This window comes from Polistes dominula, unplaced genomic scaffold (assembly GCF_049000335.1).
Source record: "Polistes dominula isolate Pdom_NZ unplaced genomic scaffold, Pdom_raw_medaka contig_19, whole genome shotgun sequence".
Lineage (NCBI taxonomy): Eukaryota > Metazoa > Arthropoda > Insecta > Hymenoptera > Vespidae > Polistes > Polistes dominula.
Window position 1 is genome coordinate 1 of NW_028301058.1, and position 143,077 is coordinate 143,077.

The 143,077-nt window shown below is 33.3% G+C and overlaps 14 protein-coding genes, 4 long non-coding RNA genes and 1 other non-coding gene across 37 annotated transcripts; 7 read left to right on the top strand and 12 right to left on the bottom strand.

Moving 5' to 3' along the window:
- Positions 1-5,321: 5,321 nt before the first annotated feature.
- LOC149031458 (uncharacterized) lies at positions 5,322-6,618 on the top strand. The gene is made up of 3 exons (XR_016177686.1): positions 5,322-5,900; positions 6,049-6,259; positions 6,332-6,618. It is a non-coding gene; the product is annotated as an uncharacterized LOC149031458 (long non-coding RNA).
- LOC107073229 (uncharacterized) lies at positions 6,100-10,822 on the bottom strand. Of its 4 annotated transcripts, none has more exons than XR_016177683.1 (9): positions 10,701-10,822; positions 10,451-10,604; positions 10,061-10,296; positions 8,542-9,986; positions 8,379-8,462; positions 8,186-8,272; positions 8,033-8,106; positions 6,845-7,922; positions 6,100-6,737 (listed from the first exon to the last, which is right to left on the bottom strand). It is a non-coding gene; the product is annotated as an uncharacterized LOC107073229 (long non-coding RNA). The 4 variants fall into 4 exon arrangements; XR_016177684.1 differs by having other exon boundaries at positions 6,845-6,892; positions 7,395-7,922; positions 8,033-8,272; positions 10,701-10,820; XR_016177682.1 differs by having other exon boundaries at positions 8,033-8,272.
- A 43-nt stretch (positions 10,823-10,865) lies between these two features.
- On the top strand, positions 10,866-12,269 carry LOC107073230 (uncharacterized). The gene is made up of 2 exons (XR_016177687.1): positions 10,866-11,013; positions 11,099-12,269. It is a non-coding gene; the product is annotated as an uncharacterized LOC107073230 (long non-coding RNA).
- Positions 11,354-19,623, bottom strand: LOC107073231 (uncharacterized). Of its 4 annotated transcripts, XM_015333780.2 has the most exons (7): positions 19,183-19,623; positions 18,969-19,079; positions 17,338-18,363; positions 17,086-17,263; positions 16,694-16,987; positions 16,372-16,614; positions 11,354-15,984 (listed from the first exon to the last, which is right to left on the bottom strand). In XM_015333780.2, exons 3-7 carry the CDS (start codon positions 18,360-18,362, stop codon positions 14,332-14,334), a joined length of 3,393 nt encoding a protein of 1,130 aa, XP_015189266.1. In that variant the 5' UTR covers position 18,363; positions 18,969-19,079; positions 19,183-19,623; the 3' UTR covers positions 11,354-14,331. The 4 variants fall into 4 exon arrangements, with proteins under 4 accessions (XP_015189266.1, XP_015189264.1, XP_015189268.1 ...); XM_015333778.2 differs by lacking the exon at positions 18,969-19,079 and having other exon boundaries at positions 19,183-19,622; XM_015333782.2 differs by lacking the exon at positions 18,969-19,079 and having other exon boundaries at positions 11,354-15,981; positions 19,183-19,621.
- A 596-nt stretch (positions 19,624-20,219) lies between these two features.
- TRNAH-GUG (transfer RNA histidin (anticodon GUG)) lies at positions 20,220-20,291 on the top strand. Its single transcript has one exon. It is a non-coding gene; the product is annotated as a tRNA-His (tRNA).
- Positions 20,292-20,630: 339 nt separating this feature from the next.
- Positions 20,631-40,219, top strand: crb (cell polarity complex component crumbs). Of its 3 annotated transcripts, XM_015333785.2 has the most exons (19): positions 20,631-21,464; positions 27,631-28,001; positions 28,186-28,366; positions 29,170-29,340; positions 29,954-30,281; positions 30,562-31,022; positions 31,409-31,590; positions 31,763-31,916; positions 32,035-32,499; positions 32,623-33,358; positions 33,473-33,875; positions 34,222-34,677; positions 34,776-35,528; positions 35,633-36,461; positions 36,567-36,936; positions 37,176-37,494; positions 37,593-37,910; positions 37,983-38,078; positions 38,167-40,219. In XM_015333785.2, the coding sequence occupies exons 1-19, from the start codon at positions 21,440-21,442 to the stop codon at positions 38,392-38,394; spliced, it is 6,846 nt and encodes a 2,281-aa protein (XP_015189271.2). In that variant the 5' UTR covers positions 20,631-21,439; the 3' UTR covers positions 38,395-40,219. The 3 variants fall into 3 exon arrangements, with proteins under 3 accessions (XP_015189271.2, XP_089032021.1, XP_015189274.2); XM_089175895.1 differs by lacking the exon at positions 29,170-29,340 and having other exon boundaries at positions 20,632-21,464; XM_015333788.2 differs by lacking the exons at positions 31,409-31,590; positions 31,763-31,916 and having other exon boundaries at positions 20,632-21,464.
- EndoG (endonuclease G, mitochondrial) lies at positions 40,207-41,842 on the bottom strand. 2 transcript variants are annotated; one of them, XM_015333789.2, is made up of 5 exons: positions 41,444-41,842; positions 41,161-41,354; positions 40,854-41,090; positions 40,598-40,781; positions 40,207-40,490 (listed from the first exon to the last, which is right to left on the bottom strand). In XM_015333789.2, the coding sequence occupies exons 1-5, from the start codon at positions 41,702-41,704 to the stop codon at positions 40,392-40,394; spliced, it is 975 nt and encodes a 324-aa protein (XP_015189275.1). In that variant the 5' UTR covers positions 41,705-41,842; the 3' UTR covers positions 40,207-40,391. The 2 variants fall into 2 exon arrangements, with proteins under 2 accessions (XP_015189275.1, XP_089032025.1); XM_089175899.1 differs by having other exon boundaries at positions 40,414-40,534.
- Positions 41,843-41,928: 86 nt separating this feature from the next.
- Rad9 (cell cycle checkpoint control protein Rad9) lies at positions 41,929-44,362 on the bottom strand. Its single transcript, XM_015333790.2, has 6 exons — positions 44,180-44,362; positions 43,875-44,077; positions 43,629-43,793; positions 43,365-43,521; positions 43,131-43,302; positions 41,929-42,929 (listed from the first exon to the last, which is right to left on the bottom strand). The coding sequence occupies exons 1-6, from the start codon at positions 44,211-44,213 to the stop codon at positions 42,302-42,304; spliced, it is 1,359 nt and encodes a 452-aa protein (XP_015189276.2). The 5' UTR covers positions 44,214-44,362; the 3' UTR covers positions 41,929-42,301.
- Positions 44,363-44,551: 189 nt separating this feature from the next.
- Vps29 (vacuolar protein sorting 29) lies at positions 44,552-45,991 on the top strand. The gene is made up of 4 exons (XM_015333791.2): positions 44,552-44,712; positions 44,941-45,132; positions 45,208-45,443; positions 45,588-45,991. The coding sequence occupies exons 1-4, from the start codon at positions 44,710-44,712 to the stop codon at positions 45,703-45,705; spliced, it is 549 nt and encodes a 182-aa protein (XP_015189277.1). The 5' UTR covers positions 44,552-44,709; the 3' UTR covers positions 45,706-45,991.
- Positions 45,992-46,079: 88 nt separating this feature from the next.
- Positions 46,080-47,616, bottom strand: Ufd1-like (ubiquitin fusion-degradation 1-like). Of its 2 annotated transcripts, XM_015333793.2 has the most exons (4): positions 47,475-47,616; positions 47,247-47,361; positions 46,435-47,138; positions 46,080-46,332 (listed from the first exon to the last, which is right to left on the bottom strand). In XM_015333793.2, exons 1-4 carry the CDS (start codon positions 47,475-47,477, stop codon positions 46,264-46,266), a joined length of 891 nt encoding a protein of 296 aa, XP_015189279.1. In that variant the 5' UTR covers positions 47,478-47,616; the 3' UTR covers positions 46,080-46,263. The 2 variants fall into 2 exon arrangements, with proteins under 2 accessions (XP_015189279.1, XP_015189278.1); XM_015333792.2 differs by having other exon boundaries at positions 47,247-47,481.
- A 1,304-nt stretch (positions 47,617-48,920) lies between these two features.
- On the bottom strand, positions 48,921-59,018 carry ACXD (Adenylyl cyclase X D). 5 transcript variants are annotated; one of them, XM_089175896.1, is made up of 22 exons: positions 57,688-58,988; positions 57,412-57,563; positions 56,288-57,151; positions 54,339-54,473; positions 54,023-54,243; positions 53,781-53,937; positions 53,553-53,702; positions 53,161-53,285; positions 52,816-53,063; positions 52,376-52,725; positions 51,849-52,126; positions 51,580-51,771; positions 51,319-51,493; positions 51,151-51,234; positions 50,972-51,070; positions 50,718-50,861; positions 50,532-50,627; positions 50,140-50,263; positions 49,817-50,026; positions 49,541-49,715; positions 49,325-49,460; positions 48,921-49,242 (listed from the first exon to the last, which is right to left on the bottom strand). In XM_089175896.1, the coding sequence occupies exons 3-22, from the start codon at positions 56,567-56,569 to the stop codon at positions 49,078-49,080; spliced, it is 3,546 nt and encodes a 1,181-aa protein (XP_089032022.1). In that variant the 5' UTR covers positions 56,570-57,151; positions 57,412-57,563; positions 57,688-58,988; the 3' UTR covers positions 48,921-49,077. The 5 variants fall into 5 exon arrangements, 4 of the variants coding, with proteins under 4 accessions (XP_089032022.1, XP_015189281.1, XP_089032023.1 ...); XM_015333795.2 differs by having other exon boundaries at positions 57,682-58,988; XM_089175897.1 differs by having other exon boundaries at positions 51,580-51,756; positions 57,682-58,984.
- Positions 59,019-59,599: 581 nt separating this feature from the next.
- On the bottom strand, positions 59,600-65,309 carry LOC149031460 (importin-4). The gene is given in 16 exon segments (XM_089175900.1): positions 59,600-60,438; positions 60,550-60,860; positions 60,931-61,139; positions 61,230-61,405; positions 61,479-61,819; positions 61,899-62,104; positions 62,198-62,433; positions 62,531-63,128; positions 63,208-63,365; positions 63,440-63,685; positions 63,688-63,733; positions 63,817-64,002; positions 64,087-64,239; positions 64,303-64,410; positions 64,503-64,589; positions 64,912-65,309. Coding segments are annotated over 16 exon segments (3,240 nt in total). The 5' UTR covers positions 64,966-65,309; the 3' UTR covers positions 59,600-60,313.
- Positions 65,310-67,506: 2,197 nt separating this feature from the next.
- Positions 67,507-72,210, bottom strand: LOC107073226 (uncharacterized). Its single transcript, XM_015333775.2, has 2 exons — positions 70,479-72,210; positions 67,507-68,206 (listed from the first exon to the last, which is right to left on the bottom strand). The coding sequence occupies exons 1-2, from the start codon at positions 71,857-71,859 to the stop codon at positions 67,887-67,889; spliced, it is 1,701 nt and encodes a 566-aa protein (XP_015189261.2). The 5' UTR covers positions 71,860-72,210; the 3' UTR covers positions 67,507-67,886.
- Positions 72,211-91,518: 19,308 nt separating this feature from the next.
- On the bottom strand, positions 91,519-96,666 carry croc (forkhead box protein crocodile). Its single transcript, XM_089175777.1, has 2 exons — positions 94,211-96,666; positions 91,519-94,098 (listed from the first exon to the last, which is right to left on the bottom strand). Exons 1-2 carry the CDS (start codon positions 96,013-96,015, stop codon positions 93,972-93,974), a joined length of 1,932 nt encoding a protein of 643 aa, XP_089031903.1. The 5' UTR covers positions 96,016-96,666; the 3' UTR covers positions 91,519-93,971.
- An 11,366-nt stretch (positions 96,667-108,032) lies between these two features.
- Spg7 (SPG7 matrix AAA peptidase subunit, paraplegin) lies at positions 108,033-111,373 on the top strand. Its single transcript, XM_015333776.2, has 9 exons — positions 108,033-108,458; positions 108,530-108,793; positions 108,893-109,124; positions 109,225-109,533; positions 109,625-109,793; positions 109,854-110,206; positions 110,302-110,798; positions 110,898-111,023; positions 111,104-111,373. Exons 1-9 carry the CDS (start codon positions 108,276-108,278, stop codon positions 111,263-111,265), a joined length of 2,295 nt encoding a protein of 764 aa, XP_015189262.2. The 5' UTR covers positions 108,033-108,275; the 3' UTR covers positions 111,266-111,373.
- A 197-nt stretch (positions 111,374-111,570) lies between these two features.
- Positions 111,571-116,799, bottom strand: Nbr (exonuclease mut-7 homolog). The gene is made up of 13 exons (XM_015333800.2): positions 116,457-116,799; positions 116,249-116,389; positions 115,908-116,092; positions 115,581-115,819; positions 115,250-115,431; positions 114,963-115,151; positions 114,649-114,840; positions 114,419-114,568; positions 114,003-114,278; positions 113,759-113,919; positions 113,264-113,680; positions 112,997-113,187; positions 111,571-112,898 (listed from the first exon to the last, which is right to left on the bottom strand). Exons 1-13 carry the CDS (start codon positions 116,602-116,604, stop codon positions 112,538-112,540), a joined length of 2,832 nt encoding a protein of 943 aa, XP_015189286.2. The 5' UTR covers positions 116,605-116,799; the 3' UTR covers positions 111,571-112,537.
- Positions 116,800-117,003: 204 nt separating this feature from the next.
- On the top strand, positions 117,004-121,980 carry LOC107073241 (astacin-like metalloprotease toxin 1). 5 transcript variants are annotated; one of them, XR_001476705.2, is made up of 7 exons: positions 117,004-117,439; positions 117,565-118,002; positions 118,096-118,367; positions 118,444-118,714; positions 118,808-118,976; positions 119,095-119,167; positions 119,263-119,932. XR_001476705.2 is itself a non-coding variant. In XM_015333801.2 (6 exons), the coding sequence occupies exons 1-5, from the start codon at positions 117,302-117,304 to the stop codon at positions 118,934-118,936; spliced, it is 1,248 nt and encodes a 415-aa protein (XP_015189287.1). In that variant the 5' UTR covers positions 117,004-117,301; the 3' UTR covers positions 118,937-118,976; positions 119,095-119,932. The 5 variants fall into 5 exon arrangements, 4 of the variants coding, with proteins under 4 accessions (XP_015189287.1, XP_089032042.1, XP_089032044.1 ...); XM_015333801.2 differs by having other exon boundaries at positions 119,095-119,932; XM_089175916.1 differs by lacking the exon at positions 119,095-119,167.
- A 36-nt stretch (positions 121,981-122,016) lies between these two features.
- Positions 122,017-124,192, bottom strand: LOC107073242 (U11/U12 small nuclear ribonucleoprotein 48 kDa protein). The gene is made up of 5 exons (XM_015333802.2): positions 123,936-124,192; positions 123,662-123,830; positions 123,506-123,568; positions 122,816-122,960; positions 122,017-122,734 (listed from the first exon to the last, which is right to left on the bottom strand). Exons 1-5 carry the CDS (start codon positions 124,065-124,067, stop codon positions 122,089-122,091), a joined length of 1,155 nt encoding a protein of 384 aa, XP_015189288.2. The 5' UTR covers positions 124,068-124,192; the 3' UTR covers positions 122,017-122,088.
- Positions 124,193-128,894: 4,702 nt separating this feature from the next.
- Positions 128,895-130,421, bottom strand: LOC149031461 (uncharacterized). Its single transcript, XR_016177709.1, has 4 exons — positions 129,751-130,421; positions 129,441-129,601; positions 129,220-129,307; positions 128,895-129,057 (listed from the first exon to the last, which is right to left on the bottom strand). It is a non-coding gene; the product is annotated as an uncharacterized LOC149031461 (long non-coding RNA).
- Between the last annotated feature and the right edge of the window lie 12,656 nt (positions 130,422-143,077).

Below are 143,077 nucleotides of genomic sequence, written 5' to 3' on the forward strand. Positions count from 1 at the left end.
TGACGCAACCCTGACGCAACCCTGACGCAACCCTGACGCAACCCTGACGCAACCCTGACGCAACCCTGACGCAACCCTGACGCAACCCTGACGCAACCCTGACGCAACCCTGACGCAACCCTGACGCAACCCTGACGCAACCCTGACGCAACCCTGACGCAACCCTGACGCAACCCTGACGCAACCCTGACGCAACCCTGACGCAACCCTGACGCAACCCTGACGCAACCCTGACGCAACCCCTGACGCAACCCTGACGCAACCCTGACGCAACCCTGACGCAACCCTGACGCAACCCTGACGCAACCCTGACGCAACCCTGACGCAACCCTGACGCAACCCTGACGCAACCCTGACGCAACCCTGACGCAACCCTGACGCAACCCTGACGCAACCCTGACGCAACCCTGACGCAACCCTGACGCAACCCTGACGCAACCCTGACGCAACCCTGACGCAACCCTGACGCAACCCTGACGCAACCCTGACGCAACCCTGACGCAACCTGACGCAACCCTGACGCAACCCTGACGCAACCCTGACGCAACCCTGACGCAACCCTGACGCAACCCTGACGCAACCCTGACGCAACCCTGACGCAACCCTGACGCAACCCTGACGCAACCCTGACGCAACCTGACGCAACCCTGACGCAACCCTGACGCAACCCTGACGCAACCCTGACGCAACCCTGACGCAACCCTGACGCAACCCTGACGCAACCCTGACGCAACCCTGACGCAACCCTGACGCAACCCTGACGCAACCCTGACGCAACCCTGACGCAACCCTGACGCAACCCTGACGCAACCCTGACGCAACCCTGACGCAACCCTGACGCAACCCTGACGCAACCCTGACGCAACCCTGACGCAACCCTGACGCAACCCTGACGCAACCCTGACGCAACCCTGACGCAACCCTGACGCAACCCTGACGCAACCCTGACGCAACCCTGACGCAACCTGACGCAACCCTGACGCAACCCTGACGCAACCCTGACGCAACCCTGACGCAACCCTGACGCAACCCTGACGCAACCCTGACGCAACCCTGACGCAACCCTGACGCAACCCTGACGCAACCCTGACGCAACCCTGACGCAACCCTGACGCAACCCTGACGCAACCCTGACGCAACCCTGACGCAACCCTGACGCAACCCTGACGCAACCCTGACGCAACCCTGACGCAACCCTGACGCAACCCTGACGCAACCCTGACGCAACCCTGACGCAACCCTGACGCAACCCTGACGCAACCTGACGCAACCCTGACGCAACCCTGACGCAACCCTGACGCAACCCTGACGCAACCCTGACGCAACCCTGACGCAACCCTGACGCAACCCTGACGCAACCCTGACGCAACCCTGACGCAACCCTGACGCAACCCTGACGCAACCCTGACGCAACCCTGACGCAACCCTGACGCAACCTGACGCAACCCTGACGCAACCCTGACGCAACCCTGACGCAACCCTGACGCAACCCTGACGCAACCCTGACGCAACCCTGACGCAACCCTGACGCAACCCTGACGCAACCCTGACGCAACCCTGACGCAACCCTGACGCAACCCTGACGCAACCCTGACGCAACCCTGACGCAACCCTGACGCAACCCTGACGCAACCCTGACGCAACCCTGACGCAACCCTGACGCAACCCTGACGCAACCCTGACGCAACCCTGACGCAACCCTGACGCAACCCTGACGCAACCCTGACGCAACCCTGACGCAACCCTGACGCAACCCTGACGCAACCCTGACGCAACCCTGACGCAACCCTGACGCAACCCTGACGCAACCCTGACGCAACCCTGACGCAACCCTGACGCAACCCTGACGCAACCCTGACGCAACCCTGACGCAACCTGACGCAACCCTGACGCAACCCTGACGCAACCCTGACGCAACCCTGACGCAACCCTGACGCAACCCTGACGCAACCCTGACGCAACCCTGACGCAACCCTGACGCAACCCTGACGCAACCTGACGCAACCCTGACGCAACCCTGACGCAACCCTGACGCAACCCTGACGCAACCCTGACGCAACCCTGACGCAACCCTGACGCAACCCTGACGCAACCTGACGCAACCCTGACGCAACCCTGACGCAACCCTGACGCAACCCTGACGCAACCCTGACGCAACCTGACGCAACCCTGACGCAACCCTGACGCAACCCTGACGCAACCCTGACGCAACCCTGACGCAACCCTGACGCAACCCTGACGCAACCCTGACGCAACCCTGACGCAACCCTGACGCAACCCTGACGCAACCCTGACGCAACCCTGACGCAACCCTGACGCAACCCTGACGCAACCCTGACGCAACCCTGACGCAACCCTGACGCAACCCTGACGCAACCCTGACGCAACCCTGACGCAACCCTGACGCAACCCTGACGCAACCCTGACGCAACCCTGACGCAACCCTGACGCAACCCTGACGCAACCCTGACGCAACCCTGACGCAACCCTGACGCAACCCTGACGCAACCCTGACGCAACCCTGACGCAACCCTGACGCAACCCTGACGCAACCCTGACGCAACCCTGACGCAACCCTGACGCAACCCTGACGCAACCCTGACGCAACCCTGACGCAACCCTGACGCAACCCTGACGCAACCCTGACGCAACCCTGACGCAACCCTGACGCAACCCTGACGCAACCCTGACGCAACCCTGACGCAACCCTGACGCAACCCTGACGCAACCCTGACGCAACCCTGACGCAACCCTGACGCAACCCTGACGCAACCCTGACGCAACCCTGACGCAACCCTGACGCAACCCTGACGCAACCCTGACGCAACCCTGACGCAACCCTGACGCAACCCTGACGCAACCCTGACGCAACCCTGACGCAACCCTGACGCAACCCTGACGCAACCCTGACGCAACCCTGACGCAACCCTGACGCAACCCTGACGCAACCCTGACGCAACCCTGACGCAACCCTGACGCAACCCTGACGCAACCCTGACGCAACCCTGACGCAACCCTGACGCAACCCTGACGCAACCCTGACGCAACCCTGACGCAACCCTGACGCAACCCTGACGCAACCCTGACGCAACCCTGACGCAACCCTGACGCAACCCTGACGCAACCCTGACGCAACCCTGACGCAACCCTGACGCAACCCTGACGCAACCCTGACGCAACCCTGACGCAACCCTGACGCAACCCTGACGCAACCCTGACGCAACCCTGACGCAACCCTGACGCAACCCTGACGCAACCCTGACGCAACCCTGACGCAACCCTGACGCAACCCTGACGCAACCTGACGCAACCCTGACGCAACCCTGACGCAACCCTGACGCAACCCTGACGCAACCCTGACGCAACCCTGACGCAACCCTGACGCAACCCTGACGCAACCCTGACGCAACCCTGACGCAACCCTGACGCAACCCTGACGCAACCCTGACGCAACCCTGACGCAACCCTGACGCAACCCTGACGCAACCCTGACGCAACCCTGACGCAACCCTGACGCAACCCTGACGCAACCCTTACACAAACTCTGACTAAACCCTTACACAAACTCTGACTAAACAAAAAAAAAAAAAACCTAAAAAAACATATACTCAAACTCTGAAAAAACCTTAAAAAAACATATACACAAACTCAGATTAAACAACAAAAAAATATATACACAAACTTTTAAAATACCCAAAAAAACATATACACAAACTTTGAAAAAACCCAAAAAAACATATACACAAACTCTTAAAAAACAACAAAAAAACATATACACAAACTCAGATTAAACAACAAAAAAATATATACACAAACTTTTAAAATACCCAAAAAAACATATACACAAACTCTTAAAAAACCCAAAAAAAATATACACAAACTCTGAAAAAACCCAAAAAAACATATACACAAACTCTTAAAATACCAAAAAAAACATATACACAAACTCTTAAAATACCCAAAAAAACATATACACAAACTCTGAAAAAACCCAAAAAAACATATACACAAACTCTTAAAATACCAAAAAAAACATATACACAAACTCTTAAAAAACCCAAAAAAACATATACACAAACTTTTAAAATACCCAAAAAAACATATACACAAACTCTTAAAATACCCAAAAAAACATATACACAAACTTTTAAAATACCCAAAAAAACATATACACAAACTCTTAAAATACCCAAAAAAACATATACACAAACTCTTAAAAAACCCAAAAAAACATATACAGAAACTCTGAAAAAACCAAAAAAAACATATACACAAACTTTTAAAATACCCAAAAAAACATATACACAAACTTTTAAAATACCCAAAAAAACATATACACAAACTTTTAAAATACCCAAAAAAACATATACACAAACTCTTAAAAAACTCAAAAAAACATATACACAAACTTTTAAAATACCCAAAAAAACATATACAGAAACTCTGAAAAAACCAAAAAAAACATATACACAAACTTTTAAAATACCCAAAAAAACACATACACAAACTTTTAAAATACCCAAAAAAACATATACACAAACTCTGAAAAAACCCAAAAAAACATATACACAAACTTTTAAAATACCAAAAAAAACATATACACAAACTCTTAAAAACCCACAAAAAAACATATACACAAATTCTAACTACACCCAAAAAAAAACATAAACACACAAACTCGTAATAAACCTAATAAAAAAAAAAAAAAATTAATAAATAAATTGATACACACATACTGACTTAATCCTCGCGCGCGTGAATATTGACACGCACACACACATAATGAGTGAACCTTTGCGCGTGACCTTGACCCACATAATGAATGAAACTCGCGCGCGACCTTGCCCTGGATGTCCTTGACCTTCGATGACCTTGACCTGTAAAATCGGCTACAGGCACGGCCTCACGATTGATTGCCACCCCATTAACTAGAGACCAGGCCCCCTCTAATACTAGAAGACCCCCAATTTTCTTATTCTAATTCTTTACTACTACTACTACTATTATTTCATGCTTCTACTATTTCATACTTCTACTACTACTACTATTTCATGCTTCTACTACTACTACTACTACTATTTCAAGCTACTACTACATGCAACTACTACTACTACTCCTCATCATCCCATTTTCCAAAGGCTGTCATTCTCAGGAGCAAGCTGAATACAACGCTCAGGCCTAAGCGTGTATTACAACCTGCTCCCGAGCGCAGCCACAGGAGTACTCTGCTTCTGCAGAGTCGGGATCGCACCCCGATGCGTTGAAATTCATGCGCTTTGCACCTCCCTTTATACTAAATCGGCTATCCCAACGCTACCGAGTTCAAGACGCCATCTCGTAATTATATATGCAAATGAACTGTACAGCTGACATACATCAAGTTGTAATGGCTTCTCCCTCTTGTCAATCTCGCATGACATCCATTACTTTACTTTAAAATAACATTGCCTTTTATTTTTTTTTATTCTATCTTATTATATACACAAGTGCAAATATTCTTGTTGTTGTTGTTGTTTAAAATATTTTATAAACTAATGTGCAGTGGTCGTCTACTTATTATAATATAATAAAAATCTATTATCATGTGTAATGATTTATTTCTTCTTAAAGTAACATAACCACCAGACGTGACATTGCCTATTAAAAAAAAAAATTAATAATTTTCATTATACGTTATTACACATATATCTACAAGTAAAGTGGTATTTTTCTTATGCTAACATATCCATACTTAGTGAAATGGTTTGCTATTTTAATTACATATAACCTCTCTCAAGTGCAATGGTTTTCTATTTAACTTTTTACATAACCTTTAGTGCAATGGTTATTAAATTAACACGTTCCGTTCATTATATGTACAACTCACGTGGTTATTACATAATTATTTAATATACTAAAAGGTTTGTGTTTATAATAAATTCAATTCTCTATTAAAATGTTCATGCATTAAAAAAAAAATTCCTTATACGACAAAAAACACATAAATTTGTTTCATAATTAAATTTTACAATAATTAATAATGACATATAATGTTTGATTTCATTAAAGGAAAATTTCAATGGCTTGGATGATAGGATAGGTTATAAAAAAGAAATAAAATTTGACACAAAACGTGGTAATCCAAAGTAACCTAAAGTGTGCAATGGTATACTTTGTAAGTCGACAAGTAACCTTCTTTAAAGTGCAATGGTATACTTTTCCTGTCGACCTGTCCACCTGTACAGTGCAATAATATTCTTTTTACATTTACATAATAATAGTAAGTACAATGATATTCCTTTTAACTTAACATAATAATAATAATAATAAGTACAATGGTTTTCTTTTGTAGATCACAAACACAAATCCAATGGCTTTCTTCTTAAACAGATATCTAACATCAAGTTAAATGGATTTCTTCTTAAGGAAATATCAAACGTCAAGTCCAATGGTTTTTTTTTCTTCACAAGATATCAAACATCAAGTCCAATGGGTTTCTTCCAAAAGGTGAATTGGTGATCACTGCAAAAAAAGAGAAGAGAATAAGAAAAGAATTATTATAAATAAAAACAATATTATTCACTTAATTATGATTGCATCACTGTAAGAAATTTTGTTAATTAAATACTTTACACTTTACTACACAATACTTTACACAAAAGTACAATGTGACAGCAGGTAGCCATCTTGAATTTGTCCTAGAGATGTTTTCTTTCGTCGTCTAGATGGCGATACATATTCTCTCTACCAGTCGGTAACTAAAGTAAAAATTTATGTAAACTTATACAAAAATTAATTATATTATATTAATTCACGTTTTATATGACAAAAATAAATGTATTTTAAACAATATTATAATACTTACTTCTTTAAACAATATCCTATTTCCATTATAAAATACATGATGGTATTTCTACAAAAAAAAACACAAATGAATTCATACAAATATATACATTTTTATGCTCTTAGTCTATTCCCAATAAAATAAGTGTACATTAATAAATTTAGTACATATAGTAAGAACTGCAAACATTACAATGTAATTAACCATTTCTTTTCTTAATTTGTGATAACTAGGAAACATTTTTTCTATCTAATATTCTTTTCATAAAATATTACTACTCTATATATGGTTTGCTTCTAGTGCAAGTATAAACAGTGACATAACCACAACTGCAATGATTTTCTATTTCAGTAAACATAACTTCAAATTCAATGCTATTCTAAACTTTCTATTTCAAAAATATTTCATTAATATGCTAAAATGTATATATGTTAATAATAAATTCAATTGTCTACTAAAATATTTCTATTAAAATGTTCATGCATTATAAATAAAAAAAAAAATACCTTATACGACCAAAAAAAAAATATAAGTTTCTTAACTTGTAACATTTACAATAATTAATACTTACATGTAATGGTTGATTTTATTAAAGGAAAATTAAATGGCTTGGATGATAGGATAGGTGACAAAAAAGAAATAAAATTTGACACGAAACGTGGTAATCCAAAGTAACCTAAAGTGTGCAATGGTATACTTTGTAAGTCGACAAGTAACCTTTAAAGTGCAATGGTATACTTTTCCTGTCGACCTATCCACCTGTACAGTGCAATAATATTCTTTTTACATTTACATAATAATAGATAGTACAATGATATTCCTTTTAACTGAACATAATAATAATAATAATAATAAGTATAATGGTTTTCTTTTTTAAATCACAAACATAAATCCAATGGTTTTCTTCTTAAGCATTGATATCTAACATCAAGTCCAATGGTCTTTTTTTTCTTCACAAGATATCACACATCAAGTCCAATGGTTTTTTCTTCTTCACAAGATATCACACTTCAAGTCCAATGGGTTTTTTTTCTTCACAAGATATCACACATCAAGTCCAATGGTTTTCTTCTTAAGCTGAATTGCCGAGCACTAATCACTAAAAAAAAAGAATAGAATATGAACACTTAATTATTATTGTAAATAAAAACAATATTATTCACTTAATTAAAGCATCACTATTGAATTTTTTGTAATTAAATACTTAACTTTATTGCACGTGGCAGTATACAATGGCAGGTGGCCATCTTGATTGTGTCCAAGCGCTATGTATTTTCTTTTGTCTAGATGAAGAAACATATTGTACTTGTCGGTAAGTGAATTAAATATTTCCATCATTTGATGATAACAGCATAATTTTACCAGTCGGTACAATGAAGTAATAGCTAGTACCGCTGCTAGATGGCGATACATATTCTCTTTACCAGTCGGTGATAAAAGACTAATTTCCTAATAAACATTTTTATTAATTGATTAAAAAGTTAATAAAATCCCAATCATTTATACTATATGATAACCAAAAATAAATGTATTTGAATAATTTTATAATATTTACCTCTTTACATATTTTAGTCTACATTAGTTTTTAACAATATCAGCTGCATATTCTTTTTCCATAATAATAATGAAATGAAATTCCCTGCAAAAGAAGATATTTATTAACAAATACATCAATTTTTCTTATCAGCCAATGGAAAAAAAGAAATATCTTCTATTACCGTGTGTACATAAAACTTGATAAAAAATTTTGACATGAATTGAATGATTATTTTCTCGCAGTGCAAGTATGATAAGAACACAGAGTGCATTAAACTGGAATTGCGTGCAGAATTGAAGTGATGGTTAAAAAATCCCTCATGACTGTATGGGATATTTGGTTATGGATGGAGTCATAGGATTGCGTGGAAAGTTGAAGTGTTGGTTTAAAAAACCCTCATGATCGTGTGGAGTCTCTCCTTTTGAATGGTGTCATTGGTGTGCGTGGAAAGTTGGTGTGATGGAATTGCATGTAAAGTTGTTTTGCTAAGAAAAGGGATAGAAATGTTTAGATAATGCATAAAGTTAAGAGACAAACTAATCCACACATATATTTTAATAATTAGTAAAATTTCGTATAACAAAATACATATAGATGTACCTTAGTAGTAACTAATATTTGTTAAAATAAATTGATATAATGAGAACATCCTGAATTCATCTATATATACTCGGATTTAATAAAGAAAATTATTTTCCTTTGGTTATGACGTAATACTATTGTACCACACACACCAATACATCCCATTTGTAACTATTTTCATCCAGAATTGGCAATCACTAATCACTAAAAAGAGAAGAGAATATGAAAAGAATTATTCTAAATACAAAATATTATTCTTTTGATTATGATTGCATCACTATTGCATTTCTTTAATTAAATATTTAATAGTGCACGTGGTAGTACACGACACGGCAGCCATCTTGATTTTTTCCTCAGCAATGTGTTGCCCGCGAAAATTCAAATAATAAGAAATGTTTTTTTATCATTAATCCATAACCACAAAATTAATTATAATAATAATAATAATAATAATAATACTTTTATTATCTGAAACAATATTTATTTTGCAAGTGTGTTTATGTAATCTTTTAAAAATAATTCATAAATATGTCACTTTCTTTTGTTGTTCAGTTAATAAAAGTCGATTACTGTAACATGAATTACTACTACTACATATAATTGTACATGCATCGAAATATTTTGTTATATAATAATTAATTTTCCATGAAATTATACTCTTATGGTCACGCAAGAGAATTGAAATATGTATGTGTATATATAGAGTATATATTAATGATGATGCTGCTGCTGATGATGATGATGATCTAACATAAAAGACACAGTCGAGGCAAATTCCTTTCTGATTTTACATTTTCTTTGATCCAATTAATCACCCCGTTCATTTATATAAAATTATATGTCGATACAGTCGACGATGATAAGTCGCAGCACAACAGTTTATACAAGAAATCCTTTTTTGTGTATGTGCATGTGTATTATTGTGGGGTGCAAAATAGACATATAAGTGTTTAATATAATAATGTTAGTTGCACTATTGTTGAATTCTTCTTATTAATCTTGATAATAATGATTAGGCATTTCTAGTCAAATTATTTACCTATCCTGTTAAATGAATCAGTTTATCAATTAGTTTGATATAGGTTTGTTTTTTACAAATACAAGATTGCAATGCTTACCTTTTGACACATTCTTGTCTTGATTATTCTTTGCTACTGCAGCTGCATTCTATTTACATAATATTATAGAATAAAACTCTTTTTCGGATTACATAATCAATGCAAATCTTCTAATCGTTAGCCGTAAGAAAATGAAATATATATCCATTGATCCAATGGTGTAATGGACTCCTCTTCTTTTGAGTATAACGTTCTTGGATTGGAATTTAAAATATAGATCTGCATGCTGATCTGATCTAAAAATATTTTTAAAAGTAGTTTTTATATGTATATCAAAATAAGTTTGAAGAGAGAAAAATTTTACATAATGCATAAAGTTAAAAAACAAAACAATCCATATACTTTAATAATCAGTAGAATATCGTATAACAAAATGTATACTTTACTTACTAGTATTTGTTATAATAATTTGATAAAGAGATCGTCTGGAATTCATCTGCATTCTCGGATTTAATTAAGAAAATCATTTTTCTTAGGTTATAACATAACACTGTCCCACAGCACTTTATCCAGTTTAATTATTTTCATCCAGAATTGGCGATCACTAAATAAAGAATATGAAACGAATTATTATAAATAATAGATATTATTCACTTGATTATTGCACCACTCTAAGGATTTTTTTAATTAAATACTTTACATTGCACATAGCCAGTATTTACGGTATTCAAAGTACATTGACAGGTAGCCATCTTGATTTTATTCTAGTGATGTTTTATCTTTTGTCTAGATGGCGAAACATATTCTACTAATCGGTAAGACATAGTAACATTTACTTCCGCTAGATGGCAGCCTAAATTTACTAGTCGGTACAGTGAAGTAATATCTTGTGCCGATAGATGGCGAAGTATATTTTACCAGTCGGTAATAAAATACAGATTACCCACACACACAAGATTTTTATTAATTGATTAAAAATAAATGCAACCTAAATCAATTTGTATATGAATAAAGTAAGTTTATTTTAATAGTATTAAATTATTTACTTCTTCTTTTAACTAAATTATAATATTTACCTCTTAACATATTATTGTCTAGATTATTTTTAGTCAGAACAGCTGCATCCTATTTGGAAAAATACATTATGTGATTTCAAGTGATAACCTATCACTACTCAAGGGATATACTTCATAATTGCATTGATAAAAGTATTTTCCATTTTACAAATTCGTAAAAAGTATTGTAGAATTAATATTTAAGCAAGGATGTACTTTCTTTACAAGATAAAACTCAATACTGATATAATATTGACGTACATAAGTTTACTTTGATATCACTAAATAAGCAACTGTATGTGTTTTAAATTTCTTTATTTTTAAATTAAAATGTTACATTTTGCTACAAACGATTTTTAGTGAAAATTATATTAGATTTTAATTATAAAACTCTTAAATAATTTCTGCCTGTAACTATGTCAAATTCGAATCCTTTACTTCGATCTCGTGATGTATCTCATGTGTTTACTTGTAAATTGACAGTAATCATACAAATACATAGAGCATTTTAATATTGTACTTGCAAGGAAGGTGAACAATTTTATTAATTTATCATAGTTTTATAGTTAAAAAGTTTTAAAACTCCATCTTCTATACAAAAGAAATGATTATATTATAATTAATATGTTTATATATTAATATAATACTGTGATATAATCTTATAAATACAAAAGTATATTTCAATATACCATAATATCAACTCAAACTTTAATGTAGTTTTTTTATCTTAGAAAAATACTAAGGAATGACTAAAACATCGAATCAATTTGATTTATCAAGATTCTACATTATAGAATATTACAAATTCATTATAAATCGGCTTAAATTTGATCTTCCTTATTTGTTGTTGTTGTTGATATTATAACATTATAATTTTAGTAAAATAAATACAAATGATATTTGATAAGAATTATTACGTAATAAAATACACCACGATGCTGTTAAACACTTGAATGTAAATTGCAATCAATATATGATATACTATTTATGAATAAACGTACATTTATATTTACTGTATATATAATATGTTAATTATAGCATACACAAATGATGTATAATATACAATGCAAATTATACATCGTATGTATATGCGATATTTATTATTAATGGAAATATAATATAGATTTATAAAATATATTATGTAAATACACGTATATACCTATATGTAGAATAATAATATTATATAATATAAATATATAAACAATGTATTTCAATATTTGGTATGAATGATTTTATATAAAAATGAATAATTGATGAATTTTCATTGCACATGATTTATGAACATTCGAAAAAATGATAATATTTACGTATTTCTTACTGTGTATATACAAGATAATGAAGAAATATCATTATTCACATTATAAAATACAAAAATTTTCTAGCAAAATTGTATAATCACAAGCCAGAGCGCAAGCGACAACAGAAATGGTACCTATTTTATTTGTGCCATTTACTCTGCAAAAATAATTTCAGACTAAAAGTTCTTTAACTTAAATAACATTTTAAAACTTACACAAATATATCTACTTGCTACAAATATATCGCGCAAGACTTTTTATTTTATACATAGTCTTTCCACATTGTTCACATAATTGTTTGATATATTACCATAATACTTTAGAAAAATATGAATTTTATCACATAAATCTATACGTTTAAATAACATGAATTTTATGCCATCAAAAAGAGAAGAAAAATTCCCACATATTAAATGCATAACATCTACCTTTACTAATGTAATCAACAATTTCTAACTAAATCAAAAATAGTTTGAATAGATATTGATTATTTCTTTTTTATATATAAATATCTTAATAATACAATAATCTTGCTTAAAGCAAGAATTAAAATAAGACAATTAGGTATCAATATGTATCAAAGCTAATCAAAGCTAATCAAAGCTAATCAATTAAATGAACATATATTCAGCAACTTGCAATTAATTAATTCTTCGATTTGTCTATATCAATGAAATATTAAAAAAAATTATAAAATATATTATATAAATAATATTTACATTTTTGTAATACTTGTATGTTATTCAAGCTCATATGATAAAGATCGAGTTTCCATATGGATTTCCTCCAATACATTTTTGGCATGGTAAAAATGATATATACACAAAAACATACACACACACACACACAGACAGGTTCTTCAAATAACTATTATTTTAATGATTTTTTGAAACAAGTGTTAAATAATTTGTAAGAAAAACAAAACAAATAACGTAAAAAATTTCAAATAATTGTCCCTAAGTAATGATTAATTGATATTACAAAAACGCGATAGCATTTGTCCAATATTTTTTTGCTCTTTTTTAATTTATTTTTTTGTTTTAATAATTTATCTTCTTACCGTACTGGATAGTAGTATTGATACGTATCGATATGCAATTTTTACAATTAAAAAAAAGTAAAAATAGCAAGGACAAAGAAATACAAGAATATTTTCTTGCAGTTTATTTTAAATGTTTCCTAGCCATTTCGATTGTCAAACTCGTTCTAGCGTTGAGTCGCAGGAACATAAACCTATTAAAGAAAAAAAGACTTTTTGTCTTTAAGAACTGTGAATGTATTACTAATTGGAAACAGACAGTTTATTAATGTGTATACTCATATATTTAGTATTGTTGGATATTTTAAATCTTGTCTATAATACATTTTCTATTTTGGCTTGAAAAGTTAACGTTGTATGTTATATTGGTTGGCGATTCCATATAGAGACAAATTCTGTTACTCTAATAATCATTTATATAAATATATTCTAGAAGGGAAACATGCTTCATAATTTTTGACTCTTTTCTTACTAACGTCGTAGGATAAAAACAGTTGATTTCAGTCAAAATTACGTTATCTAATTATGCACTAATATAACTTCAATTACCTACGCACTTATATTTCTTGGAAAGCTTAAATCTCTACCATGTTGCTTATATATTACTCAAACTACATACACCTATCACAAATAGAAAATATTCTATTTAAATGCATTTGGCATGTCTCGTTTGTATTATTTGTGTCTCATCTGTTCTAATCACAGTTATTTATTTCAAAGCTGAAAACAAATAATGTCACTTTTTAATACCGTTTCACCGTTTCACCGTTAATAGTACTATGTTTACTTAGTCATTACGCCTTTGGACTTTTTTTGGGCACCGAACCCATCTTAATAATACATTTTTCAATCTATACATTTCCCACAGATTTTGTCTGACTTGTTGTCCCATAACATTTAATGTTATTATTAATGATATAATATAATATCAACTATATTTTATTTATTTATTTTACCTCTGCTAGCAACTGTCGATGCATCTATAACAGATCTTCGATTTCTTATATTTTTCTGTTCGTCGTATTTCGGTGTATCATCTTTTTTCTTGTTACCATCAACTAATTTAACATTACTGTGACGTTCGTTATTATCTATGCTAGAAGTTTTATAAATATTCTTAATTTCTTTCGATTCTGTCTCGTATGTTTTCCTCGAAGGTTGCGGCGTATAATAAAGACTAAATCGTTTTGGTTTAACTTGTTTTTGTTTTTCATTTCTTAATTCATCGGTAGAACGAAATTTTCGTCCATCCTTTCTACCTGTATAATTAGATGAATTGCTAATATCAACGCACTCAATGGATTTCTTTGTAGAGTATTGAGGAATATAACTAAATCTTTTCATTTTCACCGAACTTTTGGTACAGGTTTTTATCCTCGATGGATTATCATCGCCGTAATATGATAAACCATTTTTTAAATGTCTTACTGCATCTTGTCCTTTCGTCATATTATTGACAGAATTATTCTTGTCATCAGCATGAAAATTTCGCGCTTTAGTAGGTAGTTTAGACGTATTATTTCTTAGATTAATCTTTTTTTTCAATATTTCATCGTTAATGTTTTCAACTTTTTTACAATTGTTTTGATTTGGATCGTTCTTATTATTGCTGCATTTGACATCATCTTGATTAAGAGAAATTCTTATATTTTCGAAGCTATCAGTAGACTCCATACTTTGAATTGAACTTGATTTTCGATTATATGCTGATTGAGCGAATTGAATATTAACAAAACTGTCAGATGTTTCTATATCATTACTGGAACTACCAGTAAAACTGTCAGTCGAAGACGACACTGCATTACAATTCTTGAGATCATCACTTTTATACATTAACTTGGTATTAGATGATAGATTAGAGTTTTTACAAAATCGTGTATATTTTTTATTTTGTCGTTTACTATCTGTTTTCTTATTTATCTGAAAAATTTGAACGCCTTGTGTATCTTCTTTAAAATTGATATCGCTTAAAGAATTTCCATTTCTCTTATTTAAAGTAGTTATCCTCGCTAAGGAAACACTTTTATTAGGAGGTGTATTAATGCGAAAGGAAGAACTATTATGATAATCGCATATCAATGATGTGGAATTATCTTTGTGTAAAGATAAATTAATATTCTTAGGAATACTGCTCATTGAAGAAGTTGTACTATGTGATAATCTTAAAGGATCTTCAAGATGTTCATTTTTGTTAAGAGTATTTATAAGATTGTGCAAAGATTGATCAAGAGTATGAATATCTTGCAAACAATCAGCACTAAGAGACATAGGTCCATTTTCGCCATCAACGCCATCAACGCCATCGACGCCGATCAAATCTATTTCATCATCTTTACTATCCAAAGCTCTTAGTTGATAACGATTCATATAAATAATGAAATTATCATCTAAGGATGATGGTATATTATTTTGATTAGGTCTTTCACTATTATCAATATTATTCGCTTTTTCTTGAGAATCATTGTGCTTTCGTTGCTTCTTATAATCAAACTCAAATGTGGCTAGCCTTATCGGCTTACACTGCTGATCCCCGTATTGCTCCGTCGAGTCGGTAGATGTTGTTGAGGTCTGCTTGCCTCCTAGAAAGCTCTGCTGATATACAGAGGCAGGACAAAAGAGAAAAAAAGCACTGGCTACAGATACAGCAAACTACTACTGAAGCATGTCTAATACCATATTATTCATCAATTGAATATAGCTGTGCGTGGTATGCGAATGATATTTAATACTCAAAGCAATCTAAATAAAAACAATATTTTTACACTGTTGTACAATACAATATTTCTTCGACAATAGCGCGATTCCGACAAGGAAAAATAAATAAACGTAATGAATAAAAGCAATGTAAAAAATAATAATCAGTTAACAAGGGAGGCTGCTATTAGGATTAAAAATCACATTATCATATAAACAAAGGTAAGCCATGCAGGTGTGTACTTAAAGATCTTCTACTAGGAAATTATCAGAAATGATATTTACCGCTAACCATGGATGATCAAGTACATCTTCTGCACTGAACCTTAGTTCTGGTTGCGCTTGAAGCATATTTGTGATCAATTGTTTAGCAGAATTCGAGATTGTATCCCAGTAAGGTGAGGTGAACTCATATTGACCACTTAAAATACGTTCAAATAATTCTTCCTGTTCATTTTCTGGCGAAACAAATGGTGGAAAACCACATAATAAAATGTATAAAATCACTCCAGCTGCCCAGACATCAATCTGCAATAAATCATCGACCATAAATCATCGCGGCGCGCGATTTTATTTCTTAAAAATCAATATAACAAATATTATATACTTTTAATCCATATCCAGTTTCGGCAAGTATCTCAGGTGCTACATATGTCGGCGTTCCGCAAACAGTATAAAGATTTTCTCTCACTATTTGTGCGAGTCCAAAATCTCCTAATTTTAAACACCGTACATGACTACCCTCCATTTCAACTAAAAGATTTTCAGGCTTAACATCACGATGTACAATATGATGAGAGTGTAAATATGCTAAAGCAGATGTTAAATGTCCTATCATTACACTGGCTTCGGCTTCTGAAAATTTGGTTGCAGCGGCTATTGCATCAAATAAATCACCACCCTATAATAAATACGATTTATTTCAATAGAAACATTTTATTATATAGAAACATATAGTACAGTAATATTATATTATGCTCTTGAAATAATTCATTTTACCTTGACAAGTTCCATGACCAAAAACAACTGATCCATTGTTTCTTGTTCTGCAACCAAACTAATTATGTTTGGATGACATACCTGACGCAAAATTGCAACTTCACTCGCTAACATTGTTTCTTTTCCTTGACACTTATACTTATCGACTATTTTCATAGCATACTCTGCCCCTGTAGCTCTAAAAATATACGAATTTATTTATAGAAAATAATAGTCAACATTAAATAAAATCATTAGAAAAATATCACTTACTTATGAATGCAATGTCTTACTATAGCAAAATTTCCATCTCCGATTACATGTCCCACGGCATAATGTAAACGTAGTGGTTGAGGTAAAATTAATGAAGATGGACTTGGTGTTCTGACTTGAGGAGTAGTAAGAACCTTTTTCCCAGATTTTCGTGGCATTCTTGGCATTGGACCATTTTGCCTATTTGAAATCCATGGACATCTACGAAAACTTTGGACGCATTTGGATTCTTCAAAATCTAATTCAAAATCTTCTTGATTTGATTTTTCCGTTCCATATGCCAAAAAGATATCGTCATTTTCAAAAAATTGTTCCAAAGAAGTAACTTGCTGACCAGATGAAGTATATACTTTTCTTACAGCTCCAGAATCAAGCTTTACCACTTCCGTAATAGCTTCCATTACGTGTTCCAAACTTGGTGCATTTCTCTTATTTAATAAAAGACGTACTACCTTTCTTGGTTTAGTACCATGTCTTATCAATGTTACTATTCTTGCTTTTACGCACAAAGGAATAGCGCTTATTTGTCTACCAGTAGCAGCTGCAGTTTGAGGTAAGCCGGAAAGAGAGCTTCCTCTTTTTACTTTTGACGATGAATATTCGACCTTTTTAAAAATTTCTCCTTGTCCAGAAACTACATAGCATTTACCATCTTCTAATTCGGAAATATTTTGTATCTTTCTTCCATCCATGGTATAAATAGCTCGAACTCCATTAGGTAATGTCACACTTGATACTAAGGCTCTTGTTAAGTCAGAAGCTAAACTATCAAAGCTACGATATCTTTCATGCGTTACTGCCATAACAACACCGGTATAAAACTTGTCACCATTTCTAAAAAATCTCACTCTTTTAGCCTTTTTAGTAGATGGAGTTCTGGCATTCAGTGACTGTCGTACATTGCCATCTGATATTCTTTCATCCGAATTAGATGTAGGCGTAGAATTGATATCTGTTGAATTATTATCTGGAAAACAAGTTTCTTTGGATGGCGTACTGCCACGATTCAATACTTCCTCCATCATCCTAAATGAAAGAAAAATATCATATGAATAAATAACACGCGATAAGAAATGAAAAGATTAAATTCAATGATAGGGTCAAAAATAGGGTCAAAAATAGGGTCAAAAATAGGTGCAATTTGTTATTTAAACAAGTAGTAAAACAATTCTAGCCAAAGAAATTGTTGTGTTGTGTTAAATTACTTTTTAATCAACTCAATCCAAATTTCAAATAATAACTTTGATACGTTAAGCTCTAATAGCTAATCAAAAATAACTCTCTATATACTATTTGAGAATAACTGGAGAAGGTTATTCTCTAACATAATATTCGTACCTTATGAAAAATTCTATAAGACCTTATAGAAATAAATTAGATTAACAATCCCACACAAGCACTCGCCATTTTTAGTTATCACTTTCCAAAAATATGTTTCCATTTTTCAACAAATGTAATACATAACTAACATGCGTTAGATACAAAGAAGACATATCTCGTTATTGGAGAAATATCACACTACACACTATATTCATTAAACGTTTCATTAACGATTCTATATTATTATTATTATTATTATTATTATCATCATCAGCGAAGGATAAATGAAGAAAATAAATGAAAATAATTACTGGGGTATTTAAAATTAAAGGGCTTCCATCGGTGACGAATCAACGTACAATTTCGAATGTTACTTAACCTTCAAAACACGATATATCCTTAATATACAAAAATAAATATTCCTATTAAAAATGAATACTAATTAGCGATATATTCAGGTAAATAACTATTTCGATAAGTAGAAACCATAATGTAGGATTAAAAAAAAAGCGCGAAAACACTCACCTACTCGTCAAACAGAACGTCTCGGAGAAACGAATGAAAGACGAGTTAATGAAGGAATGAATCACCAGTAGTCTGACATTTTCACACTACCGTCACACGAATGGCAGACAAAAATGCGATAGATTTTCTTTTCAAAGCGTTTACTTCTATTCTTATTTCCTCACTTTTTCTTTTCTTTCTCTTTATTTTTTCACACCACTAGTTTTATTTTTTTTACACTTTCTATGCAAGAGAAACAATTACTAACGACTTCTTTTTTAATAAACATCCACGTATAGAATAGGAAGATAAACTTGCCAAAGTCTATAAATAAAGGCTTTTGTTAAAGAGGAAGGAAAAGGGCGAGTACGAGAGAATAATAAGAGAGAGAGTGAGTAGAGAGAGAGAGAGAGAGAGAGAGAGAGAATGATAGACACGAGAGAGGGTTTGCAACGATCATTGGTAGTGGGCTTTTTAAAAGGAAGGTAATCTGAAGAGGGAAGGAAACGGAAATGCAAGATAAACCGCGCCGAGAAATGAAAATAGAAGCACGTTATATTAATCTTAACCTTTCATTAGTGAATTATTTCGGTATTTAATCACCATAATTTAATAAGGCATATTAACACATATTTTCCATTGCATTGCATTATGCATATTTCCTTTTTCAAATATCATCAAGTATGATCGAGTATGGTTATCTTTTATATTTAATATATATATATATATATTTAAAATATATTATACACATGTATTATAATATTTATTATTCTGATATAAATTTTATATGTATACATTTATCATATGAGAGCCAAATGAACATATAAGTGTTTATTTTTCTTCCGCCAGATGACAGTACGAGTCACTCAATAACTAAATGTTTCTGTCAAAGTGATCGATATTCTTTATTTCCCTTTATTTATTTATTATTATTTTTAAAAGCAATCTTTTTGTAATAACTTACGATAAACGCGTCATTAACGTTTTTTTTTTTTTTTTTTAATTAATATAAATGTATAAAATTAAAAATTTGTTCGAGGTTCTCAATTCCTTCAATAGCCGTGATCGTCTAGTGGTTAGGACCCTACGTTGTGGCCGTAGTAACCCAGGTTCGAATCCTGGTCACGGCAAAGGAATACTTTTGTAATACATTTTTTTTACAAAATTACATAAAGTACTTATATTTACTATAATAATAAATGTTGTATATTTTAAACTTTAAACTTTTTCCTCAAGTAATTTAAAATTTTCAATATTTATTTGTGGAATATGTGTGGTATATTTATGGTATACGATAGGATTTTAGGATAGAAGTAAATTCTTTTATTTTTTTATTTTTAAGCTTTATTAACACCGTTATACTTGTATATATAATATATTAAGAAATATTCTATTCAATAGGACATCGAACTACATATACTTTTAGATCCATTCGAAATAATCGCACGTCATGTATAATATGAGGCATTGGTGCCGATGTACTCTCTCTTGCTTTCTTAAAATATCCTTTCTCCTGTTTTAAAATTTCTTTTCTTTACATAAGAAAATTTTCAAAATAATCGAAATATGAAAAAGATAAAGAACAAAAAAGAAAGAAAAAGTAAGTATGAGAAAATTGAAAAAATCATCGATAATCGACAAATTTCGATTGAAAATGGTTTTTCTTTCGAAAGAATTTGAGAACCACTGAAGTGTACGGTAAAGTCGTGAGCGGGGCCGTAAGTCAGTTAGAGTAGAAGGGATAGGTAAGCGAAGAGGGGTCGAAGGCAGGAGTGGGGGTGGATCGTATTCGTCGCGGGAAGGTAAACCGGCGGCGTTCTCCGGAAGAGTGCTGCAGTCTCCTTTGATGCGTATACCTTGCGGGTTTATGGGTATTGCAACGCGTGACTGTTGTTACTCTTGGTTCGTAGTTTTGCTTGGAAAAGAATAAAGCAGCTGTGAGGAATATATACCTATATGACGAGGACGACGACGACAACAACAACGACAACGACAACGACAACGACAACAACAACTGGAGGGGAACTTGCATTATCTATGCGTGAATCAGTGTTTGCGATCTTCTTTAGAAAAAGCGTATAATTAAAAAAACACGATTATAGGGAAATAATATTTGCCGTGATACTAATATAAAAAACGATATGTTACGCTGTTGAAAATCAAATCGAATAATTTTTCGATCGCGTGTTACCTGTGTAAGAACGACGACGACGACGAAGACGACGACAACAGAGACAACAGGGACGAAAGGTGGCGGCGGCGTCGGCGGAAGAAGAAAATGCAGGCACGATACATCGTGGCAGGTAAGATAGAAATAAGTTTCTATGTTGTACATTAAACAGTAACAGGTATTTCTACATTGTCAGATCCCTTCTACCTGCTGTGTGAATCGTCCTTTTCCTTTTCTACCTATTCTATTTTGTTCTTTTCTTTTCTTTCCTTTTTTCCTTATTCAATAGGAACGTCTTTCCTGTGAATGCTTTAGTCCAGGTAGATATTACACATCGTACCGTGCACCTTTCCCCTCTCTTTCCATGCCTTCACTCTCACCATTTTGTTGAACCTTCCTTTTCTTTCGTTCGAATACGACGCGCGTAAAATTTTGACGTATTCTTGCGTGCGTGCGTGCGTGCGTGCGTGCGTGCGTGCGTACGTGCGTGCTTGCGTGCAAAGGATTTTTTTCTCATTCCGATTGATTTGATCACAATGCATCTAAGGTATTTCTTTTTTAACCGATATATCTACGGTCAACGAACTCAATCTATATAGAGATTTATTGTTTTTTGTTTTTTGTTTTTTGTTTTTTTTTTATTGTCCTTTCATATACAATAAGAAAAATTGTACATGATTTGATTCGATTTGTTATTAAAATGAAATTTCCTTCATTATTCACATCGATCGGTTTAATACGTGCTGTACCGTATATGCTAATAATCAATGTATTATACATATATGCATAACTTATCACATATGCTCGATTGTTCCGCCCTATCTTAAAACGTTTTCAATACGAAAAACTGTTTTATGTCAAATTTATTGACATAAATGAAATTCCCATCCTTGAATGCAATTCTTCTTTGGAATTATTTCATTATATAGTTTTGCAATTATTATAAGCTAAAATAATTATTATGATGCAAATAAATAGCATCTTCGAGTGTAACTGATTGTGAGAGAAGTGGCTTAGACGACGTTTGGACGATCTTTCATTGAAATCTCCTCGGTGACTTAATTCTAAACTTTATTCTAGCGAGTTATATCGATCGTTGAAATGTGACGGAAAGTTTTTGAAAGAAAATATATTTGATGAATAACGTACGATTTCTATATTGATAGTGGGCTAAGTAATAAAGACTATTGGACATTATGAAATACAATGAATAACAATTAAAATAACATATAGATACACATAATACAATAATATATTATCGAAATATAAAGGATAATTAGAGAGATAGAGAGATAATAAGTTTTCATTATGAAACGTCATTCGTTTCGTTTATAATAACGATTTGAACAATTTGGAAAGTAGAGATAGACTATTTGTATTATTTTAAGTTATTGTGCTGTACGTGGTGTAGGTATTACACACGCGTGTATGTACGTTCGACATATTTACAGGCAGGAAACTGGAAAGTTTCTTTCGATCACGCGATAGGCTGCGTTCACAGTCCGTCGAACTCGGCAGATATTGATTGTTGTAAATCTTGTAATAGCATTTTTCTTTGGATGAACCTCAACGACGGTCGTCGTCATACTTTGTGAGCTCATTAGTTGGCTTTTTACAAAATTTTCATGATTCCAAATTATTCTCCAATTTCAACAGGGCGAACCAACAACTCGAGACGTTTTTTCCGCATATTTCTTGATTTTACAATCAGTGTAAAATCCGTATATTATCGTATAGCGAAACATTCATATAGCGTAGGTAGTAAGGCGTAGTACTGTACGTAATAATACTACATACATAATTCAAAAATGCACAATATGCAGCAACCAAGAGAATATTATTTATTTCGCCCACCTATGTAATTGCGAGAAAATTAATTATCTTCACCGAACCGAGGAGCAACTAAAGTTTAACACAACAACGAACGACGACAAACGAACGACGACAACAAGGATTATTACATTATTCTTTTTATGGTTAAACATAGAGATAATACATATTTCAAATGTTTGATTGGTCAATATTGATAATATTCATCGAAATCGAGATTACTTCGCGATTAAGTAGGACTAATATCTATAGTAATTAGTAATGAACATTAAATTCATTTTGATCTTACACTCAATAAATATAAATTCTCTTCTATTTTTCTTTTTAATTAATTTCTATTTGGTTAAATTTTGTGAGGACACGGGTGCAACAGGTGCACAGGACAAAGCCCCCCCGAAAGGCAGCGTACTCACACAGACGAACATACAAACACACTAATACAAAAACATCAAATATACGTAGATAAAAATGCATATGGATACGTATTCCTGATGATGAAGTTGGTGAAAGAGAGGGAGAAAGTAAGAATTAGTTAATCAGCGAGTCTTTTTATTCTTTTCCCGTTTTTCTCTTAACGACTCCTAACCGCCTTTTGTTTCTCTCAATCAGCGAAAAAGGAAACTACTGAATTTTTGTTTCGACCATCCAAGAAGAAGTTTGTTCCAAGTAACGTTTATAAATTATTTCATAAAATTACTTCGCTTTTTTTTTCTTTTTTGCCCATTTAATAAGCAAAGAACAAAAAAACCTAATCGTCAATAATGATTGTCGAAGCGTTGATAAACTTTATCAATTTCCGTTATTCCAGATAAAAGATAGTTAGATGGTTAGAACAACGTGTGCATATTTTGCGACAGGACAAATTTTTAATGTTGTGCCTAATCACATCGATTATGGGACGCTCATCATTATTTTATATCTTCATATTCAATAATGTGTTGTTCCAATTAATACAACGAAACGTTTTTCTGTTTAATTTTTCTTTAGAAAAGAAATTCATGGAAAAACTGACACAACAGGGTCATTCATTGTGGACATGTGTTCTATGTCGGAGTCAATGATTACCGAGAAATGTTCCTTTCCTTGAAAGCATTAATTTTTCGCTTCGATGAGACGAGCGGCGTCTTGTCTAATAAAGAGAGAGAAAGAGAGAAAGAGAGTTAGAGAGTTTCATTTAAAAAGTTAACAATTTAAAAGAAGAAAAAAAACATAGTTAAAACGTGGTTCATTAAACACACGAAGCTATCTTGAAGCTATTCGAGGAGGAAGTGAAAAAGAATGTAGTGCTATCCAATGATAGATTATTATTTGAAAAAATATTTCATTTTCTTTTTTTTTTTTTTTTTTTTAATTCCATTTAGATGTTTTTTCTTATAGGAAAGTGGAAAGTCATTGAATGGAGAGTACTAGTGGTAGAACTTGCTGTTGTTGACACTTGCCAGATCTGCATCAGGCACTCGAGTGCTTTCGTCTCGTATAGTATACGTACCGCTCTTACAATGAAAAATAATCGGTCTTTCTCTCTTCCTTTCATTTTTTTTTCTTTACGTTTATTTGCCTTCCTCTTTCTCGAATCGCTTTTGACCTGATCGTGAGAAAGATCCCTAGTCTCTCTTCTTATCTTCCTCGAGTGGACACTATCAAATTTCCACAGATTAAATTAAATGGAATATAATTCGAACCAATTATTATATTAGGTGGGATCAATAATAAATACCCACAATTATTCCTGTATGAAATAAAATATTTTATCTGAAAAAAATGATCAATTTATTTGTAAATAATGTGTAAAGCACAAAGCAATGTTGTGAAAAGTATATTTTGAGTATTTCAATGTTTATCATAATTAAATACTTACAATTTCATTATGTCATTATATTCACAATGTCCTTCAATAATAATCATATTTTGTTCGTACCAAAAATCTATTAAAGTAGTAGTTTTTCTTTAGGAAGAAAAACGAATAAAGAACATTCTTTCGCTACTTGTTATTAAATTCTACTGCTTGAAAGATATTTTAGTTAGAGATAACAAAGTATATAGGGAGGAGAAGAAGCCATAAAAAAGGCGTGCAAAGCTTTTCGCAACTTCGCAACTTCGTTTAGATCCATGTCTTTTCGATCTAATGAATAATCAATATTCATATACGAGATCGATAAAAATAATTCTTTTGTGAAGTTAGAACTTAGTTAAACAGCAAATCACCACCCTCGGTCATTAGTCATTTCACCTGCATTATTATCGATTATGTCAGCGTATAACGGCTTATCCTTGAATTTAGCTAATTAACAAAGATTTTTGTTCGCATGACGGGCATGACGCTTAACAACTATTTGACATATTACTTTGATCGTTTTGAAAAAAAGAAGAAGATGCGCTTTCACTGTTCATCTCATTACGCAAGTCGACTATACGATTACCTTGTGAAATTAATCTTGTTAGCAGCGTAGAGGCGAGACATAGAGAAATTGAATGATGCTGCACTCAGGCAGGCGGCACGCTCTTACTATCAATATATTATTATTCTATTACTCGGTAGCTGATAAAAAGCCTAATGAGAAGCCTAATGAGAAGCCTAGTGAGAAAAAAGAAAGAATAAAAGTAACGTTTACAATGCAGAATAAGAGATTTCAATTGGAACGCAAACAGCCTTCTTATCAAATCCCTATTCAATTCTATCACCTTTATTGATAGTGTCAATATTTTCTATAGAAGAAAATATCTTTCGTAGATCGTTAAAAAAAGTTGAAACATTGAAAACCCGTGAGAACCACTGTCGAAATGAATGGAAGATCCATTCACTGATTCATAAGCCGATCAAAGAACCGGTATTTTACATTCTCATAGAAATTTTCTTCCATTTAAATGGGGGCGTATCCCGGAAGGTAAGATTTCAGGAATTCGTCTAGCTCGAAATTATAAATCGAAAAATAACAATTAAATATTTACAATTAGTCAATTTATCATTCCTTTTATTTCATGCTAATGCGAAAGAGGAATGGATTATGCGTGACAAGTCTAGTCGCGATTGACAGCAGCATTGTTTACCAAATTATCACGAATGCACAAATTTTCGTAATCTCCTCATGTATAATATACGACGAGTATATAGTACGTATATATTGTAGAAGTACGATTCCATAACAACGAATATTGGCACAAGGGCGTTGGCATGTGGTGGAACCTGTTTTACTTACGTTTCAAAATAAACAAAAATCAAAGTATGGAGAAAGATTTATATGCATTTTTTTTTTTTATTGTATCAACACTTTGTATTTTTTCTTTTTTCTTTTTTTTTTTTTTTTCTTTCGATTTGCTATAATATGCGACACAATCATTTCTCTACGGTTTGTTTGTGTGCTTCGTTCGAACGGAGAGTTCAATGCTTCTAGGTACTCGAGTCATGTCTTCGAATCATGTCAAGCATTTTTCATCCTTACTTTTTTGTACACCTATATACAACATATATAGTATATATAATTTTTGACTATACTTTGATCTTTGGTGATTTGACGGGAAGTAGCAGTGATAATTGTCATAATCCAACGTTGGTCAGACCAGATATGTGCATACTGCTTACCTATTACACATACATACATAGTTTCTATCATCAAATGTTTTGTATGCTAGACAGGTGATGTCGTCGTTTCTCCCATGACCATCCTTGAACGTATCGCGTGCGCTCATGCAAAAAGGATACGGAAACTCAAACGCTCACACGTTATGAATCATGATTACGGAACGTCGTTTTCGATGTGTCTTAGGACCCGATGACTCATACCTTCTATAGATCTTCTATACTTTTTATTGAAATGAAAGATTTAACAATAAGAAAATGTTTATATTATACGTTTTTTGTGTTGTCCAAATTAATTAAAATTAGGGTTAGTCGTGGTGGTGACAATTCATTTATATATTTACATACATTTGGATGTTTGACTTTTGTACTGTTTATATTATTTATCTATATATAAAAGCAACAAGCAACACAATATTGTTGCGAGAACTCGCAGTAGGAATTTATTGCAACAACGTAGTCGGACAAAGAATGCATTATAACCGGTTTAGACTGTAGTTGGAAGTTTCTTTCGGTTTCCATTTTGTTATCATTTATCTCTATGGCGTGACTCAAACGTTCTCTATGCGGAATATCGAAAGTCTCTCTCTCTCTCTCTCTCTCTCTCTCTCTCTCCTTTCGTACTTGGAAGACAACGATCTTTGATGATCATATATGTATGTATGTTAGTGTGTGCGTCTATTGGTCATGGCAGAAGAAGAAGACCCGTTACGTCAAACCCAAATGGGGTACTTGGCTTTTCCCTCTCCATACTTCTTACTATATTGTACTCCTTCTTTATTGAAGAGGGTCTTGCCCCTTGCTCTTTGCCAGCTTGAAACAAGACACAATGGCACAACAAGATGGCCATCATTTTAATTTGATCCAATTAATTTTATACGTTTTGTTGTAGTATTAACCAGCCTATTGGTGATCACACACGAAGCACCACAGGACATTCGTCGAAAGGATGCCGAAGATCATCCGAGAGAGGCATACTTTAATGGTTCATCTTTTCTCAAGTTAAATTCCTTCGTCTCCGTACATAGGCATAGCGGCTTGAGTTTTCGAACTTGCGAAGGTGGGAGACTCTTTATTCAAAGGTACAAAGATGACTCCATAAGTCTCGAGGTCACCCACGATGGACTTCTCTTCGTTGCTATCGTAAATCAGCAGGTTTACGAAGCAAGGCTCAACGCCAGATTATTGAACAACGCCTGGCATAATGTCAATCTTTTCTTCAGACTTGGAAATCTTACTTTGAGTGCAGCTGGGCATACGCAGGTTAATATAATATGCATTATATATATATATACATAACGGTGTATTATTTGTTGAAGTTAACGATAAACCTCATTTTTTTGCTGATATATTATTACTAACGCACATATAACATATGTATTGTATATACAACATATTCACAATTGTTTAGAGAAAACAATCCAAAAAGAAAGCATTTTATTTCTAGGTTATTGCTAATGCTACATACAATTCTGCAATTTTAACTCTACCCGATTACAATGTTAACAACTCACTGGTCGTTGGTGAAAATTTTCGAGGATGTATACTACAGGGTCCTGGTATACTTTTTAATGAATCTATCAACAATGGAGCTGTATTCGGACCATGTCCATCAGACAGTAAAGGATGTGAGTACAACATTATATAATATTACGTATTAAAAATGACCTTGTCCAAATTACAGATTATTTATAATACTTACGTAAGTAATATGCTTTGAAATTGATTTCTACGCAAGAAAGAGAAAATGTTAATACTCTTTGCACTCGAGGTCTTTTATTGCCTTTTATTATTGCATCGATATATTATTTTGTTAACAGAAATATAATATATTATCTACCGAGAGTAACATCTCGAGTGCAAAGGGTTAATATCTAACTAATGTAAAATAAGTAAAAGGATGATGAAACGGAATCTATAGATCAATGGTACGTAATCGGTAGGTAATAGGTACGTCATCGGTACGTCATCTGTATACAATTTCCATCTACTTTGTTTGTATGAATGTTTAGCCGTTTCCAATTTGTATTATGTAAGATCTGGTTATAGTATGTCAGTGTTTTTAACATTGCGTTGGATACTGTAAAACTAGATAATCACAGTATTATAGTATTCCTACGATTAATACTTTTGCAGGAGCGGAATATTTCGCTAGATTTACGTCGTTCACTTATCAACACATATTTAGAGGTACGATGAAAATTGGTTAAAAATATATTTTCTGCTAGAAAATATAAACAAGAAAGTGTTCGACTTATAAGTATACAATTATAATTAGTAAAAAAAAAAAAAAAAAAAAAAAAAAAAAAAGTAGGAATTTATTTGTATGATGTATTGTACTTTTATTTTGATCCTTTCTTATTTCTCAACGGTTTTCTACGTAGTGCACCGTGTAGTCCCTATCGTAGATTTTCTTTTGTACAACTTTCAGGTGGTCCAAATGGTCTTGGAAGCAGCATAGCATCAGCTACAGCTTCTTCCACTGCAGACATTTGCCGCAACGAACCATGCATGATGCATGGTAAATGCGTAGCACGAAAGGACCGTTACGAGTGTCACTGTTACGCACGATATTCCGGCAACAACTGTCAAATCGATAATGGTAGATCACAATAATAAATATGCTATAAGAATTTATCCACACTAACAGAAACAGAATGGATAAAATAAAAAAAAAAAAAAATACAAAAAAATACAAAAAAATACAAAAAAAACCAATAGAAACCGTGAGGAATTGCGCTATTGACCTATAAATATGTTACAGTTCATTACATTTGATATTTTTTATCAAGTAGCATGACACCTTTGTGTTATAGCACGCATGTCCTGTTCACCTCTCCTACTAATGTATGATAGAAATTGTTTAGAAAATAATTTTCTAAACAATTTCATTGCATAGCTCGTAAATATGCATGTGTAGTATATACCGACTTTGCTAGTATAACATTTTGAAGTATTATATGTTAACATGTAGGCTTTATATGAACGTAGATAAAACGTAAGATGAGATTTTGTTATTTATTAAATTAATCCAAATTGTTAAATATAATTGTTGATAATTTAGATCTTCTTGAAGAACTAAAATATTTCGGCACAAACTTTTCAGGCAAACAAACCGAGAATATCATACCAATGATATTTCTAATAACATTTCCATATTATTATATGAAATTGATTGAATAAATATATATTTTGATATGTCTGCCATTTTGTAGGTTCGCCATGCTTGGTTAATCCGTGCCGGAACGGTGGAATTTGTATCGAAGATAAAAAGGGTGACTTCGCATGCAACTGTCCGCCTGAATACACAGGTGCATCCTGCGATTCGGAATTAGGTGTCCGATTTTGCGAAGAAAGTCCTTGCCAAAATAAAGGCGTTTGTTTAGCGCTCGCTGACAACGAATACAAATGCGAATGTTTACCAGGATGGGCAGGAAAAAATTGTGAGACTAACATCAACGAGTGTTCGTCTCATCCTTGCAAACACGGTGGACGTTGTGTAGATGGGATCAATAACTACACCTGCGTATGCGATAGAACAGGGTACCTTTTTACAAGTCAGTTTATAAGAAAACGATCACATTGTGGATTTCCTCAGGATCCCTTTTTAATAAATAATAATTGTATAAAAGAAAAAAAAAGAAAACAAGAAATAGAATAATAATAATAATAGATAAAACATGTGAACGTTTTCGCGTAGTAGTACGGATTCAACTGTAGCCAGATAATATAATCAGTTGAAAAAAGAGACATACTTATATAATATAATATTGTATATAAAATATGTATATAAAAAGCATATTCTCTCAAATTGTTTGTTCAGATATGAAGGATCACATTGCCAGATAGACATCGACGAATGCCTCGCAAAACCGTGTCTTAACAACGGCGTATGTTATGATAATTACGGTGGCTATGTGTGTCACTGTCCAAGCGGTTTCGAGGGCCAGAATTGTGAGCTAAACTTGAACGAGTGTCTAACGAATCCATGTGCAAACGGAGGTGAATGCATCGATGACGTTGGTTCCTATCATTGCGTCTGTCCAGCCGGTTACACTGGTCGTCATTGTGATTCAAGGAGTACTTGTGAAATTGATCCGTGTCCATTAAATAGTATCTGCGTTAGGGATTCCCACGGAGAACAGTGCGTTTGCAATCCTGGTTATATGGGTATTCCACCAAATTGTACTATCAACTATTGTGCTAGTAATCCTTGCGTTAATGGTGGTACCTGCATCAGTACTAAAGATGGATACAACTGCACCTGTACGTCCGAATGGAAAGGTAATTAATTAGTCAACAAACAATAATTTTTATTTATCTCGCTTATGCATTGATTCAACATTTATATGTAATTATTAATATTATATACATATAATTTTGGTCAATTAATCGCTAATCATATTCTTAACTTTGTTGCTTCTTAAGCTTTTTTGTTTGTATGTTTGCTTTAATTTGCTGTTAAGAAATATTAACAAACATTGACTTATCTAACATATGTATATATTGTATTATTATTATTATTATTATTATTATTATTGAAACTTATTCGGATATTTGCTTATGCAGTTATTTGCTTTTGTCCCAAATTTATTCTCGCTTCTTGCATAAAGTCAAATGCAATCTGTCTTGTGTTTTTCCTTACATCGTGGTACGTGTCGATTTATCAGGTGTTAGGTGTTCAACATCAGTTTCCGATTGGTGTACAATATGTCATAATGGTGGTACATGTATTGAAACAGTTTATGGCATTATGTGCCAGTGTCCACGATTTTGGACAGGAACGCAATGCAAGGAACAGATTACCTGTCGTAATCTACCTTGTAAACAAGCTTCTGCTTGTCACGATTACGTGAGTGTGATTTATTGACATTTTGCTTATGTTAATATACAATATTGACAATACTGCAAAACACACACACACACTCCTCTCTCTCTCTCTCTCTCTCTCTCCCTCTTCTATGTATCATATTACGTGTAAGCTTTCTTTGCTTTATGTGTTACTCGTTTTATCGTTATAACAGCTTGGAGGATATTTTTGCACCTGTGAACCAGGATGGACAGGACCAGAGTGTTCCATTGACATGGACGAATGCTCTAACGAGCCTTGCCGAAATGGTGGTATATGCATCGATCAATTCAACAGTTATTACTGCCAATGTTTGCCTGGTTACACTGGTACAATCTCTGTTCTTGTTCACCTTTCACTTATAATTAGAAATACTTATTGTAATTCGTTAGCAAAAATGTATTGTATTAGAATTTTAATACTATTTCAATTTAATATTACAAATAGGAAAAAATTGTACAATCAACGTGGACGATTGTCTTTCACAACCATGTCAAAATGGTGGCACATGCATCGACCGAGTAAACGGATACACGTGTAATTGTACGAAAGATTTCATGGGAGAAAATTGTGAAGAAGAATTCGATGCTTGTTCCTTGAATCCTTGTCAAAATAATGGAAGTTGTACATTAATACCAAGAACAAGAAGAGAATTCGTTTGCGAATGTCCGAGAGGATTCGAAGGCAAAGTCTGTGACGTAAACGTAGATGATTGTGTAGACGTGATATGTCCAAATGACAAGGTATGCGTCGACGGTATCGATAGTCATGAATGCAAATGCCGTGAAGGATACAGAGATCCAAATTGTACTCTTATCGTTTATCACTGTGCTAGAAATCCGTGTAACAATGGAACTTGCATCGATCTAGGAGACGACGGTTTCGAATGCAAATGTCACCCTGGTTTTCAAGGTATGTATGTATTGTATATATCATTTGTCTAGACTAATGACATTGTTAAACTAAATTGGAAATTTTCTAAATTGATTATTGACAATTGCTGTTGTGAAACATTTGATTTGCTGTTAATTTCAGGTTCATTTTGCGATCAAGATATCAATGAATGTGAGATTAAAGGTAACTCCTTGTGTAATCATGGTATATGCTGGAATACCGAAGGGAGTTACAAATGTTTCTGCGTACCCGGCTACTCCGGTGATTACTGTGACATTGATATTGACGAATGTCTTGGAGGGCCTTGCTTAAATAATGCAACATGCATCGATGGAATCAATACGTTCGAATGTAAATGTCCACCTGGTTACTCCGGGAAGATATGCGACATAGATGTGAACGAGTGCGAGAGTGATCCTTGCTTGAACGGTGCAACATGTATAGATGAAGTAGCAGCTTACACTTGTAATTGTGCACCTGGTTTTCGTGGAACTAATTGTGAAATCAATATCGACGATTGCGTACCACCGCCGTGTTTCAATTACGGCAAATGCATGGACGGTGTCAATGATTATACGTGCGATTGTACTGACACTGGTTTTGAAGGATCCAGATGTGAAATAAACATAGACGATTGTCTATCCGCTCCTTGTGTCAACGATGCCATTTGCATCGACGATATTAAGAATTACAAATGCCAATGTTATCCTGGTTACACTGGGAAAAATTGTGAAATAGATATAAATGAATGCGAAAGTTCACCTTGTCAATTTAACGGTACTTGCCTCGAAAGATCCAATAAAGAATTGTACAAAAGCGAGGCGTTCAATTTACCATCTATATTCACGCAAGACTTTAGTTATGCTAATGCTAGTGGGTTAGTACTACATATATTCCTTTATTATATATAATATATATATATATATGTGTGTATGTATATATCATATATAACAAAATCTATATCTATTATCTTATTAATTCTATTATTTAGATACGAATGTTTATGTGTGCAAGGAGTAATTGGTAAAAATTGTGAAGTAAACATAAACGAATGCGAGAGTAATCCTTGCTTAGCTGGTAGCTGCATCGATCGCATCGGTGGATTTACTTGCGAATGTGACGAAGGTTTCGAAGGTGATCACTGTCAGCATGATATCGACGAATGCAAAAGATATACTCCTTGCGTTCACGGTGTTTGTACTGATGGTAGAGCTGATTATTTTTGTACTTGCGAACCCGAATATGGCGGAAAAAATTGTTCCGTTGAATTAAAGGGCTGTATGGGTAATGCCTGCCAAAATAACGGTACTTGTTGGCCATATCTCGTCGATGAAAAGATACACAGATTCAACTGTACCTGTCCAAATGGTTTCCACGGTGAAATATGTAATTATGTAAGTAAGACTTATATGTTTATTAAATTACATGTGCTAAGAGAATAATTGACAAAATTCGGCCTTATTCGGCCTTATTTGGTTGGTTGGTTGGTTGGTTGGTTATTTTTATTTCGTCAATCATATTTTGATTGTACTTTTGTTGACATATTCACGCGTATCATACATTTTTTATTTTGTTCGTACATGTAGATAAGTAAACACACTATTAATATAAGTTATTCATACTTGTTTCACAATGTTTTCGAAAAAGAGAAAGGTACGTAAGGTGGTGATCTTTATTTAAATGAATAAGTCTTGTGTATTATAAAAAGAGACATGACTTAGTTATGTCATTATTTTTCAGGTGACTACCATGTCGTTGAACGGTAGTTCATATGTTCTGGTCAACACTACTCGTGAGGAAGGATACGACATTCAATTTCGTTTCCGAACAACGTTACCAAATGGTCTATTGGCTATTGGCAAAGGTTTAACGTTTTACATTCTCGAGCTCGTTAATGGCAAACTCAATTTACATTCGAGCTTGCTAAATAAATGGGAAGGTGTTTTCATCGGTAGTGGATTAAACAATTCATCTTGGCAAAAAGTTTTCGTAGCTATCAATACAACGCATTTAGTTTTATCGGCCAACGAAGAACAAACGATATATCCAATTAGTCTAAACGAAGGATCTAATTCTAATCACACATCTTTCCCAATGACATACGTCGGTGGTACTATTTACTCTCTTCGAGGACTTACACATGGCCCGGCTTTTTTTATAGGCTGTACCGAGGACGTCGTTATTAATGGAGAATGGGTGATTAATTTAATAAATCTTAATAAATTGTGATCATTAAAATCAATGTTTTACTTATTGTTAGACAAAATAATAAATAGATTTTGTGTACATTTTAGGTTTATTCAGGAACAACGTCTAAGACAATATATATGGAAGGTATCGAGCCAGGGTGTCCGCGTGAAGAACAATGTGAACCTAATCCGTGTAAAAACGGAGGTCATTGTACAGACGGTTGGCGGGATTTCTCTTGCAAGTGTGAGCGACCGTATTTAGGTCACACGTGCCAGTACAATATGACAGCTGCCACATTTGGTTTTGAGAACATCACTAATGGTTACGTCACTGTTAAAGTTTCCGATATGGCAAGAAAAGCTGTTAGATCGATCGTAGATATTTCAATGTTCATACGGACGAGACAAGATATGGGTGACATATTCTATTTAGGATCTGAACCGGCTCCTCAAATGGATTCAAAGTCTCAAGACAAGACTTATATTGCGGCACAATTGGAAGGAGGAGAATTACTCGTTAGAATCCAATTTAATGGTACCGAAGCGTATACGGTAGGTGGTGTTAAATTAAACGACGGAAACAACCATCTGATACAAGTTATCAGGAACGTGACGTTGGTCCAAGTTAAGATCAACGGCACCGAATACTTTCGCAAGACCATTAGCGCTTCGGGACAATTAAACGTTACTGTGCTTTATTTGGGAGGTCTACCACAAGCATCCAGATATATACGACAAGTCGACAGTCGTCAAATGGAAATTCAACAAGTGCCGCAAATTAATTTCAAAGGAATCATACAGGATGTACAGATATCTAATGGCAACGAGATCATGGTTGTGGAATTTTTCCCTTTAAAGGTATCTCTTATTTTTGTCTAATCATTTATGGAATCATTTATGGAAAGGAATATTATTCTAAAATAATAAATCATTCATTTCTATTCATTCATTTGTATACAAAGGCAAAAGATATACCGACACCGACGCAATTCGGCAACGTTACCTTCGACCATGACAAAGTGCTAGAAGGAGTTTTATCCGACAACGTGTGTATTAGCAATCCCTGTAACCACAGTGGTACTTGTCACGTTACCTGGAACGATTTCTGGTGTCAATGTCCCCGCGGTTATACCGGCAAAACTTGCCAAGAAATGGAATTTTGTCAACTACAAGATTGCCCAGCTGGTTCCAAGTGTCAGAATCTCGACGACGGTTATGAGTGTATCGCTAATGCTACATTCGATGGCAACGCTACTTCATTCACTTATGTTTACGGTCGAATGGAAATGGAAGAAAGAAACGAATCAGACACTACTATCGATACTATTCGAATAACATATCGATCGAATACCGGTGGCACTTTGATGCACATGGCACCTCACCTAGGTGATCAACACTTTACAGTGTCCGTTTATAAAGACAAAATTACTGTTTCTTGGCTATTAGATGATCAGAATTATGGTATCTTGAGTTTTGGTAAAAATGAACCCGATGGAAATTGGACGTCCATAATATTACGACTAAATAACAATTCCATGGAGTGCACTTATGAAAACAACAACGACGAAAACGCACCGCAAGTTAGTCCAAATTTTAGCTTTGCACTATGGTATAAATTGTTGTTCAACGGTACAGTAACTTTAGGTGGATTAGGTAACACTTTTTCTACTCGAAATGCCTATTTTACCCTGAAGAATAATAATCAAGCTACAAACAGGAAAGCTATTAAACAAAATATTGTTGATTACGTTCTTACTACTGAAACGCCACTTCATGAAATGGCGATATCAGGTATTTTCCTACAATTATAGTATATTCCTACAATTACTACTATAATAATTAATTATTATATAAACAAATATTATAGAGCTCATAATTACTTATATCCTCTTATAGGAGAAGAAGCATTTAAAGGTTGCCTGGGCGAAGTGAGAATCGGTAGCATGTTATTGCATTATTTTACTAACGAAGAGGTATATCAAAACGCTAACTTTACACCTTTTGAATATTTATCTCTACAAAATCATAATTTGAGTAACAATATCGGTTGCCAATTATGTTTCGATCGTATCGATTGTATGAATGATGGTCACTGTCGTGACAAAGAAAATAGTTATGCATGCGAATGCCTAGCAGGCTATGCAGAAGATGATTGTTCTACCAATATCGACGAATGTATCGACAATAAATGCCAAAACAATGCAACTTGCGTCGATGAGATTGCTAATTATAGTTGTATTTGTAACAATGGCTGGCAAGGTCGGTTGTAAGTATACTCCACCCCTACATGCATACAGCATATTAATACTTATACCTAGTAAAAAAAAATATTTGAAAAATTTGATTTTATCATTTGATCATCATTTAATCATGATTGATAATACTGCAACAATATCATAATAAATATAGCTTTTGATTGATAAGGATTACTGATAATGAGATACTGATTCAGTATGATGTCTCTTTTAACTTATCTAAATCTTATCATCATTTTGTATGTTTTAGGTGCGACAACGATATTAACGAATGTATGTCGAATCACAGTCCGTGCCAGCATAACGGCGTTTGCGTTAACGAACCTGGATCTTTCCGTTGCGAATGTCCCGATCAATTTGTTGGCAAACATTGCGAACATTTTCGATTGATCACTTGTCAAAGCGAACCTTGCAAGAATGGTTCAACTTGTACGGATATCGTTAATTCAAAAACAGGCGATAATTTCACATGTACTTGCATGTCTGGTTTTGAGGGCACCCAATGTGATCTGCCTTATTGCCACGTTCAGGAATGTCAAAATGGTGGCACATGTGATTTGTTAAATCAGGTATTATTTTATTGATTTATCTATCTATCTTAATGTTAACCTTGTGATCCTTGACTTTCAATGATTTTGTTGAAAAAACATATTTCTATCTTTTCTAGACTCCTCAATGTAGATGTCCCCTTGGTTATACAGGACTTTACTGTGAAATAAATATAGACGATTGTGCAGCAGACGCGGATGGTAACGTGCCGTGTAAAAATGATGGTAAATGTTACGATGAGGTGAATGAATTTACATGCGATTGCTCAGGCACCGGTTATACGGGACCAGATTGTTCTATAGACGTAAATGAATGTCAAGATCCATTGACCGACTGTGGATACGGAAAGTGTGAAAACTTGCCCGGTACTTATCAATGTATTTGTAATCCTGGATACTGCGGATATAATTGTAGAATGGATGACCCTTGTATAGAAGTAAGCATTCAAACGTGTTCCTTTTTTTCCAAATATTTCAACATAATATTATAACACTTATTTTGTTAATAGAATCACTGCAAAAATGGAGGCATGTGTCGGTGCACAAGTGATGGTGGTTATCGATGTTTGTGTACTCTAGATTATACTGGACAAAATTGTACAGAGGTAAGAAAAATAATGACATTTGATTATTTGAATTTTCAAGAAGAAATTTGAACAAAACATTGTTAAGAAAACTTGTTCAATTTTTCAGTCTGGACATCAGCTTGGAAGTCAAGCATTCAATATTGCTATTATCGTAGGACCCATCGTTGGTTGTTTATTTCTTATTGCGGCGGGTTCACTTATAGCCTTATTTATGATGGCCAGAAAGAAACGTGCCACTCGCGGTACGTACAGTCCGAGTGCTCAGGAATTTAGCAATCCACGAGTAGAAATGGACAACGTGATGAAACCTCCACCGGAGGAAAGACTGATTTGAAGAGCTTATATATGATTTGATGATGATGATGATGATAATAATAATAATAAGTGATCACACCATGATATACGCAACCTAGTCTATCGAGTGCGTAAGTCGTTATTGTTACATTTACAAAAGAAATTGGATGATAACGAATCTTCAAGTGGCATATCATCAAACGTTTCATTGCGTTTTCTAGTCTATGCTGCTTAATTATTTCATTGGTAATTAATATCATGCTATAATGGTATAAACATGTTGAAATTCTTCATAAGCTGTTAAACATAGAAAAAGAAAAAAGAGAAACGAGACAAACAGAATAACAAAAAAAAAAAAGCAAAAAAATACAAAGTCACTTCTCATAGAAGGTATATAGGAATAGTACAAAAAAATACGAAAGAGCAAGAAAAACATAGAAAAATGAGGCAAAGAAAAAATAGGAAGAGAAGGGTGCGCCGATAATTAAAGGTGTGCAGTATTTTACAGATTACATATTAATTTAGTTTATGCAATGTTGTTATAAATATATTACTGAAATTAGATTTTTTAACAAGAAGATAGAACTCAACTCACGACAATATAAGTACAACGCGAGTGGCGAGGAGATTGTAATAATCAAATTGTAATATATATATATATATATATATAATCATTGTTAAAATTGGAAACTTTAAATGTAAACTTTGCTAAAATAATGAAAAGCCTTGCTTTTCTATTTGTTTAAAGATAATTAATGATAATTATCACACAAAGTGTACTTAAGGCTGTAATAAGTGTCCTTACTATATTATATGTATAAGTGATACATAATTGCAGCATTCAAATAACGAAACCCGTCCATATATTAGTGCCTAAATTATTATAAATAAATAGAGAAAAATTCTGGAATTTTGTAACATTGAATATGTACCAACATTGGTCAAAGTAGAATATAAGAATGAATAAATGAATAACAAAGAATATATGAAAACATTTTAGCGAAAGCTGCTTCGCTATGTTATCATATATCTGTTGTTCATTTAATGTAAATAGAAAAAAATAGTTTATAAGACATCAAATTTATATTAATGATTTTGTCAATAGGATTTTATATGAATTAATACTGTATTTAAAAATTAACATAGTACTTTAACAAAAAATGTACTCTTTGGTATGTAATATTACTACTGTGACCAAAGTAACGGCGAGAATTAACTCGACCAAGAATAATGCGTTCAAAATACTTCTTATTAAATAGTAAACTATATTATTAGGTCTAGGAAAAATTCTGTCCTACGATGATGTCATTCTTTTTTGTCTCTTCACAGTGTTTTATCATTGCATTTCTAAATTTACTGAAACAATAGTGTTTCATCATCTCAGTATATTGTATGAGGCAGAACTTTCCCATAGACTTAATAGAGACAAGTAAAAGAGAATCATCGGTATGATATACTGCGCATTTTAGACATGATGCGACATGGAAAATAATAATCTTTCATCAAAAGTCTAATGATATAATATTATATCTATCTACTATTATACTAGTTACTATAAAAAACACTGGTAACGACAACCGGTATAACACGACGTGCTATGCAAAATATTTTGATGTTAGAAAAATATCATCATAATTTCTTTCTATATGCTATGAGCATATTGGAATGAAAAGAATGAAATTTTACAAAATGAATCGAACAATTTTAGGAAGAAGAAGGAAGGAAGATGAAAGGAAATAATTTGATTTCTTATTAGACTGATGAAATGTGGATATTAAATCATTTCGTGATCGGTAAAATGCAAAAGTTTCAATCATCAATTGTACAAAAAGCAATAAAATCTCAAAAAATATAAATAATAATAATACATTTTATTATTTCATTTCTTATTCTTACATTTGCATCAACAACCGACATGATTAATACTTTGAATTGATAATCGCTTCTGACTGTGCTATTATATGCTGCTATTATAAAAAAGTTCAAAGTTGACTCTATAAAAATTAGCTACTACTTCATTGTAGATTTGAAATAAAATTAAGCTATACTTTTCCCATTGATTTTTGTTAATTTTTCACGAGATAATTTATCAAAAAATAAAAGACCTGCAGCTCTTTCAATAGTTTCCGGTGGTACCTATTATTATATGTGAAATTTCTTTACAATCGCATCACACGAATCTCAAATAATAATACTCTATATATATGTAATAATATATTATTTGGTATTTAAAGAAAATTTACCTGAAAACTTGTTAGAGGAGTATTGTCATCAATAGGCATATTTGGCATTACATAAGCCTCCATTTCAAAATTAGAGTTATCATTTGTCCCAACGATTACTTTATAAAAATGTGTTGGTACTGCGACATGATTTGCACCAATAACTTCATAGCGTACATACAATTTACCATCTGTACCCTCTTTTCTTAAAAAAAGATCTTATAACTTTGATTTTCTATTCATATCTTGTCTATTCATATCACATTAATATACTTACTTTGGAATATATAATGGACCTGTACAAACATAGACATCTTTATAAACTTTAGTTAATTTTCTTACATATTTTTCTAATCTATTCCAAGAGTGACGATTAAAACCATTGCCAACTTGTGGTGCCATATTTGAAAGAAAAAATGTTTCTTCTATAAGCCCTTGGTGCATTTTATGATTTCCAGCAGCAGCTAAATGGCCACGATCATAACCACTTCCTTTGTAATCGCTGTTATCCGATCTTCATTGATGTATAAATCATAGCAGTTATTTATGAATTCATCGAGGAACAAATATATACAAATAAATACCTAAAATAAGGATGTATACTAGTATCTGGCTTAAATTCACACTTTGAACGATCTACGGTTTCATTATATTGTAATCTTTCTTTCGTTAAGTGTTCAAATACCCAATGAGCGACACGATTTCTTCTGTCATAAGATAATACAAAATCTTCATATGATCTGATATTATCATAACCGGGGAAACCAAATTTCATAATCTGTTCAAGTTAACACAATGTATCATTCATTAATTGTCAAAGAGTTGACTAACAATAATAGATTATACATTAACATTTTTTCACATTACCTCTGATACTCTTGTTGCAGTCGTAGATAATTTTGAGCCCATATTCGATTCAATATCTGCAGGTCTTGATAAAGTAGCTCCAAATACTGTGCCAAATAATGGTAAATCACTGAACATACGATTAATCTTTTGAAAAATATTTCTTCCATTGTTTTCCACAATATCAGAAGATTTTCCTCGTTCTGAATATTTTCCAGCATACCAACCACCTATGCCACTTATTACGGATAATCCTAATGCTAAGTTAACTTTCTTCATCATTTATTGTTAAGATTATTCAAATTACAAATTATTAACTTTAACTACACTATAATAACATTATTTTTTTTTCTTTTTTTTTTGTATTCATTACATGTGGCCGATTATACTTGCGCCACTCATTGGCTGAATACTGAACTAACGTTAAACGTGTATAGTAAAAGTCATACACGCTTCCACTAGAAATTGTCAATAATTAATATTTTTGTTTGAAATATAATGACAAATTTTGATTTCAATTTTATTACAGAATATTTTATGATTAGAGTAATACAATGTTACTTATATGACGAACAAAATAATCGTATCTTTTAATTATCAATTGCACCAATTGTCTTCAAATAAAATCTATATAATTTTTTAAATCTATTGATAACAAATTAATGTTGAATACTGTATATATATATATATATATAATACTATATATGGCACATCAGGAAAAGAAGTCCTTACGTACGAATAATATAAGGAGAGTAATAATGTGTTGTTTCCTAGTGTATTGTCCACTGAGAAAGACTAAGACTAAATTATAGAAACAATTTAATTATATCAATAATGAAATAATAATTTGTAAGTAAATATTTGAAATAAATAATAGATTTATTCACTATTTTCATCTGAATCTTCAACTAAGATTACATCGTGACCAGGAAGCATACTCAGATCAAATGTTGTTTGAAAACATCTTTTAAAGATAAAGCGTGCTTTCTTAGATGGAGGTGATGGTGATCTAGGGAAAATATTTGTAATGTCATTGTCATCATCATCTTTTTTAATGACATTCTCATTTTTGAACACTTCTATTGTATCACTTTCGCTAGACTTTCTTTTCAATACGTTTGAAAATACACTACACACTGATTTCTTATCATCGCTACTAGATGCACTCGGGTTTGCGAACATATTTCCCGTAGTCGATACACTCACATTTGCTGGAATATCATTTTGATTATATTCTTTTGGTAATGCATGGATATCATTGTCTTTCGCTTCCCGTCCTATTTCTATGCAACTTGTTTCTTTTTCTGGTGAAATGGATGCATTATTTTTTCTACTTGAAGATTTATTTGATCGTTTTTTCGATCTTTTAACTGTACTCTTTTTTTGTACAGATTTGACTGATTTACTAGTAACAATTGTTTCAGATTGGCTATTTACATCAGGATTTAAAGTAGACAATACCAAATTTGCTTCAAATGTTGAATTTTTGATCACAAACACAACAGGTCTGCCAGAAGAAACAAAGAAAGAGAGAAAAGAAAAAGTCAATAAAAATAATGGAACAATAGCATAAAGTAAAAGTAATGAACATTATGTCGTCCGAATGATATCAATGGATGCCCCGACCCCCGGGGGTTTGTCAATTGACAAACAAATGAATCAATGAACATCTATTACACGTGCTGGACGGCATAGTGTTAATACTTACCTTCCTGCAGTTTCTAAATATATATTAATTGGTAATTTAACCAATTCAGCAAAATTAAGAATTGCTTTTAATTCTTTCATACAAAATGTAATAACTGTCTCTGTATTAACTGAATATTTATCAAATTCACCTCTAAATAATACCAATTGTGTCCTTGTTATGTTAGTTATGCCTACATTAAGAGATCTGATTTATTAGTAAGCTTTAAAGAAAATAATTGAATAAAAGACTTACTAGATGTATCTTCTGCATAATTTCTAAGCAAAACTTTTTGCTGAAGTATTTCCAAAGTTATTTCGATTAAATTTTGTTGAAAATTTTGTATAGCATCTACAAATACAGTAGATTGTGCGGATAACTGGTTAGCGGCACCGTCTATTACATATTTAGCCTAGAAAGAAATATAAATCAAATAAATAATAATCATCATAATAGAGAAAAGAGAGAGAGAGAGAGAGAGAGAGAGAGAGAGAGATAACATTACTTGATAAAACTTACTTGCATTGTCTCACCATCTATGATAGGTAAAATGTGTCTTTTTATGATGCTATTTTTATAATTTAAGGTAATAAAAAGAAAATCTGCATTTGGCTTTAACTCAATATGACAAGTTTCTACTTGTTTATCTATTACATTTGGAGTTTTAAAAACGGTCATAGCACTCTGTCAAATGGACATAATGTAATGAAATAAAACTTTAACAACAAATTAATAACACATTAATAAATGTTTCAATGAAATTACCCTCATAGAAATTTTACATTTGAGAGCTTCGTCTTCTTCAAGATCATCAATATCATAATAGGAGAAATAATTTTCATAAAATGTAAAATGAGCGTAAGCAGAACTGGCCATGTTAACTGCACGAAAGGATAAATTATTTGATTGCGATTGTACATACATTTCATCACCAATCTTTGCTAGGGCATGGATAGCTTTAGCTAAAACTGCAATTGTAAACACATGACATTGTTATAATATAATGTTTTATATTACATTTATAATGTAACATAACCTAGAGAGATAAAAAATATTCGTTATAAATATACTTTTGACATTTCCCCCAGGTATGACGCACTTCATGATTTAATTGATAAATTTATTTTGTATAATTAGAAAAAATAATATTTCAATCAAAATAAGAAATAAATTTGCTGTAACGGACGAGAGAACTCGAAAATATTCCCGCCATTTAACGTTCGAGATTCATATATACGTATGTTATATACATTATACATCGCAAATTGTATCTTTCGTGTTGGTAATATTGTATTCCTTTATTGCTTTGATTAATTTCAAAATTTATTCGAAACAATCACTACTCATTAGTTAATAAAATAAACGTTCGACTCTTTAGTATTAGTAAGCAAGGCTATATTTTCAATGTTCGATTAATCGAAATTAATCGAAGTTAATCGAAATGAAAAATCGAGACATCGTTGCATGTCATTGTCAACTACACCCATAAGCTTAGTTTGACAGTTTATTATAACGTTTTATTAGTTGTTAATAAATGCAGTACGTTAAAAGGCATCTGTTAATAAGTGTACTTTTATAAAAACTTTACCACAATAGAATCATGGTGAGATCATATATTGATTAATCAATAATGTCTTAACCTCTAAATTTGTTATATTCCATAGTACCATAAAACCAGTTTATTATTTATTGTATATCTATCTCTCTATCTCTTACTATCTTAATCATATTAACATATTAAACATATTATTATTATTAATTAATAAATAAATAAGAATTGAAAGAAAATAATGTCTATTTATGCTACAATAATTTAACATTGTTTGTACAGCTTGTTTTAGTATTGGGAGATCTGCACATTCCACATAGGTGTAGTAGTCTTCCAAGTAAATTTAAAAAGCTTTTAGTACCAGGTAGAATACAACATATATTATGTACAGGTAATCTTTGTACAAAAGAATCATATGATTATTTAAAAACGCTGGCCAGCGATGTACATGTAGTACGAGGAGATTTTGACGAGGTATGCATTTCTTTTTCTAACCATTTTCATTCAACTTGGCTATCATATTAATACCTTATTTTGATTATATTGCAGAATTTAAATTATCCAGAACAAAAGGTTGTTACCGTTGGACAATTTAGAATAGGATTATCACATGGTCATCAAGTTGTACCGTGGGGAGATCCGGAAGCCTTAGCCTTGATTCAAAGACAATTGGATGTTGATATTTTAATATCGGGTCATACTCATAAATTTGAAGCTTATGAGCATGAAAATAAATTTTACATTAATCCTGGATCAGCAACGGGAGCATATAATCCCTTGGATACGTAAGCTCTAATCTTGTTAAATTATAATATATTTGAAAAAAAAGTTACATGATTGGTGACAAAGATTGAATTACTTATTATTTATCGATCTTTAATATGTTAATATTTGTAAATATTGACACCTTGCTATTAAATCATTTACAGATCTGTCATTCCATCTTTTGTTTTAATGGATATACAAAGTTCCACAGTTGTAACCTATGTATATCAGTTAGTTGGAGATGATGTCAAAGTAGAGAGGATCGAATATAAAAAGAGTTAAGTACTATCTATGATTGTATAAAAATGAATTAATTATCAAAGTGAAATGAAATCATTAGCGACGATTGCTTGATCAAGTATAGTAGAAAAAATATGGTTTATATTGAACTTTACACTCGTATTTGAATATCGTAAGATTGAGAATCATACATTTGTACGTCATACGTAGATTTGTATTTGATCGAAATATTTAAGAAATTCTGCAAAACTCTGAAAAATATATTATACATTTATTGTAAAAAAAAAGCTGTTTTAAAATTATACAAATATATATATATATATATGTATATTTTGTTTTTAATATATTTCATGCATTTTATATTATATAAGTATTACTTATACTGTTTAACAGGTTCAACATTATAAAGAACAATATTATAAATTTAAAAAATGTTTTTTTGTTGACTTAAGGGGTACAAAGATAGAAGTATACTGTCAACGGGTGATTATACTAACAAATACATTTTAAGGATAACATACATAATATTATAATGATAAATGATCGTGACCAAGTGATCGAATTACAATAGAAATATTTATTTAGAATTTTCTTGCATTATCATTTTCTTGACTTTCTAAGGGAGAAGCCTTCTCCAGTGAATGCTTTGAATTCGTCTTGCTCTTTTACCTATAAAGAGTTATTAATAGAGTTATTATAATAATGAAAAAAAAAAAAAAAAAAAAAAAAATATGAAACGTCATACGTAGGAAGAAATGAAATAAAACTTACTTCTTTGCTGTTAATAGGCTTCATGTTTCTTAGAAACCTCAGTGTTCCTATTTTATAATCATAATCAGGTATACCTCTTACATAGGCCACTTTATTCGTCAGCGTATCAAGTTGAGACGAGTCCTTACGCTTTTTACCATCTAATCTGTTACCTTGTCCTTTAAATGGTACAAAACCAGTAGGTGTTGGCATTAATTCAGATGGATCTACATCCGTCTCATTGTTTTTCGCTTCTCTTTCTGGTTCTTTATATCCAAGAGGTGGAGCAAATTCAACATTCATATCGCATTCGATAATGCTAACTGCTGGACCAGGTTTAGTTTCTAATACACACATCTCATATATTCTTTGATTATATTTTATTGCAATAACATCTCCTGTAGTAAGACACGCAAAACTTCTTAAACCATTTTCTAATACTGCTTTTGGATTAGTAATATCTAAAAAGTCTTCCGATTGTGGCTGAAAACGTGAAAATTTGGCAATGGGAAGAGATACACTTTCAATGTTTAACAATTCTCCTTCTTCCAAAAGAAGATTGTGCATCATCCAATAAGGCAAATAGACTTTTCCTTCATCCGCTACAAATTCTAATACTCCGCAGTGAGTAATTCTATTAGTTTTCTTATTCGTTAATTTGAACAACATTGGATAATTAATATTTAATCTAGTAAGTTGTTCTAGAGCTGATGGAGGCATAATTACTAAAAAGAAAAATGATTAAGAAATATTGACACAATAGACATTAGTATAAGACATCATGAAATTGATGACATTCAATCCAAATAGAACAAAATCCATCACCGACTAACTTTTTCCACCACGTTCCACATCTTGCCTATAAATTCCTGGTAGCATCGAGACAGAGAAGCATTTGTACTGCGTGTTAAAGGGCCGTGGAATCTCCGGAAACATGTTAAACCCAAACTGAAAGTGGAAAGTCATGCTGATGATCAATATAACCTCTGTTTAAAGTAAAATCCGTCGAATTCAATGTACGCCTTCTTTAAATATTCGACCCTTCTTTTTCATTATTTTACCATCTTTATAGTTTTTCTTTCAGCGATCCGTCTCACAGCTATTGACAAATAACTTTTCTTCAGAAAATTAACAATTTAAATGTCACTGCTTAATCCAAGGAAAATGAATGATGTCTCAATGTCGTCACATAAGACATATATACACATAGCAGACGATTTTTATTCCTAATATCTAAATCATGTTACGTAAATTTACACAAATTCCGAAATTTCACATCAAACGTACTAAATTTTAAATGCTTTTGGGATGATTTTCATTATTACAGTTTGATTTTATCACAAGTGAGTTATTAATTAGGGTTCTAATAATGAACATAACATTTCATTAACTGGTCATATTTTTTCGTAGGGTTCTTCATTACCGACCGTGTTACCGATTATAATTCGATTATAATTCGATTATAATTCGATACTAATTCGATATTAATTCGATATTAATTCGATACTAATTCGATTTTAATTAATTGGCATAGGCCGCAAATCCCACGCCCACCATTGTTCCCGTAGTTCCTGAGTACGACACCTCCATTCGCCATATATTAGAATATATTCTAATTATCAAGTTAGTCAATATATATTTATTATATATTTTACACATTTGATATTTTGTTTTAATAAAATGTAATTCCTGTTTTTTTGTTTTTGTTTTTTTTTTTTTTTTAATAAATATTTTTATTTAAATTGTCAATTAACCATATTGGTCACTGTGTTTCTCATGTTAGTTAAAAAATATATACAAAGGATATTTACAAGTAAATAAGTAAACATTCGTCATTACATTCATTGAATAAGATGAAAAAAATAAAGATGTTATTTCAGTTCTCGTTGATGATTCATACATATAACTTACACACACTGACAAATAAATAAGAAGACATAGATGTTTTACAGCAGTATGAATTAACAAATAATTTATGCCAATGAGCTTTTTTTCACTTTAACAACAACTACATAGTATCTTATGTTTAAATAACGCAATCGTTATTAAATCGTTCCTTTTTTTCTTTTCTTCCAATTATTTTTCAAATTATTTCAGCGACAGAGCGATAGATAAATGCCATCATATTAACGATTAGAAAAATAATTAGCATCAAAATACCATTTGCAGATCAAGAGATAATTCTCTCAATGTACATTTTGTTAATTATTAGTTACTTACTTTCATGATAATATATGATCTTTCGAAAGGATACGTAACTGTACAATATTATGTATAAATATAAAGAAACAAAACAATAATAATAATAATAATAATAATAATAATAGGTAAAACTATTTATGTGTTAGGATTTGTTTAAACATTTAGAATAGCTATAATTGGGGTAGATGGTAGAAATCCACTTAAAGAATGAGATGAGGAATTGCACAATCAATTGATATAAATAAAAATCAAAAGTAAGTTCTCTATTGTTTAATTATTTGTGCTATGTTTCATTCTTCCTGAGCTTTCTTTGGTGTTTGTCCCACTGTGTGTATTATGATTTTTTTGTTTTTGTTTTTTTGTGCGCTTTTGATATTTCATTCTTCAAGTACCCAAATATTGAAGTGAACATTAAAATCACTATAAATGAATTCTATCAAATAATTTCATTTAACTCATTGGTTAGAGACTAGTTTCTTCTATGGAATCTGCTCTTTGAAGCTGCCTCCTTTCATCTATACCTATGAAATATGTCGTGACATATCCCTTTGGTTTAACCCATGTTTCACCGCGCAAATGACATTTAACACCTTGTTGTTCTAATACATTAGCAGTTTCAGCAGTTACCTGTAACAATAAACTGTTAGCAATTAGCAAAAATAGTCATTTTACATTTTCAATTAGAAACAAGTTTATACGCAAATGAAACCTGTATTTTGCCTGGCAATCCAGTAGTATCCATTCTTGATGCCATATTAACGGCGTCTCCCCAAATATCGTAAAGAGGTTTTTGAGCTCCGACAACACCAGCTGAAACTTCTCCATGCGATATGCCAATTCTCAACCTATAGATTTATCAAATATAGGATGATATTTATTTATTATTATTCGTTATCGTTTTTATGACAGATACAATTAGACGTACCTATATGGTTTAGAATTAGATTCAGCATTGATTCTATCTAGGACGACCATCATTTGCGCTGCAAATTCTGCCATAACTTTGACTACATTGTTGCTAGAATTGTCTTCACTTTCTACACTGTGCATAGAATCACGACGACTCGCTTCAAGACCACAAGCCGCCATATATGTTGTTCCTAATCGTTAAATATATTTGATTATGTATGTATGTATGTATGTATGTATGTATGTTACTATAAGTTTTAAATGTTAATCATATTTCATTGATAAATAGTACCTGCGATTTTGATTTTCTCTATACGACCAACGTAATACGGCTCGAATAACAATTTATCGAACTTGCATATGATGTCGTTGAGATCAATCAAGATGTTACTTTCGTCGATCGATAAATCCGTTAAGGATGCAAACATTACGGCAACATTGCGGTGTGCTCGATGGTACGGTTCATTTCCTTCTGTTCTATCCATATTTAAGTAAAATTCCGCTGGAAAAAGCGGAAATGATTAGAAGAATCATTAGACTTAGAATGACTAAAGAGTATAATATATATAGATAGAAGATAGAAGATAGAAGATTATAATAACCACCAATACTTACCAACATGTTCTGGTAAAATATTCCGAAGTAATAATTTATTAGCATTTCGTGTATGAAAAGCTTCGTCTTGTTCCAAAGTCAATTGTCGTTTCCATTGATAGTCCAATCTGCTCAAGTATTCTGCCTAAATAAATGTTCATGTAAAGGAAACATGCTTTTATTTATTATAGTTATTATGTTAAAAGGCATGATAGATCATCTCTCTACCTATAGGTTTCTCAACCTATAAACCAATATATTGAGTCTAGTTGCTGGTGCTTATCGAGAGTTTATATTTATTTAGATTTGAAAACATTTGTGGTCAGCATTTATAATAAAATATCGGTATGCAATAAAAGTGAATAGCTTGAGAAAAGGCGTTAGATAGATTTGAAGTCAGATTTATTATTCACCTGACGATCGATAAGATGCAGTGAAAGTGTGAGAAAGACAACACTTAAAATGTGTGCTACTCTTGGCTCCAAATATGGATTCCATGTTTCACCTGACTATCAAAAATATACAAAATTGTATGAAGAATAACTGTAGAAACAATAACACAATAACACAATTACACAATTAACAAAGATTATTATTACCTGGAATATATTATTACGGTATATCCAAACGTTCCATGCATAAAATGTTACTACTACGATACCTATCAGTAACTTGAGAACGTAATGCACTCTCAAGAATAGGAAACTTGTAAGGATTGCCAAAGAACAGGTTTCCGTCATTTGCTGAAGCAATGATAATATTAATGTATAAAGTAATAATGATGCTAAATTGTATGTATGTATGTATGTATAATAATGCTTTATTTAATCGTTTACCTACTAAATAATCTTACCCAGGGTGTAGAAATACACTCAAGTTTAGCAGCACCCACTTGTGCTATACTAGATGTTACATTATCGCTCGACAATAGGTCCACGTTTTGACATTCGAACTGAAAAGTGATCGTTAAGAGTAAAATGATATTACAGTGGGGGTTGGTTGGTTATTCATCACTTCATTGAAAATACTTACAATCATGTCGAACATAGCGCATGCTGCTAACATTATAGTTATTACCAGATAAAGAATTATCCTGAGCAATGCACTCCAAACAACCTAATAGAAAAGAAGAAGAAAAGAAGAAGTGGTAAGCGAATTTAATAAGAAAATATTATACATAGTATTTATTTAGTAGCTGACCTTAACGCTTGTTTGATACAAGAAAGATATCAATTTATTGCGAGGATTTGGAACGTTTCCTTCATCGTGTGGATCTTTGTAACGATTCCACGCAAAATGCATCCATGTAAGAGGTATCAATGTTAATAGAAACAACATAGCTATCGTATAACCTATGGCCGTGCCGGTATGCCACCTGTAAAAATGAATCAATTGATATAAATTTACCATCAAGTATATGGATTATATTTGTAGAGTATTACTTTTCAGGAGGTAACGCACTCTGATAGCGTGATCGCTGGTACGAAAGAGATAAGAGCCATGAAAAAAAGTACAAATACAGCGCACGCGACAAAGAATTTGAACAAGGGATCTGGTTCACGTAAAAATGGTATCTCCCAATTCCATTGTTTGTAATTGAGGAAAATTGGATTGATATGTTCCCATCTGGTCCATTGCCTGGAAACACGTTTGCTGCATTTACAAAGATAATGCAATATCAAACATGCATATTAATGATGAATAATTTAGATCAATTGTGTTTTACTTACTCCCATTTGCTAAGCGGCATCTGCTTAATTGCATCTTCCATTTCTGCGTCTGCCGCTTTAAGCATCAAGTGATAATCCCTCAAACAAGAATCCATAAAGTGAGTTCTGCGTCTGTAACTACCGGCAAAGACATCTGCGTGATCGTTACTCGGTGAGGTTAATCGTCTTCGTGCACTCGATGATACACTTGGTCTTGCCGGTGTTAAGAATTTGACGTAATGTTTATAGCTTGATGCCGAGGTATCCGGTGCAATTACCGTCAAGGTGTTCTCGCTGTTCTGCAACAAGGTTCGCCTGTCAACGATACGAAATGTTCAAACGAAATTTGACCCTAGTCAAATAGAAGAGAGTTGTTGTCAGTCAGTTAGAAGAACAATTGATTGATATCTTTCAGTAATTATCTTAATATCCTTTGCAATCGTTTTGTTTTTTTGTTTTTTTGTTTTTTTATTATATTTATATGTAATATATTCAATTGTAATGTCTTATGTGTCGGGTGTTGTTATCTATCATTGAAAAACACATACCTGCATCAATGATAATTCTGGCGCACTGGGTGTAATTAAATAACTACGAATTCCATATTTATTAAGAACTTCGTCGTTGAGCGTTTCAACCGGTACACAATTGTAACCGGTAGCATCAATGAGATCTAATGTTTGTTGAGTAACATGAACCTTTCCAGGTTTCCCAGTTTGTTCCATTTTATTCGCTATGACAACGTCTCGCGACCATACGTCGTATTGCCATTTATTCGCGCCTAAAATTCCGGATATTATATTTCCCGAATGAACACCGATTCTCATGTTAACGTCCACACCACTTTCACGACGAACCCTGCTTCTTACTTCTTTGATTATTTTTATCATATCCAGGCCTGTCCAACAAGGAAGGAGGTATTATAGAAAAAAGTTGATGAGAAAAATAGTGCTAGAATAAATAACATAACATAACACATCATGTTTACCTAAATCAACGCAGTTTTTGGCATGTTGCGAGTTTGGCGTGGGTACACCGCTCACGCAATAATAGCAATCGCCTAAAAACTTGATTCGTAGTACGTTATGCCTTTCTGATGCTTCGTCGAAACTGCCAAACAAGTCGTTCAGAGTTTCGACTAGTTTCCGTACTGGTAATGACAGAGTCAAACCAGAAAAATTGACCACGTCGGCGTATAAAATGGATACGTTATTGTGCGTTTCAACGCAAAGATCACTGCCAACAAATAATATCAAGATAAATAATATCAATATAAAGTATATTATTATTATATAATAATAAATGGCATTTTCAAAATAACTTGGAAACTTGCTTTCGTGGTCTTCCTCCTTTCGGTGGTGGCTTTTTATGTTCTTCCATAAATTTAAAAATATCCCTAAAGTCCTTTTTTATTCTTGCGGCTATATGTTGTGGAAGAATGCTACGTGTGAGTTGTTCCTATAAAAAGGTAAAAGAACGTAAATGCATTTATATTAATATATATTGTTTCGACTATATTGATTTTTCCTTCTGTATTCTATTGAAATTGCTTTTCATCATCTCTTATACGATCTTTTTGTTTGTTTGTTTGTTTGTTTGTTTGTTTGTTTGTTTGTTAGCAGTTTGCTATCGATACAGAGTTGCACATATTCAGAAAGGAAGAGAGAACGCGCCAGAACGTATTTTTATACATTTCAATATAATATTATCAATTTGTATTATTACCTCTTGATCTTTCTCATAATTAAGTTTCAACGTTGTTTCGACACATTTTCGACGATCAAGGAATGATCGTCTTATTACGACTTCATTCATAAATCTAAAGTAAAGACCCAGGCCGTTAACGCAAATGTAATAAATAGCATCAATGGTTATCTGAAATGCAAATATATCTGATTCTGTTTCGATCCGAATGACATTTTTTAAGTAGAAATAAATTTGATGAAATGTTACTTTGCTAATGTAATCAGGTGTATTCCTATAAGTGATGAGCAAAAGAGTGACCAAGTAACACATCGTTGCTGTAATCCCCAGTACAAATGCGTGTAGATTTTCTGTCAATGGTAGGAAGACGTAACATGCTAGTAACGTGTGAGTTGCATACGTAGGTCTATAATAAAGATATAGTCTATTTATTTTTCATACTTATTTATCATTATTTACGGGGATATAAGAGTTAGAAAGAATTAGTTTACCGTATAGGTGGTATATCCTCGGTATATAAAAGAGTGTAATAAAGTGGTACCATCAGATCACCGATCACCAACAGCGTAATTACCAAACAGGAGAGCATAACCGGCAAATACGTATTTCTCGCAATGATTTTTGATCTGAATGATAGCGCTATGGTGGGACAAAGTAATGCACCTATGATACTGTGAACTATCACGTCTGGAATGCATTTTTCGATGTTTACCTGCACCGAAATGAACGAATAAATAAAAATGGGTAATAAAAAACAAAGTGCAACTCGAGCGAGAAATTAGATTAGATTGTTTAGCATTTACTCACCATCGTGATTAACACTAAACAATAGATAAATCCCAAAATTATTTCCACCAATACGAATAAGGATAAGTAACCATATTGGAGTCTTCTTTGATAGATGGTATAAAGTTTTTCCAAGTTTTTATATTTGAATTGTTTCTGAAAATAAAATCAAAGATCCTGATAAGATTTTAAACGAGAAACCGAGTACTCGTCGTCGAGGAGTGTGTTGATTTTTACAATAAACTCTCTTTAATTTTTAACTCGAGAAGAATAATATACAAGAAATCTAATCATTTATACTTTTGCGTTTTTGTATAATTGTTGCGTTTTGTATAATTACATATAATTGTGATATTCCTCTTAAATGGAATGGCACTAGAAGAAAAATTAGTTCAATTCTCTCCCTCTCGCTCTCCCTTTCTCTTTCTTCAATACAGTAAATAAATAATAAACTATTGACTTGTTTGATTAAAAAGAAAATGAATCATATCGATAAGAAACTTGGATTGGAAGCACTCGCGTATTGAACATTGTAGGTATTTTTTTTTTTTTTTACTATATTTGCAGGATGATTTTGGAAAATAAGAAAAGGCGATTAATCTATCTTGGATCGATCGTTTTTGTGTTTTTTCTTTGTTCTTAGGACAGACGAATCGGGAGCGCGGTTCGCGAAGCTCTGCCACACTCTGGTAGAATTTTCAAGGAATATACGTAGAACGAAAAGCTTCTTTCTCTGCGTTTCTCGCGCGTGCGTTTTCGTATAATTTGCTGCTACTTGCCGAGAGCCTCTCGACCCGTTCAGGGATATTGATCTTCAATTTCAAATAGCTTCGAACCTCGCTACCTCCCCTAAACACTTGTCTCCAAAACTTCAATTTTAACAGTTATTTATTTAACACTTTTTTATTACAACTCTCATCAACTTGTCAGATATTTTTCAATGAAATATACACATCTTTAAATATACCATATATAATATTGTTTCTTTTCGTTCGTTAGTATTATTTAAGAAATTGCAAATAAGCTAAATATAGATAACTTTAATGATGTCATTGTCAACTATAATTGTTATTTATATTGTAGAATAGAAGAATTGGGAGCAATCAAGATTGAGAACCATTAATTATGATGGTTGAGAATGAAACGTGATTCAATTTTATCGTCGAATTTCATCTTTCTATGATTGAATTGTTTAACGATGTAAAAAAAAAAAAAAAAAAAAAAAAACAATAAAAAAGACAAGTTATCGTGTTAACACTTGTCGAGATGATTAAATTCTACTAATAATAAAAAAAAGTCTCTTTTCCGTACTATCAACTAGGTTTGTTTGATAATGAAGAGGTAAGAGAAAAAAAAAGGAATGAAAGAATTAATGAAAAAAACGCACACACATACAGTAAATCGTGTATCATGTTGCGCTGATCGCGAGTTATCGAATGCGTTTACTGATACGCGGATGTGATAGGCGAGGTAAACAACGTGCGCACGCTCATTTTCTCCGACTAATATTTTTCAAATAACAAAAATATGAAAAAGAACAAAAAAAGAGAAAAATGCGATATGAATTCCGGCTACTTAATAGTGTCAACGTAACTTTATGGTTCGATTAAAATGATATGCGATCCAATGGGCCAAATTACGTCGAATTACGAATTGCAAATAATTCGGTAGATAGAACAAATATTCTGTCGAATGCAACGAACAGGTGAATTGATGTCGAGTGTTAGATATTTATACAACAGCGTTTCTCCATTTTTTTTATTGTTCGGTCTAACCATTTGTACACATTTCTACTCGTATTATCTGAAATATACATGTGTTAATAAACTGTGATATATTCGTGAACGTTTGAATTAATTACTTAGATATTTTGCAAGCTATTAAAATATGTTGAAATTGATAAACGTTGTTATATAAAGTAAATAATAAAATAAGTATTATAGGAGAAAGGGAAGGTGTTTGTAACTTACTCTTAAACTGGACCAAGTCCACTCGTCGAGGCTATTGGGTGAAACGACACGACCATCGTCGACGTTCTGAAGAGAGGTCAAGGATGCTCGGGTGACCAGTTCTACGTCCATTTTATTATTCCTCGTAGGTGTTCTTGCGATCAGCCGGAAGACGATGATAATAGTCAAGTACTGGTAGTGGTAGTTAAAGTAGAGATGGTGGCAAAAAAGTGAGAGAAGGAGAAGGATAAAGAAAAGATTATGATAGAGGAGGGTAAAGATGTTGACGATGATGACGACCATATCGACGCCGACGTCGCCGACGACGACGACGACGACGACGACGACGACGACGGCGGCGTCGAGATTTCTCCGTTCATCGCGTTCAAATATCGCAATACTTTTGATTCACCCTAGTTCTTTCAACACTTTTTTCACCACTTTTTTCACCACTTTGTTTCCCCGGACACACCGGACCGATTCTTCAAAGTTTATCGCGATAAGAGAAATGGGCCACTCGAGAAACTAGTTGCGCCCTTTTAAATAAGCTTTCAAGTTCCCCTATGGTTAGCAACTAATGTGTTACTACGATAACACTCCTTTACATCCTTTGCATATTTTCATCATTTACATTTTTCAACTTGTTTGTCAAATAATTTTTTTCATTTCTTCGATTACAAAGTATTATTTTGATATCTTCCTTTGAACAGTTTTGCTTCTTTTCGGTCACCTCCGAAGGAACTTTTATCACGGTGTCTGTCCTTCTATCTTACAGAATGTCACACTTTCTCCATGAGCATTCTCGCTTCTGTAATTCGTGTTACGTGTTTCTCCTTCCAACGAGTGTGTTCCATTCAATTTCGTATTCTGTAGGATATATCTTCTCTGTAGGTAGATTTCATCATACTTTTATTAAACGTTCATTTCGTATTTTAACGTGCGTATGTATATTAACACGCGAAAGTACTTGCCATTATAACCAACAATCAAATATTATTTCTTAAAAGGTAATATGCAAATATATGAATAATTTGTAATTAGACGCGCAAATCGATTGACTTTTTAGCGTGTGTGCATTTTATATATTAGATTATACATATAGACATAATGAAAGTGTTATTAAACATTGGAACAACTATGACTACCTTGTTAGAGGAGAAGCTTTCAAATCAATGCGGATATCCTTATTACATCCTGTTCGTTTCTCCTTCGTATGCGAACGATACAATACGAATAATGTTCTCCGGTATCTTTCCGGTCCCCCTTTTTACCTTCCAAAAGTGGACTTCCTATTTGGCTGAAAAAAAGCAAAAAATAGTATTAAAAAAAAACCAAATTAATCGAGTTTTCATAAAGGATACTATTTTTTACTTATTTTTTACAGTAAGAGCTAACAATATCTTTGAAATAATTACTTGTACCGTTACAAACGTCCAATCTTTGGTTGTAAAAGAGTTGAAGAAATATTTCAAATGATTACACAAATGTCACGCAAATAATAATAATAATAATAAATATATATATATCCGTGATCGAAACAAAGAGGCAAAGACAGTTGCGTTGGGATGCGTTCCGGAGTATCTCGAAGAGCAAACTAAGCAAGCGTTCTAGTTCAAACGAAACTTTCCACTGGAATATGTGTGAGAGCTCTCAATATCTCGTTCGTGCGGTGGCCTTTACAAGTCCAACGACAGGTGTGAACTGAAAGAACGAACAAACGAACGAACAAACGAACGAACGAACGAACGAACGGTCGACGATTTTATGATGGCAGAACAATTTCTTGTCAAATGACAACTCTCTTTAGCTAGTATATACCTGTATCTTTTCAATTGGAGAGTTGTCGTCTATTTAATTCATTCCAATGAAAAGTTGTTTTCATTTGCATAATCTATTATGTCTTTTTTCTTTGTATAATAAATATTAACTGGATTAATTGTCGATACTACCCACCGTACTTTCGACGGTTTTTTAATTTCCTTTCAAAGCAAAGTTGTTCAGTTGTTTTAGAAAAACAGTTATAATATTATTCCTTTCAACTGTTTTTTCTTTGAACAGTATCCTCAATAATATATTTTATGGCATATTGTTTGGAAATCATTTAAATGATATCGTAAAAATTGTACTTCTTCTCCGATTTCTAACTTGTTAGTTTGATTCGTTAACGATTAACTATAGACTTTTGTTTTCTATTGAATTGAATGATGACGATTAAAGTAATAATAATACATTGCTCCTTGTCCTTCATCACCTCGTTATATTTCCGATTGTCCTCGACGTACACCTACGAGGTGACGTCTTTTTCATTCGAGTCATGCCTGATTTTTCAAGGACGCGTGTTCACCGCGATGACTAATCTCGACGAACACTTTTGATATCGATCAAATCGATATGATATGAAATTTTTCATTATATTCCTTTTTTCCGAAGCGATGAACGTTTTATATTTCTTAGAATGATTTCTTGACATTTTGTACGTTTGATCATTGTCATTGATCGTTGTCATCGATCGTTGTCATCGATCGTCGTGACGGTCGATGCAACTTGCTGGTTGCTTTATCTTTCTCGCTAAAGTAAGAATTTATGTATTTAATAGAGAGATCGCTTTTTACTGTAATATTTTTCCTTCGACAGATCTGAAGATTTTTATAGTATAGTTGATTGTTTAACACCTTCTTAAATAACACATATTATAAACATCACTTTGGAGTTATTTGATAGCGTTCAAGTTTTGTATCATCAAGTAAATGCTTTCGATTTGACTTCGAAAAATCAACTAAAGGAAATAATTATCTGTTTCTGATAAAAAACAATCGATAGCATCTCAAAATGAAGTATATATATATATATGGTGGGACAATGAAATTGTTCAATTTGAAACAGCAATAATCAAAGGCAAAAATGTATTATTCATCGGAAGTATTCACCAACTTCAATTTGTATGAATAAATTAATATCTTCTTTTATAATACTATACCATATTTCTTTTACAATACTTTAATGTGTGTGTGTGTTTGATTTTGAAGATAGATATTTTTCAATTTATATAAAAAGTCAATTGAAAATCTAGTACGTTGTTTTGAAGCTGCTGATGTGTGTGATAATCCATTGAAAGTCTTTTTGAACTCTTTTGAAACTCAAAGTTCTTTTGAAACTCCATTGATTGTCTTTTTAATACCAGGAAATTTTTCCAAGTACTCAGCAGATATGATGGGAATCGGATGTATTTACAATCTGTTTTTTTAATAGTATGACGTGTCCTGTAACAGCAATAACGAAAGAGAGAGAGAGAGAGAACATACATACACGTAAAACATGAAAATATTCATTAAATAAATTTATGTAAAATATTTATTTCAAGTAATAAGTAGTACGTACTTTTTCGATTAGATGGCGACACATATTTTACCGGTCGGTAAAATAAAGTAATAGCTCGTACCGCTAGATGGCGGCACACATTTTACAGTCGGTAACAAAATTCAGATTTTTGCAACGTTAATCATTTTTTATATGATAAAAATAAATATATATCTTTATAATATTTGCTTCTTTCTCAAACAAAATTATTATTTTTTTTTTGTCACTGTAACTGCATTCTATTCGCATAATAATTAACAGGGAGTCGTCTCTACAAAGTAGACATTAATTCATACAAATATATCAACTTTTTTTGTCAATCGATGAACAATGATTTGTACAAGAACTAACAATTAGAGAATAATAGCACCTTTCTTCGAGAGACAAGAATTTTCTAACCAAGTGGTTAACCAATGCTGACATTTTGTTTGAGAAATAGAATACCAATTCTCGTCAAGATGTAAAATATTTCAAAGTTATTTTCTTCAATAATCTTATATCGACGATTAAATAATAGCTATTTTGATAATTACAGAATAAAATGACATCATCAGTAGATTATTACAGTAGAATCGTGTACAACGATGATAACAATTAGCGATTAGAATTAGGGAAAATGTTGTATTTCGTGTAGAATACCTTGAAATGAATTCGAAACAAGTAAATATTTAAATCAATTCAAATGATAATTTAAGAAAACATTTGTTGAATATTTGTAGCTATTTCTGGTGGTAATTCAGTGTAGATTGAATTCCAATCGTTTGGGAAATCCCGTTGAGCGGATCGCACGAACTCCATTACAAGACTTTTTGTTTCTGTTATAGAGAGAGAGAGAAAGAGAGAGAGAAAGAGAGAAAAAGAGAAAAGTAAAAGAAAACAATGAATAATAATTTCATTTATTAATAATAAATAATTTGCAAATTTACCGTCATCGGAAGTTTTTCCTTCTTGTAGTACGCTGATTGCAACTTGAAGTAAAGTACGCATGTGTGCTTGTAATATACTATGTCCAACTTGATACAAGGTTAAAATACTTTTAAAAACAGCTTTGTTCTCCAAATAATCTTCCTTCAATGGCAATTGATTAACGAATACTGGAAATACCTGTTCCAGCGGTAAAATTTCATAATTCGTAATAATCAAGCGTGCTATTGCACCTAAAACGTTATCTCGAGCACCTATGTGCGATTCTTTAGCAATAGCACTAGATAAAGTTTGTAAAATATTAGGATAGTGACTATGATATAGTTGTTAAAGAATATACTAGAGGAATAATGTAAATAATAAAATAGATTGAGAAAGGATACGGAAAAACTGCTTCTTTGCCATGTAAGACAAGCTCACCGAGTCCATATATCGCATTGTTGCGAACATTGGCATTAGAATCATTAGCAAACTTTAAAAACATAGGAAGTAGTTGGGGCAAAAAAGCGGCGACAGCTTGTTTAAGGCCAGAAATACACTCTGAAATAGTTCCAACTGCAAAAGCTCTTTGCGTATCGGATTTGTTTTTTTTCTATGAATAAAACACATCATATTAAAGTAATGAGAGAGAATAACGAATGAAGAAGGATTATTCAAAAAATACAGGGAGGAATAGATTTACCGATCTTTCTAGAAGCATTGATAATACTACTTCAAAGTAAATTGCAAAGTCTTCCGACGAAATGACTTTTTTCAGGTTTGTAAGTAGATCACCTGCACATTCGACTAACAATTCGTCTTGTTCCGCTTCGATCTCTACGTCCTCTCCTTCTTCCTGATCTTGGCACTTGGTTTTACCTTTAAAGGTTGTATGTACAATTATTAACAATTAGTAAGAAATTTAGCAATTATAAAATGACATTAGAAATACCAGACATAACATCCGTTATGCAGTTCATAATAGCATATTTATGACCTTCCCCAATTAAAACATCAGACTTTATTTCTTTAAGCATTTCCGAATACGCATCCAATCCACTCATAGCTACTGTTCTTTCGTCATCTAGTCTTATTAATTCCGACAGTTTAGGGATAAAAACTGACAATGCTTTGAACATTGATTGTCTACCTTCGTTGGAATTAATTTTGGAAAAATTAATACAAAACTGTAATAAAGCCTCTATAGCTGCCTTTCGAATATCCTCTTGGGGATAATTAATTAATTTGAAGATCTCTTCAAATGATTTCTCAAGATATGGCAAAAATGCTTCTCTATGGGAAAGAGAAATTGATAAATATGAATTATTAGTCATAGATCTACATGAAAAATTAATAATAAATATATTGTTACTCTGTATATTGAGCGATCTCTTTAAGTGCCATAATTGCTTCTTCCTTTTCTTCGATGTAAGAATTTTCTACGCTGTAACCCGCTACATCTTCATCATCTCCGTCTTCTTCGTTATCTGTATTTTCTATATCCTCCTCATCTTCAGTTTCATCGCTTAGATCTTCATATATGGAGAAAGCGGTAGTTTCATCTTCTTTAAAATGAGTCTGGGAAAATCAGAAAATTAGAAAATCCGAAAATCAATATTAATCATTGAAATAAAGTGATGCGTTTGTGATGATATTTCTTTAAATACTTACCACTATACCTTCAGAACTTTGTATACTGTTTATCGCGTAGTCAACAATTTGAGGTAGCGCTATTGCAATATCTTTTTTCATAACTTTACTAATGGAAGCAAATAAGCCGTAAATAGATTTTCGCATGTCAGGGTCTTCAGTTTCCTTCAATAAATTTAATCCAAATTCGAGAGATGTAGTTGCCAGTGGTGCAAAATTGTCATCTCCTATCGTTCTAGCAATTATTCCAAGTGTATCTGTAAATTGAAATACATGTGTGTACTATATATATCTGCAGGTGATTTATATTATTATTAAACATTTGCAATGACATAATATCATTTGAAAACCAACCAACTGCTTGCATTTGAAGACACATAGTTTGATCCGTTTGTTTCTCCGTAAGATAACCATTAAGAATAGCAATAATTTTTTCAAAATAAGGCAACATGTTTTCCTTACTGGCATAAGCTGCCGAGCTAATGACACTCAATGTTAATTCTTTAACATGTAACGAAGTGTCTGCGTTTAATATTTCAAAAATTCTTTCCATCAAAGTAGGTAAATACGGTAATAAACTTTCATTTAAATTTTCACAAAACATTTCAAGAGCATAAAACATTCGATCGATCGACGGTGGTTCTTTTTTCTCTTGTCTAATAAGAGTACATACTTGACCAAGGTATTCGAATAATACAGGTAATAGTTCATACGAATATTGTGATATATCTGGTTGTAAGTGTTCGGAAAATTGGCCGAGGGCAAATAGAGCAGCATTTCTTACAATAGGTGCAGCATCGGCAATTCCTTGACAAATGCACCGTAAGAATGATTCTAAATACTTTGATCGTATATGTTCCGAGCAACCTTCAGCAAGTACTGCCATAACTAAATGCGATGATGCTTTAGCATAAATGTCAGATCCTTGAAGACCCGGTTCAATGTGCTTCAACTAAAAGAGAAAGACGACGACAAATATCTATTTTCATTATTGCAAAATTTTAGTCATCATATAATAATCAAGTAAGTACCAAATGTGGAATTAGTTTTTCAGGGGGCAAGTGCAATGCTAATGTATCCAATGTTTGAGTTGCACAGGTAATAGGTGTACTATCTTCGTTATCGTTACTAAAGTAAACCTCTTCGCTGTCATCATCGGGACGAGATGACATGAGAGCAAATAATGTATCTGTAAATTGCATTAATTCTGCCATAATATAATATAAAAGAGAAAATATTATACATATAAATATAAATCCTTACCGACAATTGGTTCAACCAATTTGTGTTTAATAAGACTCTTTTTTCTAGTTCTTGCAAGCCAACTGATAAAGCAAATTGCTTTAACGCGAAGAGGATCGGATAAAGATTTGTTACTGGCAATAACAAGGCACATGCTAATAAGTGCCTTCACATGCGGTGCTATTACATTAATTTCATTTTCACACAAATCGTCTAATAATTCGAAAGATGTTGTAGCTTTATCTTCATCGACTGCTGCAAAACCTGTATCGTCGACATAATCTGTGGCATCATACGACTGTAGGCATTTATCATCTGTATCAAATATAGTCGTTAATACGATTTAAGTGTTAAGAAGAATACTACTTTTATAATACTAATGTCAATTCGGTACGTACATTTTGATTTTCATTAACTAACGGAATTAAATTTTGTAACGTTTGTATAGCATAAAATGCAATAGAATATTCTGAATCTCGTAGATTATTTAATGTTTGAGAAAGAAGAGTGACAACAGAGTCTGCATAAACTTTATATGCGTTTGGTGCTACCTCCGTCATAGTTGCCAATGTATACATACCTAACTGTATAATGAACAACAATTAATTTCAACTCTAAAACTAAACTGTCAAGTGGTCAAAATTGAGCAGCCAAAAAGCATTGATTACCTCTTTGTGAAATACATTTTCATTCAGAACTAATTGATGTACTAACTGCAATACTTCTGGCCAACTGTTATTGGGTAATTCGTGTTTAACTATAGTTCCTATTAATTGGACTATAGAATTTTTTACAGGTTTTTCTGATTCGTTGCATAGTGCCTAATTAAACAAATCAACTATAACATATGAAAGAAATATAATGAATAAAATATTTGTGCTTACAGGTAGGATCGTCGCTTTAAAGTCAGTACGTATATGTAATGGTAATTCTGTCCAATATTTTCCTTTGCTATAACGCTTTCTAAGTAAAACCGCTGCATACTGCCTAATCTAAAGACAAGCGTATTTCAAGCGTATTATATTATATATCAATATAATAGTATATTTTTGTCATTAAGAAACATACAATATTATATACGTACCTGTGGATTGGCAGAAGATACAACAAGTCGGTATAAAGCGGCTGTACTTTCATAATCCTTGAATGCTTTTCGTAGTTCTGCAGTGCCCTGGATATAACAAATATTACAAATTCTACATAAATGTTCCAACTACAAATGTAGAAATTCCAGAAAAAAAGTCAAATTTGCAATATAGGTTAAGTGCATGGAAATGCACTAGTCCTACCATTGTCTACACTCAAACTAAACAATTATATTTCATCTTCAACATTTTCTATAATAGACAAAGATTTTCAAATAGAAAATCAATGTAAACATATGATAAATATAATAAATGACTGTACTTGGAAATAAACACGTGTTTTACAGTGTTTGCAGATAAATCCATTTATTGAAATCCTATGAAATATCATTAGATTAAGGTACATACCTCTAGTATAGTAGCATTATCAGCTACGAGTAGCTTTGATAGTATTTGCTCCATTATCAATCAATAAAAAAAACTACAAAATATTATTCTGACAGAAATGAATTTCATGAAAAGCACGGGTTTATCGCTACCGCTAAAACGATTCGTTAGTAAAACGAAAACGTGTGGCGCTTTTTACGCGCATGCGCACTCGACTTAATCGTTCCTCTCTCTCTCTATATATGTATATATGTATGATGGTAGGTAGATGAGTCAACTGCACTATTTACATTTGGCAATTTGTAATTGAAACATTTTGTTTGTTTGGTTTTTCTCAACTGTATAATTTTCCAAGTACAGTCGACGAACTTTAAATGAGTTTCTTTTTGTTTTGTTTTGTTTTGTTCTCTTTTTTAAAGCTATGTGCCTGTATAATGTAAATCACGAAGCACGTAATTTGATTTGATCTAACATAAGAGTACTACACATACACACGCACACGCACACGCACACGCACACACAGACACATTATCGAGATTAGTTTATTATTTTACAGGAGCCCTATTCCTCTCTCGGTATAGGTTTCGTCTCTCACGTAGGCCGGCACTGCGAAAATACCTTGAAATAATGCAGTCATCTAACAGACTCTTCGAAAGGCTGCTATTTTAAAAATTTACCCAACGTTACTTCGTAGAAATATCGACGTTATCGTTTCTGCGTTTTATACTTTCCCGAAATGAGCTGTATAGCTTGTAGATTTGATGAAAAAATATGAAACTAGGAGTCTGATTACCTTTTTTTCTTTCTTTCTCATAGGTATGACACGATCGACTTACCTTAGAAATACTTTAGAAATGTTATTTAAATAAATACAAACAAACAAACAACTGTGTGGCATTTTTGTGCCCCTATTGTGGGTATAGGATCCGAAAGAAGCCCACTTTAAATGTAGCAATGTAGCTGTCGTCGGTCCCATTGAGTGACTTCTCTTGCACCTCGTGCACATCGTCGAAATGCATTAAATCGAATCTTGTAAGAAAACGGGAGAAATTTTAGTTAGTTAACTAAATTTTAGGCCGATCGAAGATCTACAGGGTGTCAAGAAATTTCACTTTGTAAACAGTTAAACAGTTAAACAGTTGCAAATAGAGTAATAAATGCAATTACAAATTGTCAATGTTTACAACAGCCTATATTTTTCTAATGAAAATCTAAAAGAATTAAATACTTATAAATGTAAATAAAGTATTATCATGAGTCGTCTCTTTGTACGCGATTGTTGTGTTGAAGAAGAAAATGATTTGTGTTCATCTTGAAATTAATGTCGATTGCGTCGAATCTGCTTCGTGTAAGCCGACACCATATATATACGTACGTTCTCTTCATCATACACATCATGAACGTTCCTCTAATTTATTGTATAAGCAATCCTTCCACTTAGTTGCCTAACCCGATTCAACCAAACGTTGGATGATCGATTTGAGGATGATCTCTTTTCTTTCGTATTTAACTAAATGTACATACTCACTTTTGTTGAATTCCATTTCAAGCTAATTACGTTGATATAAATGATAGTGAGTTAGTGATAGTTAATGATAGTTATAGGATACAAATCAATCTTTGACTTACTTATTGCATTATTTGATTTGGAATATTGTTTTGTCTATTTTATCTGATGACCAATTCGATGAATCTTCTTAGCGTAACAACATTCCTCTCGTTTGCGATAACGAAATTCAAATCAGATGTCAAAGTTATTTTTGGACGGTGACGATATTTATTATCGAGTTGCGTTTCTGTAGAAAAAAATACAAGAAAATAAAAAGGACCGCAACCTTACATTACCAAAGGCGGCACAAAGGGTAACGCGATATTCAAAAAGGGATTCTATATCACTCGAATAGGTAACAACCTACCGATCCTTTTTTTTTTCGGTCAAGATCCGAGGATGCGGATTTTCTTTTACGAACATTTTTACGAACATTTTTACGAACATTTTTACGACTAGCTCGGACTTTGAGGAGGACTGCTAGCAACATGTTACACTATCGCTTACGTTCCCATTATCTTTGCTGTGCTGCTAGCTGTTATATGGCTCTCTGTCGTTACAACTATTTTTTTTTCTTCTTCTACTTTTCCCCCCCCCCCCGTTTTCCTGTTCAGTTGAAAAAAAAATCTTCACGAAAAAGTCAGAGCATGGAAGAACATCGTGAAAGATGTTCATAAGCAAAGTACTACTAAGTAGACCCCTAAGTAGTAGAGGGCTGTTTGTTTTTGATCTTTCCAAATATGGGAGAATATTTGAATGAATTGAACAAAAATACCATAAACGGAGAAGTTGTCATTGCGGTTTTTCGGAAGAAAACCGCGTTTCTATCGAATCATCCTTATTCCTATTCAATATCTTACTGTGTTTACAAATTTGCCAATCTCCGTCGAGTTTTCTTTTCTTATCGTTGCCACAAAACCGAAGAGGAGGATATTCATTCGCATTCGAATCAACGCGTAGGAAAGAGGGCGAATAAGTAAGTACGTCATTCGCGTTTATAGAATTTACTGGGATACCGGTTGACGTCATATGATCAATAAATGAACAATACTCTAGATTTTATTTTTCTTATTTTCTTTTTTTTCCTTTCCTTCTTTTTCCATTCAAAGTTCTACAAATTTGGCTCGAAGAAAATAGAGGGAAAATGTGCTTGTCCTTAAATTATTATAACGCTATTTAATGAATTAATTATAAATACATATACATATTAAAATACCTCTAGGTGGGCAACTATCAAAGTCAGATCGAAGAAGAACAAAGTAATGTCCTCCTCATCGTCATTATCATCATCATTCTAGCGTATTATAATGAAATCATTTTTGTGCGAGGATAATATCGACCCTCTATGTTTTTTTCTTCCCCTATTTTCAAACTTGTTCACTTTTCACGTAATGTAAGTTGATAAGAAGACATTGTTTCCAAAGTCAAATTCATAGTTGGACACTTTTCATATATTGTACTTGACTTGATCGTAATACATGGTCGGTGTTGGTGTTGTTGGTGTCGTCGTAGATGGTGTCGATGTTGGTGGTGGTGGTGGTGGTGGTGGTGTGCTTGCTGCGTGATGAAGACACGAGGAAACGGCTACGTTCGGTACGTTTGATATACTCAAACTACTACCGATATTACTTAAGTTCAGAGAACCCAAAGAACTCAAGGAACTCAAGCTCACGGTACCCGTTGGATGACCAAAGTACGATGGCTTTCTATCGATTATGCTACCTCCAGAACTATTTGAACTTGAATTGGAGCATTGAATTTTCAAGCCTGAAACAGAGATGATAAATCCTTCATTATTAGGAATGATGTTTGACTGAAAGAAGTTTGACTAAATATTAGACCACACATAATGGGTGCATCGTTTAAAAGTACACAGAAGAAAAATCATAATAAAAGAGGCAAAAGTTTTCTCGTTATAGAAATCGGTCCTTGTATAGGGGGGGTATGATCAATTCTAAGCCCTGCCAGTTCTCAAGTAGTCTCAAGCTTCGAGTGACCACTTCACTCGTGTCTCGACTTCTTGCTTCTTCGTTAGTCGAAAAAAAACAAAAAAACACGCAAATTATATATAGAGAGAGAGAGAGCAGTAAATTTCAATTTGTTAAAAAATGTAATATTTTAGAAATAGGTATAAAAATATTGAAAATAAATTCCAACGTACACTTTAAAAGGGTTAAGAAGGATACGTGTGTTATCGTTAAGTCTCTAAAACACAGAAGATAGGATCTAAAGAGTAGCATCAACTCTCGTACAAGCTTCAAAACGACATCGTGTGTGGTCTTTCGGATGCCACTGAAAATCTCTCTCTTTCTCTCTGCGACGTGAAGAAGACGAAGACGAAGACGAAGAAGATGAAGAAGAAGAGAAGAAGGCTGCTCGAGTCTCGTTGCTCGTGGATCCTCGTGGGCCAACGTGTTCGTCGCTAATTTTTTTCTTTTTTCTTTTTTTTTTCTTTTTTACAAACGCGTCGAAGGCGATCGAAAAACAGTGCTGCTATAAAAGACGGATACAGTAGCTAGTTTCTGGTCGAATACCAAGACGGTATTCGCGGTAACACAACGAGAATAATGTCGAGAGAGAGAGATGCGGCCAGAAATATACCAGAACCGGGGAAGAAATTGTGGGAGAGACGAGGGAGGAGGAGGAGGAGGACATAGGGAAAGAGAAAAAAAAGAAAAAAAAAGAGTAAAAGAAAAAAAAAAGAAAATTCTATCCGGTGCAGATTGATCTCGTTTACACTTCAGTGACTGACGGAAATGAGATGGGAAGATATAACCGAGCCCACGTGAACTAAGGTTCAACTGGAAGGGTGGTAAATGCGTGGGTGGCGAGTTTATCCGTTACCGTCGAGACCATTTACAGGATTATTTGTAAATGTATTATATAGAAGGAATAGATTGTACTTATCGACAAGGAAAACCGAATAAAAATTGGATATAAGATCTTGACGATTATAAGCTTATAGCTTGACACTGCGAGATTGTATAATCGATCAAGTTCACCCTTTGTTTGTTTCGATCCTATCAATTTGAAGTATCATTAAATTTTAACTCCCTACTCGAGCTTACACTTTGACGAGTTAAAAAGCCGTTTACTCGAATATTGCCTTCACCTACTATTACTACTACTACTACTACTACTACTGCTGTATTTCGTTTATTCGTAAGTGGAGCGTATATTAGAGTAACGTCTTGTTTATCACGTTTGTAAATGTTTACAAGCGTAGTGGGCCACGATTCCGAAGCTCTTTCGCTCTTACAAGCAGCACGCGACTCTCTACTAATTGCACGTGGCAAAAAGTTTACAAGTATCATCAATTTGTAGTACTTTCACATTTTTTCTTCCTCTATTGTTAAATCATTTATGGTCAATTAAATGATCGTAAAAAAATTGTTCTTACTTTGACAAATAGGAAATTAGTATTTCGTCAGAGTCGAACAACAAAAAAACAAAAGTGCGTGGGAGGAGAAAGGCGGGCAAGTTTCGAATTTACACGTGTTAGTTTAAAAAGGAAGAATTAGGAGCTAGGAAAAGATGATAGGGAGTGCATCTGGGCGGGTTGTGCGTTCATCTCAGCTAATAGGTCCTGTCAACTCCTACGATTCTTTGACGTTTTTCACCGCGTAAATGTCAACTACCAATGTTCTTTTTCTTTTCTTTTTCTTTTCTTTTTCTTTTCTTTTTCTTTTCCTGTATGAGTACTTGCAGACATTGTATTTTGTTGTTTTAAATAATTTCGACATCCCAGAAACGACAATTCCAGAATGGCCCGACGAATCCGTAGAGTTATGCGTTAAAAGTGCGCGTTCTTGAGTTTCGTATTACGGATTCTGGCGCCGGGCGAGCCAGTGAGCTCGTAAACTGTCTCCGGTCTTCCAGATGGCCCCAAAACGACAACATCATCATCACCGCGAGATAATGTTTTCCTCGCAATTTACAATCATTTCGAATCCTTGCTCCTAACCACCCTACCTTATGTATATCTGGATTAAGATTCGAGAATGAAATGAAAGAAAATCAATAAAAATGAATAACTGACCATGATCGGTGACGACAGGTGTTTGACTGTGCACCGAAGCTACGACATTTCCAGCTGGACTGCCGCCGCCGCCGTTTCCGTTTTGATCATGAACCATCTGCATGGTTAGATTGACATTGACGTTAGCCGTGGCTGGAACACCAGGATTGTTGACACCGATAGCACCATAACCCACGTAATAGTCTTGTCCGGTAGTAGCTTGAGCGTTCACGGTGGGATTACCGGCCGCCGCGCACTTGTAGATCATCATACCTTCGTTATCCTTGTATATTGTTTCCTGATGCTGAGGATGGTGATCCTTTAGTTGAAATCCATCAATTGGTGGTCTGTAAGCGGCTGCCACGGTGCTTAATTGATCCTGATTTCTACCAGTACCATAACCGGGCTCGCTCTTAAACGTAACCAATTCACCGTTACGATAAACGGACGATGGTTCCCCGGTCTTATAAGTGACTTCGGTAGTTTTATAGGTGACTTCGGCTATCGGGGGTGTTTTATAACTCGACTCGGGATAAGTCCAATCCGCTGAAACAGCTGCCGCTGGTCCATACATCGCATATTCCTGATAATTCTGATATTGATTTTGATAACCATTAGCGTAATCCATGCCGCCAGACGCTGCTAAATTGTCGTAGCCAGTTTGTACACCTACCACCGGTCCACCCGCCGAATAATATTGAGGATATTGAGCTTTCAAAGCTTGTCCTTTACGACGAAATCCCCGTGGCCGACGACGAAAGCTACCCTCCTCGAACATATACTCGGTTGAAGGATCGATGGTCCAATAATGACCTTTTCCCGCCCTACCAAGACCTTTCGGTAATTTAATGAAACACTCGTTCAAGCTAAGATTATGTCGAACCGAGTTCTTCCAGCCTTGATAAGCACCGCGAAAGAAGGCGAAACGTTGTTGAAGAAACGAATAAATTTCCGAGAGTGTCAGTTTCTTCACTGGGCTCGATTGTATCGCCATTACGATCAAAGCAATATACGAATAAGGTGGTTTCTCTTGACGACGCGCACCTGGTTTACGTGTCACTTCCGTGTTTGACGGATTGCACATTATTTGTTCCATGTTTTGATGCTGCGAAAGATTCCCGTGCAATCCAAAACCTGTACGAGCACCCACTAACGTCGAACTTACTTGCCCGACGGACTGTGACTGTATTTCTTGGCCGTGCATATGAACATTATTACTTTCCGATTCGTTTTTCATCGTAGTCGACGTTGTCATCGTCATCGTCATCGTCGTAGTCGTCGTCGTCGTCGTCGTTGTCGTCGTCGTTGTTGTCGTCGTAATCATATGTTGTCTTCTGCTGTTGATCTCCGAGAGAGATCCTCCTCGCGTCAATGACGACGTCACTATCATACTTTGATCCATCGAATCTTATCACACAATCCTCACAAACTCGCTTCGAACATTTTCCCCAATTCGAGGAACGAGGACGAGCGATACGACGAGCGATACGATAAGCGATACGAAAGAAAAAGACAGAACAAACATAACAGTTAACGTTAAATCATTCTCACTGTCGCACAAATATTATTCTCTTTGTTGATTTTTGTCAGCACAATTTGATTAATTGATGATTCAATTTTAGCGGTTAAAGGGCACAACCGATCGGTCGATCGATCGATCGATCCATCCACTATCCAACGCGAATGATGTGGAACATTATTGTGTTTTCGAGCGACTGGATTTCCGGCCTTCCCAAGAGCCCAACAGCTCTATAGTCTTCTTTCCTATTTGGAGGCGTGATGTGAGCTGGAGGAGCGTGGTTATTTCTCAAATCGATTGGTCGAACCGTTCCCACTCTCGACGAATCAGCAAATGGTATTTCTTCTTCGCGTCATGTCTGACGGCACCAACTTTTACTACCATACCCATCGATGATGAACTTTACTTTCCTTTCCTTTCCTTTCCTTTCTGTATTTTATTTTCTTCTTATTTTATTCGCATCAACGCGAATAGATTAAGGGAAATTTAGCGTCTCGTGCAGTGATCAATTGATGAAGAGATACTTATCATTTCCTATTTACGTATAGATAAGTGGCAAATCTTTAACATTTCTCTTTTTTGTCTTATTTTGTCTCTACAAAAGTTATTACAAATTAATTTATCACAAAACTCACACAAATCTCTGTCAGAAATGACAACTACAGTCTACAACAACAAATGGAATGAAGTCAATGTAAAAAGGACTATTTTGAAGAATAAACAATATTTGTTATTTTCATGTAACAACAATTTGGAATATTCATATTCGTGATAATACGTATCATAGGAGAAATTGGAGAGACGAGTAACAGTTGGTCGACACGTTAACCAACGGGACGCTTGGCACCGCCCACTTCTCGAAACACCCATTTTAGTTATATACCCTCGTAGGAGGACACTTATACTAGGCTATGGATACTGATATTAAAAAAAGTGCTACTCAATAATATACTGTACTTGGATCTCGAATGAATTTTTCTTTGCATAAAGTTTATATTGGGTATACTTAATTGTTCAAAATGTCATTGTGTATAATCTGGACAATTCATGACTTGATTGTAGCAGGACACTGTCAGTCATGTGTCATCATTATTGACTACCGTAAAAATAATTGATAAGAATAAATCCTGTAAAATGTATGGACAAACACTTGTGGTGATTCATATCGATGATATTATTTAGATAGATTTTAAAAACATAGTATATTGTATTTTCTTCGAAGGACTAATCAGTAAACTATGTCCTTTTAATTGATAGCTTATCTTGCAGACGTTATCGAGCAGGACAGTTAAATCAATACGATGTTTATTCGTGTTGGCGCGTGACGAGGTGTCGAATGACCAGTTATCAACAAAATCACATCCCATACGTTCATTCATCGGTGCACTCCACTTTATTACGATCCTTGAGACACTCATGAAGGAAAGATTAGAATAAAAATAATAAACTATAATAATAGTAGATGATATTGTATCGCTTCAGCTTCAATTAAACAACGTGAATTAAACAACAAATGATTTGAATATTTTATAATAGTGCGGATTAAATGATATCGTTGATCGTTTTATCTTCATTTAACTTTCGCAGTACCTCCGTTAAAAATGTCATCATTGATGTGTCATTTTTTCTCAAAGATCGATTATTAGATATAATGTAGTTATTAAAGCATCGAAATGATTGAATCCATCATTTAATAAAGTTTATTTATAATTAATGGAACTACTTAGGTATAGTAGTTTAATGTCGCCCTCCATTTCCTGGAGGACAACGTACGCCATTCGACCATGTATTCCCCGAAAGTTTGTTTGCTTTACGATCTATCCGCTGAAAGAGATGCGACACAGCCATCTTACTTTTCCCTCTCTACTTGCACATTTAGTTATATAGACAGACACGATCTTTAATAGATCACAAGAAATTAAAGCTTTATTTCATCTTCTAAGAAATTGTTTACAATTATCAAGGTAATAGACCATTGAGAGATTCAAGAATTTATCTTCGATATTGCAACGATAGTGGAAAGAAATGTTTCATCGTTTTTCCTTGTTAGGATGAGCTTCGTTGTGTGCTTGGTTGTTCCCAGCGAAGAGGACACTTGTTTTGATTTGTCGCCTATGAAATTGGTTAATAGGCCTCGTGGCTTAAGGGTTGAAAGTGGAGGAATGCTCTCGTGACTCTTTTCCATCATTCCCCATATTTTGTCTCTATTTCTTCTTCCTTTAAATGCTCCCGTTGCTTTAGTTTACTACTACGACGACTTTCTTTTCTCAAGAGCCCTCTTGGCAGACGGGGAAACTTCTAATATCCATTTGTCTCATAAATTTTCTCCAGGGAAGACAAATCCTTGAGAAATGCCTAATATTTTAGATTTTTTTTCCATTTGAAGAAGAAGAAAAAACAACGACAAATTATACACAAATGAAAAAATAATCTAAGGCTGCTGCACTTTTTTCTAAATGTCAAGTTGTTTGCAAATGTAATGGTATTGTGAAACGTTGAACTAAACTGTTAGGTGTGGTTGTTAATAAAAAATGAATATCCTTTTCATTAGACGTTATCCAAGTAAGAGATCGCGAAGAAAAGGGAAAAGACCGCGGACTCGACATAACCGTAGTCCCTCCCGATGCTTGTGGAGAACACGTGAAAGCCTGACGGCCACCCAAGCCGCCATCAGACGTGCCGACGAGATATTCTGTTTACACGATACCGTAATTTTATACCGCTGATCGTGGCTGCGCCTTACAAACCCTACGCGTTCAGAACCTACGCGTTCTGAACCCAAGTTCTAAGCCTACATCCGCCATCGGTGAAACAGTATTTTAGACTTTTTTAAGGGTAATTTTTATTTTATTGTTGGTCTGTTATTTTTTTCTAATATAGGTATGTCTTTATCAAATCATTCGTAAATCCTCGTAATTTTTCTTTCATTCCGTGCAATTTATCGTTAACGTTAACCGCGGGGTCTGGATAATATTTCCTTCCCGTAAAATCCTAGCTAAAATCCATAGGAAAGGAATCGTTTGAATGGGAAAGAGAGCATAGAAGGGGTAGATAGAGAAAGAGAAAGAGAAAGAGAGAGAATTGCCCTAGCAGCTCTCAAAATAAGACATGTTTATCCGCTCATGCTGCTATTTCGGAAAGCAAGTAAGTTCTTCTTCTTCTTCTTCTTCTTGTTCAACGTTAACACGAATCCTCGTTAAAAGCTCCTATTTTTCGCTTCTTTGCAAAATTTCAAAACTTTTTCCTCGTCGTTTCATACACGTTTCATACGTTTTTTCTTCTAATTATTGAATGTGCAAATGAGAAATAATTCATTTGGAAATAGTTGACTAAACGTCTTACCCCCGTGGTGCCAAGATGTTTATGCAACGTATGTACCCCACTTAATCCAATGTTTTAGTGTTTAGATTTGGACTACCGTAGAGGGGTTGCTCATGACACCAACCTCTTCGAGATTTCATCCTGCAGGCCTTACGACATTCTTTGCCCCATGTTTTTTCTCTTGTTGTTTTTTTTTTGTTTTGTTTTTTTTCTACCAAAAAAGAAAATATAATAATCCATTAGGATATCAAATTTTATTCCGATTAAAGTCCTCTACTGCGCACGATACAATTGCAATACGAAAAGTTGAAACTCTTTAAGATCGACCTTGAACTACTTCTCATATTTAATGATTACAAACTTAACGAATTATATAATTACTCGATAGAAAAAATACTTAATTTTGTAATGAAAATATAATCAATTTAGACAATAAGTTCTGGTCTAATAAAGATAGGATGCGCTTGCGCTGATTTCATCTTGGATAAAATTGAGAACATTACAGCTGCGGCCATCTTGCTCCCTTGAGAATTAACGACGTCGTTAAATATTAACGATCGTTTGTTAAAAGCTCGTCCTACCGGAATAGAACAAGGAACGTGCATACGCACCTACAGTAGCATGCATTACAATTCCTTAATAATACCCAATTATACCTTAATTAGGTAGTTAATTAGTCATTCCTATTTATTACTAACGCAAACTTGCAATCGACATGAAATGTGATATGAAATATTTTTTAAAAATTATTATTCATTATCGTTCATATTATTTCGATAAGCATATCAGAGAGAGAATTACATTGATGTCATTAAAATGAAACATGCACATCAGTTTTCTTTGCTTGTGCGCAAACGCCATCTTCTAGGAACTTTTCTCAATGAACCGGAAGTTATAAATCTTAACTCTTTCTCCCACCTCTGGTTCGAATCAATGATGAAAATCTTTTGTCCAATTTTCCTATTCCTACGAATATCGAATTTTCTTCTTAATGATGGTCAATACTTGTTCATTCTCCTGGTTGTTTATAAGTCGGAGTATCGTTACGAGCTTTTGGACGTGAACCATCTGTTTGACTATCCAGTGGGAAGCCGATACTACAAAAAAAAAAAAAAAAAAAAAAAAAAAAAGTATCTTTTCTTGTTTTTCATTACAATTGCACGTATTTATTGTCTATTTTCTTATCTTACATTTAATAGATTTAACAAAAACGTATTATTACACAGGAGGTTCAAATTATTACGTCAAAGATGAAAGGTTGGAAAATCCATTATTATGTGTTTAGAAAATATAATCAAAGTACGAAGCTTGTAAATCGAATTAGTATCAAATTTGTTTATCTTTACGTTTCTTCAATATATACAAATATATTCAAATGTAAAATTATATTAATAAAGGTTCAAGTGTTTACTGAAAAATATTTTTCTATGCAATGAAATGCATCAAATCATCAACAATCTCATTAAAATTATTAATTAAAGATAATATAATATTTAACAATATTTTAGAAAATAAATATCCAACGTGTTACCAACATAAGGTAAAACTTTGTACTGTTGTAGATATCCCTCTGATGGTAAGGACATAATCCGTTGGTAATATTTTTGTCGGTATGGTAGGAAACATCTTATTAACAGAGTCAGTATGTCAACAGAGGTCAGCACTTGTTCTAAATGAACATCATGTTTCAAATCAATGTTTGTAATCGAAGAATAGAAAATTTATGAGGCACAGTTCAAATAAACTCAAAAGTAATTAAATAAACGTATATAAGTTGATTCAAAGTGTTGGTATAAAATAAAATCCACGATAACTGTAAATTGATACAACGAATTTCATCGAAATATAATGATTATAAAATATTAGTAGAAAGAAAAGAAAATGTAAAGTTGTAAAAAGTTGTAAAAAGTTGTAAAATGGATAAAAAGACTTTATAAGACTTTATAAGATTTTTCTATCTTATTGCACTCTAATCGATGTATCGTCGTGAATCCCTTAATGCTCTATATAATTTCAGACTAAATAAAAACATTGTTCCGTTCCCCTGCCCCCTTGTTGGAACTGTCGGCCTGTTCCTCGATGGATTTCGTATATTTTCTGAATCAATATTGAATCTTCCGCATGACCTTGATACAACAGGTAGTTTGGATAGCCACGTTCATAGTAAACTGTACGGGACTTCCTTCTCTGCATGTACACATATACACATCTTCTAATCAGCCGTGTGTGTAATAAGTAAATACGAATTGCATTTTATTTATCTGTACAACTTGGAAATGATTGAAAAATTGTAACAAAAGTTAAACCATTTGAAAAATAATATTTTTTCAAGAGGGATTACTTATGAAATAGAAATGGTAGAGAGGAGAAAGTGTAAACTAAACAAAGTTTTATATTATTACCAATACTTTAACCACGGGGTAATAAATTGAGTGAGTATGTGAGGAGCATAGCGATGAAAAGAAATATGTATTGCATTTTCGAGTGCATTAGTGCTCGATCGAAGAAGCATCGATCTTTCGAGAGTATCATCGGTACACCACCACTCGAAAAACCTTTAAGCAAACTATACACGTACAAACACGCACGCATAATTTACGATCTTTTTATTATAGAATTCTTTGAATATTCTAAATATATATGAAAATGATGTTCCTTCATTTGTACAGCTTATTAATATGAAAAGAACAAAAATGTGTAACTTTACCCGAAACATATGTTGTGAAAAAAAAAAAAAGATCGAGAAAATCCTAATGTCTGTCATCTGGAAGGACTTAAAATATTGTGCAAGAAAGAGAAGAATAAAATAGATAATAACTGTCAACCCTTTTTAGATGGGCATTATCCTTTCGGCTTTATACATACAAAGAAATAACCGTCAAAGGTGATTTTCAAAAAGAATAGACGACGAACCATAGGAAATAACGAAAAGTTAGTTTTTACGGGTTTAACCATCATTATTGAAAATATCCCAGGTAAATCTTGCGGATCCAAATATCCAGGGATCTTGTGTATAGTTTTCTTTATAGTTTGGAATACATTGAAAGAACGGAGCTTCCTTTAGCAAGGTCAAAGGAAACAGCTTTCGCGTTAATTGCTACTGTCTTTCGTCGAAACATTAATTACTCGGTCAACGCCCAGTGTCGACGTGTTCTTTTTCGGCAGTGGTGCCACGCTGTCTGAGCACCAAATTCTCCTAAGGAAAAGGTCCTCGACGTTGTCGTTGTCGAGTTGTCTCCTTTTACATTCCTTCCTGTCGCACACACACACGCACGCACGCACGCACACACAAACACGCACACACACACGCGCTAGAACAAACTCTTATATTTTACTTGATTTGATTTGATTTGATTTTAGGCTATTAATATTTGAACAATTTTTAACAAACTCGCCTGTATTTTTGTTCTTTTTTGTTCCTTTTTGTTCAACTTTACACCCAGTTTCCTTCCATTTCTTCTTCTTCTTCTTCTTCTTCTTCTTCTTCTTCTTTTAGACATCGGACCGAGTGGTATTCTGATTTTCTTTCGAATCTTCAAAACGATTCAGTGTTTTTTCAGGCACTCGACAGGCCCTGCTCTCGATATTGGCGGCTCAATGTTTTCTTAGCAGCGGGCCCACTTCCTTATTGCTACGAAAAGAGATAGACTGTGACTAGATGGAATGACAAAGAAAGAACAAGAAGATGCATCGGTGCCATACTGTCTACCCCAAATGTAGTACCCTGTTCTATAATTCTATCTATAACAAGTATGTATTTCTAATGAAAAATTGTACTTGGAATATTTGCATCGTTTGTTCAACAAAATGTAGGCTTTGCTAGAAGAAGATAAGGTAAGGAGGTTTCTTTGTTTTGTATGAAAGCAAAGGCTCCTCGTGGGTTGGTGTATAAGGGAATATTGGATGCCGCCGACCGGGTCGGCAACTTGCTATTTGCTTTTTCTTTATATCGTTCTTTTCGAGATATCGTTGAGAACTTGAGACATTTTTCCAAAAAGAAACTCTAGACAAGAAGTAGAAACCAATGTTTCAGTTTGTTTTCTTATATGAAATTGTAGAAAGTCATTTTTACTCAATTTGACTAATAATTAATGATAAATTTGTCGAATAGGAGCAGTAGCAGGAAGAGAACTTTTCGCATGAATATTAAGACGTAAATCAAGGGGCAATTAAAATTAGCGAAGGATTCGCGCTAAACGCTCGCTTACATTTATCTGTCCACGGTTCTTTGATGAGTTTTCTCGAGAAGGCCGAGGTTAACCGCAAGCTCTTCTTCTACACCCGGCCGATGATTTTCGGCATTCGCGCGGTGTGTAGAAGTTTACGCATATCCGTTGTCGCTTCCCTTTGATGTGTATATTCATCGGTGTTTCTTTTGCCGTCTTTCCTGCATCCGTTTCTTCCTAAGAGTTCTTCACGCTTCTACACGTGCTTCTTCCTTCTACTAGTGCGGAATACACAACGTGCGTACAGCCACACAATCGTTTTTTCTTTCTTTCTTTCTTTCTTTCCTTTTTTCATATCATCCTATAATACTATATTACCACGAATTATTTCAATATTTATAGCATCGTTAGTTAATCAAAGTAATGCTGCATTGCAATAGCATCTCGCATCATTGAGGATTTTGCAAAATCTAGTCTTAGTCTGACATTCTCTCGAAAAAGGGATAAATGTTTTGACACGACTTTATTGTCCGAACGAGCACAACGGGTGGTCTCTGCGAGTCACCTTTCCTGCTAGTCCTTTTCCTGCCACCATCACCGAGGACCTATGCTAATCCGAAAGATCACCATGGATTTGACCTTTCAATATTTTCTTCCTTATTCTCAATGAATTTTCCTATTAAATGATTAAATACAAATCCTCTGAGGATTTACTTTTCCATCCAATTTCAATATTTTCCACCTGTAATAATTAAATGTCACTAAATTATATAAGTGTGGGTATCACTTGAAAAAGAACATTATTTGATTTTTTTTCACAATAATTGTGGACAAACTTTTAACGGTCTGTTATTTTTCTTTTTCATTTTCTTTTTTTCTTTTTTTGTTTTTCAGGTCAAAAACTAGCGGCATACTATACCGCAAGCTTACTCTTTTCTACAAAGAATATACAAAAAAGATTTCAATATAACTGTTGTTGTTATATTTATCTATTGTTAAAGAAAATAAATATAAACTGTTTGACTATAAATCAAATTGAAACAACAGCAGGAATGAATAATAATCATGAAGTAGTAAAATTGTAATAAGTGAACAAAGAAATGGAAAGATTAATTATGTTCGTGAAGAAAGCTTCGATTAATGGATTACCTAAAGGATACTAAACGCTTAAGTATGTTACAAGTAGGGAGGTATTTCTATAAGTTATAAGTTCTTTTCTTTCCTTTCTTTTTCTTTTCTAAAGTGTCATAACCCTTGTCATTTTATGTTTCGTTGAAAGTTTTCCCTGAAAAAGGGAAAAGAAAAAAGGAAAAAGGATCGTGTTAATGCCTTTAAAAGTTCGACTCATCTGTGGAAAGCTTTGTCTCAGCAGACAGACCACCGTTGGCATCATCCGGTTCCGGCCCTTATCTTACGTTACATGTGTAACCTTCCATACTATTTGGTCCATTGTTGGTCGGCCACATGTGCCTCGTCTCGAGAGGTTTGCTTATGTTGGCCCATCTAACATAGCAAAGCATAGCAAAGCATAGCAAAGCATAGCAAAGCTATGCTCGGATTTAAGTGTAAACTCCAAACCATACGTGCATACAAGATCATGAAATATCCTAAGATCTTTCTATCTAATTTCACCAAACACCACATTCACAATATATAATACTTTATTGTGTATACTTTATTTCACTACAATTACCTAATAAAATTCATTAGATCACATTCATAAGAAGCATTTTTTTCTGTTACTACTTATACACAAATAACGCTTGTTTATTTTTCTTTGTCGACAATACCTATATCGGTTTCACTGTTATTTTCTTTTAGGTTAAAATGCTTGAAAAAATATTATTTCAAAGTCCTGCATAAAAAGAAATGATATATAATAGGTCCTATATATATATATATATATAAACGACAAAATATTTATATTTTTTCATATAGATTTTGTTAAATAAAAATTAACTATGACGATTTTGTTTACAAAACTTGTGATCGAGATGAATGAAAATCTAAAGAAATGGGGGGTTACCGTTGATGAATAAAAAAAAACTAGGCAATAAAATAAGTTGTTTCTTTTTTCTTTTTTCTTTTTTTTGTAAGCTTTGGCTTCTGATAAACGAGTAAATAATTTCGGTCACGTTCCAGAGTGACGGATCGAAACACAATGGCATCTCTCCTTAAATAGGATTATATTAAGCTGTTTCACCGGCGATGAATGACGAGTCAAATGGAAGAGGATGCTCGATGATGTTTTGCTTGACGAACTATACCACCAACTGTGGCCGTTGAAGTTACTTCTGTTCCTGGCTGTACGTTTCGTTCACGTTGCCAAGGAAGTAGACGGTTGACAGGTGAATGGGGTCCTGCCATTTCGAGATACCATTCGACCACCTTCGACCACCATCACTTTTTCCCACATTCCGCACGATATTCTTTTTTCTCTCCTTGCTGCTGCTGCTGCTGCTGCTGCTTTCTTTTTTTCTTCGATCATCTTCTTCCCAATACTTTGAACATTTTTTTCTCATTTGCGCAACAATCAGTATTTTCTTGAAAATACAATATTTCTCTAAGGCATAACTGAACTTAATTGTTCTAGCAAGTATATTATTCCGTGGCCCTTTGCCGATTTCGTCGTCGTACTCTTTGTCGTGAAATTATTTTAGCTGCCGATATTTCCATCCTTACTGCCACCTAAACGCGCCTAACTTCGAGCCAAAGTAAACAAGCTGCTGAAACGTGCTTCTCCTTGCTATCTACTCCCACCATTTCTTTTTTTTTTTCTTGCATCCGAATTGAGAATCACGACTAAGGAGGACTTTTCTCATTCGTCAGGTTAGCGGAAATTTCATTGGAACATAAGGTAACATTTCGATTAACGTCTCCCTCGTAAATCCTTCGTTCGTCGTCAGGGTTGCGTATTCTGGTGCTGCAGGTCGTCTGGCACGCTACGAGAAAACAAACAAACGATAAATCAGCGACATTTGAACATATCCCAATCACATCCAAATCATATGAAAATGATATCGGAGGGCAAATGGAAAAAATAACAACCCTTTTAGAGAGTATGGTCAAATTTAGGACAGAAACTTCATGGTGGAGAAAAAGTGGTTTGAAGTTTCAAAAGGATCGCCTCTACATATATTTAATTCTATCGATTATTTGTATTATAAGCAATGAAGGCTGTCCGTTTTAGTCGTCGTATCGAGACGAAGGTAGTAGTAGCAGCAGCAGCACCAACAGCAGCAGCACCACTCGTAATTCGAAGTAGTAGGCTTGCGGAATGAAAAGAAGGAAGCTATAACCCGACGATGCAGAGAATAAGAAGAAGAAGAAGAAGAAGAAGAAAAAAAAGTGAAAGAGAAACGAAATACCATACGGTCCACTTCGATGTTCAAGACTTCCACTCGAGTCAAAGGCTCGGAGCTTCTCGCGTCATGAATGAAAGCCCGCCAGCAGTCGACTCTCCAACCAGAGTCCTTCTCACTTGCTTTTCAATGGAAACTACAAGTAAGGAAAGAGAGAAGAAGGATAGACAAACGAATAAAAAAGAAAGAAAAAAGAAAGAAAAAAGAAAAAATGGTGTTTCTCTCCGCGAGCTGCGGACTGATGGCGTATTGCTGCGTCACACCACTGACCGGAGACATATCCTGTCGAGAGTCGAGAAATTTTCTTTCTCGATACGTATGAGAATGACTAGCCCGTTCTCCTTCGAGATCCTCTTTTCAAAGACTTACGAGAAAGAGAGAAAGAGTAAACAATACAAGGAGAATATAGAAGGAAAGAAAGTCGTTTAATTTGAAGGAAGATCTAATTAGATATCAAGCCAATTTAAAACGTTTGTTCTTTCACGTATAAACTGACACGGATTCAATTTTATCAACGGCACGAAGATCATCGATCGATCATAAGATCAATTTCATGGGAGGAAGAAACGTGATGTAAAATAAAAAACGGAATCGATCGATCGATCGATCGATTTCCTCGTTGACAGATCGTATTGCTCGTTTTAGGATGAAAGACCGAAAGAGAATAAGAGAAAAGATTGAAACGTCTTCCGTTTCCTTTCTCTCAGTTGGTGCTACCCCCTATCAAACGGTTCAACGCCTCGGAGAACGAGTGTCTCTTGTCTCTCCGCTCGCTTTCTTCCACCATCCTCTTTTTGCTTCTTTTAACTCATAGCCCGGGAGCTTTCAAGCCCCATTACCGTCGCTTTCAAACGATCCACTTTTTTCTTTTTTTGCTCTATTATTGGCGGCAACCAACCTACCAACCAACCTACCAACCAACCAACCAACCAAGAAAAATCGCCAAACGTCCCACAGATGAAAACATTTTTCCTATTTATTCTTTGTTAAAGGATATAAGTCTTTTGACTGACCACACACGAAGCGATTCAGCTTCTTCTCTGGCCCTTGTGTGTGTGTGTGTGTCACGCACAACTTTACTACTTTACCCAACAAAATATTTTTCAATGTAATTATTAACAATTCTTATCTGACTCATTCCGACAACAATGATTGTTGTCACACCTACATAAGCAACTGTTCCGTATGAAAATCACATTGTTATCTAAAAAAAACTGTAATGTATATTATATTCCTTATCATTGTACAAACAAGAAATTCCGTATCATTGGCATACGTTTTCCCGACGATTGTCGATAAAACAAAGTGCCACCCTGATAAGAATGAACTAATGAAGTATGTATACAAAAAATAAAGCAAAATTTGACAAGGCATTGAAAGTACGTTTTTAAAAAAAACTTATCGAGGCGGAAGCGTTTATTAACAGCTGTACGAGAGCTACATATGTATATATATATCTAAATTTAGGAATTGAAGAGAAATTTGTTGTTTTTCAAAGTTGACGAACGATAACGCTAACGAAGGACGCGACATTCTGTTTATTGACCTCGAGTGAAAACGCGTCAAGGTTCCTTAGGACGTTGATCCGACTAATATCGATGATTCCTCAAACTCGCATCAGCACTTGGAAAGGTCCGCATGGTAGCAAAGTGCGCTCCTAATAACCAACACACGTCGGTGAGTCGCTTTGAATCAACATAGACCACTGCCAGCATCAACAAGATGCCGTTACATTTTCGATTCCCCAGCCAAGAAGGCGACTACAAATCCCCCAAGAGATAGATCTAACAATAAATCTTCGCAAAATGACTTTTTTTTACGTTTTTTACGTTTTTTACGTTTTTTACATTTTTTACATGATCAAATCGATGACAATGATTGTTGTGTAACCCTCAACTCCTACTATACTTTTGATTAATCGTAAGAAACTAACGTACTCGTCGTAGTATCTCATGACAAATCGTTTTTTATTTTTCCCCTTACGGTAGTCATCATCATCATCATCATCATCTTGGAAGAATTCGCTTCGTCATCAACCCTTACTACCTATATTATGTCTTCCCGCATTCTAATGAGCTAGTAATTGAAAAGAATTACGAACCTTTGTATGCCTCTAGAAAGATTCCAATTTCGCCCTTTTTTTTCACCTACGCTCTCTCCAGCTCGAAGCATCGAAGCATAGTCATCGGACAATAAGAAGAAGAAGAAGAAAAAGAAGAAGAAGAAGAAGAATTTTATTTCCTGCCTTATCATCCATGAAAATAAATACAAATATAATAAATCTATGAAAATATCAAATGCGCTTCACTTGAGTCTAGTAGATGAACAACATTTTCTACCCAAACTTGGCTCATACGCGTATAATATATATATATTTAAGAAGGAAGGTTAACAGGGATTACAAGATATGCAAATTGTAGCCGGTTTTCGTTCAGATCGAAAGAGAGAGGGAGAGAGGGCCAGGCCAGAGAAAAAAATGTGAAAGAATAAAAAAATTGGTAGGCATTCAGTAAGCGCATAGGATTATTTCGAGAAGTCTGGTGTGTTCGTATTCTCTGACGGATGCCACTAACGAGCATCGTCGACGATTGACAAAATATTCTCAGTACGCATAGCTCGGTTAGTGGGTATATCTGGCACTCAAGCGGAACATATACAACAACTCTTTCTCTTTTAATTCCTCCGTCATTGCTCATGAGTTGCTGTAAATGTGTGTACGAGTATAGTACAATTGAAAAATAAATCTTCTTCTTCTTCTTCTTATTATTATTATTAAACAAGACATTTATATATTAATAAAATTGAATAAAAACGGTGCGCGCATTCCCTTTTTCCGATACGCGTAAAAGGATCCCGACGTGCAGGTGCTTTTCTACGGATTTACGTTGGCCACTGTTTTCAGAACAAACCGAATCGCTTATACTCATAACAAGAAAAATATTAAATCACTGACAAAACTTTCGACCGAGTATAATGTATCCTTCTATCGACGATAACGAAACTGAAATAAGAGACGAACATATGACGACAATCCTGCCCCTCCTTTTATTCTTTTCAATTAACATTTCAATTAACAATTCCATTCTAATCCTTTCACACGTAAACATATTATTATAATTAATGTGTATAATATATTAAATGATTAGCATGAGAAACTAGCAATTCGTACATTTCTTATCGTAAAGCATAACCGCCGAACGATCAATATAAGGTACGATATAATAGTCGGAATGTGTTATGACTAGTTAAACAGGGCATACTATGCATGTGATAAGTATATAATACGTATATGCATAGTCCCTCCTCTCCCAACCCCTCCCCCTAACCCCTCCCCCTCCCGGTAGGATAATAAGCGAATTGCACCTGCGCAATCGTGTAACCAAACTGTCTTCGATCGCAAACGAAGAACACATCGCTTGGATCGATCTGACGCGTGAGCCAAAGAGCCAAACATACATTCAAAACGAACATAGTACTATTATAGAATTATGGAGTACATGGCTTTCATTGAATTTATTTATTTCCGTTTAACTGAATATTTACAAAGCAAAACACATATTATAATCCCCTTTTTTTCCTTTTTCTACGTGTATCGTCTTAATGGATAGACGACGAACATTTGCCAGTCTATTGGGAAAATCTTTTCTTTGACTACGGGGTTCCATCAATTGAGCATCCCAATCGTAGCTTGAAGAAAAGGGAAGGAGCTAAGCCACATCAAGGACGGCCCAATTGAGCCATTATTACTTTACCAGTAATACCATTTTCAAGATAGAACGACCTGCATTGCCGTTCTACCGTGACACCACAGGAGGCATTCGAGGACAATGAGTTTGCGTAAGGGGAACAACGCTCTACAGGCTGCTCACTCGATTTACCGTAAAATCCTTCTATAAACATATATATATATGGGGTGTTCCTAAACCTTACGCCGGATACATTTCTATTTATTTAATCATTATTTCTTTGAGTCAAGTCATTTGAAACCATTTGCTTGATATTTCAATTAAAAACAAAATAGCAGCATATACTTTGAAATTAAATAATAATCCAAATCAATGATATATTATAAATGATTATAAATGATCGAGCGGAACATAGAAAACACCCTGTGTACAAAGGTAAAAATGTATAAGCACGCCTATGTCTATATAAGTTTACACGTTTGTTGAATGGTTGCTATGATCTTTTGGAAACCGTATGAAAAGATCGTTCTACATCGTTCACCAAGGAGAATAAAGAAATTTAGTAATGTGACGAGTGGTGCATTTGCCGACGGATGCAACATATTATAAATGAAGGAAGGAAGGAAGGGGCATCTAGTTATTGTATAATACTTTCACTCTATTTTCATATGAAAACTCGTGAAAATGTTGAATGAGATGGTGGTGGGACGTGACGCGACGTACCGTATCGGGGTTGAACACCCTAAAATTAGCCCCGAAGGCGTTTTGTCGACTCTCAGCCACACGCTGCGAGTACGTGAAAAAAATGCTTACATTATCATCCGTAATTTTGTAAACTAACCAGAGTAACGTTCCCGCGCATTGCGGGTGGCCCGGTCTTTAGAATGAAGACACATTTTTCGGGGGCCTCCGGAAAAGTGGGTCTCGCGGAGTCGTGTAAACATAACTTCCATTTTTTTTTTATATATACATCCAAACATTATTTTTTACATTCCAAATGTTTCAATCTAAAATTAGGCTACGTAAGGAAGGCTTGAGAAGAATCCAAAAGTAATGACAAATTAAAAACAATTAAACATATACGAGTATACCATTTAATAGATAATACCGTGTTTATCCTGGCTCTGATCAAAGATTCGCCACAAGAGATTCGCCACAAGAGATTCGCCAAATCGAATGATTTATATTTTCATTACTACTACTAATCGTCGGTATAATAAATTAAATATGACCCTGAGATAGTTATATCCATTTTCCAATGTTGCAATAACATCATATCAACGACATATTTGAAAAAAAACATTGACGTGTCATTTTGTTAATATTATTTTGTATATTTAGAAAAATGATTTTATTGACAAGCTACTCGTACTTTTTCCATCGATTTGCTTAGCAAAATGCTTCACCAAAGTAAAACTTTACTCTGTACGGTAAAGCGTCGTCATTTGTACAGTTTGCCAAATGTTTTGCTTTTCGCACATACGCGTACCGCGTTTGAAAAATATTTACACCGGTAAACCGCTTCGAAGCGATTTTCGCAGTATTGGAGAATGGGAAAATGTGAGAACAACGCGTTTCGTATCCAGTAAAAGCTTGCTGCTATCGATCGTACCGAACTAAAGCTTACACGAGTTGGACGAACGCAACCGAGCCATTTTTCTTTTTTCTTTTTTTTTACTAACTATTGTCCACTGTTTTTTCTTCTACGCGAAATATCTCTCCAACGAGACACGAGATCTCGCTCGATGTTATTGTCTTTTTTTCAAAATCGATCCAACGTGTATATATACGTGAGAGCTACACATACTTTTTACTTTGTATTATAACAAAATGACATTGTCTAATTTGGTTACTAGATACACCCTGTATATCATTACATTATGATACACATATATACTGATTTGAATTGTATATATTATCGAAAATACTACTATGATTATAATTATTAAAGAACAAGAAAGTACAATTTAATCTTACGTTTATCAATTTGAAGCAGCACGTTAATATCCTGTTTATCCTATTTCTGTTTTAATAGGGAAGGGATAGCACTTTGGATTGTCAATATCCAAATCGAATTAGGTATGGTTATTAATCGAAATACTATTCCAAAATAAATCAATAGTAGATATATCCATATTGTTTTATTACAATATTTTGGTGTTTCTCTCGTTAAACCATGGAATAGACGCGCGTGGCAGTATTATCTCTCTCTGTCTCTCTTTGAGCACCAACGTGATCCCAGTTTTGCCGCGGGTGCCTGGGAAACAGTGCACCTGTTTGCACTCTTCCTCCCCTGAACGAATAGACGACGATGAAGCAGCTCTTTCAGTTCCCTTCCCCCCTCCCCTCCCCTCGGTCTACACTCCGCCCACCCCTCCAATTCTTTTCTTTCATTTTGCTCGTTTTGCTCGTTTTGCTCGTTTTCTCTTCACCGTCCCGTCCCGCATTCACTTCCGTTTCCCCGTCAAGCTTTTCCCACCATTTTGTCTCCAACCTAATTGTAAGTTTCCAAGTCCGCCATTACTTTACAAGCTTTCCTTCTTTCCTACCTTTAATAATTCTCATTACTTTCTTTGCTTCAATCCAACAAAAAAAAAAAAAAAAACAAAAAAAACAATTCTTAAATGAAATCTAACAAGAACATTGTGTGAACGCTGTTTATAAACCCTAAAGTTAACATCATTTCATGGGATGGATTCAAGTAAGGAAATCATGATACTAATAAACAAAAATGTTCTACATCTGACGATATAGTTGTGACCTTTCGACCTATATTTATTAAAGCTTTTTTACTCAGTAGTAACCAATAATAATTAATTGATATTTAGTTATTTCAATAATAGCAGCGTAATCATCTCATCTATCAATAGAAATGCCGGAACCGAAATATAATTTCAGTTACAACTTGATTATTTCTCATTTATTTTCATCTCAGTTCTTTTGATCATTTTTCGAAAGGCTCGTTTCCTTTTTCTTCTTCTTCTTCTTCTTCTTCGTCTTCTCCTTCTTCTTGGTCTCTATGTCGTCATCGTAGACACGCGTACGTTAATCTCGCGGAAAGAAATATTTGTTTAAGTAAGCTCCTTTTTTTTTTTTTTTTCTTTTCTCCTTCTCACTCGGTTGGAATTAATGATTGTACAGTACCGCTAATACGACCACGGACGATTATGGGGTTTCGAAGGGAGAACAACACAACACGCCGACAATTCATGTCTGCTGGTTCAACCGTGAGGGAAAATAATATCGGCAAGGTAATTTTTACACTTTCATAGTATCATATAATTGAAATATTGAAATCTACGATAGATGATAGTTTAGTTGAGTTTAGTTTTTTCTTTTTTTCTTAACCTCTGTCGAATAACCGAAGGACTACTGTGTATTATAAATAATATGTCTATAACAAATATACTGCTGTGTTATAATTAGAAATCGCGAGTTATTTATATTTGCGTACTTGAGAGTATGCTTATAGGTCAAAATACTAAAATATTAGTTATATGTACAAAAAAAAAAAAAAAAAACTACCACATTCGAAATTTACCAAGCGAACAATCAACAAATTGAAACCTAAGCAAATAAACGTATCTAATTTAAAAATACATTTTTCTCTAATAATATATAGGAGTAAGAAAATTGAAAGAAAAAAAAGAAAAGAGTTGAAAAGGTTGACCACGGGACTTGAAAAAAAGGGTTTTTCTTTTGATCTACCTATTCATAGAGAAGTTTGTATCTTTGTAAGTTAGTAAAGAAGCCTGGTACATTTTAAATCCTGTATTATCCGAAACACGTGTTTCGGCAGATGCGTTTAAATCCCGCCTCAAGCAAAAAGCACAGCTAGCAATTGTCCAGGCCCTGCGCAATCCTTCGAACCGTGAACGAACGAACGAACGAACGAACGAACGAACGAACGAACGAACGAACGAACAAACGAACAAACGAATGAAATACTTTATTCATCTCACAAGTATCTACAGATTTTCTTATCAATTTGCTATTTTAAATAAATCCTACATACGTAAGAATGGAGTGTGAGGGTGAGGGTGGGAAGAAGCACAAAACTGACCATTGGATGGAAATACTTTGGATGGAAGTTTATTCTAATTTAGTCATATCAATAAACTTCGATTAGAGATAGATAACTCTTCATAGTCTTGTGTTAAACTAAATGTAGGATAAATTGCGAGAAAGTTTAGGAATAAACTCGAAAGAGATATGAGATGCAACACTCTCGATGTCATAACGCGCTAACGTATTTACGATTACGCTTATATCACGGCGAGTGAATCAATAAATATACCTTCGCAGAGAAAAGTGACGTGATACAGCACCAGTTAGTTAGGATACGTGTATATAATCTCGCATACACACTTACCTTTTACGAAAATACTTGCAAATTTCACATTTTGCAGCATTTCTAACAATTCTTGGCGGCATCTGCTTCATCTATCAAATAGGTCACCAATAAGTGCGAAAACTATAGATACGAAATGCAGAATATCACAAATTTGGATACTCGATGAAAAAGACAAAAAAAAAAAAAAAAAAAAAAAAGAAACATGTGTTCGTGTTGTATCGTGCTCCAACACTCCATTTAGATGATACGAATGTCGTCTTATATATTATTATTATTATTATTTGTATTTTTTACCGAAGAAAAAGGAAGAAGAAAAGAAAATAATTTTCGATCGATTTTCATTGTAACGTAAAAAATAAACGTTGGTATGTTCTAATGACGCCATTAAACGATCGAGAATTATATTGTTTTCTCAGCCGTTTACGTAGATTCAACGGCATACACACCTTGCTCGGCCAAGTATTTTTGCAAGAAAATATCGCTACGCGAATTGTATGAAAATATTGCTTTTCAAAATACACTTTTCGTAAGTTAACTTCCCCTTTAACAAATGCGTTTTACATTCGAATTAATAAAAAGGAAAGAACGAAAGAACGAAAGAAAGAACGAAAGAAAGCGGGGAGTGGTGGTTGGTTGGTTGGTTGGTTGGTTCATTTTGAAGATTCGTCGCGTTTTCAAAAACAACAACAACAAAAACATTATAATATTATTTGCTTGTGTGTGTGTAGGTGTGTAGGTGTGTTTGTTTCTATTTATACATTTGGATGTGTTGAAAATATATGCTTTATATGTGATTTGGGCATTTATTTTGTGAATTATCGCATTTGCACGAAGCACCCTACTACTTTAATCATAGCAATAATCATACTTATTGGTAATAATCTTAATCTATATCTTATTACAATAACGCAGCAGTGATAATAATGACAATATTAACGACAGTAAAGAGTCACAATGACAATAGTAATAATTGTGTATTTATAGTACAGAGTGAAAACAATGAATATTTCTAAATTATTATAAAGAGAAACATTATTTAGAATGATTCAACTGTACTATCCAAGTTTTACATTACGCGCGTGCAAATATGAATTATTTGGAATTTACAGTGTATATCGAAAACGAATATTCCTTTGACTCGCTATATATGTCAATATTTTCTATACAATAACTACAACTATTTTTTTATTATCTTATTAATATCTCTCTTTATAATACACACCTACATAGATGTTTATTTATCGACAATATTATCGCCAATCTAATAGTAATATTTTCCTTTTCATTTTATTCACATAATTTATTTTTTATTTGAATAAATATATTATCTCAGTTCTCTTGGGCGCTGCTCTGATACGCAGAGAACAGAGTTACCAATAAATGCACGTTACATTTTTCCAATAATACCCTACTATTACTATTATTATTATTATTATCATCATTATATTTATAGACGCTATTTTAGACAATTTTGCAACTTTTTACATGTTTTTTTTTTCATTCTCCTAATTTTCTTTCTTTTTATAGATATATGCATATATATATATATTTATATTTATATTCAGACAATGTAATGCAACCTTTCTTTTAAATAAAAAAACAAAAAGTATATCAAAGCTTAATTTTCAATTTTTACAATAAATTTATTCTTTTACTTTCTCTCTTCCTACCCCTTTCTCAATGATATATTTACAGGAGTATTTTAAATGGTATTAGATTGGTGCTTAAATAAGAAAAACAAAGTGGGGCGCAGATAATAATAAAAATCACAATTATTTGTGCAGCAATCAAACCGATCATTATAATAAAATTCATGTTCAAATACTTCTATTGTTTTCTTACCCGATGGCCTTTATGTAGCTTAAAATAAATTTTGGAAGCAAGGACAAATCGCCAACTATACATACAACAAACGATCGAACGTATTAATTTAATGTTTTAAACGATTCATCGATACTTCTTACTCATTCAACATTATTTTTTTCAATGATATATATATTTATACGTTTATATTATATGTACATGCATATGTGTAAGTATATAATACATTGAATAGAAATAAATACGAGATCATGATAATTACACGTCGATAAAACGGTCTTCTATTGTTTCAATGGAAAAGATTATCGTTTAAAACGTTAAAAAATGTTGCCTTTACAGATCGAACGATGAAATAAATATCAATGATATTTCTAACAATATGCAATACTGACAAACACTGGAATAGTTATCGAGTACCAATTCAAATAAATCTTATTATTATGAAATAAGATTTATCGAGTATCGATATTCTATTATAGTATCTTATCAGTAGATTGATATTGATAAAGTTTCGATTGAAAGTTTCAAGACGATCAATCAAATGGAATATTTCCGCAAATTAATGAGATTTGATGCAACGACAATAAAGCTTTTTATTATTTTTTAATCATAATAAAAAGCCTTATGTCGGAAGTAAGCAACAGACACACGGCAAACAGAGCCACACCAATATTTTTCCACCGTCGGTCGGGAATTTTTGCAACAAACGTTTGCACAGTTGCTTCGAAACCTTTGCATTGAACTTGCTTATGAAAAAAAAAAACAAGAGACGCCTTTTCGATGAAACAATTGTCCTAGGTCAGCGACAGACAGCGTGCCTACCCGCCGAGTGACGAATGTTTGCTCAGGTGACTTCCAAATTTACAAACGCCGTTTTGCTTCTCCAATTGCCAATCCAATCAATTTCTCTTTTTCTCTTTTTTTTTTTTTTTTACAAACATTTTAGTAGAAAAAAAGAAATACAAAAATTATTAGAATAACAATCGTAGAACAGAATTCAAGGTACTTATTGAAAATGATCTCGAACGATTGAAAATAATGAAGTTGATACGGTTTATACGACAATTTCTTCTGCGAACAACCACCTGTTCGAGAAGAGTAAAGAACAACGCGAACAGATATTTTACCGAACATTTCTTAAATCTCCCCTTTTTTAGTTCCAATCTTTGCCGAGTTCCTCCGTCATTGGTATCCACTCTTGCTTGACGTAAACCAGGCCAGGATCATACTCATTCTGATGTTGTTCTTCAAGGCCTCGCTGGTGGGGCCTTGAATTTCGGTATTCTCAGTATTTCTGTAACGTTATCGGTAAATTGCCACTGCTATTTACGACATTGCAGTCTTGGAAGTATCTATGGTAAAGTGGTGGAGAGGGAGCTGCACCCGTAGAAAGTGGGGTCGATGGGCTAGATCTGAAAAAATACAAACACCAATATTATCGTGATTAAAAACCGATTAAAATTACCGGGTTTTAAAGTCCAAGTGTGTAAAAGAAGGGTAGTGGAAAGGGAAGGGAAAGTGTACCTGTAAAGTTGACAGCTAGGTGACTGGGTTTCCTGATAAATGGGTGCAGAATCGGGACTAGCAGCTTCTTGATACCACTGAGTGTGGGCGGCCGCGGCTGCTGCAGCGGCCGCTGCAGCCGCAGCATTTCCGTGATTTCTCGAATTGTAATCGGCGTGATCCATGATGTAGCTGGGCGTAGGAGTGCAATAAGGCACGGGGTACATGCCGGTCCCGGGTGGCGAAGGATTTCCTCTGGTGACGGCGCTACCGTGAGGGGCGTATCCGGTGGTCGCCATCATGGCGGCAACCGCGGCGGTCGTACTGGTCGTCGTGGTGCACGCTGACGAGTGTCCGTGTCCGTGTCCGTGTCCGTGCCCGTGTCCGTGTCCGTGCCCGTGCCCGTGCCCGTGCCCGTGCCCGTGTGAATGCGAGTGAGGATGCGAGTGCGAATGTGTCAAAGCGTGAGCGTGAGCGTGAACATGAGCATGAGCGTGAACGTGAGGATGTTGACCACCAGCACCACCAGCACCACCACTACCGGTGCTTTGATCGACTCGATTGTTCATCAGAGCATTTTCTCGACTTGTCATGAGAGCGTCGACGCTAAACGCGGCAGAATCTAAGCCAACCATCGAAACGTCAGGAATCCCCGTTTCTTGATGTACTTGATGATGACCCTGATGTACCTGATTTCCCAGTGCCGTTTGAATGACGCTTTGACCACCGCTACTTACTGCTGTATGAGATGGTACACTTGCTACGACCACGCCTGTAACCGTAGTCTTGGTATCTTGTTGTATAGGACTATGGAGCAAACCATACTTGCTTTGCACGGCCATGCAGTGATCGTTCACCGGTTCTCTTTTTGGTTTGCACAAGCCGGTCGTAGTCGTACTAGCCGTTGTCGTAACAGTACCACCCTCCATGACACCCGCAACACCACCGATAACACTAGCCACACCAGAAGCATTACCACCACCGCCAGCACCTCCACCACCACCAGCACCACCACCACCACCACTACCACTACCACTAGAACCTCCTCCTCCTCCTCCTGCTCCTGCTCCTGCTGCTGCACTACCTCCGCTACCACCCCCATTGCCAACTTTTTTAATCGCCGTCGTTGTCGTCGTAGTTTCTATCGACGGTGCGAGGTTAACGATACTACCACCAGCACCAACACCAACACCAACACCACCACCAATGTTGCTCGACTTTACGTCCTCCTGTTGCGATTGCAATCCTCGTTTCTCTGGCAAAAGACCCTGCCTCTTTAACGCTTCTTCCTTCTCTTTCAGAGCATCTTTTTTTTTAAATCTCCTTCGTCGACGCAAGTAAGAACCATTGTCGAACATATTGTAACTATCTGGATCGAGTGACCAATAACTTCCTTTTCCTGGTTTCTTATCGTCGCGCGGCACTTTAACGAAACACTCGTTTAAGCTGAGATTATGTCTGATCGAATTTTGCCAGCCCTGTTTGTTCTCACGGTAATACGGAAAACGTTCCATTATGAACTGATAAATACCGTTCAGAGTGATCTTCCTGTCCGGAGCATTTTGAATTGCCATTGCTATTAGTGCGATATACGAATATGGAGGTTTTACCATGTCTTTACCCGGATGGTGAATGTGTTGCTGCGTTATACCGGACACGGGATAACCAGCGGCCGTCGCATATCCACTGTATCGATATTGTTCGTAATAACCTGGTGCAGCGCCCACACCCACGCCCACACCTGGATAAGATGCAGTGCCCATACCAACGGGCACTCCACTCGGATGACGATAATAAGCATTTTGTTCCCCGAATAACGTATGCATCTTGATTAATCAACTTTCAACTTAGACACCTTATTTTCTCTTGGACGGTAAAACACTTACGCGCACATGTGAACGATTTGCAAAATACGCTTATGCAATATATTCCAACATTTTTTTCTCTTCCTATTTCACTTTCTCTTGAAATTATTCCACTAAATACAAGAAATTCTTTCTCTAAGAATAGAATAAATTTGTTGTTTTTTTTTCTAAATACCTCAAACCCTTTACTTTTTCTAATCCTTTAGTCCCGAAAACTTATGGGAAAAAATAACTCAAAGTCTTTGTATATTGTAGAGGATGATGCGGTCATAATTTCAGATGACAGGTAAAAAAGAAAGAAAGGAAGGAAGGAAGGAAGGAAGGAAGAGGAAGAAGAAGGGTGGAGGAGGGTAAGGTGGAAGAAGAAGAAGAAGAAGAGTAACAAAGTAATGAGTGGACGAGGCGAGAAAGGTGTGGTAGTCCTGGCTGTCGTTCTGGATGTCGATGCAACGATTGCAACGATTGCAACAATTGCAACGATTGTATTATGATACACAACAGGTCGGAGTTTACCCAACCCCGAGTAAAAACACACTGGGGCCTCGTTCGCGAGCCGAAGAAACCAAGAGCGTTCTAGGATGAACGCGAGGACGTGTGCGCGAGAACAACACGATCCGAACCCCTCTTCGTCTTGTACAAAAATCCATCTACGAACTCGTTCACAGTTGTATGCCTTGGTAATGCGTCGAACCGAGCACCCATGGTAGGGGAACCAGAGTTTTCATTCGTTCGCTCTATTAGGGGCTGAACCTGACTCGACAACCTTAACCAATCGGATGATTTTAGAATGGAAACCCTACCACCACCCTGTCACCACCCTATTGCCACCTTACCACCACCCGATATCACCGAATTACCTTGGCCATGCCCATTTCGTCGCACGCACGCACGTTCCTATCTTTTCCTTTGCTATCTGTAACAAAAGAGATTATTAACAAGAAAAAGACAAAGACAGAATACCTTCGTATTCTGTAACCTATCGTCCGTCGTCTTCCTTTTCCAACGATAAAGGTGAAAGAGATGGAAAGAAATAAAGTCAAGAAAATGAGAGAGAACAACGTCAGGGTAGTACTAGTAAAGGTGAATTTTTACAATTGATCGTTGCCACTGTAAGGCCCTCATACGCCTGTCTTATGACACTTACTTTGTCAAGTCTTGTGAAGAAGAAGAAAAGTCCAGCGACGGATTGCATACGCGTATATAGTATTATTTATCATCTTTCATTTTCTTATTATCCTCTCTCTATCACAGAGTGTCTCGTGTGCAACGCCTTTTCACATAACATACGATTATATCTATAAGTGCATAGTGAGTTAGTTTCTACCTACCTATGGAGAAAATAGTATCGATCCAAAATAGGATCTTCTTCGATCCTTCGATTCAAAGGAAAATAGGTATTTACTTAGGTATTATCCTACTAATCTGTTATCTTGTTTTTCAATAAATATTTCAAGAGTAACAATAAACCGACTTTTGTTTGGCAAACCGTTCGGAAACGCTGTAAAACGTTTGATTTATGTGACAGCTCTGTGCTTCCATTCGTGTCTGAGCTGAGACGTTATCGTTTCTTATCGTTCGACTCGTCAAATTGGCACACTGTCTTTTCCCCCAATGAATAATACGGTTATAGTTAAAAAGAACATGATTTTTTTTCTACTATTTGTTTAAAGAAAATTTGAGAAACAGGTAGAAGAGATTATCTGAAACGATAAAAAAGGGTTCTTTTTGTTGATTTTGGGTTTCCTCGGAAATAGTAGGTATGTCTACATATTTTCTCATTTATATTTCACATTATTTCACATAATTCGGAGATACTTAATACTTGATCAAAAATACCGCGGCAATAAATAATGTCAGGCATTGTGGTATTTTGCTTGATGAAAGAGTGTAAAAAGTTAAAGGGTGATGGATGGATGGAAGGAAGGAAGGAAGGAAGGAGAACCGGAAGAAAAGTTTTCTTGCCGCGAGTAGTATAGATAGGTGGGTAATCCGTAGACGAAGGAACTCGAGAAAGCTCCCTCGGGAAAGCAGAGTAGGAGAGTAGCAAAGTTATTGGAAGAAGAGGTACCGAACGAGACGAGAGATTCAATTTGCCGTCTGTTTTTCTAAGGGTTCGACTCCTGCCTTGCGAAAACACTCGATGGGACACCTCGTCTCCTTCTGTTCTTTCGCGAATCCTACGAACCACTATCCGGGTCCCTGGAACGAGTTCGATCCGTCCCATCGTTCCACTTTTCCATTTCTATCAATCCATGTCTTCTTATATATTATGTTACTATATTGGATTTTTCCAAATAATCCAAATCCGTTGACATATCGCGTCGTCGTTTAATTAGATGGTTCTTCATCTAATCTAATGAATGAGAATAGAAAAAAAGTTGTGTAGCTAGAGTTACACTTTTATTTGAACAATGAAAATTGTTTAAGGAATTATTTGATGTTTTCATTTCAATATAAAATCTTGTTAGTATATATATATACATTTCATAAATCTTTGGTTCCATTGTGGTGGAAGTACCATATTTCAAATACGTGATGAATATTAAATTCTAGGGATTAGGAAAGCAACAAATGGGGTAAAAAATGTTTTTAATAGAAATCTGAATAATAAGTATTGTATTTCGTGACATGTATAGAAAAAAAAACCAGTTTTAACAAGAACCTTTTTTACCTTTCTTCTTTGACAGTTTTTTTTCTAATAGAAGCTGTCAATCACTAAAATCCTATGGAAAACATCACAATGAAAATTGAATTGTCTTTTTAAACGCCCACAAACTTTCCAATCCTTTCCTCTTTTTTTTCTTTTTTCTTTTTTTCTTTTTTTCTTTTTTCCTTTTTTTCTTGTTTTCTTTTCCTTCGGTTTCCCAAATGATTAGAAAATATCGAATGTAACCGGATTGTCTTAAGCAAGGTTAAGTTTAATAAGCTTTACCCTGACGTAAGTAAGTAAGGTTCTCCCATAATCGGGATTAGAATCGATTCGACGAAGACGTATACAAGACGAATTTGCATATTTTCTGTAGCCGCGAGCAAGTATAGCAGTTCTTCAAGTATCTACATACAGAAGAAAATATCATTTCGTATAATGGTGAAAATCTTATCCTACCTACCTACCTACCTACCTAAAAAACTTCTTCCCCCGTCTCCGAATGTTTACGGTATTTCGAAAGAAGGCAAAATAAACTTTTTCTCCTCCTTGACCTATCTTACGTATAATAGAGCCATTTTATCTTAGCGAAGGCTCTTTTTTCGTCCAAAAACAATAAACCAGGATGGTGGTTCCCAACGATATTCTTTCCCGAAAATGTATCAGCAATTACGTCACATGCTTTACCAAGCTCTATAAGACCTTAAGCAAAGCACAAATTCTGACGTAAGATAATTATTGGATAACCAACCTGTAAATGATGAATGTTTTAGTTACTGTAACTAAATAAATAAATGCCTTATGAATAAATGATACACGCGAAGTAACGAAATATCTGTTAAATCCTTCGATCGGATTAACCGAATAAGGAAGACTCATACTAGCACTACACCACTAGCCGTCCGGCGGCCTCGCATCTCCGTATGTTTCTTGTCTATTCCTCCTCACGAGTCTTAAAATGATGTTTACATAACGATGAAATTTCATTCCCGAGACCTCCAAACTACTCGTGTAAACCAATACTCGAAAAGAAAGACGTGTAGGGGCGCGTAACGCAACCACAAAAAAATAGGTGTAACGTTTTGGTGATATCAAAGTCAAGATGTCGTTTCCTCTCGAAGAAATAAAATTTGACAAAAAACAAAAAAAAAAAGGAACAAATAATTTCTAAATGGACAAGCGTTTCTTATTCGAATGACAAGCGGAACTGTATTATTTTCCAATTAGTAGCCAATCAAAGAAATGTCATAAATTCATTCGAAGAGAGGTGCAACGAATTTGATATAAAGCTTGATGAATGTTTACATAGTAGGGAATGTACGTAGGTAGGTATTTATCTAATCTACCTACTGTACAACATTAATTCTGGGTCGTATCTCTGTTGCAGTCATCCATCGGTTTACCCGAAACGCTGCTTGCTCCTTGCATGCGTTTACTTACAAGAATATGACCTGCACGCTTGCGATAGGATCGCGAGCATAAAGATAACAAACAGATCGATGCAACGCGCCTGCCTGCCTGCCAGCCTTCCTGCTGTTTCTCACGTTCTTGCCGTCGGAGAAAAATAGGCATAATCTGGTTAACATTAAAACGTTACTTCAACATTTTTCTTCAACTTTTCTTCGTTTCAACGAAGAAGATGCGAGAGGATCGATATCGAATATCACGTTTCAACAAAAATCCTTCTCTTTATTCTTTCACTAAACTGAAATAGAGAGAGAGAGAGAGAGAGAGAGAAAGTTTGAGGCTAAAACGAGAAACCTGCTCGTTGCCGATAGGATTGAACCGTGGCTAGGAGGTTTATGGGGGTGGCATCATTCCCTGTATTTCTCTCTCTCTCTCTCTCTCTCTCTCTCGCTCACTCTGAAAAGGACCAAAGCGGAATTCAAGCGAACAATGCATACCCGTTGGCAATTTCACGCGACAAGTCTCACCATCAGCATATCAATGGGCCCGGAGGATTATCTGGATGTGCAGTGATATTTCGCGGTTGGCTTCGACAGATAGGGTTGCGTATTGCTAAACCCTCAACGGCCGAACGTCCATGACCCAGCCTGGAAATTCAAACTTACGCAGGAAACCGATTTTCTTCCCTCGATTTATTTTCTTTTATTATTCGACCGTGCTGCATAAGTAGTATCATGTGTTTTACGTAGTCATGGTTACAACTATCAATGTTTCTAACTTTTTACAACGGGCAAAACAAAAGGATCTCTCGTGCATATCGAACAACAAATGAAATTGCAGGATAAAAATTAAGTGGAGCATAGGAATGAATGCAGTCTGATTCTCGGTGAGTTGCGTAAAGAATAGAAAAACGGAATGTTGAACGATAAAGACTTTGTTCACGGTAGCAACTTAATTTCGTATTAGACACAAAACGCGATACAAAGAGAACGTAAGAAATATTTTCATTGGAGATTAGCGACTTGTTATAACGTGTCCAATTTGCTCTCAGGATGCAAACAAACGCGTCATAGAAACGTCTAACGTTGTCCTCTTTTCGTTGTACAATACCACGTAGGGCGGTTTATTTATCTTGAAAACGTATCAACCGCATTTCCTTCCTCATTGTCTGCCTTAAAGAAATAAATCCAGCCGGTAGTGGTGGATTCCGCTCGGAATACAACTCTCTCTCTCTCTCTCTCTCTCTTTTTCATCATCTTTTAAGAGGAGGAAACCGTCCGACTTGTTATACAAAATATTGATATTTTCTTAATTACCTATAATAATATACTTAAAATAGATTCCTCGTAATCTCGAATATAAATTACAAAATGAAATGTAAAAGAATTTGATAAGTTATTAGTCAGATTAGCATTGCAACGATGACGCAATCATCTTTCGTGACACGATGATGGGATAGGGAGGGCTGTTCTCTGGAAGGAGCAAGATAATAGCCATAGAGAGGTATAAACGGTGAAAGCGCCTTCGTGGTTTCCTCGTGGGCGGGTAACGCGGCTAATTCCGACTGTTTGGTTAGCAAGCATTTAAGGTTTGTCTTGGCCGTTGCTTCGTGTCTTTTAGACAGCCGATCTGTGTTCCGACCAAACCAAACGGAAGCTAAATGATCATCCTACCAAAGATGAAGTGACGAGCATTGAAATTTCCTTTTCATCGTCATCGTCATCGTCATTCACGACAACGGCCGAGTGAATCATCAATCGCCCTTTTCGTTTCATTAACTTTCATCTCTCGGGAAAATTCTAAAAAATATATATGAATTTGGTTTTTGAACAACACTTTGTATAAGTAGAACTTCGATAGGTACCCGATTGCGAGTAAACGTTGTTGTAAGCGAGTTGTAATAGTAGTAGTAATAGTAGTATGTATGTAGGAAAGTTGTGCATGAGACGATGTGCGATCGTACAACCCTCCGTTCGCATAGGGCACAAAAGATTTAGAGAAGTTGCGGCTGAACAAACATTGTCGGCATAGTAAACGCACGTTCCTCTTCTTCCTCTTCTTCCTCCTCTTCCTCTTCTTCTTCTTCTTCTTCTTCTTCTTCATCTCTCCTGTTGCCCTTTTCCTATATACCAACTCTCCTTTGGATATTTCCACCTAAATTCTCTAAAGTATCGCAAGCCGTGTGCTTCTTCTTCTTCTTCTTCTTCTTCTTGCTCTTCTTGGTCTTCTTGGTCTTCTTGGTCTTCTTGTTCTTCTCTCACCCTGTTTCCTCTTTAAAGTCGAACAAATCATCCATTAACGTCGTCCAAAACCGATCGTTATTCTTAGACGTGCTGAGTAACGAGATATTGGTGGCGCCTTTCGGAAGGGTTTTCCTCGCAAATCCTTACATCAAATCTAGATAAAGATGTAAATATTCATTCTGTCACCTTTACTCAAGCCCTTCGTTCAAAGGATGTTTGTAAATGATTAAAAAAATAATGAACGTTAACGTATCAAATGGCTATGGAAGTATATTTTATTAGATTCGGATAAAATTTGGTAGGTAATAATAATAACGCGTATCTCATCATGGTATGTACACCGTACCGAAGGCAACACACAGTGCTATAACGATTTTAATAAATTTCCTTCTAACTGAGCTGCAACAACAGGGCGTATGAATTAAGAGAGCCGGCTACGGTGCTTGGATAAACATCTCGAATTAGGTACCGAATTCTTTTTCATCCCTCCTCGTCGAGAGGAAAGACTTTACGACTTCGGTATGCTTCGCGAACATCCACGTATGCGAATATCTTTACGAATATCTTTACGAATATCTTTGACACTCACTCATCAGTTTGACTTTTACAAATTCCTATGAAAAATATCTCTTTGCAAACTTGAAAATACTTTTCAATTATATTTCGTATTAGTAGCAAGAGTACAGTATTTACTTGCAACTGTTCCGGTGGTCTTTTTCCTAAATCTCTACGACGAATGTGAGTGAATCTTATTGAATCTTATTGATTCGATGAAAAGAACGAAATCCAAATTCTCGGTATTGCTCGAGCTCGATCGTTTCATTGATGATGACAAAAGATATTTTTTTCTTGCCGTACAAATGTTATGGGGAAAAAATCCAGACGCACGCAACAAAACGAATTCACCTGCTCGACGAAAAATTTCATGAAAGATTCACAATGTACACGGGGGGAATTATCCTCGGTATCTTGTCGTAATAAGTATACAAAAGATTTTCATCGATTCCAATATAATAAAGTAAAATTACTCTAATCGTATCGCCATAGAAATATACATTTAAAAAGAAACAGAAAAAAAAGAAGAAAATAAATAAAAGAAGGTATGCTCTAATCAAATATGTGAGGATTTTTTTGTTCGTTCACGTCTCCTCGACAGGATAAGGCAGAATCTTTTGGAGATTCACGTTCAACAGACAGGTGCACGCACCTTCAACCCGCGGATATTATTTCTGTCAACCGTCCCCGTGTTTATCCGCATACATATTTGACGTAACTCCTTTCTCTCTCTCTCTCTCTCTCTCTCTCTCTCTCTCTCTCTCTCTCCTCGTTCGTGTCTATCCGATGGTCAGGTACAGAATACGCAGAGTATCAGTAGTAGCAAGGAGAGAGTGTTGCTCAAAGAAAGCGATCCTTATGTCGCGTGAAATAACATTTAGACTGGATCCAAATATCAAGACTTTCCTAACTGCTTAAAACCTAGGTTAGGCTGAGTAACGTAAACTTTGTTAACTTTCGTCTTGAGAAACGACTTCTCGTCCATTACTCGTCCATTACTCGCCCATTACTTCTTTATTAAAGTCCCATATCGTTGATGTTTGAATACACCCATGTTACCTAAGAACTAGGAAAAATATTCGAGGGCAAATCCCGTAACGTGTTACAACTGTGCTCAGATCTTGATGGTATTTGTTAATTGATTGTGCTGCTCACTACTGTTTAGTATAATACAATTACGAATAAATAAAATGATAAGAAGAAGGAAGAAAGCAAGGGACACTCATACTTACAATTAGTTACTTATATACCTTGTAGTTAGTTGTAGGACCGATGCGACTCGGTCGATATGTGGTCGCAATAAAGGGTGTGGCGTTCGAGGAGCAAAAGCTCTCTCGTTCCAGCTCCTTTATCCTACCATTGGCTGTTGCCAGGTGTGGAGAATGGCGGAGCTCGTTGGCCGGTATCACTACGATGCCTACGTGGGTTTGCGCGCGCAAAGCAAGCAACCAAGCAAACACTCCTATTTTCCAGCCTACATATACGATTTCAACTATACATATACTCCTTAATACGTTAAACCTACTAAAATACTTTAAGGTATCATTAGTGATCGATTAGCAGTTTTCAATTAAAGAGATTTGTCCTCTGTTTTATATTGTAAATCGATCAATAGATAAATTTGGTGGCACGACGATTATGTTCCTTCTGAATGAGGCTTAAACCGACATCGCTTTAATGGATACACGTGTTGGAAGTATTTTAGATCGGTGACAAGAGAGAAAGAGAAACCATCAAGCATGCTGATGTTCTTGGAAGATTGATGAGCCGTGTTTACCGCTAACTAACTTGCGTGCTTGATGAACGTCGAAATAACCAAGTTTCAGTGTGGTAAGAACGATGGATACGACGTGCTGACAAATTATCCAAATTCCAACTGAAGCAAGTTAGTTATATAGTTACTTATATAGTTTTATCATAAATATTTGAATAACAGAAAAGTGCATATGCAAGGAGTATTATTTCATTGAAATTGACCCTCTCTCTCTCTCTCTCTCTCTCTCTTTCTATATATGTACATATATAAATATATATATATATATATATAATAGATGTACTTTTGGTCCCGGATTAGTCTTGCGTCAAGCCACAAAACCAGCCTCTTCTTGGGCTTCGCTGTACGATGAAGAAACGGAGGTTATTCCTGGTTGAACAAACACTGGAATGGGTCGCGTGCGCCTCCCACATATTTATAGATTTTATCTCTCTTTGACTTGGGTATGGTGCGTAGGCGTACACGGCTACCGTGGGCCGCGTGTGCGTGTTACGACGGAGAGACGACAAAATTCAATAAAATAAAAGCATCCAAATGAAATAGTCGATATATATTCTAAATCGATATATAGCTAACGAAAGGAGCAATGAGGGGAGGGGGGTGAGAGGGGGGAGAGAGAGGGAGAGAGAGAGGGAGAGGGGGAGAGGGGGGGTTATGCAAATAGAGAAAATTCGTGGATGGAGATAAGAGACGTAGAGTGTCTACTCTGTACAACAATGGTGGGATACCCCCGTGTCCCCCTGGCCATCCGTAGAAACGTCACCGAGCGAGAATCGGCCAATTGTTCGATCGTCTCGCACTGTTATTTTTATAATTCACCGCCTCAGCATCGACCCGCTTCTCTTTCCCTCTGCTGACTACTATAGTGTTGTTTTTATTGGCTACATTTAGGGAAGCAAAGAGAGTAAAAGAGAAGAAAGGAAAAGATAGGGAGTGTGAGAGAGAAAGACGAAAAGTGCCGATGGGAATGGCGTGTTGTTTCATCTCTCCTACCACTACCAACACCGTCTATTCTATCATAGTGGTCTAGAATCTAACTAAGCCGTTGGCTAGGATAGGTCAGATCGAAAAGAGGAGCGAAGAGGAGAGACACGTGAACACAGTGAAAAGGTAGAAGAGAAAGATGGGGGTTGACAGTAGCACAGTCACCCAATGTTATTCCAACACGAATTCCCTCTTGGTTCTCTTCCTCTCTCTCTCTGTGTGCATGTGAGTGTGTGTGTGTGTGTGTGCACGCGAGTTAGAAAAGGAAAGAAAGAAAGAAAGAAAGAAAGAAAGAAAGATACGTCACACTTTCTCTCATCCTCGACGTGCCACTTTCCTCTCCCTACGCGAGATCTTCGAGGATCCGTACATTTCGTCGCTAGCAAAAGAAAACATTCCAGTCTTTCATCGCAATTATTACTTTTTCGGATTTTTCATAACCAGAGAGAGGGAGTGAGAGAGAAGGGGGGGGGGGAGAGGGTGGACGATGGTAGGACTGTTATCGTTGCATTGTAGTCGATAAATGACAGATCCGTGAAAGTAGGGCTATTATTACAATGGATCAACGTTTCGTTTTTAAAAGATGTCCTTTAGTTCCGTCAAACTTTCCAGAATATAGATAGAGAGAGAGAGAGAAAAAAAAAGAGGAAAAAATTGTCAAGCATTTTTGTAATAATAGTTGAATCTATCGTGCAAGTAAGTTATACGTATCAAAGAGATGAATGGAAGAGAGACACGACGAATGGAGAAAAGGGGTGGTGGAGGGAGGGCAATATATGAATGAAATGGCGTATACGCAACGACTATACGCAACGACTATACGCAACGACTATACGCACCAACCACCGTCGTGTGTTGCGTTGTTTTGCTTATTTTGCCAAACCTAACACAACATCGCTTGTTGTTTAACAAAATAATTGATTTTGTCGCCTCATATTCTCATCATACACATATGTATTTAAATCTACCTATCTATATGTAGGTATGCATGCACGTATATGTATGCTAGACTAAAACGTAATATACAATTATAAGTAGCCGATTACTCGCGTGTCAAACTCGATTTTCAATTTGCTTCGAAATTTTGTACAAGGATCGTGTTAAAAGAGAATAGTGTTTTCCTTTTAAGTAACGTGTTATAAAAGGGGTGAGTTTATGCGCCGCCAACATATAAAAGGTTAACCACAGAAAAACGTTACACAATGCAAATAACAGCGTGTATTTGAAGGAACAATTGTTAACAAACGAATAGAAAGAAAATTTCCAAGTGGAATTCTTTGTTTCTCTTTTTCTTTTTTTAATACGAACGTAATGTTGAAGGAAGGAAGTTTCATGGTATCATGAGTCGTGTACTTGAAAAAGTATGAACGAATGAGCAAAGCAGCGATCCATTAGGTAGGAAGCCCCAACTGACACGCCCCGACGCTATCAAAACACGCCTTAAAACTTATATTCCAGCGGGAGCGCACTTGTATTAGTGGGAAAGCTACGTACATGAGATAAAATAACAGAGTGTAGTTAACAGGCTCGAGTAAAAATATTCCCGTTAGCTTACTCCACGTACGTTGTACATTTCCCTTCTACCTCTCTCCTACCTCTCTCCTACCTCTCTCCTACCTCTTTTCCTCTTATCGTAGTCCACTCTCTCTCTCTCTCTCTCTTCATTTTTTACCTTTTTCTTGTTTTTTTCTTAATATTATTACTCATAGAACAATTTGTAGTACAGAAATAGCAACATTTTAATTGTTAAAACTAAATGTTTGTATTATTATTAATACTTTTATTATTATTTTATCCAAGTTTAATTAGTGCAATCATAATTATTTGTTTATACTTAAAAAAGAAATTTCTTAACGAATGTATAATTCTTAAGCTTTTTAACCATAATGGAATCGATAAACATACTTATACTTTTTTTATTCTTGTAAGATATCTTATAAAATAAAGTGTGCGTAATGCGTGCATCTTGCGTGCGTGCGCCGTGCGTCCGTGCGTGTGTAGATAAAATACGAAATCATTTTTACCGACAGATGTGGGTAACAGTTTCAGCGCACTCTAGCGACGATAAGGTAGGAAACAGATATTACCATCAGATATTACCATGAAAAATTGTTTTTACCGACAGATGACACAGTTTCCTACCTTACCATCATTGGATATTACCATATGAAGAAACAAATTGAAAAATATTATTAAATTGCAAAATGTTACGAATCGAAATTGAAATTAAATCTAATGAGAAATACATATGAAATAACTATAATACTTGCATAACAAAATAATATTACATGATGGAAAGTAATGTTACTAGCATGCAACACAATATCGATTAATATAAAAATGACGTAAAACTAATATTTTCTTTTTGTTTTTATACGTCTACTAACAAAGTAACTGTAATTTTTCAAAAAGATTAAAAAAGATGTTTTTTTTTTTCGTTTGTTCATTTAGATGAACAAGAGACACTCAGGATTTAAAGTGACGATTCACGTGTAATGATGATAATGATGTCACATCTATACAAAGACTGAATTGTTTAGATTGTTACACATTGTACGCTGTTATTTTCATCACCAATGTATGTGACAGTAAGATATAAAATAAACAAAAGATGCAAAATTTAAGAAAAATTCCGAATCGATATTATTTAATATCACATAAAATAATAAACTTCTCGTCGAAACATGACATTCTATGTAAACATGGAATTAATAATATTTTTAACCTTAAATATATTCATGCCAATGGGAATATTATTAAATTGAGAAGATTATCCGTTTTAAAAGAATATCATGTAAGTGTCGCTATTAATTAATGAAATATTAATAAAACATTATAATAATGAAATATTACTTTAACCTTTAGGTATTAAATAAAACAAATACAAAATGTCGCATCGTACAATCATCATTTTTAAATAATCAATGTAACTTGTTAAGATTTGAAAGCTCTAGAAATTTTAGTACAAGTTCTAAACGTAATGAAAAAAAAGATGATAATGATGATAAATCGCCAAAAAATAATGGGTCAGATCCTGTAAAGCATATAGTAGTTACTTTAATCAAATTTGTCATCTTGATAGTATTTATCATTATTTCTGTCAATTTTATACTGGTTCCTACGCCAGAGGTAAGCATTCACCAGAAGAGTAAGCAGCACATCTACTAAACGTATAATTCATAGAAAATGAATGATTATTTGTTTATTTTCATAAATATGTGTAAATAGGCCACAAATCATATTTCCTGGCACGAATTTGTACATGAAATGTTAGAGAAAGGAGAAGTGGAAGAAATTGTAGTGGATCCGATAAGTAAACTAGTAAGAATACAACTTTATCCAGGAGCAATTATTAAAGGACAAAAAGTACCCTTTCGTATATATACTATGTATATTCCAGAGATTGAAAAGATAGAAGAAAAATTAAGGAAAGAAGAACAAAAGCTAGGTATAAGAAAAGGTAAGTAATTAAGTACAAATGAATGATTCATTTATATATTAATTGCTTGAATTTACTCAACTTTAAATTTTATTAATATTCTCACATATTCTCTTTTAAGATAATGAAATATCAGTGATTTATAATAGAAGTTCCGAACCAATGTTACAATTATTGAGACTCCTTAGTATTGCTCTCCTTGCGTATACACTTTTCAGTAGAGTCTCAGTTTTACCCAGCATTAAGCCATTTTTAAGTAAATTGAAAAGTGCAAAATTTACATTGGTCGAACCATCAATGAAACATGGCAAAGGTGTACGCTTTGAGGATGTTGCAGGATTAAAGGAAGCTAAAATAGAAGTTATGGAATTTGTAGATTATTTAAAACAACCTAAACGATATCAAGTTCTCGGAGCTAAAGTACCTAAAGGTCAATAATATTTCTATGTAATATAACAATGTATTGTATTGTATATGTAAGTATAAGCAGCAATTGAAATTATTTGTATTTTTGTGTGCAGGTGCTTTATTATTGGGACCACCAGGCTGTGGTAAAACATTATTAGCGAAAGCAGTAGCAACAGAGGCAAATGTACCATTTTTATCTATGAATGGATCTGAATTTATTGAAGTACTTGGTGGATTAGGTGCTGCACGTGTCAGAGATTTATTCCAAGAAGGAAAGAAAAGGTATAAAAGGTAAACTTATACAACATTACATATACAATATTGTATTGTATATTTTTACAGAGCACCCAGTATTATATACATTGATGAAATTGATGCCATTGGTAAACAGCGTTCAGAATCTTCAGACAATTTTAGTGGCGATGAATCCGAACGTACTCTGAATCAGCTTTTAGTAGAGATGGATGGAATGACATCAACAGAGAATGTCATTGTTCTAGCTTCCACCAATAGGGCTGAAATTCTAGATAAAGCATTACTTAGACCTGGTAGATTTGATAGGCATATTTTAATAGATTTACCAACAATTGAAGAAAGAAAACAAATCTTTGAATATCATTTAAAAAAAATTGTCGTGCAACTAGATACGGATAAATATTCGCAGTATTTATCATTTCTAACACCTGGCTTTACCGGTATGTAATGTATACATATTATACTCGAATATTTAAGGAAGCATTAATGATTATATCATTTACTTACTAAACGTACACATAAAATAAACTAACAGGTGCTGATATTGCAAATGTATGTAATGAAGCTGCGTTATATGCTGCTAGAAACAACAAAAAAATTGTCGAAGGTTCAGATCTTATGTATGCAATAGATAAGACGATAGGTGGTATAGAGAAAAAAAGTAATACAATAGCACCATCCATGAAACGTGTTGTTGCTTATCATGAAGCTGGGCATGCGTTAATTGGGTGGCTATTAAAATATACTAGTGCTCTACTTAAAGTATCTATTGTACCTAGAACTAATCATAAGTTAGGTTTTGCACAGTACACCGAAAGTGAATACAAACTTAAAAGTAAAGAAGAACTCTATGAATCGATGTGCATGATATTAGGTGGTCGTGCAGCAGAAAATGTAGTTTTTAATCAAATAACAACTGGAGCCCAAGATGATTTAGAAAAAGTAACAAAACTTGCGTATCTTCAAGTACAAAAGTTTGGGATGTGTCCTGCTTTAGGACTACTATCTTTTGACGAAAATTATACTAGTCAAGTATGTATATATATCTCTATTATATTTATATATTTTAAAATAATTTATTTTCTTATCTAAACTATATATTTCTATAGTATATATTCTTATTGTTTACAGGAAACTAAGAAACCATACAGTAAACAATTAGGAAATCTAATGGATGCTGAAGCGCGAAAATTAATAACAAAAGCATATGAAGGAGCACAAAAAATATTAACTGATAATAGAGATAAACTAGAAAAAGTATGATTCTCATAAATCTCACTTCTTATTAATGTTAAATTATGACATGTAATGAAAAAATGTATTTTCTAATTGTTTAGATAGCTGAAAATTTGTTAGAAAAGGAAACATTAACTTATGATGACATAGAAAAGTTGATTGGTCCACCACCATATGGTAAAAAAGGGCTTATTGATATAGACGAGTTAATCAAATCCAATCCAAACATTGAATCACAAACTGCAAATCCAGCAACAACATGATGAATTAAACATTAATTAAGCACATTAAACGTTATTAATATTCATATATATATATATATAATAATTAAAATAAAGAAAAAAATTATAATAAAATTGATAAATTATTAATGCTGTTTTTCATTATGTCATCATCTACTCTAAGGAACAAAGTCAACATTTTTACCAGTATCTTATAATTTTCATTATAAAGTAAAAAGAATAATTATATTTCTATAAATGATTACATTTTTGTAATTATTATCAGTTTGTTAATCATCTTCACATACATAAATTTGAACCTACATCTCGTACAATTTAAAAAACTGAAAATAAAACAATTTATTACATACAAAATTTGTCATCGCATATTCATCTGTTTTCAATTGATAAAAAATATAAATACAAGTTGATTTTGTACAATAATACATGTACAATCGCTATATATTATTTGAGTAATTAAAATATACTCCATCATATATATATATAAAATTAAAATCGCATTATCTTGTACTTCTAAACAAACAACAAAAACACGTACAAATGCGTATACAAAATGACTAATTTTTCAATTATTTCTGTTCAATCACTAATCGTTAAAAATCTTTAAATAATAATATTATTTTTCAAATATATTAAAAATTTGTCTCAATAACAGATATATAAGATATATATCTGTATATTGCGTTATAATCTATTCAACATTTCATATTTTCAATATTACAATTAGGGTATCTTTCTTGAAACAAAAGTGCAATTATACATTCGCGAATGAAATGAAATAGACTCAATGAAAATATGTTATTCATTCATATTAACCCGTTTGCATCTGTAAATTGCATTCTGCAATTTGCAAACATATTTTTATATGTCACTTATTATCAAGCACTGGATATAAAAATTGAAAGCTGTTAATGCAATAATAACATAGTCCATTCGCTGGAAGGAAAATAGTTAAAAATAAAACCAGTGAATGGACTAGTAAAATCTATTTAGAGCTCAGAAGCAAATGGGTCAAAGTATTTTATAAATGCAAGGAAGAACGATAACGAGATATACTATGATAATATTTTCTGCCTTTCTTCATATATAAACAATATATTCGAATCAGGGTACCAGTGACAGTAAAGCGTCTATACAATTGGCGCTGTAAATACTAGGAACAATTACTTATCGTTGGCTCGAAGTTGTTAACCGATAAGGACAATTTTGATTTGTGCTTCATATTAGTCCTCAAGTATATTTTCTTCGAGAATCTATCTCACATTTAAACATATACGTATGTTATATTTCTTATTATTCCTTTATAATCAAGTCTTTAAAAGTGGAGTTAAGTTTTCTCTCTGACTGTGTTCCATTCCAATAAATATTTCCGCAATGTTCACAGATATAAAATAATTGTATACTCCTCGGTGTTTGGAATGGAACTTTATTAAATTGTACTGGGATATTATATACGGTTGTACACGTTTCCATATTTATAGTATTTCTACTAAGAATCCATCTGCGTTCACGATTTTGTTTCCTATATTTATCATTACTACTACTAACTTTATCGATTTTGTTAGTATCATGATGTATTTGTTTTTTATTTCCAGGCAAAACTCCATCAAATTTAACACAATGATTATTTTGTTGCTTAATTATTTTCATATAACTGAAAATATTCAAATAATTTAGTTATTAGTCGAAATTTTTACATACATTTTCGAATAAATGATAAACGCGTTTACTTTGATTAACTTTTATACAAACCTTTCAACAAGTTTTTCAAACGAGGCTCTCGGAACTTCAACAAATTCATCACTATTGCAAATTAGACATCGACTGAATATATCCCTTTGTGTAACAATGACAGAAAAATGGTTTAACACTTCACGCAATTGCTCATTAGGTTTGGTTGAAATAACTTTATAACAATACGTTAATGGTAAATATTGCTTACGCTACAAAATAATAATGAAACTTAAAATATATTGTAAATTAGAGAAAAATAGTTGAATCATTTATAAAAGATCTTACCCTTTGTGTTAATAAAATTCTATTATCTTCCACTGCTAATTTAGCAGTTCGTTCTCCCCCCTTATCAAACAAATATAAACAATCGCATCCACACATACGTAATTTAGTTGCTAAACCGCCCAACATTGTATCACATACAACACGCCATTTATGTGCTGCTATAGGATGATTTTGTGGATTTACGATGGATTGATTTGGTAGTGGTGGTGGTGGTGGTGGTGTTGGTGGTGTATATACCAGAGATTGATCTTGTGAATATACAAGAGATAGTTGTTTTTCTTTACTTTCTTGCAGATTGAAATTTTTACGTATTGGAACACGATAATACTTTCGTTGAACTTTTTTCGATTGTTTTAAATTACCCTCATTTTGAGAATTTTCTTTTTTGCTAGGGAGAGGAGCTGATTCCAGTTTTAACTATAAAAACAATATAAACATATAATTCAAAAATCCTTTTAGATAATACTTGAAATAGTTTTATTTTAATACACATACTTTATTTGGAGATTTTTTAGGACATTTTGTAGGAGATTTTTTGCTATTTGTATTTGGAATGTGCTGTAACTCTGTACAAATATCATGAAATGGTATGTCTTCTATTATGCATTTATTCGCCAAAGTTTCATAGATTTCCAAGAGACAATATGCATCCAATGCTGTCATTAAATAAATATTTCATGTTTTCATATAAAAATAATATAGAAGACAAATGAGTAAAATTCAAATTCAAATTACTAACCGGCATATTTTATTTGACTTTCCCTTAGTGGCCGTTGCTCCCAGTTGGAAAATTGATCTGATTTATCCAACTTTGCCCCAAGACATATTTCTACTAACTTACTTAAACTTTCATTCGTAAAATTTGTATCACCTTTATGAGGAAATTCGAACTTGTATTTACTTACAAGCTTTCTCCACAAAAATAATATATCTATATAGCCTTGTCCATTAAGTTTACTTGAAATAGCTGGTAGACAACTGCGTATCATTAATATATCGTTAGCTATTCCAAAACCTACAATAAAAAAAAATACACACATTATATTGGACAGTTTATACAAGATGTCCTATTGTCCTAATTGTACAATAATTGTCAGTCAGTCAGTCAGTCAGGAGGAGGTAATTATACATTCTTATGATTATTAGCATTCTTACCTAGTTTTAAGATATGTTTATTTTCGAATAACAATAAATTGAATTCTGTCCACAATTGATCAAGTTCGCTTCCTATACTAATAACATCTATTATATATGCATTTGTCTTGGTTGCTATTTGTATTAGAGCTAATTGGGTCTTTTTAATACCTAAGAAAATATTCCTTTAAAAAATAGTTTACAATTGAAATGTTTGTATATTTCTACAAACAGAAAGTTCATTTATATACCAAAAGTTGGTTTCCACTCAGAATCAATACCAACAATATTAATTCCACTTAAACCATTATTAAGAAATTCTTCAAACTTTCTTGGATTATCTATAAGTTTAATTGCATCTCTAGGTAATTTTAAAGTATGATACTGAGCTGAACTGTCCTCGCAATTTTCCTCTTTGCTAGTAGAAGCACCCGCATTTATATCTACAAATGAAGAATACTTGTTGTGTATGTTGTAATAGATCCAAAAGTGTAAAACACTCTTATGTTTAGTCTCTACTTTTTAAATTGCACACTGAAATCTAATATTATAATTTTAATTTTACCATCAGGATGATTATCTGCGTGTAAACAAATGTCCCATGACCATTTAACTTTAGGAATATTAAACGTTTTAGCCCAGTAGAAACTTTCTTTAGTCTCACCTAACCAGGATAATAATTTGACACACTCTAATTGCAACTCTTTGTCATTTCCTACTGCTTCCTTTATCATTTCTCTCCAACTTTCAGTATCTAAATATTAATCAAATAACGAATTTCAAAGTATTCAACATTGTGTCAAAAATATTGACAAGTTAATAAAATAAAATATAATTGAAAAATAAACTTACTTAAGCTTTTATCATCAAACCGTTTATGAATGAGAAATTGTAATGCACCTTTATTCTGTCTTCGATTTAAGTTTGGACACAATTCTGGTGGAATATTATAGAGCTTAACAAAACGCGATATTAATTTTGTTAGTGGTCGCATTTGTATTGTTTCAACTTTGAAGTCAGGTATATCATTTTCTCTGTAATTAATGATACATTGAATACCAAATAATATGTAAGAAGTTTTAGCATTCATATTTTTCTCTATGTGAAAAAGAATGAAATGTCTCTCCGCTGACATCAAATAGACAGATATGCTATTATTGATATAAAAATGATATAAACTTACTGAATATATTGATCTAATTTATTACCCATATCTTTTCCTAGAGCGACTAAATTATCCAAGTACGATATCAATATTTTCTGTATATTTGGATATTCAAATAAAAAATCTTCTACAATAACTAACTTATTTTGTAAAATAAGAGGCAGTAATAGTACTTCCGGATCATCATAACATGACTGTAACTTTAACATAGTTATATATTGTGCCGCTTCTTTATACTTTTTTTTATCGATCATACTCTAAAATGATGGATGTGATGATACATTTTATATATAAATCATTATATCAAAATCTAGAAATTGGATGTGTAAAATTTCATTTGCATACCTGAATCATTTCTAAAAACAATTCTTTATGTTCAATAAATTCATATATATTTGAGACCATTTTAACAAATTGTATATTTTTATGAAGATTGAGTAATTTAAAAGCTGCTATTTTCATATCAGGAACCAAACATTCCTTATAGTTATCCTTTTGAAGTACTAACCATTTTGAAAATTCTTCTATAACTACGATATAATAGATGCATCAACCTTCTTTTAAGATAAAGATACCACACACAAGTAGTAGTATATTTAAAAATATATACTTCATTCTTCTTATTAGTAAGATATAAACATACACATATTAATATACATATATATATGTATAATGTGTGGACAAACCTGTAAAGGAAAGAGTCGATCCTGCTTTTGCTTGTTTAAAATCTGGTATATTTACTAAAATCCTCAATGTACTCAAATAAGGATTTGGAGCGGTATCAAAATAATCAAATAATATTTTGTTAATTGCTGTAGATTTTTTCCCTAAAAATGTCGCATTTTTCAATGAGAAACAAAATTGCTAAGGAACATTAAAATTAATTATACTTACATAATTTCCACATATGATACAAAGTTTTAAGCCAGATTTTTGTAGCTTCATCTATAGTTTTGAAGAATAAATCTTCATCGGAATTTTCTTGACAAGATGCCATGTGATGGGTTGATTCATTTGTGATGCTTACCATCGCTTGCGCCATGATTCTTGTACTGTAATATTGCCTCGTGACATACGTTACAAATTTTTATTTGGTACTTTTAACCTTAGTCATCAAAATGTTGATTAACAGAATACAATTATCTTATTTTAAAGCGTTACTTTTGATTACCACTATTTGAAAAAAAAAGCCTTTATCATGACCCTAATTTATCTTTTCCTTGTTAAATACGTTCAAAAATTGCATAAATCATAAGCTGTTATAGATACTCCATTTATATTGTAATTGGTTTACAGGAAGCGTTAGTCTGTAGTAACTAGGAACGTAAATGACTAGGGACTTTAGCTTTAAGAAAGTTAGGTTATGTGATTTTCTTTTACAAAGAATACTATATTTTTCTTACTAAAAATTGTTCACTCGTCAATTCACTGACTCATCAATGTGTCAAATGTCATCCGTTATTTGAAGATAACTGTCAATTACACTATATACATATTATTGTACTGTTTGATTATTATATTATTCACTTGATCTTGATGTTTGTTAATCTTGAATGTTTTTTCAAATGTATAACATATTTTGATCTCTTTTAAAAAAGTGCAGCGCGGTTTGTCACAATAAAAAAACCGGAAATAGCTGCAACTGCAACTTCCTCTGCTAAGAATAGCATTGAGAACGATGACTTTGAACTCTTTAGTGACAATTTCAGGATAATTTTCATTGTTTAACAAGCGATAAAATGAATGTCAAAGATCGTCAGAAAATTGATTTTTACTGCGATATTGCAGTACGTACAATTAATATAATGAATTTGTGGCCCAAGTTAATAGAAAATAAAATTTTTAACATCGACGATGTCAACATATCCACATGGAAAGTAAGTAACATTGATCAATTAGTCAATCAAAAATAGTTACTTTATCTATTCTTTTAAACTATTAAACAAAATATTGTTTGTGTTTGTTTGTTGGTTTGTTTGTTATGTTTATTAATTATTTATAGAAAAATTTTGACAAAGAAGAAACTGTTAAAAACATTTGGTTAACAATTAAAACTAGAGGACCTTCTGCATTCCAAAATCTACTTCTGAGTTTAAGACAAAGTAATCATGAAGAACTGGCAGATCAGTTAGATGAACACACAAAAAATAGCTTTGAATTCAATAACGACAATTATTTTTCTGAGATATTATCTACTGAGAAGCATTTATGGATAAATGTGAAAAAAAGTGATAAATTTGCAAATAGTCCATATGATCTTATTAAATGTTATCAAATGACAAGTAATCCTCGTGGATTAGTTTTAATTATTACAAATATTGATTACAAATCTGATCTAGAAAAACCTAGGACGTCAGCGATACACGATCAAATAAATCTTTTCCATTTGTTTCATCAAATGGGATTTTCTATTGAAAAGCATTGCGATTTGACAGGACAGGTGTAGTAATAAATTATTAATTATAAATGATAATTTATATCATTTGTATGAATTGTACTAATTAAATATAATCTAATTTAAAATCTTTTTTAGGAAATTAAAGATTGCGTTAAATCATTTTCAAAACGTGAAGAATTACAATATGTTGATTCGTGTTTTATAATTGTCAGTAGTCATGGCAGTGGTCCTGGCAGAAAGGGCGAAGAATATTGTACAGAAATAAAAGGTGTAGATGATGATTACATGGATCATATGTCACATGAACATACAAAAGTTTTTTGTTCAGACATTATAGAATGTTTCACATCCACAGCTTGTCCTTACTTGGCAGGAAAACCAAAAGTATTTATTTTTCAATTATGTCGGTATGTATGTTTAATAATATTTTATTTTATTTTTTTTTCCCCTATATATTATGTTACCAAAAGGATTATTTTTTAGAGGTACCAAAACACAAACCACAACAATAAGGAAGACAATGCCTAAACGGGTAACTGATTCATCTCAATATTATGTACCTAAAAACAATTCTGACTCAAGTTCTAAAAACGAAGGAACTAGGAATTATTCTGACATGTTAATTGCATATGCTACACTACCAGGACATGTTGCCTTTCGTAATGCTGTAACTGGTAGTTGGTTTATACTAATATTTTGTGAAGTATTTATGAATCATGCTTGTGAACATCATATATGTGACTTATTCAAAATAGTAAGTGTATCTCTTTAGTAAATCATTTTCGAACATAAGTGTATATTATCATTCAAATATAAATAACCAGAAATTTATCATGTTAATTTATAGGTAGATTCACGACTGAGAAAAGTGACATCAACTGAAAATTATTGTCAAACAGTATCGGTTGAATGCAAAGGTTTTTATAAACATTGTTACATCAATCCTGGAATTTTTGAAGAGAAAGAAGAAAAATAACATAAGTGCACAGTAATATACCAGGATTTAATTATCCCAGGTTTGTAAATATAAAATCAGAAATTTGTCCATAAATGGAATTGTATATTTCAAATAAAATATTTGTTTATCATTTTCACACGTACATCAAACATATATTTTCTATACAAAAATTTCAGTTTTATATTTACATACCTGATCACCAGTTTTACCATTGCTGTTAATGAAGGCGATGACCAAGTTTTATAACTAGTAAAGTTTAAAATATCTTTCTTTTAGACTATACATTAATCTTAATTTAAAGCAATTCTTAAAATTAATGTGTCTTTTGATTTTGTTCTTCATAGATCGGCGACATTTATGCTGTCATAAGAGATTAAATTATCTTCTGGTAACAAGATGTACAGTGAATAAGGAAAAGAGAGGTATCACCGAGTAATTTACAAAATACCTTATGGTTTCTCCATGCAGGGAATAATAGAAAATAATATTTTTGCTTTGAAAGAGCAAATTTTGGAAGAAATAGAAATGTGTCAAATGTTTCCGAGATATTTCAGCCTGAATCATGTTATAGAATTTGTAATTTAAAAAGTAGTAGTAGTAAAGTAGATATATTCATTGCAATGAAAGTAGTAATAGCAATTACTTCGAGCATTTATTATAATAGTATAATATATATATATAAATCTTTTTTTTTATTATAGATAATAACTTAGATTTTTGATAAACTAACTTATGCATTTATATTTTGATATTAAGTTGTAAAACATAAGAAAAGTTACCTGTACAGTATAATGTTTCCTATAAGAAGCATATATATATATATATTTTATACGGATTTGTAAAAGAAAAAGATAAATAAAAAAAAAAAAATACTTTATATCTATGAACAATTTAATCGTAAGCTTTTATCTATATAATGTTATGCTTCATTCGGTGATTAAACTTAATTGGCATGTTCTTATGCATGACAAATTTTCAATTATAATTTTAATAAAGAAACTTTGTTACGAGCAATTTATACGTTTTAACTAGCGCAAATAAAATCAACCAAACAAATTGATATATCAGTAGTTAGGAATAGAATGAAATGACATGCTTGTTAAAGCATTAAATTTGGATGCAATACGGTTCGACACAAAATACAATTTCAAAAATGTAGTCACGACTTGAAATTCAAACAAGTTTCTTGTGACGATCAATTTACGAGTGCTAGTTATAAAAACAAAATATTCCAATATGTGGAATTTGTTCTTTTCTATTATCTTTGTTCCTTTGATTTTGTTAATTATTTCCCTATCAAATAATGTCAAATCATTTCCAATGAATGACTCTCAAAATATAAAATCAAATACAACGGTTCAAACTACTATTAATTATAGACGTGAGTAGTATAAGAAATATAGTATAGATATATTGATGTTTATAGCAACTGTAGAACTATATTTAAAAATATCATTTGACTTTTATTCAAGTTGATACTTGGTCACAATATGATAATCCTGAGGAAGGTACGCATCAAGAGGGTGATATTAAAATATCAAATACTCGAAAAACATTTACAGCATTTAAAGATAAATTGTGGCCAAATGGAATTGTGTACTACACTGTAGATGAACTTATTGGTAAATTACTTTTGCATAAAGCTATTATTATTTCTTTATAATCTATAATATTAATAAAATAATGTTTTATTTATTAATATTGGTTGTTCTGTAACTAATAGTACAAGCGATTAGGAGATGATTCTACATGAAAGGTAATGAACGTAAATCAAAAATGTAGAATAGATAGATTTTGTCAGAAATTGAATCAAATATACGCTGCTTACTTGATAAACTTTTAAACTTATTTCTCTTGAAAATAAACAAAACCTTATAAGAACAAATTTTATTCTACATTTTTGACTGAATTTGTCATTTAAAATTATTCCCTGCTTGCTTTTACTACCAATTACAGGACATACCGTATAAAAATAATTTGATAAATATTTGTATTTTACTACAGAAAATAATCCGCAAGCATTTTATATTCTACAAGAAGCAATGATGATAATAATGGACAGAACGTGTATTAAATTTCAACGAATTTATCCAAATGCAAATGGGGAATATTCAGTTGAAAGTTGGGTTAATATTATAGGAAACAGGAGAGGATGTTATTCTGATTTAGGACGTAATCCAATTAGTGGGTCAAGCTTTCTAAACTTAAATATATATACATGTTTTAATATAATAGGTCATGCCCTTCATGAAATATTGCATACGTTAGGCGTTTATCATGAACATATGAGACCAGATCGTGATGAATACATATATATTTTATGGGAAAACATTAGAGAAGGTAATTATAATAACAATAATTCTAACACTGATTTAGACATTGTAAATAATATAAAAATTGTCGAAATTTGAACAATCAAATGAGTATATATTATTCATTTTCTATTCTCAGGAACTCAATTTAATTTTAAACTGTTAGATGCTAATACAGTTAATTATTATGGGTTGCCATATGATTATAGTAGTATAATGCATTATTCAATGACAGCGTTTTCTAAAGATAGGTCCTTAGCAACAATAGTACCCAAGGTATGCACATTTATATTTTTCACTTTACTATTTCTTTCTTTCGTATTGGTATTTATAATTTTCATACAGATACCAAATGTAGAAATTGGTCAAAGATTAGGATTATCTTATTATGATATCAAAAAAATATTAATAACATATGAATGCAGTCTAATGTATTACGATAAGAATGACAAATTGTATCAGGAGGAAAATAATGGAACTGAATTCAGTTCGTCAAAACTAATTAATAATACAACTGAAGAACTACGTACAACAACAGATAATACTATAAGTTCTAATAAAAAAGTAGGAATATTTATAAATTCTACATCAACTAGTGAACATGAATCATTAAATAAAACCGATAATGTAAATTCGACTATCAAACAATCACAATCGAAATATCACTTAAATAGTACTGAATATTATTCTATTAATCCAAATTTTGCTATTGTAAATTATCCAATTTATAATATTTACTATTTTGAATAATTTCAATTGGAATGAGTTCTAATATAATATCCTAAGTATTTTTTGTTGAGGAATTTATTTCGAATTATTATAAATAAATTATATGGCATACATTATTATAAATACTTATCAATTTTTTGTGTAATGTGAATCCTTTTTTGTAAAATCACTGTATTTTGAATGGTCCTCTTCATGCGATGATCTATCATGATTTCGAGATTTATGTTTTTTCCTTATGTGTTTATCTTTTGATTTATGTTTATGCTTTTTATGAGACTTATAGTCTCTAGAATGAGATCTGTGCCTATGTTCACGTCGTTTATCTTTTTTTGTTTCCTTCGAATCTGATAAATGTTTTTTATATTCCTTATATTTAATAGGTTCAGAATCATTTTTATCTATTGTATTTTCTTGTCGCCGATTATATTTTGTATTTGTATGGTGATTTCCATTTTTTTCACTTAGAGAGAAGTGAGTGGATGCGGATGGTTTTTCATAATGGTTACTTGCAATTAATTTCTGTTTCTCTGAATATGTACTTGAGTTTTGTTCAGAAGAGTATGATGTTTTTGTTATATCAGTAGCATCCTTTTGTTCCAAAATATATTCTGTATATATTTCCATCTGCTGATTAATAACTTCTCTAATAATTTCTATATGGGATTTTTTATTAGTGTGCACACCTCTGTGTTTAGCTCTACGCCTTTTTAGATTACGTTCTAATATAAGCATTTCCAAATAGGACATTTCTTTATTATTTTTATCTTGTAGCTTTCTAAATAGATGATACATAAGGTTTTAGTATTATTTATATAATTAATGTATGTATATAAGTGTTTTTATTTTTAAAACTTACGGTCTATTTATATCAGCAATATCATGACCGATATCAGGTTTAACAGTATGAGCGATCACATATTCGTACAGTGCCTTCCTTTCATCGCTAGTAAAATCTGAGATGAGTCTATCTGATGTACGTGGAATTAAACGCTGATCGGAACCTAGTGCGTGTCAAGAAATTCCATTTTTCATAACAGACAAATTAGATATATATAGATATATATATATATAATAGTGATCAATGAAGAAGTATAACAATGCTATTTTATAAGAGATCAAAAAATAAAAGTAACCCTTTGCACTCTGAGTATTTTCTTTGCGCTTGTCAGTTATACAAAACAAGAATAAGAAGTTCAGAGTATGTGGACAAAATTGATCAAACGGTATATACGGTCATAACGGTATCATCTGAATTTTATTATGATTATAAAAGCATAGTATTTTTATACCGATGCTTGGAATTAAATTAGAATGCAATCTTTTAGTTGTTATACTATTAATGTTGGTAATTTAAGCGCAAAGGGTTAAATTACAATGATAGTGGAAAGTATAATCTATTATCGATATATGTACATTAAGCAAAGGATATGAAAAAGGATATATATCGAGTCCGTGCCAAGTATAACATTCATAATCTTCTGGAAAAGATCAAACAATTTAAAATATAAAAAGATATTAATCTTTGTTTACATAATCTAAGACCAACCTGTTTTCATCTCTGGATTTTGTTCTTTTGCTTGTCGCAAGACTTCATCTTGTAATTCTTCATCTAGAAAACAATATATTTCAAACCGTTACTATATAATTATACTTAGATTTATTCTTAACTAATATTGAATGTACAAAATGCTGTTACACTAACCAAATTGGAGACTCGAAGAAGTATTTGGTGGTAAGGCTGATTCTGGAAATGGGATATCTAATTTTTGATAACCTTCTGCTTTCCATTGACAGGCAGATAAATGTGTTTCAAGACATGCTTCTGTAATTCGATGTGACGGATCGTAGGGACATGTTACAAAATTTGTATTCTAGAGAAAATAAAATGCATTACTTGTTTTTATATCACTTTTGAAATGAATAAGAAATGAATTTTATTCAATAATATGTATAGTATATATGATAATTTTATGTACATCACTAGATATGCTTTCAACTGTCCATCCTAAAGTAGAAGTTATGTTAACAATTTCTTGGTTAATATTTTTCGTGAAATCATTTAATTCTAACAATTGTTTTTTTCTCTCGTCCAACCTGATCACCGACATTATAAATTATATAAAAATGCTAACACAATAGAAAAGTACTATTCAAACAGATTAACCTAACCTAACTCTACTTGAATTTCATAATAGTTCAACAGAGCAGTGATGCCAGGAAGTGAGATTTTTCCCCACACATGCGCACTACTTAATCCTCAGTAATGTATATACTTCACTCAAATATAGAAAAATTGCATTAGATAATACAAGTAAAATCAAATATATGAGTTTTGGACTTCGAGTTCAACATTATTTCCCATACTTAAAACATATTAATCAGTATGTCTTCAGTATGTAATGCATTTATACATTAATTTGAAAAAGTTGTCATTTAAAAAAATAGAAATTAGAAAAAAATGTGGAAGGATTGTTGTTAAGTCCCACGATGATCACCTGTAACAAAAAGAAAACTATATTAATCATACAATCAAGTGATAAAGTAGTACTAGCCTAACATATAAATCGTCCAATTCGTAGATGCACTTTTCAATTAAATTCTCTATTTATTTTTATCAAATATCTATTTATTGTTGCAATGAAATTAAATTTAAAAGCGTGATTTTACATCTAGACAAAATATAAAACAAAAGAAAGAAAAAGTACAAATATTAAGTTACTAAAGAAAATAATGTCTATTAATTATTATGTCTAATACTTTTAAACTGCAGAATAAAGAAAAGAAAAATTACAAATTTATTAAAATACGATTACAGTAAAAAATATTAAAGACAAAAAAAAGAATTAGCTAAACAAATATGCATCTTTTTGACGATTAGACACGAACTTGGTGTCTCAGGGAGATGGAATGGTCCATCATCTCCAATTACAACTAGAAATTAATGACGAGCAAAAAAGAAATACAATAGAATATAAAATATGACTAAAGAGCCATTCTCTAAAGGTTCGAACTTGATGTTGAACCTTTGAAAATAACTCAATAGCCTGTAGTTGCCCTCTTGAGCCACAATTAAGTGGGGGCCTCTTCGGCATTAAGCCTCTTCTTTCTTCATGCGATGAAAACTGCATTTGGACATTTCCTACGTGCGAACAAGATAAGATATTTCATACTAATTTTGCAAATGAACTCGTATTTTGTTATGATTTTAATTCTCAATTATATTACAAAATTAATTTAAATTTCGCGTTTACTTTTCTAGCTCGTGGACCATCAATGAATTTAGAGTTCATTGACCATACACGAGCACATTTAAACGAATGTCCAAGCAGATAATAATTTCCCTCGATGACCTAATAACACTTCGCACTTTTAACGTCGAGTAATCAAATCGAATTGAAATAAATAGTGTGCATTAATAAATGTAATGCATTTTCTTGCAATACCTTTATTTCATTAATATGTTATATTTAATTATATCAAATATTTTCAGCTGTAAGACGAAATCGCGATAGTGCGTAGTGCTAATCCTGAAATACTTAAAACTAAGTATCAAATGCATCAAAGAATTTGCGAATTTGATTCGACTCTATCTCGTTCGAGACAAAATCGAAGTAGATGCAAATACCTTTTCAAATGGTTGCAAATACCTTTGAATCATGATACATAATACAGATCACAGAATAGTCACAAAATAAATTAACAAATCAAGCATAATAGAATGAGATGATCAAATTTTGTAACAATTCTGTATAAACCAGGAGGCGGAATTTCCACTCCGGAGTGGAAGCAAGAAATCTAATGCCTTTCCTGGATCCTACCTACTTAAAATTAAAGTTTTCACATTCATTCAGAGAAGTATGCTACCTGCCTGCCTATTACCCATATTTTTACCCGTTTCAAGAAAAATCATACATACCCACCCACTCACTCCACGGTTCTCACACATACCACCAGGGTGCAAAAGCCTAAACTAGAGAGCATGCCCCGGGGCACCTCCGACACCCTAGTTCAACCACGTTTTCTAAACTTATATGCTAATGGGTATACGTACGTTTTGCTGAAATCGACTGCCAAGGCTAATGATTATTGCATAAAAAACTAAAGCAAAAATACAAGTATACACTAGTATATATGTATGCATACTAGTAATATACAAGTATATCAAAGTTTCCACAAATAAATGCAGTAACTCTACTATGCAAACGAGATTATCAAAAAAATGAGAAATATTTAATATAAATATAAGAATGAAGATAGATATGTAGAAGTAATGCTTTAAGTATTTATTGATGTATTAAATGAATAAAAAATAACACGAAACGATGTACAATACACACTACCTAATACGCACACACAGGTGTAAAGTACATCGTGCAATCACTAGCACAATAACAGCCGCCAATAGGGGAAAAAACTAAAACTAAACCCACGCTAACTGTTTCTCACCCATACGTGTAACACCTGGGCACACGAATAAATGAGAACGCAGAAAGTATGGGGGGGAGAAACGGGGGATTAGTATATTAGAAGCTGAAAATCCTGATCTAAAAAATATGGTTAACACATATATAAATATCACAAAAGATTTTAATAAAAATTCATCTAAACGGGCTAAGGACTCTACAAGTCATTTGGTGAATAATGACTTAAACAAGCGAATGAAAAAAAAAGTTACCCCATATGAAACAATGATAGTTTCGAGGTAAGGATGTATTAAAAGACTCTACGGTGATGATGGATATTTTTTGCAAACCTCGGACGATTCTTTCACTAAATGGCTGTTCTAATGAAAGAACTGGGCTTTGAGCCACCACTTAATTGCCAGAATCTATCCGTTCGCGAATTTGGTTTGTCTTCTTGCTCATTTATTAACAATATCCAAGTATATATTATTTATTTAATATCAATAGATTATTCTCGATTAGATAAACTATGTACGAAGCTATGCATGTAAGACATTTATTACATACTTTTCTGGACGAAAACGAGTAAATTAATGCTCGATTTCATCACTATTGACCACGAACAAAAAATGTAATAAACAATAGAGTGCATTTAATAATTGCATTATTAATTAAATGAATTTAACCGATGATGAGACAAGAAAACCTATCCTGAACTAATAATAATACATACAATAGAATATACAATTTTCATGAGTATCTCCTAAAAAAGGAATTACTCATGTGCTCGTCAACAATTTATTTAAATAATTACAAACAGTAACTCGTGCCGATTTGGACCTTTCATCCTCGGCATGATTGAGCACTGGAGGGACTTTAAATAAAAACTCATGGTTTAAGAAGTTCTGCGATGGCTCCAAAACACTCCTACTTCGCAGCAAGTATTGCAGTCTGACGATAGAAAACGATACTTGATTTTCCATTGAAGAAGATCCATCGAAGATCCACCAAAAATCCATCGAAAAATTCATCCAACATCTTTGAAAGGAAGAGAATCCATGGTTATATCTGTAAAATAAAATAGAACAAAACTATAAGTTATCTGGAATATTATTCAAAATCCTATAAAATAAAATCGAATAAAATGTAAATAAAAATGAATACTTACAATGCATTCCAATGAGATGCAGCTCTATTGCATCATGGTGATGCATCTCGCGTGAATCTAATAACCCGGTATAAACGAAAATAAGAAACTATAGATGAGTTTCTTATCACGAAACCGAAATTTTATTATACGACGAACAACACTGACTCTAATTCGCGTTTGATTTTAATTTATTACTCGCCCGATCACTGATTCTACAATTAATTTAAAGACTGCTTTGCACACAGTCAATTGAAAAAAAACAATTTTGAATCTTCATTGATGCACTGATTTTAATACGCGAACAGTCTGTACGACTGTTTTTAAATAAAAATACAACTTTACTCGAACAAACTCTAATACAATAACTGCATTGGTCGCAGCTAATTTAATATATATCATTCTCAAAAATAGTTCGCGAATCGCGACGGAATTAAAAATTAACGAACGAGCGTGATTCTAATCCGTGATTTTAATTATATTTAAACGATAAAACACTCTCGTACATTGCTTCGCGCACGATTGCAATCTGAAACAGAAATAAAAAACAATAATATTAATATCATTACTATTACAGAAAACCATTAAAACTTTTGAGGAATTATTTAATACAAAAATATACTCACATTGATGAATGCACGATGAATGCACGATGGGTCTTCTACCCTTAGGATGACGATGATCACATGTTTAAACTGAATAAAAGAAACTTGCGAGTTTCTTAACCGAGCAAACGAAACTTTAACATGCGACGACCAACACTGAATCTACTCTTGTCGACTTTTTTATATTTTATTTTAACACGATGCAACACACGAGAACCTCATTGCCTACGCGCTCGATTGCAATGATTTTCTGAAACAAAAAAAGAAAAAGAACAATTAATATCATTGTCGTAATAAAAACCCATTGAAATTATCATAGAAATGTTTGATAGTAAAATATACTTACTTTTAGTCTTCGTTGATGACTGCAGGATGGGTATCCTACCCTTAGGATGACGATGTGTAAAATAAAATTAAATAAAAAGTCTGAAAAGCTGAAACATACTAAAGACTATATTACAATATTTCCTGTAAATCATTTCTGAAGGCAGGGCACACATTAAAACCAATGAATATTTTTGATAGAATGGTATTCAAGTTATTAAATATTTGTGAAATTGATCAAAGTATGTAATGTTAGTATAAATATTAATTAAAAATCTTTAAAGTTGTCTAAATAAAACAGTAATTATATCAGCAAACTCAATAAAGAGTAATATAAAAAATAAACCAGTTTTTAAACCATTCTATGCAATGAAAAACTTTTTAAACTATTAAAATCAAAACGATAACGTTAGAAATAAAATTATTAAATAATTGAATACGCCAAATTTTCGTTGATGTTGTCTCGTTGAAGGATAGACGACGAAAGAGATACGTTACTACGAGTAACCTTCGTAGAGGAAACCTTGGGAGTGTCGAACGTTCGGCTATTATACGTATGTTATCGGCTGTTTACGTTTTGTCGTCGGAAATTCGACGAAGAAAATTCCTCGAGAAATTCCTGGAAATAAAAATACACATTTATAATAACCTATATGTCGAGTGTATTGTTTTCTTATTCTTCCTCTCTCTCTCTCTATCTCTCTCTCACTCCTTCTCTCTCACTCTTTCTGTAGTATTTCTATATGCTTATATGCTTATATTTAAAAGAAATAATGCTCACCTCGCCATATATGGAGAAGATAAAAAAAGTTGCCACAAGGTTAAAAGATTAGTGAATTCGTGTTATAACTCTTCCCATGTTAAGAAAGCTAAAAGAAAGTAAAATATGAAAACACATATAAAAATTATGCATGTAGTATGCATTTGATATATAACATTCGTTATATATCATTTAATATATAACAGGAAGGTGTACATTAAAATATTAATTGAAACAATTACCTGAAATTAACGGGATAACAAAATCCGCTGCAACAAGTATATAGATGACTGATTAAAAAGTTCGAAAGATTCGCCATATTGATGCGCATAAAACAGGCGCATAAGACTGGCGCGAAAATACTGCATGCGCGAAAATGATGCGCAGTAGATTTTCTTTCCACCTATAATAAAAACAAATTTCGAATGATTAAAAATACGATATAGAAGCATAAAAATTGTCAAAATATACTCAAAAAATCAAAATTGATCCTTATATCCTTTATATATTATAATAGAAAGGTGTAAACCTTACAAAATATCTATTAATTACCTGATCTTAACGGGACGATGACACTCCGATGTGTTCTCCACGAAAGACGCCATGAAACTGAAGAATTCGAACGAAAGCTTGGCCGTGATTGGCTAATTCATTTTTTTGATCATGAAAAGGGTCATCACGGCTTCTTACACGGACAGAATCTGACCTTCCTCATGACCACGCTGGTCAAACTACATATGATAATTTATTTATTAAATAAATTAAAAATCATTTCTATTTTTCTAATAAATGTACACAATACTTAAAAATATTCTAAAAATAATGAATAGAATAAAGACAATGTAGACATTAAGAGATCTTTGTCGTTTTGCACAAAAGAACATAATCGTATAGAAGAGAATTGTCGATAGAAAAATGTCTAATATGAAATGTAGCATATGAAAGAATAAATTCCCAAAATCTGTATCGATAAAGAATCCTCACAATTGAAATACTTTCAGAGATGCATAATTGTTTTAAAAATATTCATAATAACGTTTATACACGATTCACACACGAAGATTATTCCACATGCTTTTCTATGCTATAAGATACTACATTCTCTTTATCTTATTCATTATTTTTAGAATAATTATGAATAATGTGTACATTTTATTTGTAATCGAAAAAAGAAACACAAATTTATAACATATCAAAATTGTTTTCTATTTAATATATGTTAAATTGTGAGATAGTAGAAACCGGCTTTAAAAAATAAAATATGCATTATAACAAAAATAATTTTATCCTGAAATTAAATAAAATAAATATTACAATAAAAGATTTCTTGTTTTATCGGTGTAATGCCTGTAACATTATAAAAGTTATTAAAAAACATTATAAGGTAATTAGTTTCTGGAGATGAAATGGATAGAAGGAGCCAAGGAAAGGAATAAAAATATGTTCATTGGAAAATTACAGAAACTAATTACAATTATAATGTTTATGGTAAGCAGTCTTTGGCTGGATTTTATTTGCAATGGAATGTAAAACATATCAAAATATGTTAAACATTACATGGAAAGTAAAATACCATTGCCCAGGTCTAACCACGAGGAGGTAACCGCTTCTGAAGACCCAAGAGGGATGTGCATCCTAAAGATGCTCACATCCGAATATAATTCAAAGGAATGAATCTAACTCTTAGGCCCCACCATAAGAGTACCATTCAAAAAATCGTTAAAATTATTATCGAAAATACCAGAGAAAAATTTCAATATTAAAAAATACAAAATGAAAGACAAGGAGAGTAATTTGAAAAGAAATTCAATAAAATCATCGATGATACTTAAAACTAACACACCCTAAAATAACTTCAACTTATAGAAATACAATCTATATACATTTATATACATAATTTTCAATCTCCATAAAATAAAGTATAATAATTAAAAAGAGTATACAAATTATGAGTTGTTCCATGGAACCTATAAATAAAGAAAATACATGAAAAATAATGATGTTCGCACATGTGCGATGCTACAAAGAGAATTATATAAAGATACGAATTTTCATTTTATTTATACAAATAATTATTTTATACTATCTTACATTACCAAGTCCACTTCTTGTTCCTTTTTGGTCCTCCTTTGGTCCACCTGTGGTCGTTTCCTTACCATAGTCCAATCTGCAACAGAAAACAAAGGGATAAAAAAGAGTTAAAACATAAAAGGGATAGGAAAACAGGGGGGATGGGTATAACTTTTAAAGCGGAACTTTTCACGATTTTTTTTTAAAGTGGTTTCCCCCCGATTGGACTAGTCCACTGACTCTAAATTTAGGAGAAACCTACACTAAATGTTCAGTCCAACACCGTATACTATTGCGAACTTACAGAAATTAATCCTTGGGTCCGTCTAACAATTAGCGGAAGATGCCTTCCCTTACAATGAAGCTTCAGTTTCCCATGCTAAATGCATATCTATCTATGCATATCAAAAAGCCAAAAAAGAAAAAAAAGAAAAAAAGAAAAAAAAGACGGTAGTTCCAGCTTAAAAGTTAAATGAACATGATTCTATCCTTGGGAGTAAGATAGAATCATGGCTCGCGTGGGCAGGGTCGCATCCCTGAAGTAAATTCTTTATTTGTAAATGGCACCACCCTTTACGAACAAAAAATTTACCCGCTACCCATTAAACCGCTTCTGAAACAGAAATTTTAATGAATATTAATACAATTTTATTTGCAATGTAAGTAATTGGAGTATTTTATATTACCTTCCAGTCCAGGAACGCAATCAAGTTAAAGACAGTTATCTGATAAATTGAAAAAATAAATTCATATTAAAATTATTTTCTATTCAAAGTATGTTAATAGGTATGTAACGTTTAAATTAATGTATATGCGTTGAAACAATCTGAAAAATAATTAAAGTATATTAAAATAATGAAATAATTGTTAAACAATCGATAGAAGTATCGATTATTATTTAAAATTACGGAATATATTTTCGGAGTACCTTCCTCTTCGAAATGCACTAATAGACTGAGCTGTTGTTCTCTAAAACAAAACATTGATTAGAAAGTTGTTTATATGACTTCATATATGATGATCATGTGTGAAACGGTAATTAAAATTCTAATAAAGAAAATTCAATATTATAACGTTCAAATTTTATTATTTTATTCATTCTAATGTAATTATTTTATTGCTCATGCGCAGTGATGACTACGAGTGTTAAATTATGCTGTAATATAAGTAGAGTGTATTAGAGTATTAAAATAATTGTTAATTAATCGATAGAAGTGTCGATTATTGTTTAAAAGTACGAGATAAATTATTGGAGTACCTTCCTCTTCGAAATTCACTTATACACTGAGCCGTTGTTCTCTAAAACAAAACATTGATTAGAAAGTTGTTTATATAACTTCATATATGTTGATCATGTGTGCAACGGTAATTAAAATTCTAATAAAGAAAATTCAATATTATAACGTACAGATTTTATTATTTTATCTATTCTAACGTAATTATTTTATTGTTCCTGCGCAGTGATGACTTCGAGTGTTTAATTGTCCTGTAATATAAGTACAGTGTATAAGAATATTATATTAATTGTTAATTAATCGATAGAAGTATTAATTATTGTTTAAAAGTACGAGATATATTATTGGAGTACCTTCCTCTTCGAAATTCACTTGCAGACTGACCCATTGTTCTCTAAAACAAAACATTGATTAGAAAGTTGTTTATGATTTTTCTTATGTTGATTATTTCTGTAACGATAATAATAATTCTAATAATGAAAATTTAATATTATAACGTTCAAATTTTATTATTTTATTCATTCTAATGTAATTATTTTATTGCTCATGCGCAGTGATGACTGCGAGTGTTAAATTATGCTGTAATATAAGTACAGTGTATAAGAATATTATATTAATTGTTAATTAATCGATAGAAGTATTAATTATTGTTTAAAAGTACGAGATATAATATTGGAGTACCTTCCTCTTCGAAATGCACTAATAGACTGAGCTGTTGTTCTCTAAAACAAAACATTGATTAGAAAGTTGTTTATATGACTTCATATATGTTGATCATGTGTGCAACGGTAATTAAAATTGTAATAAAGAAAATTCAATATTATAACGTACAGATTTTATTATTTTATCTATTCTAACGTAATTATTTTATTGTTCCTGCGCAGTGATGACTTCGAGTGTTTAATTGTCCTGTAATATAAGTAGAGTGTATTAGAGTATTAATATAATTGTTAAACAATCAATAGAAGTATCGATTATTATTTAAAATTACGGAATATATTTTCGGAGTACCTTCCTCTTCGAAATGCACTAATAGACTGAGCTGTTGTTCTCTAAAACAAAACATTGATTAGAAAGTTGTTTATATGACTTCATATATGTTGATCATGTGTGCAACGGTAATTAAAATTGTAATAAAGAAAATTCAATATTATAACGTACAGATTTTATTATTTTATCTATTCTAACGTAATTATTTTATTGTTCCTGCGCAGTGATGACTTCGAGTGTTTAATTGTCCTGTAATATAAGTACAGTGTATAAGAATATTATATTAATTGTTAATTAATCGATAGAAGTATTAATTATTGTTTAAAAGTACGAGATATATTATTGGAGTTCCTTCCTCTTCGAAATTCACTTGCAGACTGACCCATTGTTCTCTAAAACAAAACATTGATTAGAAAGTTGTTTATGATTTTTCTTATGTTGATTATTTCTGTAACGATAATAATAATTCTAATAATGAAAATTTAATATTATAACGTTCAAATTTTATTATTTTATTCATTCTAATGTAATTATTTTATTGCTCATGCGCAGTGATGACTGCGAGTGTTAAATTATGCTGTAATATAAGTACAGTGTATAAGAATATTATATTAATTGTTAATTAATCGATAGAAGTATTAATTATTGTTTAAAAGTACGAGATATAATATTGGAGTACCTTCCTCTTCGAAATGCACTAATAGACTGAGCTGTTGTTCTCTAAAACAAAACATTGATTAGAAAGTTGTTTATATGACTTCATATATGTTGATCATGTGTGCAACGGTAATTAAAATTGTAATAAAGAAAATTCAATATTATAACGTACAGATTTTATTATTTTATCTATTCTAACGTAATTATTTTATTGTTCCTGCGCAGTGATGACTTCGAGTGTTTAATTGTCCTGTAATATAAGTAGAGTGTATTAGAGTATTAATATAATTGTTAAACAATCAATAGAAATATCGATTATTATTTAAAATTACGGAATATATTTTCGGAGTACCTTCCTCTTCGAAATGCACTAATAGACTGAGCTGTTGTTCTCTAAAACAAAACATTGATTAGAAAGTTGTTTATATGACTTCATATATGTTGATCATGTGTGCAACGGTAATTAAAATTGTAATAAAGAAAATTCAATATTATAACGTACAGATTTTATTATTTTATCTATTCTAACGTAATTATTTTATTGTTCCTGCGCAGTGATGACTTCGAGTGTTTAATTGTCCTGTAATATAAGTAGAGTGTATTAGAGTATTAATATAATTGTTAAACAATCAATAGAAATATCGATTATTATTTAAAATTACGGAATATATTTTCGGAGTACCTTCCTCTTCGAAATGCACTAATAGACTGAGCTGTTGTTCTCTAAAACAAAACATTGATTAGAAAGTTGTTTATATGACTTCATATATGTTGATCATGTGTGCAACGGTAATTAAAATTGTAATAAAGAAAATTCAATATTATAACGTACAGATTTTATTATTTTATCTATTCTAACGTAATTATTTTATTGTTCCTGCGCAGTGATGACTTCGAGTGTTTAATTGTCCTGTAATATAAGTACAGTGTATAAGAATATTATATTAATTGTTAATTAATCGATAGAAGTATTAATTATTGTTTAAAAGTACGAGATATATTATTGGAGTACCTTCCTCTTCGAAATTCACTTGCAGACTGACCCATTGTTCTCTAAAACAAAACATTGATTAGAAAGTTGTTTATGATTTTTCTTATGTTGATTATTTCTGTAACGATAATAATAATTCTAATAATGAAAATTTAATATTATAACGTTCAAATTTTATTATTTTATTCATTCTAATGTAATTATTTTATTGCTCATGCGCAGTGATGACTGCGAGTGTTTAATTGTCCTGTAATATAAGTACAGTGTATAAGAATATTATATTAATTGTTAATTAATCGATAGAAGTGTCGATTATTGTTTAAAAGTACGAGATATATTATTGGAGTACCTTCCTCTTCGAAATTCACTTGCAGACTGACCCATTGTTCTCTAAAACAAAACATTGATTAGAAAGTTGTTTATGATTTTTCTTATGTTGATTATTTCTGTAACGGTAATTAAAATTGTAATAAAGAAAATTTAATATTATAACGTACAGATTTTATTATTTTATCTATTCTAACGTAATTATTTTATTGTTCCTGCGCAGTGATGACTTCGAGTGTTTAATTGTCCTGTAATATAAGTAGAGTGTATTAGAGTATTAATATAATTGTTAAACAATCAATAGAAATATCGATTATTATTTAAAATTACGGAATATATTTTCGGAGTACCTTCCTCTTCGAAATGCACTAATAGACTGAGCTGTTGTTCTCTAAAACAAAACATTGATTAGAAAGTTGTTTATATGACTTCATATATGTTGATCATGTGTGCAACGGTAATTAAAATTGTAATAAAGAAAATTCAATATTATAACGTACAGATTTTATTATTTTATCTATTCTAACGTAATTATTTTATTGTTCCTGCGCAGTGATGACTTCGAGTGTTTAATTGTCCTGTAATATAAGTACAGTGTATAAGAATATTATATTAATTGTTAATTAATCGATAGAAGTATTAATTATTGTTTAAAAGTACGAGATATATTATTGGAGTACCTTCCTCTTCGAAATTCACTTGCAGACTGACCCATTGTTCTCTAAAACAAAACTTTGATTAGAAAGTTGTTTATGATTTTTCTTATGTTGATTATTTCTGCAACGGTAATAATAATTCTAATAATGAAAATTCAAGATTATAACGTTCGGATTTAAACATTATTTTTATTCTAATGTGATTAATTTATTGTTCATGCGCTGTGATGACTTCGAGTGTTAAATTATGCTGTAATATAAGTAGAGTGTATTAGAGTATTAAAATAATTGTTAATTAATCGATAGAAGTGTCGATTATTGTTTAAAAGTACGAGATAAATTATTGGAGTACATTCCTCTTCGAAATTCATTTATACACTGAGCCGTTGTTCTCTAAAACAAAACTTTGATTAGAAAGTTGTTTATGATTTTTCTTATGTTGATTATTTCTGCAACGGTAATTAAAATTCTAATAAAGAAAATTCAATATTATAACGTTCCAATTTTACCAATCTTTTTATTCTAATGTAATTAATTTATTGTTCATGCGCAGTGATGACTTCGAGTATTAAATTATGCTGTAATATAAGTAGAGTGTATTAGAATATTAAAATAATTGTTAATTAATCGATAGAAGTATTAATAATTGTTTAAAAGTGTGAAATATATTTTCGGAGTTCCTTCCTCTTCGAAATTTATTTATAGACTGAGCCGTTCATTAGAATGATAAAATAATTGTTAAATAATTAATATAAGTGCATATTGTTATCGAATAACTTATTACATATGATCTATGTACCTTTCCCTTCAAGATTAACCTTTTAACTGAGACATTATCCTCTATAAAAATGCTTTTATTCAATGTTGGTTATGTTGTTTTCCAAATGTTGCCCATGTATGTAACAAAATAAAACATTCCAATTAAACAGAGATTGGCATTATAACTCTCTTCATGTTATTACTATTTTTATTAAATACACATGTAACTTGTAATCATTATAAAAATAATGAATACAATAAAAAGAATGCATACTATAAACATTATCTCATTGCTCACGAGAAAAAAATCATGTATAAAAGAAACTTTGTCAAAGAAATTTGCAAAACAATTGACAATCTATCGCTTGCCAACAATAGAAAAGTCCCTATAATTTGTTTCTTCAACGTAAAAACTCGCCTTTATGATAAAGATTTAATTTTATACGTGTGGTAAGCGATAGATTGTCAATTGTTTTACAAATTTCTTTGACAAGGTTTCTTTTCTCCATGATTATTTTCTCGACTACCATAAGATAATGTTCTTATTATGTATTCTTTTTTTATTTTATTCATTATTTTTGTAATGTTTACAATTACAGTGTGTAAAGTATTGTGAAGAGTGAAAAGAGTGTAAAAATAAGAGAATTAAAATCTGAAATTCTGTTTATTTCGAATGTTATTTGCGTTGCATACATGGGCAACATTTGGAAAATAACCTAAACAACATTAAAATAAAAGTATTTTTATAGAGGACAATGTCTCAGTCTAAAGGTGAATCTCGAGATGGAAGGTACATAGATCATATGTAATGAGTTTTTAGATATTAATATGCACTTATATTAATTATTTAACAATTATTTTATTATTCTAATATACTCTTATTACATTTCAGATTGTTTCTACATATATGCATTGGTTTAAACATTCCATATGTTTTAACGTACGTACATTAAATAGAAAATAATTTTGATATGTTATAAAGTTATGTTTCTTTTTTTGATTATAAATTAAATGTACACGTTAGCTATAATTATTCTAATAAAATAATGAATAGAATAAAGATAATGTAGTATCTTATAGCATAGAAAATCATGTAAAATGATCTTCGTGTGAATCATGTATAAACGTTATTGTAAATATTTTTAAAACAATGTACATCTTATGCATCTCAGAAAGTATTTAAATTGTAAGGATTATTTATTGATACGTATTTTGGGAATTTATTCTTTCATATGCTGCATTTCATATTGGCCATTTTTGCATCGACAATTCTCTTTTATACGATTGTATTCTTTTGTGCGAAACGACAAAGTTTTCTTAATGTCTACATTGTCTATATTTTATTCATTATTTTTAGAATATTTATAAGTGTCGTGTACATTTATTAGAAAAAAAGAAATGATTTTTAATTTATTTAATAATTAAATTATCATATATAGTTTGACCAGCGTGGTCATAAAGATAGCCAAATTCCGTTGGTCTCGGAAGCTGTGATTGGTCATTTCATATTCAAAAAATTCAAAAAAATGAATTAGCCAATCACAGCTAATCTGCTGTCCGTTTTCTTTAGTTTTATGGCGTCGTTCGTGGAGAACACATCGGAGTGTCATCGTCCCGTTAAGATCAGGTAATTAATAGATATTTTGTAAGGTTTACACCTTTCTTTTATACTATATAAAGGATATAAGGATCAATTTTGATTTTTTGAATATATTTTGACAATTTTTATGCTCCTATATCGTATTTTTAATCATTTGAAATTTTTCTTTACTATAGGTGGAATAAAGAAGTACGGCGCAATGTGGTAGATCACTATATTCACGCCGTATTTACGCTCCTTTTTATGCATCGGTTTTATTCGTTACAATATGGCGAATCTTTCGAATTTTTTAATCTGTCTTTCGTGTACTAGTTGCAGCGAATTTTGTTATCCCGTTAATTTCAGGTAATCATTTTAATTAATTTTTTAATCTACACCTTCCTGTTATATATTAAATGATATATAACGAATGTTATATATCAAATGCATACTACATGCATAATTTTTATACGTGAGTTTTTTCATATTTTACTTTCTTTTAGCTTTCTTAACATGGGAAGAGTTATAACACGAATTCACTAATCTTTTAACCTTGTGGCAACTTTTTTTATCTTCTCCATATATGGCGAGGTGAGCATTATTTCTTTTAAATATAAGCATATAAGCATATAGAAATACTACAGAAAGAGTGAGAGAGAAGGAGTGAGAGAGAGATAGAGAGAGAGAGGAAGAATAAGAAAACAATACACTCGACATATAGGTTATTATAAATGTGTATTTTTATTTCCAGGAATTTCTCGAGGAATTTTCTTCGTCGAATTTCCGACGACAAAACGTAAACAGCCGATAACATACGTATAATAGCCGAACGTTCGACACTCCCAAGGTTTCCTCTACGAAGGTTACTCGTAGTAACGTATCTCTTTCGTCGTCTATCCTTCAACGAGACAACATCAACGAAAATTTGGCGTATTCAATTATTTAATAATTTTATTTCTAACGTTATCGTTTTGATTTTAATAGTTTAAAAAGTTTTTCATTGCATAGAATGGTATTAAAACTGGTTTATTTTTTAGGTTACTCTTTATTGAGTTTGCTGATACAATTACTGTTTTATTTAGACAACTTTAAAGATTTTTAATTAATATTTATACTAACATTACATACTTTGATCAATTTCACAAATATTTAATAACTTGAATACCATTCTATCAAAAATATTCAATGGTTTTAATGTGTGCCCTGCCTTCAGAAATGCTTTACAGGAAATATTGTAATATAGTCTTTAGTATGTTTCAGCTTTTCAGACTTTTTATTTAATTTTATTTTACACATCGTCATCTTAAGGGTAGGATACCCATCCTGCAGTCATCAACGAAGACTAAAAGTAAGTATATTTTACTATCAAACATTTCTATGATAATTTCAATGGATTTTTATTACGACAATGATATTAATTGTTCTTTTTCTTTTTTTGTTTCAGAAAATCATTGCAATCGAGCGCGTAGGCAATGAGGTTCTCGTGTGTTGCATCGTGTTAAAATAAAATATAAAAAAGTCGACAAGAGTAGATTCAGTGTTGGTCGTCGCATATTAAAGTTTCGTTTGCTCGGTTAAGAAACTCGCAAGTTTCTTTTATTCAGTTTAAACATGTTATCATCGTCATCCTAAGGGTAGGATACCCATCCTGCATTCATCAATGAAGAATAAGCGTAAGTCAATTTTTATATTAAAAATTTTCTCAATAATTATAATAATGTTTTTGTAACTGTTACGTATATAATTTTGTTTTTGTTTCTGTTTCAGATCAAGGAAAGCAGTGTTAGATTTGAAGTGTTGCAAGTGTTTTTATGCATTGACATAAGAATTGAATTCATTTAGAAATTCGTTTAACACTAGATTTGTTCACTATTGTTTTGTTCACTATTTTTTAAAAATTTACAAACATTAAATGAATGAAAAAATGGGTTGAGGAGAGGAATTAATATTTACGTATATTTTACTACAGTATTACAAAGTAACATATATTAAAAAAAAATAATATTTCTATTTTATATATATGAGTATAACAGTTGGGCAGAAAAGTCCGTAGGCTAACACATATGGCTTTACTTGGATTAACCTTCAAAATATATGTATGTAAATTTTCCAGTATTGCAATTTTAAAAGCAACATTGCTTTTTATTGGAAAAAGATACTGTTGAAGCCAAGGCTTGGCTTGATAAATATTATTCGGACTTTGCACCAGGAAAATCAACCGTTGAGAAGTGGTTTGCTAAGTTTAACGAGCCGAAATGAGCGTCGAAGATAATGCACGTAGCGGACGATCGAAAGAGGCTGTTACCCCTTTCGCACCGAGCGCCACATATATGTGGCATCCACTCGACGACCTGTGGGTACGAGGGCCGCATATACACGCCGCATCTACGCCACGACGTCTGGCGAGTCTCCTTTCAGTGTCGGTACCTCGGCAGGCGAGACTGCCGTAGCGGAAGGGTTACCGACGAAAACATCAAGAAAGTCCACAAAATAATTTTGAATGACCGTAAAGTAAAGTTGATCGAGTTAGCTGAGACTGAGTATGCGAAGTGGAGCTGCGCGTGCTCCCAATCGATCAAGAAAAACGATGGCAAAGTTGTATGAATTTGCCATCGAATTGCTTCCCCATTCATTGTATTCTCCACATTTGGCCCCCAAAGACTTTTTCATGCTTTTAGATCTTAAAAGAATGCTCGCTGGACAAAAACTCAGTACTGATGAAGAGGTAATCGCCGAAACTGAGGCCTATTTTGAGGCTAAAGAGATATCATACTATAAAAATGATATCGAAAAATTATCTGACCGCGGTACTCGTCGTTGTATTGCTCTCGAAGGCAATTATATGGAATAAAAAAATTGATTGTTATCAAAAAAATGTGTTTTACTATGTTAGTGTACGGACTTCTCTGCCCAACTGTTATGTAGCAAAAAAGTTTAAAATTAATCAAATTTGCTCAGACCATAAATCTAGTATTAATTGAATTATTGTTTTATTGTAATTCTATGTGCATTGTCATCGTCATCCTAAGGGTAGGAGACCCATCGTGCATCCATCGTGCATTCATCAATGTGAGTATATTTTTGTATTAAATAATTCCTCAAAAGTTTTAATGGTTTTCTGTAATAGTAATGATATTAATATTATTGTTTTTTATTTCTGTTTCAGATTGCAATCGTGCGCGAAGCAATGTACGAGAGTGTTTTATCGTTTAAATATAATTAAAATCACGGATTAGAATCACGCTCGTTCGTTAATTTTTAATTCCGTCGCGATTCGCGAACTATTTTTGAGAATGATATATATTAAATTAGCTGCGACCAATGCAGTTATTGTATTAGAGTTTGTTCGAGTAAAGTTGTATTTTTATTTAAAAACAGTCGTACAGACTGTTCGCGTATTAAAATCAGTGCATCAATGAAGATTTAAAATTGTTTTTTTTCAATTGACTGTGTGCAAAGCAGTCTTTAAATAAATTGTAGAATCAGTGATCGGGCGAGTAATAAATTAAAATCAAACGCGAATTAGAGTCAGTGTTGTTCGTCGTATAATAAAATTTCGGTTTCGCGATAAGAAACTCATCTATAGTTTCTTATTTTCGTTTATACCGGGTTATTAGATTCACGCGAGATGCATCACCATGATGCAATAGAGCTGCATCGCATTGGAATGCATTGTAAGTATTCATTTTTATTTACATTTTATTCGATTTTATTTTATAGGATTTTGAATAATATTCCAGATAATTTATAGTTTTGTTCTATTTTATTTTACAGATATAACCATGGATTCTCTTCCTTTCAAAGATGTTGGATGAATTTTTCGATGGATTTTTGGTGGATCTTCGATGGATCTTCTTCAATGGAAAATCAAGTATCGTTTTCCATCGTCAGACTGCAATACTTGCTGCGAAGTAGGAGTGTTTTGGAGCCATCGCAGAACTTCTTAAACCATGAGTTTTTATTTAAAGTCCCTCCAGTGCTCAATCATGCCGAGGATGAAAGGTCCAAATCGGCACGAGTTACTGGTTGTAATTATTTAAATAAATTGTTGACGAGCACATGAGTAATTCCTTTTTAGGAGATACTCATGAAAATTGTATATTGTATTGTATGTATTATTATTAGTTCAGGATAGGTTTTCTTGTCTCATCATCGGTTAAATTCATTTAATTAATAATGCAATTATTAAATGCACTCTATTGTTTATTACATTTTTTGTTCGTGGTCAATAGTGATGAAATCGAGCATTAATTTACTCGTTTTCGTCCAGAAAAGTATGTAATAAATGTCTTACATGCATAGCTTCGTACATAGTTTATCTAATCGAGAATAATCTATTGATATTAAATAAATAATATATACTTGGATATTGTTAATAAATGAGCAAGAAGACAAACCAAATTCGCGAACGGATAGATTCTGGCAATTAAGTGGTGGCTCAAAGCCCAGTTCTTTCATTAGAACAGCCATTTAGTGAAAGAATCGTCCGAGGTTTGCAAAAAATATCCATCATCACCGTAGAGTCTTTTAATACATCCTTACCTCGAAACTATCATTGTTTCATATGGGGTAACTTTTTTTTTCATTCGCTTGTTTAAGTCATTATTCACCAAAT

What these genes read in the sequence shown, in the direction of transcription:
- LOC107073231 (XM_015333780.2), bottom strand. Translation starts at nt 18,362, where the DNA reads ATGATGGAGGAAGTATTGAATCGTGGCAGTACGCCATCCAAAGAAACT. An exon ending in GTAAGACATTGCATTCATAA is followed by an intron (nt 17,264 to 17,337) that starts GTAAGTGATATT and finishes GTATATTTTTAG; the next exon opens with AGCTACAGGGGCAGAGTATG. An exon ending in AAACTGGATATGGATTAAAA is followed by an intron (nt 16,615 to 16,693) that starts GTATATAATATT and finishes GATTTATTGCAG; the next exon opens with ATTGATGTCTGGGCAGCTGG.
- crb (XM_015333785.2), top strand. Translation starts at nt 21,440, where the DNA reads ATGCAGGCACGATACATCGTGGCAG. An exon ending in GTGCAGCTGGGCATACGCAG is followed by an intron (nt 28,002 to 28,185) that starts GTTAATATAATA and finishes TTTTATTTCTAG; the next exon opens with GTTATTGCTAATGCTACATA. An exon ending in CAACTGTCAAATCGATAATG is followed by an intron (nt 29,341 to 29,953) that starts GTAGATCACAAT and finishes GCCATTTTGTAG; the next exon opens with GTTCGCCATGCTTGGTTAAT.
- EndoG (XM_015333789.2), bottom strand. Translation starts at nt 41,704, where the DNA reads ATGATGAAGAAAGTTAACTTAGCATTAGGATTATCCGTAATAAGTGGC. An exon ending in CTGCAACAAGAGTATCAGAG is followed by an intron (nt 41,355 to 41,443) that starts GTAATGTGAAAA and finishes TAACTTGAACAG; the next exon opens with ATTATGAAATTTGGTTTCCC. An exon ending in GGTCCATTATATATTCCAAA is followed by an intron (nt 40,782 to 40,853) that starts GTAAGTATATTA and finishes TCTTTTTTTAAG; the next exon opens with AAAAGAGGGTACAGATGGTA.
- Rad9 (XM_015333790.2), bottom strand. Translation starts at nt 44,213, where the DNA reads ATGAAGTGCGTCATACCTGGGGGAAATGTCAAAA. An exon ending in TAGATGGTGAGACAATGCAA is followed by an intron (nt 43,522 to 43,628) that starts GTAAGTTTTATC and finishes ATTTCTTTCTAG; the next exon opens with GCTAAATATGTAATAGACGG. An exon ending in TATTTAGAAACTGCAGGAAG is followed by an intron (nt 42,930 to 43,130) that starts GTAAGTATTAAC and finishes TTCTTCTGGCAG; the next exon opens with ACCTGTTGTGTTTGTGATCA.
- Vps29 (XM_015333791.2), top strand. An exon ending in TACGAGGAGATTTTGACGAG is followed by an intron (nt 45,133 to 45,207) that starts GTATGCATTTCT and finishes ATTATATTGCAG; the next exon opens with AATTTAAATTATCCAGAACA. An exon ending in GCATATAATCCCTTGGATAC is followed by an intron (nt 45,444 to 45,587) that starts GTAAGCTCTAAT and finishes AATCATTTACAG; the next exon opens with ATCTGTCATTCCATCTTTTG.
- Ufd1-like (XM_015333792.2), bottom strand. Translation starts at nt 47,379, where the DNA reads ATGACTTTCCACTTTCAGTTTGGGTTTAACATGTTTCCGGAGATTCCA. An exon ending in TGTGGAACGTGGTGGAAAAA is followed by an intron (nt 47,139 to 47,246) that starts GTTAGTCGGTGA and finishes TTTTCTTTTTAG; the next exon opens with TAATTATGCCTCCATCAGCT. An exon ending in AGCCTATTAACAGCAAAGAA is followed by an intron (nt 46,333 to 46,434) that starts GTAAGTTTTATT and finishes AACTCTTTATAG; the next exon opens with GTAAAAGAGCAAGACGAATT.
- ACXD (XM_089175896.1), bottom strand. Translation starts at nt 56,569, where the DNA reads ATGGTCGTCATCATCGTCAACATCTTTACCCTCCTCTATCATAATCTT. An exon ending in CACCTGATTACATTAGCAAA is followed by an intron (nt 53,703 to 53,780) that starts GTAACATTTCAT and finishes TTTGCATTTCAG; the next exon opens with ATAACCATTGATGCTATTTA. An exon ending in AAAGGAGGAAGACCACGAAA is followed by an intron (nt 53,064 to 53,160) that starts GCAAGTTTCCAA and finishes ATTTGTTGGCAG; the next exon opens with TGATCTTTGCGTTGAAACGC.
- LOC107073226 (XM_015333775.2), bottom strand. Translation starts at nt 71,859, where the DNA reads ATGGATCAAAGTATGATAGTGACGTCGTCATTGACGCGAGGAGGATCT. An exon ending in ACCTGTCGTCACCGATCATG is followed by an intron (nt 68,207 to 70,478) that starts GTCAGTTATTCA and finishes TCTCTGTTTCAG; the next exon opens with GCTTGAAAATTCAATGCTCC.
- croc (XM_089175777.1), bottom strand. Translation starts at nt 96,015, where the DNA reads ATGCATACGTTATTCGGGGAACAAAATGCTTATTATCGTCATCCGAGT. An exon ending in CCTAGCTGTCAACTTTACAG is followed by an intron (nt 94,099 to 94,210) that starts GTACACTTTCCC and finishes GTATTTTTTCAG; the next exon opens with ATCTAGCCCATCGACCCCAC.
- Spg7 (XM_015333776.2), top strand. Translation starts at nt 108,276, where the DNA reads ATGCAAAATTTAAGAAAAATTCCGAATCGATATTATTTAATATCACAT. An exon ending in TACTGGTTCCTACGCCAGAG is followed by an intron (nt 108,794 to 108,892) that starts GTAAGCATTCAC and finishes ATGTGTAAATAG; the next exon opens with GCCACAAATCATATTTCCTG. An exon ending in CGGAGCTAAAGTACCTAAAG is followed by an intron (nt 109,534 to 109,624) that starts GTCAATAATATT and finishes TTTTGTGTGCAG; the next exon opens with GTGCTTTATTATTGGGACCA.
- Nbr (XM_015333800.2), bottom strand. Translation starts at nt 116,604, where the DNA reads ATGGCGCAAGCGATGGTAAGCATCACAAATGAATCAACCCATCACATG. An exon ending in GTATCATATGTGGAAATTAT is followed by an intron (nt 116,390 to 116,456) that starts GTAAGTATAATT and finishes CGACATTTTTAG; the next exon opens with GGAAAAAATCTACAGCAATT. An exon ending in TTTGAAAAACTTGTTGAAAG is followed by an intron (nt 112,899 to 112,996) that starts GTTTGTATAAAA and finishes GAATATTTTCAG; the next exon opens with TTATATGAAAATAATTAAGC.
- LOC107073241 (XM_015333801.2), top strand. Translation starts at nt 117,302, where the DNA reads ATGAATGTCAAAGATCGTCAGAAAATTGATTTTTACTGCGATATTGCA. An exon ending in ATTGCGATTTGACAGGACAG is followed by an intron (nt 118,003 to 118,095) that starts GTGTAGTAATAA and finishes AATCTTTTTTAG; the next exon opens with GAAATTAAAGATTGCGTTAA. An exon ending in TATGTGACTTATTCAAAATA is followed by an intron (nt 118,715 to 118,807) that starts GTAAGTGTATCT and finishes GTTAATTTATAG; the next exon opens with GTAGATTCACGACTGAGAAA.
- LOC107073242 (XM_015333802.2), bottom strand. Translation starts at nt 124,067, where the DNA reads ATGTCGGTGATCAGGTTGGACGAGAGAAAAAAACAATTGTTAGAATTA. An exon ending in TTCTTCGAGTCTCCAATTTG is followed by an intron (nt 123,569 to 123,661) that starts GTTAGTGTAACA and finishes ATTGTTTTCTAG; the next exon opens with ATGAAGAATTACAAGATGAA. An exon ending in AAATCCAGAGATGAAAACAG is followed by an intron (nt 122,961 to 123,505) that starts GTTGGTCTTAGA and finishes GACACGCACTAG; the next exon opens with GTTCCGATCAGCGTTTAATT.